Below are 144,179 nucleotides of genomic sequence, written 5' to 3' on the forward strand. Positions count from 1 at the left end.
TCATTTTGAGGTCAACGTTTCTGATTGAATCTTTGTGGTTCCCGAGCTTTCTGTTTTTTGTATCAGCTCTCCGAACCAGCTGTAACATACCTGTAAAAACAGATACAGATGAGAATACTACAGTACTTCTCAGAGAGCATGACAGGGCAGGGACTTTCAGCATTTTTTTTTCAGCTTTCTCTCTGGAAATGAGTAAGTGACATAGTTAAACATTGTGTGTGTGTGTGTGAAGTGTTGTTTATTTGTGTAGGTGGATCGACATTGTGTCTCTTGGTTTCTGTTGTGGGAGTAGTGCTGTCTCGAAAAGGGTTTCCTATTCTATTTTGAATACACTGGACATGGTGAAGATAGCCATTACAGACTTAGATGTAATTTGTGTGCTTGATTTTTAAATTAATATTTTTTATTTCATCCAACCATGCAGACAGCTCTGAGGCAGAGTGAGAGAGGCAGAGAGGAAGATCAGAAAGGAGAGGTAGTGTAATGATTGCAGAGACAAGAAGGTAAGACTGGTCACAGTAATCTGATGTCACCAGGGTGAAAAGAGGAAGTAGTGCCATTTACTGATGATAAGTGTTTAAAAGAGACCTGCTGAACTGATAATATGCTATTTCTATCACCATGCTCGTGGCCCTGTGGGTTTTTAATGCTCAGACCGAAAAAAAGAATCACCACATCACCTGCTAAATGTAGATATTTTTGTGCTGTGTGTAAACCACCAGTGGGGCAAAAAATGTCACAGTTGGCCTGAGGTGGCGCCAGAGAAAAATGAGACAGGTTTGTCCTTTTTACAGTGTCCATTTTAGGACATCTCAGAGTCAGCTTGTCAGGCTTAGCTTTACACTGTCAGACTTTGTCATTTCAACTAAACTTAATTATAATGTGAACACGCCAAGCATACTTAGAGCAGTGAGCCTTAAGTACAGGTGAGCGACTCTACCAGTGCTGTGTATGTTTCAGCATAGTAACACTGATGTTGTTGACCTATGAGAGGAGCTAACAAAACCTGCATGCATTAGCTAGTGCCATGCTGATGCATGTAACACGTATGAATATCTGTACGTAATTTAATACAGAACTCCCCACTCATAGCATTTTATTCTACAGTCTTCTTTTATTTTACATGTCATCTCTGTGAACAGATTTTGCGAATGTATGCAGAACAGACAAGATTTTGGTATCAGAAGCATTCTGGTCAATTTGTAGTCCAAGTAGTGTTGACCGAACCCTGTTTAAATGCGAGGTCAACAGTCCAGGTGGAGAGGTGGAACACATTGGCCAAAATTCATCTCAGAGCCCATCTGTGAGGACGAGGTAGCATTTTATTAGCTTATTTTTTAATCATCTACATTTATACACAATTATGTGTTTATAGAGATTAGCCAAAATGACAGGTGCATGGAAGATGAAGTCTTGGCCCAAATACCTGCTTACTACACCAGAACCCCCAAAATATTGGCCCTTGTCCCAAGAGGCTTTACTGTCGCCAGAATGATAGCTGATGGTGTCCAAGGTTCTTCACAGGTTCTTCTTTCTTGTCAAAAACTGATGCCTACATTAGCCACAATGCAACTTGGAGATTCAAGTGTGTTATGTCAGTAGCAGCTTATGTAGCCTCGAGCTGCTAGCCTATCAGCAGAGTTCGTGCAGCTGCCTGTTGAGCCACAAAATGCTTTACCACCGTTTTCACACATGCAGTTGTACTCACGACCTGTAAACAGACTTTGATTTGTAAAACTGGTCGAGTTCCCCCTTGATGGTAGTCCATCCAATCAGAAGATCAGTGGTTCAACCCACAGCTCCTACAGTTTACATGTCATAGTATCTGTGGGTAAGATGCTGAAGTGTGTAAGTGTGTATGAATGCTTACTGAGTAACAGGTTGCACCATGTACTGTAGCCTTGGCAAGCATCGTGTGGCTATGTGTGTAAATAGGTGGATGTAACATGAAATTTAAAAGGTTTTTGAGTGGTCAAAAGAAAAGAAAAGCATCTATCAAGTGCAATCCATTTACCGTAAAAAAAATAAATAAATAAAACTCTAAATAATTATATCTGGACCAAAGTTTTGAACTAACAGACTGATTATCCTCAGAGCTACAAATGAAATTAGTCACTGCACTGGTAAATGCACTTTGATTTTAATTTTATTGTATTTTGATGTTTGGAGGAATCAGTCTTCTCTTACACAAGCTATATTCGGATTGGATGCTGCTTTGGATATAGTTTTTCATGGACTTAAGCACTGAAATGCATATCATGTGGCATCCTTTTTATTGTCTATGTTGTCTTGTCAAATTGTCTGTATGTGTTGTTGTGCTACTCTATGTGCCTTTTAATTGCCCCTCGGGGACAAATAAAGTGTTTTGAATTTAATTGAATTGAATAGCCAGAAAAAAAATGTGTCAGGCATTATTTACCAAATGGGGGTTCAGGTACAACTAGGGGTAATTTGGAGTACTGCAGGGGTACATGAGACTTTTAAAAAATATCATTCATGCATAATTCCTAAAATTATTATACTATAATGAGCTCAATTAAAAAATTTTCCTATTTTCAATGTAATCGTTAACTGATGAAAACTGTCAACTGCTGCAACGAACGCAAAATGTTACCGTTTGTACGCTATGTGATTATACCAAAAATGTTTTGTGCTGGTCAGGGGTTACTTGGCTTAAAAAAATATTTCAGACTTATAGAAAAAAGTTTGACAACCACTGACTTAGGGAGTGTACTGTACGACCAACAGGATCCATTATGTAGATCCATACCAGATAATATGCCCCATATCCCATTATAAAGTAAATGTGTCTCAGCTCATGTCTGTCTTTAGTAGCGACATACTGTATGTGGCAAAGTTTATGAAACTGTCATAATTATGATAATTTCTTTATTATTTGTCAGTCCACATAATCCACAAGGTAATTAGCAGTTGAATTGTACCTTTTGTGTATCCCTACTATACACACAGCACACACATGCAATTAAGGGGTACGGACTGAGCTATTGCCTCCCACACACATTTCATATTGAGTAACACTCCTCAGAATCTCAGCTTCAGTGATTTATTGTGATTTACATTCAAGCAAAAAGGATGCATGCTGTTCGCTCAGGTTGCTGATAATTCCAAATAACACACCGCCGCAGTGTGTTTTCTTAATATGCAATTTTCTGCCATCTTGCCGATACGAGGTCCCACGATAGATCCTCATGTAAAAGAAAGCTGGGCTGAAAAAGCCCATTTTTCCTCATCCGGGAGATTCTGAATATTGCCATGCATTGTCAAGTGTATGAATTTAATTTATCAGGGTCTAAATGATCAATAGCGTTTCACATATTGATGAGGTGTATAAACTTCTCTGAGGTTCGATACCACATCCCTTTGTAATCCATTAACCTCTCCCTGGAGTTCAGGCCAACCTTAGATTTATAGGGACCTACTGTAATAAATCCACTTGTACATCATTTAGTGTCTTAGGGGATTTGCAGCGCATTCCTGTCCAGAAAGCGCCATCTATCCTACCCTCATATTCTCATCTACATTTTAAGAGTCTTAACAACATCCACCACAGTCTGCATACCCCTTCAGAAACCTTGTGCCTGCATAAATACACTTCCTATGCGGAGCTGGTGTGTTAGCCAGTAACCAGCGCCTCTCAGTGTGGTGGTGCAGTGAGGGATTGTTTGTCCAAAGCAACACCTTGGTTTTGACACCATTTGGCTCCCCGGTTGGGAGCCTTAACCTCATCAATCTTGCTGCTAAACGGAGAGCACTCAATAGGGTAGTGTATCGACGCGCTCTGAACTCCATTGTTCACTGGAACTGAGCACTCAGCAGGTTAGAGGGCTGAGTGTCTCCTTGGATCAATGCAAGGGTTGTTAGCCCATAGCAGCCAGTCAGAGGTCTACCGCGACTCTGTCTGCTCCACGCACACATCATCTCTACTCGTTTAGAACTCCTTCTTGAGTCCTTGAGCGTTGATCCCGGTCCAGCTTTTGTTTTCTCACCACACTGATTCGGGACAGGTAACATCCTAGCAGCTTAGGTCTAGTTCTTGAAGCTTCAGGCTCCACCCAAAATGGCTTCCACACGTCTCTCTCCGAGGGGAAGTGTCCTGTAAAGATTTGCATAGGAAAGGTCACGGATGATGCAGGAAGAGGAGGCCTGAGGATGAACTGCATCTTCCTCTTCCCTATGAGATAAGATGCACGTGGCATGCAGCTCGGAGCAATCTGATGTAATACTTGATTTGTGACAAGGCTTGTGGAACTCCACCGGTTGCTTTACCCCTGTGGAAATATCCTTTTACTCCTCGGGAATCCTCATTTGGACTGATGTTATCAACAGCTGTAGTGAAAATCTGTTAACATGCTTTCAAGATGTTCTCATCTACATTTAGTTTCTCAGGTATATTCTATATTTTTGGGGTCTGTGCAGTTTTTAGCCACACTAGTGGCGTTGGTGTGGGAACGGCAATGTCGGCTGTCTTGGTCCAGACCGAAGACTGCATAAAAAGTCATGAACATAGCCAGCGTGACATCATCCAGTGGTTTGTGGACTCCCAATCTGAAGCCTTGAATTTAGCATTTTGGCCCTTGCCATCTTGTTGTTTTGGAGCCATATGTGGACGAAAGGTTGGAGCTATGGATAAGCAGGGGGTACTCTGACTCATAGACAGTAGCGGCACCTAGCAGACAGCCTGTCACTCAAAGCAGCCACGCCTTTAATTATGCATAACTGTAAGCCTTAATATAATGTAAACAGGTGAGTTATATAAAAGTCATCCCCTCTACAGTTGTTATGAATGTTGAAATTAGCTCTAGAGACCATAAATGTTTTTAGTACCAGGCTGTAAACATGTATATTGCTGCTGTAAAGTTGGGCACTTTATCATGGGTATCTGTGGGGACTGACTCACTCTTGGAGCCAGCCCCAAGTGGCCATTTGAGGAACTGCAGTTTTTGGCACTTAATGTTGGCTTCATTTTTCAGACTCCGGAGGTTCCCTGTTTGTCCAGATTTCTATATTTCGACAACCACTGGATGAATTGAGTTGACCTTTTGAATAGACATTCATGATGCCCAGAGGATGAACCTGAAAGACTTTGGTGATGCCACCATCAAGTCAAAGCTTTTATCAGTGAAATATCTCAACATGGGGGTGGATTGGTACAAAATGTTGTAGGACATTGGTGATCCTGACTTTTCCTCATGCTTCACCGTAAGATTGATGTTTATATTTTTTTAGTTAAACATCTTGGTGGCACGTAATGTTAAGTGTTAACGCTAAGATCTGGTGCCTTCCAAATTGCATACTTTTTCTTTTTACTTGAAATTTCGTGCTTCGGAAATATGATGGATAAATTAGCAAGAGGATCAAGGCTAAGGTGCAGTGTTATGGTGAAGTAGTACATCCCAGTTTTATGCACACTGCATGCAACAATATGTACTTTGTAAGGGCAGCTGCAGTATGTACTCAAAGTAAAAAGAAAAATAATGCAATTCAGAACGCAGCCTTGGCAGTGGTGAAAATATTCATGGTTTTATATTCTACAGAGACTAATAATTCAGTGGGTTAGCAGGACCAAACTTCTCTCTGACTGATACTTTTCCTCAATAGTGTTTTCAGTAGTGAAAGTAAGGAAGCATGGGTCACCTCCAAAAGCTCTCGGCGGCTGTCTCTCTAAAAGCAGCTTACCAGCTCTGAGCAGCCGCTGAACACTGGCTCCTTCCTAGTGAAAATGAGAACATTTGACAAGCCAAGGTCACCAGGGGGCTTTGCCTGTATAAGGCTTCAATCGCAGGGCCCAGCGAACGCTGCAAAGTCATAAAGCACTTTGTCATCACTCGCTATATAAACTCTCAACAATCAAGTGGGATCACATTCCCTCCCTCCCACTCTGTGTGGCCTGTGTCACTTGATTTTCTCCTGGCGCTGTTTCAAATCCAAATGGAGTATGTGGATACTAGAAGGCTGTCATGTGGAAGGCTGTTGGGCCTCTTTTGAACCTGAAGGAAAGCTTTACTCACCTTATTGGCAGGTAGAGGAAGGCGCTGGCAAAGAGCAGTGAGGGAAAACAGCGGTGGGCTGTAAAAAGCGGGGAGGTGGGTACTGGCTGGCAGTATTTATGAATGGTCCAATAATGAGCCATCAGGAGCGTGGTGGCCATGAGAACATGAAGGGAGACAAGAGGTAGAAAAAATGAATGCCCTTGTCCTGCGATGGTGGAGAGCAGTGGCGCCGTTGTGAGGAGATTGGATTATCCAAGGGAAGGCCTGTCAGCCTGGTGAGGGACCGCGGCTGCAGGCGGCGCAGGGGCAACAGGTGCGGCGCTCGCCAGCGTTTGTGCAAATTAGACTAATCACAGGGCCTGACTGTGGAACACCTGAAGCATGCTGACGGCCAGGCGGGTGGAGGAGGGGGGGATGGGGAAGGGGGAAGAAAATAAAGGGGGATAGAGAGTTCAAGCACTGTCTTCTTCGTGGCTTTTTGCATTTACAATGGTACTCATGCTCTGTTAGCACAGATATTCAACTCTTAGAAACAGAACGTAAACAAATGGTCTACAGTACACCCGTGCTAGTGACTCTGCAAAGCTGTACGCACACACAGTGATGCTTGAGTTAAAGGGTAACCTGGTATTTTTCGACCTGGACCCTTTTTTCCCATGTTTTTGTGTCTAAGTGACTGATGAAGGCAACAGTTTTTGAAATTGGTTCAGTAGGGAGCGAGAGGGCTGCAGCTGGGAGAAGTGAAACAGGCTGCACTGGAACCACTTCGGGCATGTGTGCGCCATTAGTTTACATCCGCTGAAAGATCATGTTTTCACCACCGGCTCAGAATATTCTTAAGTGTCTGACAGCATTATGGAAAGGATCCCTACAGATAGTCTTCTTTGTTAAAGTGTAAGATCTTTTTTGTTTAACCAGAAACAGCCCCAAAGTCGATATTAGCAAACTGACCAGACTCCATTTAAATAAAGAGATACATTTTAGCGTGTAGAGAGCCAGCATATTTTCACGTCAAAGTGGGTGAAATAAAGGTCCAGTGTGTAGGGTTTAGGGGGATATATCAGCAGAAATAGAATATGATATAATAAGTATATTTTCTTCAATGTATAATCATCTGAAAATAAGAATGGTATTGTTTTCATCACCAGAGAAATAGAGGTTTATATCTACACGGAGTGGGTCCTTTAGGTGTTGCTTTGGACAAACAATCCCTCACTGCACCACCACACTGAGAGGCGCTGGTTACTGGCTAACACACCTGCTCCACATAGGAAGTGTATTTAAGGTAACATTGCAGCCTGGTTTGCTGCTTTCAGCTGCAGTCTTCTCTCTCAGTACTGGACCAGTTTTAAAAAATAATTGGTCCCATTAGCCACTTAGACACAAAACATGGGAAAATAAGGTCCAGGTTGAAAAATACAGAATTTACCCTTTAAATGTTGATATCAGCTAACATGCTCACATTGATGATGCTAACATGGTAATGTTTAGCAGGTATAATGTTCACACTAAGTATGTAAAATAAATGCAGTTGAGGTTGGTTGGAATGTCATTAGTTTTTTAGGGGTTCGGTCAGAAATAGCTAATAAAAAACTTTAACCTGATGATGGCGCTAGATGAAAGGTCAGAGAATCACCAAAGTTATTACAACCCATCCTCAGGGAGACATTATTGCTTTTACCAGACCTAAAAATGTACTTTTTCTCTGACTGTACACAGAATAAGTGCATTTTTAATGTATCCTTTTATGTCTATGGTGGCTGTTGTCAGTGTTCTAAACTCTGAACCTTTATATAATGAACTGGAAGGGCACTCGGAGAGCGCATACCTCTGTCAAGGCCAAATGCCTTATCTCGCAATGTTAACTAAAGTTAAAAATAATTTGTGTATCTGCACTGTGATTCGGATCCTCTCCAGTATGCCATGGGTTCTTCTCTGGCCCACGCTACACCCTTTTTCAGTTTCATGAAAATTGAGACAGTAGTTTTCCATAATCCTGCCAACAAACAAACAAACAAACCAAAGTGAAAACATAACCTCCTTGGCGAAGGTGAGGCAAGTTTATATAGCTCCGTTTAGACACAAGGTAATTCAAATGTAAGAAAATATTAAAATTGCAATTAAAAGACAATAAAAACAAAAAGTGAGAATGAGCAAATAAATAGTTCAGAGTTAGAGAAAAGAAAATAATGCATTAAAAAACAATAATGAGCCAGAGCAGCCCTATAGCTATCTAATTGTAGTCGTTTAATCACCGGCCGCAGTGAGGCCCAAACTTTCACCCGTGTTAAGCCTCGTGTGAGAATTGATGGGTACAGTAAGTAGGGTGGTCTGTGAAAAAGGGGGAAGGCTGCACATTCACCAACCTTGTCCTCCAAATTTGGCATGGATTGTCACTGCGAAATACAATCCACATTTTCATGCCCTCAGTGAGGAGGAGAGCCAGTGAAAAAAAATAATCCCAAAATCCCTCAGTGGACACCCAATGTCTTGTTTTGGAGGGTCTGCGGTACTCACAGAATTCTTCTGGTAACAGAAACCCACAGTGAATGATGGACGTTTTCTATTATTAGCATCAGCAGAATCTTCCCAACCTTTGCTTCTTCCATGCTACAAATATCACATTGCTGATGTATTCCATATTAAATTACTGAGTTTTAACTGAGCAGGGCTGTGCAGTGTCTGTTATCAACAACCATAATGTGGAAGATTAGCACACACATGATGCCCACCTGTTGCCCAGCTCTGTTTTATGAAGGTCACAGCTGTGATACTGAAACCGGTCTTTTTAAAGGCTCTCGTGATGTTCACGGGGGGGGGGCTGGTGATATTCAAGAGTCATTCAACAGAAATAAAGCTGATTGTAATGCTTTAATTTTAAATGTATCGCAACAGTTGGGAGCGACCAGAGACAATACAGAACTCCCACACTTTAACCTGCTGCAACCTGCTGAGTTATTTTCCTAAATCTCCACCACATGCTGCCTCTCAAATGCCACAGTTGTCACATTTCCGTATAACCCCCCATGCTATTTCAGGTTAACCCTCATTCCCACCCAGACAATGTCAGCCACGTGGGTGCAGTGACATTAAAGCTTTTTTTAACCATATTTTTATAGCAAAATACCGAGTAAACCCCCAAAGGAGGTCACGTAAAACATTTTTTCACTCATGTGATCTTTTGCAATATCATTATGAGGTGAGGAAATCAGTTTGAAGTAAACAAAGCCCAGCCTGTGTTGGTGTATTAATCAACCACAGCTAACTATTCTTTTGGCAATCATTCACCACCTGCATATTTATGCTGTTACTTAGTTGCCAAAGCTAAATCTTCTGTGTAAAACAAAAGTGACTGAGAAGTTCACTAGTGATTACTTTAAGGAAAAGTCTGAGATTCATCACATTTTTTTATCTAAAGTTAAAGAATGATATAATTGAAAAAATACATAAAAAAGGTTATATTATATAATTAGTCCATCCATTTATTTAATTATTCACTTATTTTATAATTACTTTAGATGATATCAGTTAGGAAGCGAGTGTGAATTAATATTGCTGAACATTTAGACCAGAAGATTCATCATAAATTATTAATTTGTTATTTGTGAAAAAAATATAATTTGTACTTTGCAATTTCTTTTCAAATCAAATTCTTTATTTATTTCAGTAACCGTTCTGCTCATCAAATACTGACGCTTGCTCAGTTTCCCTACATGTCAAAGTACGACACTCTAGAGACCCTCCACAACAGTATGGATGTCCAGGGCTGGCGTGTCAATTTCCTCTCCTTATATGCATTGTGACTTTTCAAAATAAACTTCCGTGTTCACAGGAAATGTACAGTTTCCACTCACTAACAGCATACATCTCTTTTCAAAATAAACTTAGAATGTAGTTTAAGAAATTGTTTTTACTTTCCTTTTGTTAAGGAAGTGTGTGTTTAGGTTAAGAAAAAAATATCATGGTACGATTTAAAAATAAGTATGTCTTTTACTAATGTAATGTAACATCACATGACATATGTCAGTAGCCTTATATGCGTCACAAACTGGATCACTACTTTGTTATTAAAACAACTCGATTGAATTTTGCTTTTATTCGGGACACAAACAGCGGTCTCCTGGGTGAAAGTCTAGAGTGTGTTTGACCCACCCTCCTACCATTACAGCAGTTTCTTGGAGCGTCAAAAAAATGCTGCTCCCTAATGGGTTTCATAACGGCGCTAAAAGGTTCCTTGGTGTGGGGCGCCTGGTGGCTCAGTGGGTAGAGCAGGCGCCCCATGTACAAAGGCTGCGTTCATGCTACAGTGGTCACGGGCTCGATTCAGGCCTGTGGCCCCTTGCTGCAGGTCATCCTGTCTCTACCCTCTCACGTGCAATACTCTGTCCTTTCCATTAAAGGAAAAAAAGTCACACAAAAAAATAAAAGAAATCTTTTAAAAAAAAAAAAAAAAAAAGGTTCCTTGGTGCGTTGGTATCTGGCTGAGGTCCGCCGACCAAGTGTCAGTATTTGATGAGGTGGGAGTAAGACCGGTTTGGCTCTCTGAAGACCTGATCCCATGTATTAAACTAGAAGGGCACTCAAAGAGCACTGACCTCCAACAAGGTTAAGTGTCCTGTTTCACAATGGAAACAACTGTAGAATAAAATTTGTGAATCCACCCCATGATTGAGATCCACTCCAAAATTTAATGGGTTCTTCCGTAGCCTATGTTGCATCCTTTCACAAAGTTTCAGGAAAATTGGGCCTGTAGTTTTTTCATAATACTGCTGACGAAAACACCAAAAACCAAATTTAAATCATAACCTCAAAAAAAGCTATTTTCAGTTTTGCTTTCACGTCTCTGACTAAAACTTAATCTTTTTCAAAGATGTGACCTGCATATGGTGACCATGAATTTTGTTTCGTTATGTAAATGAGACTCAGCATGCATGGTGGTCTAGAGTATGAGGAATTTATTCAGGCAGATTTTTAACAGGTGTGTGTGTGTGTGTGTGTGTGTGTGTGTGTGTGTGTGTGTGTGCGTGTGTGTGTGTGTGAGAGTTAATTTTCCTTACGTTCAGTAATTACCAACTTCTCTGTACATACAAACAGACAAACCACTTTAACCCGCTTCAGGAGAAAATCATCATTTCCCTCCACAGAAATTACAGTTGAAAGGCTTTCACAGTATTAACATAAGAATGAGTCACACAGTGGCGGTGCCAGAGTCAAACGGTTTTACAGCTCTGTCAAACGCTGTCCGTTGTGTGTTCCAGCCATCATCGCAGAGCAGAAACACCATGTTGGACCGTTCCAGCTTATTGTCAGCCAATATGCCAGGCTTTTTCCCTGAAAGAAAACGATCCCATTCCCCTCGGACTCACGTCAAATTAAGCAAATTTACAGCTTAGCACTTAAGAATTCTCCGTTTGCCAAGAAAGCAGCAGCAGCGGGCCTCACTTGCCAGTTAGCGGTGCAGCGCTGTGGCAATTGAAGTGGAATGAGAATTACTCTGGCCTCTTAGAGAGCGCCAGGCCATCAGATTTCCTTTTCTTTTTTTTTTTTTTTTTTTTGCTCCAAGCTCTCCCCTTTTGGATAAGACTTATAAAGTGATGAAACACTCCCACTCGACTCTGGAGACCTCTGGTCCAATTCTGAAGCAAACTACTTAAAGGGTAATGGCCGCGTGGCGACAAGCCAGCCCGGATCAACCGTTTTATGCACTTGTTTCTGGTTGCTGTCTGCTACTAGTTGTTTGTTCTGCTGGCATAGTCGTGTTTAACTCTGGGGATGACTAATCTGTGGCAATGGGCAAACTTGAGGCAAAGTAAAACAAATAGAACACAATGTTTGGTATTTCTTGGTAAACATTTATGTAACAGGCCTGACAGGAGGCTCATTTTTCACAAGCTGTTTAAAGGGCCTCAACGCTAATCTTTCCACTGGATTCTGTTTGTGTTTGTAAGATGACAACTGCGTGTTTACCAAATAACATCTCCCGTGTAACGTTACACCCCCGCCTCACCCCCACCCGCCCTCTTTTTTAAAATGTGTTCACTTTAAACACAGCTCAGAGAAATACAGACACTGTGTTTGTTCCCAGGTCAGCACTGGTTTCATTTTGAACATGACGGCCACATTTTTACTTGTGGTCGAAGACATGAAACTTTTTTTTCCATTTAGAATTAAACATTCATCAGTATTGAAAAAGCAGCAGGTGTTAAAGGAGCAATAAGCAAAATTCAGCATTTCTAGATTGAAGGAATTAAAAAATTGCTATGTGAAGAACTAGAGGTGTAATTTCATCTGGAGTATAGCATGACCTCACACAACCTCTCTCTGTGTTGATCTCCAGCCCCTTGTTTACAAGCCGGTCTGGCTGCGCGTTCATGTACGTTTATGTGAATTCCCCCCCCTGTTTAGCTATTTCCCTGCCTACTTCAATGATGATGGTACCTGTAATAAATGTAATATATTTTTGCTGAGATGGAGGCGAGGCTCAGTGACTAGAAAAGCTGGTAGAAGCGCTCTATAGTTGCAAGTTACTCCAGTAGCTGTAGTAACTCCAGGAGCTAATGCTAATGTCCCTACTCTTCTCTGTGAGCCTGGTGGGCTCGCGGGCTCACGGAGAAGAGTAGGGACGTTAGCGTGGCAGCCGACTAGTGCTAACGCTAACAGGAAAGCAGGGAAATAGCTAAAAACAGCAGAGACTGAGAGTGAGTGAAAGACATCGCTAACTGGTAAACTAAGCCAAACTAAGTTGGCTGTTTAGATTTTATTTCCTCGCCCCTGTGGCGAGTGAATCTACCTGTAGTGAAACTGGGGCTAACCGGTGCTTCCTCCTCAGGCTCCACTTCACTCAGCTGCCAGCACAGCCAGTTAGCCTCCGCTAGCTTCCCAGCTAACGTTAGCCCCGGCTCTCCGTTTGGATCCAACCGGAGCACCGAGCCGTGGTTTGTTATTCAGGTTAATGTGGGAAGAAGCAGCGGGTTTATCAGCCAGCTGAGTGAAGTGGAGCCTGCAGAAGAAACACCGGGACCGTCTGGATGTGATAATCTGTGGAGATGTTGCGGTGCTCGGCTGCACAGACAAGGCGAGTGGGGCGGGGGGTGGAGAGCAGAGGCAGAGGGAGGAGTGGCTCATGACACACTTTGTTTTGGTCTACAGGCAGTGCACAACAGCAAACCTAGCGGTGAAACGATTTCGCTTTTTGCCCCTTTAAGTACCTGATTGTCTCATGTGGAGGACTTCTAGTCATAGTCAAACTCATAATCTTAAGTGCTAAAATGTCCCCCAAGAAAGGTTGTAGCCTCGACCAACCTACAACACCTTCATATCTATGATAAAGCCATGTTTTCATTGCCTTCTTATGACCTATGCTCTTGGTCTTGAGCATAGGCGTAGATTTTGGGGTGAGAATCAGGGGACACCTCTCACCTGTGCATTTGTCCCCTCGAATAAAAGCAGTGGAGGTGTATCATTTTTACAAATTAAATTCATCTACAGCATAAATTGGTGCAGAAAAGGCACCAATTTATGCATAAAAATTAACCAAAATGCAGGAAATGAAGTGTTTGATGCTCAGAGTTTTCTGGCAGAGGACCCTTAAACCCCTCAATGTTGCAACCGCACCTACACCCTCGCTCTTGAGCAAGAATTCCTGCCTCCTGACAAACCGTGACCTCTCCGCAGAGATGAAAACAAAAAAGAATGACGTTTTATCAAAGACAAAAAAAAAAAGACAATGTGGGTCATTACCATGACGATCTGATCAGCAGTTTCCGGACGCTTTGCCCGACTCATTTTCTGTGTAAACTGGCCAGACTTGAATCCAGTTTTTCTGGTTTTTGAAGTTAATAACCACACGGCCGGTGTTTGTTTTTACTAACTGAATGTTCCAGCAAAACTGTGAGAAGAATGCTTTTGTTATCTTTATGTCCCAACTGAAGAAAAATGTGTTGAAAGACAAAGATTTCGAGATACACCACTCTCTAAAGAATGTGAGTTGTGTTTATGGAAAAAGGATAATAAAAAAAAATGTTACCCAGCCAGAAACAAAACACACAGGTGTTACACAAGAGAAAAATATCTGATTCAAAACCTGCTGAGCACATACAGACGTAGACGTGTGCCTTCATGGGATCTTTAAAGGATAATTATATATTTGTATATTTGGAGGAGGATGAAGTCAATACTCGTCTGACCAGCGGTTGCTATGTTGCTTAACAACAACCTAGTTCTCTTGGTGTGGTTTGATTTTAAATGTGGAAAATATAAAACGGATGGAAATCTCTCGTTTTTGCAGATCTTTGTAGACCAGCTTTGGTGTTTGATGTTTGAAACTATCTCATGTTACAGCTCAGACTTTCCTACGGATGGTTTTTACATCGATTCTTCCGTAGGCATGGAAATACTTGTTATTTTGGTCACCGTTATGCATGTGTCTTTTTCCGCTCTGTTTTACTCTTAAATGGCAACATTTTCTGTGTTGTTGCTGAACATAAATCCTTATTCTGAGAATTGCTTTGTTTTTATATTTATACACACCCACACACACACACACACACATATATATATCTAGTAACCGTATGTGACAATACATGACACGCTGCCTGATGCTAACAGACCTGACATCAATGTGTACACTATGCTTTGATCCCCAAACAAAGATGCCAAAAGTATCTCAGAGCCCAGTCACACATGTTAAACAGCAGCACATCCAAACAGAGCCACATAAGGCAAAGCCGCATGTTCCTATGGCCCTGCATCCAATAAGGTCTTGTTAATGGTAAATTGGATGAGTGTGTGTCCAATTCTCCATTTCCTCAGAGGTGTCTCAGCAGCAACAGCTGCTACCAATGGCAAAGCAGCTTTTTTCACACAGCCCCCTTTTCTGCCGTGTGACTGAGGTCTTTCCAAAATAAGCCCATACACATGCAAAAATAGATAAATGAACATCTATTGCAAAGGGCAGCGGATTTAAAGAGAGGTCTAACTGGGGCAGAGCGCTGAAAGAGACAAGGGGAACCATCTCATCCCAAAACGTGAACTATAAATGGGCCAATGAAGCCGTAAAATGAGCGGCGCGGCCATGTCGTATACACATGATACGTGATATAGTGTGTACCTGCGCGGCCTATCAACAACAAGCTGGACTGTGTCTGATGACAAAGATACAAGAGACGGCAGGTCGTTCATTTCATGCAAAAGGCTTCTCTGCCTGTGTTTGTGTTGAGCTGAGCTGAACAGTTTTGTTTTATCCCTTTAATTTGTTTTTTAAAGATTCACAGTACGTACTGAGTGGGAATTTGGCACAAACGTCCACTTGAACTTAACGATGAAGCAGTTCGATTTTGGTGGTCAAAGGTCAAATTTGTTTTTTAAAGATTCATATTGTGTACTGAGCGGGACATTTACAGTTAAAAAATGTTCATGTTCATGTTCCTCAACTCATCGTCTGTACTGCAGTTTATGTTATCTCTCCGTGTCAACACCAGACGTGGCCAGAGGCATTATGTTTCAGGTTGTCCGTCCGTACCTATGTACGTCGAACTATCTGTCTGCTCTGTTCTCTTGAACGCAGTATTTGGAGAATGCCCTGAGGGAATTTCTTGAAATTTGGCACAAACGTCCACTTGGACTCAACAATGAACCCATTGGATTTTGTTAGTTAAAGGTCAAAGGTCATTGAGACCTTACATCTGTCTAATTCCAATGAACGTGACATCTCAAGAACACTTTGAGGGAATTTCCTCTAATTTGGCACAAACGTCCACTTGGACTCAACACTGAACCCATTAGATTTTGTTAGGAAGAGGTCAAAGGTCACTGTGACCTTGCATTCGTCTCATTCTCATGAATGTGATATCTCATGGACACCTTGAGGGAAATTCCTCAAATTTGGCACAAACCTCCATTTGGATTGCCAGGATTATAATTTGATGGTCCAAGGTCAATTTCACTTTGACCTCAAAAAACATGTTTTTTTTTAATTTCGGAATTCAAAAATTCATATGCTAATTATGACAACATTTCACACAAATAGAATAAAATGATGAAGTGATGACATCTTATTTCCAAAAGGTTAATGTCATATCTCAAGAACAGAGGGGGAGATATTTGGTCAGGTACTGAACTGGTGACACTGATCTTGGGTGTCCATCTTGAAGCTGTGCTGATTGTTGACACCTTCTTTGCTGTCAGGTTGAAGATGTGTTGAAATATGAGGCGTCTTTTCAACAACATTTGAACCATTGTCTTCTTTCATGGCTACAAATGGCTTTCGATATTTGTAGATTTTTAGATATTTGTCTGGATTTTAAAAGTCAAACACTGGTGATTACAGTTACTCTGACTTGACATTAGCCTCTCACAGGTCTGTAACTGCTTGAGTCTTCTCACAGAGGTTTTCACACAATTACTTTATGTAAAGAAGGATGACCCATCCCACCAAGCCCATAGAAACGGTGCTCAGCCTCTCTTCCAATTTCTCCCAGTGGCCACATGCGGTATTGCAGCAAAAAACTTCCCCTGCGGCCCAGACATACCAAACCGTGATCAACCACCTAGCGGCGATGGAAGCTAACTGTTGCTTGCCTCACACTGCCTGTGTCCCGGCGAATTGTTTCTGCTAAGGAGCTCCGTGGCTGAAAAAAATAATTGTATCTAATATAACAAATTTGTTTCGATTACACACCCTCTTGAGTTTAGCCGTTTTTTGCTTTCCTCACTTCTGTTTCTCTTCTCGTGCACTAAGCTGAACTCCCAGTCACAGTGATTTCTCTCACCTACCTTTCCCATCTCCGATTTGACATACTGAATTGGATGAAAAATAGCAGACAAGGGCCGACGAGGGCTGGCGAGGGCCAACAGTGCGGAACACACCATAGGGCGACAGATGATCAATGGTGGACCGTTGACTTGGTGTATCAGGGCCTGTAGACCACTGTTATTAAGACAGGCATGAAGTCACAGGCGGGGCCAACAGTAGAAACTCTACTGTGCACATTCAGCTGCTGCGTACCGTAGAGTTAAACTATGAAACTAGAAACTGTTTTGGGGATAAGCGCCAGGTGAGCAGTTCTCATTGTACTGAATAGGCACCATCTGGGTGTCCAGTATCCAAATCTAATAATACATCCATGGTCCTACTGTACAAAAGTGAAGCAAAAACATCACAGATGCAGGCACTGCCATCTTGCACTGGTGACATCATATGGAGCCAGAGCCTGCGAAGTAGGGATCGGGAAGTGGAGCCAAGGTATTAAATGTCCTCCCCTACACTGTTCCCACCTCACTGCCAATCAATCATGTCGATCAGTTTTTACAGCATCAAATAACTGATTAAAACAAAACTTATCAGAAAAATTAAACCTTGAACATTAAAACAAAACAAAAACAAATGACAGAAAACCATCTTTGGGAAAAATTTCACATGCACTTTATGTGTGATTTTTTTTAAGTTTGGCCCAAGTCCCTTCTGCTAATATGGAGGGGGCGGGCTTTAATGACCTGTACTGCAGCCAACCACCAGGGGACAATCAAGATGTTTAAGCTTCATTTGTGGGGAGCTGTCATCAAGGAGGTTAAAAAGAGGAGAAGTAACAGCATCATATCATCGGGGTACAACACGAGCAGTAAAATCTGGTCTACACTTTCTGAAAGGTTCAATAGCTGGCGCGCTAACATAGAACATGAGGATGATTGATTTGTTTCACTGACACGTCCACAGTCCGAAATATATTAAGAAAGATATGGGTGAGATTAACACTTATGTGATTACTGAAACGATGCTTAATAAAAGACCAAAAACAAATGCTTTCAATATAAAAACGTACTGTATATCTGCCGCCATCTAAAAACGTACCTAAAAAATTCTGTCAGGCTTAACGCACTCAAGGAAGCTAAAAGAGCACCGGCAAAGAGCACGTGAGCAGACACTGTCCTTTTATGTCTAGCACCATCTGCTGTAGCCCTCTAGTATTGTAGCCCGTAGCATCCATGGGGTCAAAGAGCGTGCCCCAGCCTCCTTTCAGTAGCCATGCTGTCTTGTCATCCATCTTTATTATACAGTCATTGGTTTCATCCAGAGCCCAGAAGGTGCGGTGGGTTTTGAAGATAATTTTTTGTAGTGGCCAGACAGTGGAATTACACCTTCACTTCACCGTCAAAAAGACTTTTTCCCTTTGTCTTACATAGTGAAACAGACAGCTGTTTACTGGTGGTCACTATCAGAATTTGATCTCTTTGGTCTGGTAACATTTGAAAAGTCTAAAACACGGACAATTAAATCAATTTATCTCCATTCAAGATAGCAGAGAGCTAAACTGTAAGAAACCAGGTCAGTCAGCAGAAGTCTCAAATGCGCCTGTTCTTGGGCAACACAAAGGAGAAGCAGCGACGGTCACCTGGGTAATTTCATACATTTTTGGCTTCATGCGCTACCAAGTAACTTTAATAGGAATGAACAGAGTCCCACCTCCAGCGCTGTAGCCAGTTCTCTTTATACATCCATGATGAAAACATCTCAACCCGATCTTAAATCTGCATGAAACTATTTTTTGGCCACTTGGGGGCAGTGAAAGAATGTATCAACAGAACACTGACATATTATCACTTGTTTAAGCTGAAGTGGTGAGCTTGTCAGTTGTGTTTTTTAAGAGGCCGTACACATGCCGCATCTGCCTAGAAAATGCGAGATTGGGCCCTGGGTGCTACTCTTGACGGCAGGTTGGATCTAAGGTTGTCGGCTGTGATTGGTTGGTCTTCATCACATGACGCTGCTGTGTTCCAAAAGGTAAACTCCCCCTGAAAAACAGGCGCTCAAGAACACGTGCGAGCTGCAACAGCTTTGCTCTGGCATTCAAGCGCGCCTGCCACACATCTACGTTGAAAACAATGAATTTGAGGGTGCAAAAATGCGGCATGTGTACAGCCCATTACACATCCTGTGGACACAGAGCAACATTAGCATTGATTTTCAGTTTTATTTCTGTCGACCTGATGACTGTAAAGTTTAATATTCACTCTCTTTTTTGCTCTGTTTTGATCTCCACCAACTCCTGTAGGAAATATCTGGTTCTTTAGCTGCTAATGCTCCAGTATGTTCACCAGCCAGTCACTGACTTTGTCTGTGTGCTATTTGGTGCAGAGCAGGTACGTGCAGTCGGTTTATCAGAATTATTTTACTGAAAACAACTACTGTTATCAAAACATCATGAAAGTGGTTTCTAAATTCTTAAATTCACATTTAATAGTCAGGTCTGACTCCGCCCAGTTATTAGTAAAATCATTTCTGCTTCAGGAACAATTTACCCTCTGAAGGAAAAAAGAAAAGCTAAAATCACGCGAGTCTGACAGCATCAACCCATCTGAAGGGCGGACGGGCAGATTAACAACCTGTGAACAATCTGTTTGAATGCTGTGCGCCTGCAGGCTGCTTTTGTGGAGCGTGTGGACTGAACTGAACTGTATTGTAGACACCACGTCTCTCTGAGGTATCTCTGTCTCAGGCCTTAACACATACAGTGCTGCAGGTGCTCTGCCGTGTTGGCAGCCACACTGTAAGGTACATACAGTTCGAACGGGCTCAGCCAATCGGAGCAGGTGTGCTTCCACTATAATGATCTGGAGCTGTTTTGTTAATTTTTCTGCAGATGTGACACCTGTACGCTTGTATATGTTCATGATATAGTGATAATGACGTGATTACACACATTAGCGCCTTTTCCTGTTGGCGTCATGTAGCACCTACAGCTCTGAAGAAATGATATGCAATATATATATATATATATATATATATAGACACACACACACAGGCACATTTTATTTAGACAATGTATGTCTTTATTTCTTAACAGCTGGTCTAAACCCAGTATTGTGTATATACATTTTTTTGCTGTTATTTTACAGTTTACATCAAACATCAGATATTTCTCTTATTTGTTATTATTATGTAGATATTTTAGAAATGTGTACTTACTTTTCAATTCATGTTATATTATATATTATATATATTATTTTTAAATGTAATCTGTTTTTATATTTCCATCTAAACCTAAAATGTTGCAGTGTTTCATCCTTGGTTGTGTGTAAATAATATTTACTCTGTCTTTATTTCTTTGCGTCCTTTTACTTTTTGTTGCAGCAGTGACGGAGCGTCCTCGCAGGTATTATTATAGTTTCATCTCATCTTATATGATCTCACTCTCTGGCTTCTTGGCTGGCACATTTTTCTCTCTGAGCTTTTCCAGCTCTCCCTCTCTGGCTACATTACCGCAGGACTCGGGGAACAGGCAGGCGGTGAGTCCAGGACGGGCAAATCTTCATAAATCCTTCCACAGTGGCTACCCCTCTTCAGACTCCACTGTACAATATCTGTCTTCATCTAAGAGTGCACAGGCCCAGCCACCTGCTTTTCCTCTGTTCACCCCCTCCCTCCACGCTTTGTGAACTTAATAAAAGCTGCCATTAAGCAGCGCTTCATCTGTTTGGGCCCTAATCTGCCTTATAGGCGTCATGTGACCACATATGCAGTGCACACCTGTCGTGTGTGTGTTCCCAGCCCCGACTGTCGCCTCTCCACGCTGCTCACTCTCTCACTCAACCTGTTCCTGGCACATCAACCCACTGCATGTCAGAGATGGCCGCCACGCACACACTGTTGGCTCTTCTAATATAAACGACCTGGTGTTGTGTTTTGTAAAAAGGTAGAAAGCATGTTGAAGGATGTGTCGTGCTCTTCGTTGACATTCAAAAAGACATCGACACTGAGAACAGGCCTAAAGTCGTTCAATATGTTTTTTATTTCACTGAGTGAAAAGCTCAATCTTTGCATAAGACATGCAGAAACAGAAGAAAACATAAATATAGCACAATGAAGATGAACAGCACTGTATCCAAGTGGAAATAAGCAGTACGACAAGAATGAATAGTAGCGCTGAGGGAAACAAATTCAAGTAGTGACTTTTTTTAAAAAATTGCTTCATTGTCTACTTTTCATATAAAATGTCTCATGAGTCTCGCCAAATTGAACGCAAACGGGAGATGGCTTTTAGTCCAAAAGTGCAATATATTTTACAAAGTCTAAAATGTTGCTGTGTTGATCCACTGCGCTGCAGTAAGCACGAGGCTTTCGTATTACATTTCTCCCAGCAGTGGAAATACATCTCAGTTTATTTCCCCCCCACTTTTTTTATACCATCCTTTTTACTCTGTTAATTAAAACAGTAAAATGATCTGTCGTTTCGGCAGCAGCCTATGCAGGATTTGGAGGTCGTTTCCGTCTGGTTTTTGTGTAATATAATTTTCATGTTTATTCTTTTTTTTTTTCTGGTAGATTATATACAGGATGCCAGCTGGCTGACAGATGGTGATGCCTTTACCCGAATTTTTTTTCTCCTTTTTTTTTTCCTTAAAAAAAAAACAACAAAAAAAAAAACATCACAAGGAAGAGAAGGAGGAAGGACAGGAACAGCTGTAGACGAAGGGACAGAGAGAACCAGCACACTGGCCACTGGGTGACATGAGGGAGTGGGAGGAGAACCCAGCACATGGCTCAAGGCAAAAAAAAAAAAAAAAAACCTAAAAAAATAAATGTGCCCTGTTAACACTGAACAAGACACAGAGAGCCATCTTGTTAGCAGTAGCAGGCCTCTAAATCTCCCTAATGGTCCTCAGCTCTGATCTCTGTTCTCGCACCAGAATGTCAAGCATGAACAACAGGCGACCCCAACAACAAATATTGTTGATTTCTCTACCTGCATGAATGCAGATGTTTTTTTTTGTTTGTTTGTGTCTTTTCTTCAAATTCTGCGGCAGAAAAGTGTCCCAGTCGGATTAAAAGCAGAACAAAAGCAGGGAAAAGGCGCACAAGGTCATGAAATATGAATCGAAGCTCTGAGCAGCTGGGACGGAGCCACAGGTCTGTGTTCTTACAGCCCTGGACTATCTGTCTCTCACAGGGGGAGACACACACACACGCGCACACACACACTTCAGTAGTGTCACTGACAGATAGAAAAAAGAGACAGACAGATCGCCGCTGTGACCTTTTGCCCCGCTGTCGTCCAGCAGCACCTTTCCCCTCCACACGTGGCCCAAAATGTCCTCAGGCTGAAACACTATCAATCACTACATGTGTGTCGTTATAATAATTATAGTTTCTTTATTTTCAACTTTTTACAAATCCTGCTATATTACATCCTCACACACACACACACACACACACACACGCACATAAACTGAATTCAAGTGCACAATGTCTCCCAGCCCCTACAGTTATCTGATGAGAAAACAAAACAAACGCTGTGACGCCTCCCGAGTCCCAGGAGACGTTTCAGTCTGTGAACGAGGCATGCCCACAGCAAAGTAAATATAAACCAAGAATTTCAATTAATGAGGGAAAAAACAAACAAAAAAAAACAAAAGCACACACATGGAAAATGACAGTGAATAAAACGAGTCGTTAAATAAAACAGAAACATTGATGAATGAATTCAAATCAGTGTATTTTAGTTTGAGCTTCTGACATAGTTTGGAAAAAGAAAAAAATATATATACTGCAAACATCATAACGGAATCTGCCAATGCTACAGTATCAACAACTTTTTCCAAAAAAAAAAAAAAAAAAAATCTGGGGTAATTAAAAAATGCACACAAGCAAACTATGATGAGGCTATTTGAATTTTTAACTTTTTATTATTCATTTCTCCTCTTAACGGTTTTCTTTTTAAAGGAAGCTGTTCATCAAAGAGCATTTTGTTCATATATAGTTATTTTTTACAGCGGAAAATACTGTACAACCTTTTTTTTTCTTCTCAAAACAATATCTGGAGGAATATCATCTACACACATTATTATTCCCTATATTATGATCGTTTATTTCCAATGCCAAGCTCAGGAGATAATTCATGATCAGTGTGTCCACGTCTCGGTCGTACATATTCGCTCGATATAAACCAGAGGGTGGCTTTGACAGATTTATAATTTAGCACTACAGTAAGTGAGCATTGCCATGAACTTATTAAGAATTCATTTAAAATCACAGTCCGTATTAGTGTTTCTCATCAGGGCGCCGTTTCTTTTTTTTTCTTCTGGCGCACCCGTTTCCTTTTTTTTTTTCTCAAACTGTCGAATCACAGAAGCAAAAATAAAAACCAGTCTTTAAATAAATCACAGAACAACAGTTCTTTGTCACACTAACATCTATTTGTGCATTAAAGCAAAAGTGAACTAAAACAACATCTTTAAAGCAAAATTCCCTGTTAAAAGATATATATCAGATTTTTTTTTTCAGACGGTAAAAATGAACCTAAAAAGTGCAATAACACCCTAGAAATTTTCTCATTGGAAGGTCACATAAATATTAAATAAAAACCGTTAAACAACAGGAGCTCAACCACAGCCATAGTGAATGGAAACAAAATGCCGTTGAGACATTTTCGGTCTGTAAATTTTCAACATAAAACACACTCCCTGACGCTTCCTCTCTGTCTGTCGTCCCCCCCTCTCCTCGCTCTCTGCATCTGAGTGACTCATCGTTTCCTCTGGTCAGTCTGACACCCCCCCATCTCCAACCCCATCCCCCTCCCACCCCCCCGCCACATCCTGACTCTCCGGCCGTTAATCACGACCTCGCCTGCTTACAGATCGATATGCTTCTGACTAACAACACAACAAAACGACATTGTAATGCAAAGATGCAAATGGTAACAAAAATATTTTTAAATATGCTTATGAGTTATCTATCGTAATCATCATGGTCAGCTAATATAAAAGTGCACTATCCACACACAAACTTGATTCCTCCGCAGGGGTGGGGGTGGGGTAAAATTACAAGGGCTGAGCTTGGTTTTGGTGCTAGTCGAACATTTCTAGCAGAATGTCAGAGAACTGTCGGGAGCGGCGGCCTGCTGGACGCCCCCACTGACCAAGTATTTACTGGTCAACTCCACATGTCATTGAGAACAAAGAAAAACATCTGAGAGAGATGGGAACAAGCAAAATGTGACTCCATGTTCTCTCAGTGTCTCATATTAATAATAATAATAATAATAATAATAATATTAATACAGAAAAAAAGATCAAATGTTTGAACGCATCCTGTTTCCCCTTAGTGATTCACGTCCCTTTTACTATGTATCCACGGCCCTGCAGTTCATGTCGCCTGTGCCAGCAATTTCCTTTTGTATATCATCGTTCACACACACACACTTACATATATAGTTATATAGAGAGATTTGTTTTTGTTTTTCTGACGTTTTTTTTTTCTTTTTTCCATTTTTTTATCCACACACAAAAAAGTGAAAAAAATGAAAATAAATTAAAGTCAAACATGCACGCACACACAAAAAGACTGATGTGTAGTAAAATGCTTTACATTGCTGCCCCGTGTGTAAACCAGGGCCTAATTCTGTGTGTCTCCGTTCATATTTTTTTAATGCATAATTGAATTAATAATGTTGGTCATCTTGTAAACATCATAATAAATCATTTCGGGCCGTCATTTTTCTCCACGCTGTTGTTGTTGTTTTGTTGTTGTCGTCTGAAGTCTCTAAACATGATAAATGAGGCCACTTTCATTTTTGTTTGTTCATAGTACACAGAGTATTTCTTCAGTTCCTACAGTCACTGGGAGTTTTTTTTTATTTTATGGGTCAACGTCTTGATTTTCCAGTCGGGAAGTATCAGTGTGGTTAACGGAAGCATCAAAGCTCTCGCCATTGTCCTTCTCGCCGTCAGGCTCCGCCATCGAATCATCATTTGAGTCAGTGTTGAGCTCCTCCTCTGCCTCCTCCTCTTCCTCCTCCTCTTCTTCTTCCTCCTCCTCCTCTGCGTGCGCCTCCTCCTCTGGTGACAGGTCATCTTCAGCCTCTCCGGATGTTCCCGTGGTGTCGTCCTGGGCTGCCGACAGACCCAGCGGGGGCGTGGGGTTGTGGGCGGGTCCCGCCGCCTCGTGGTGCATTTTCTTGCTGAGGTCCAGTGAGTCGCTGAGGCCCAGACCGGCTGCGTTCTTCAGGAAGAACAGGGAGCTGCTGGTGTCGGTGCCCAGGTTGAGGGAGCCATCCAGGCTGATGGAGGACGGCGGGTACAGGTGGTTGTACTCGGACCCGATGCCGCCTGTTGGGTAGACCATGGAGGGCGCGCTGCTGTTAATGCTGCGTGACAAACCGTGGAGGCCGCTAGGTGAAGAAGTAGAATGACCCATGGAGGCTGGAGGGACCGCAGACACACTTCCTCCAAGGTGGTGCACCTGTTCCTGTTTGGGCGACACAGACGGCAGCTCGCCCCGCTCCTGCTTCTCGTGCTTTCTCTTGTGGGAGTCCATCTGGGACATGCCCACCACCGTGTGCTTACACTCTGGGAAGGTGCAGTGGAAGTGCGAGCACTTGAGCTTATATTTGCAGTCGTGAACCTCACAATCGACACTGGAGCTGAACTGGCAGAAGCCAGCGGCGCTGATCACATCTTGCTTGCCGTGGTGCTTGCGGTGGGCCGTCACCTTGGTGCTGTCGGTGCAGCGGAAGCCGCAGCGTAGACAGTGGAAGTGGGTGCTGTTGCCTGAAAACTGGCAGTCGGTGAAGTTGCAGCTGAGTGAGGATTTGAAGCGCTTGAAGTCGTCCAGGACCAGGTTGTCCACGCGGTCGTGGTGCTGCGCGTGCTTGTACATGTGGGTGCGGCCGCAGAACTTGTAGCCGCAGTTCTCACGTGTGCAGTGGTAGTGGGTCACTTTGAGAGAAAACTGGCAGCCTGAGTCCTTGCAGTTCTCGTAGAGGTCATAGCGCCGGAAGCCCTCCAGCATCATCCCCTCATCTAGCATCTTGCGCGATGATGCGGTCTTGCGGCGCTTGCCGTATGGCGACATGTCCTCGATGATCCAGAAGCGCTTCTTTGCACCAGTGGCTGTGGGAATGGAGATGGTGTTGCCTGCAAGAAGGAAGGAAGCCCATTAAACAATAATCACTTGGTTCACAAAGTAAAAGCCACAAACTACAAGCAAATTACATTGCGAGGGCGTCCTGGTTGAAACTCTAATGTGCGACCTTACTCAGCCAGAAGTGGTTCACAGCTGAGTAAGCACAGAGAGCCACAAATTTTTTTATTCCTAATTCCCAGAATGATTAAAGGAGGGGGAAAATGATAGATTGACTTTGGAACATGACACTTTTACAGGGTGTCTCCAGCCTCCAAACAGAGGCGGAGCTGCGGGTCTTAACCGACCCTCTTATCTCCTTGTTGTTTTATGAGGGGCACCCACCTTTTGCTACACCCTGGGGTCACTGCTAATGATGTGATCCCTGTTCTGCAAGACAGGAAGCAGTGGGCCTCGATAAAACTTGAGGCGTGATTAAAATAAGAGGCTGCTGATGTAGCCTTGTTAATGGAAACTAAACAAGGCCCAGGTTTCACTACAGGTGCCAAATTTACTGCTCTAACTCTAAATCTCGGTAAGACTAAAAGTGAAAAGGCGCAAAGGTGTAGGTGAGGTGTTATAAACATTTGCTCAGTTGCTGTACCCACTCAGTAAGCATGCACATTTCTATATGTTTTCTTTGTTGCATGCTGAAAAGCCCCTTTTACTTCCCCGTCTTTCACAACAATACTGCAGACAAATGCTGGATCACACAGTTAAATACTGCACAGGACTCAATTGAGAGTGACAGCTGCAGTGTTGGTTTGCGCCGGGGATAAGTACCTGCAGCATCCTGCACTATAGGGACGTCATTTTTAACCGGAGACGGAGTGGCAATGATGGGGCTGAAAGCTGGTGTGTTGGTTGGCATGACAACACTCCGAGTGGCTCCCAGAGAGGCGCTGAGCAGAGAGTATGACAGACAGGATGGAGAGAGGAGGTATGGGAGTGAGGAGAGAGGAGGTCGGAGGAGAGCGGGAGACAGGGATGGGGCCTGGGACTGGAAGCCAGGCTGAGGAGCAGAGAGAGGAGGAGGTGGTGGTGGCGGTGGAGGAGGAGGGGAAGAAGGAGGTGCGTTTTGGGTAGCGCTAGTGTCAGCAGGGGTGGTAGGAGCAGAAGTGGTGGCGGGGCAGCCTTGTCCTGGAGAGACAGGTTGACCGGAGAAGGTGAAGGACAGACAAGAGGGGAAGAAACACACAGAGGGGGCACACAAAAACAAGGGCCAAAGCACACACACACACGCACGCGCACACACACACACACACACACACACACACACACACACACACACAGAGGGATGGGAGGTAAAAAGGGAAAGATAAAAGATAAGAGAATGATACAAAATGAGGCCCATTCAAGACAAGTAACCCAAACACCAGCCAAAACAACAATGATGAGAGTAGTGGATAATATTGGCAACACATGGAGAAATGTGAAAATCAGGCAGGCTCAGATTTAGAAAAAAAAGCAGAGGAGAATCCATTTATTCAGTAAGTTTGAGGGAAAGGAGGCAGTTTCTCCTTTCCTCTCCTTTCTCCCACAATTCAACCTACTAAAAGTGCTAAAGTAGACATAAAGCCACAGGGATGATCTCTGGCCAAAGGAAAATGTAATAAGCTACATACAGTGCAATAACTCAAACCACTGATGTACAAAATGGATGTTTTATGAGGATGACCAGGCAAACTGCAAAAGACCTTGTCCACGACTCAGAGCATAAGAATACAGCATTGTCATCAACCTCATACATTATGACTGATGTGTCATTATGTTATTGATTGTAAGTCAAACTACTAAATCATGAAACACATGATTGAAGAATGAAATGACAAGTAGCTGGTTTTCTGGGTAAGGTGGATGAACTGAGTGGAGCATGATGTATGATGCTGAATGTCAGAGTATTCACCTTTTAGTCTAAGCTACATCAAAGCTCTACATGCTGACACGTTAGACACCCGTCAGGTATTCTTTACATATTCTCACCTGCTGGGGAGCCATCGTGGCCTACAGGCGTGCTGGTGCAGCTCCGGTCCTGGTTGGAGGACTCGGAGGAGAGGCCCAAGGGGCTGCCCCCTCCTCCCATGTAGTCCATGTAATCATCGGTCTCATCCATGAGGCCGGTGGAGAAGCCGGAGTTAACACCATGATGGGTCCCTACAGGCCCGGGCATCATGCCGGATCCATCTGCCCTCTGACCGAGCGGCATCACCTGGAAAACAAGTAACCTTAGTTGGGTATGTTTACATGCACACTAATGATCCACCATTATTCCGAATATGAAAATATCCCAAATTTGATAGGTGTCATGGAAACAGCTTATTCCATTTGGATATTCCAAATTAGGCTTTATTTCGATTGTAGCATTTTCCGATTATTATTCAAGTTTTATTAGCATTCTTTGTAGCGATGTGCAAAAATTAACAAACACATTTTTCGGAATGACTCTTCTTAGTGTCTGGTATGTACCAGCCCAGCCTGTCCAACGTCCAAGTGCTCATAGATACCCAGCTTTTCCAGAGTCGAGACATCTGCCAGCCAAAGCCAATGGTTCGTTCACATGCTCCTTAGATGGTTATTTTTCCGACTTTGGTGTGTTCATGAGCTTTAAGTTGGAATGTGGAAACAACGTAGATGCTACAAAGAGGATTTGTTGTATTTTATTGTGCAGAGCAGAAATCGGAAACTCATTTTTTGATATTGTTCTGACACCACATAAATGCAGTGCAATGCTGTGGATGTAACTGAGATGTCTGCTACATCCCCTCAAAGAGCAACAGATCGTTGGACAGTGAAAATATTGTATCATCACGTTGAGTTTACATAGCCTACTCACGTACATGTGGGATGCCGAATCAATGCAATAAAATAAAAATTTTATCTTTATTAATGTAAACTTATACATGAGGACTGGTGATGCATTGAAGAGAAGTTTTGTGGGGTGGTCGGCTGTAGCTGTCCAACGTGTGTACTATAAGGGAGTTCCATGCAGAAGCTGACACCATATCTCGCAAAAAAAAATTCAAAACTTGAAGAGTCTGAAATATTTACATGTATGAATTTGAAGGAGCCGATGCTGTGACAAGAATCCGTCTGCCTTCAGTACATTCAGAATATGTGTCTTAGTTAGGGTTTTTACTACAGTTTGTGACACACGGCCTCTTGCCTGTTTACGGTTAGCTCTACGTTGTCATTATGAAAGGCTTGGGTATCAGCAGGTTTTTGGAGGTGCAAATATCGAAACGCCAACGATATCACAAAGGTGGTTAAAGGTATGAAACAACAAGGCTGTGTTCACACTGTTGAACAAGTCGGCCACCAGTTGAAACTTAAAAAAAAACAAAAAAAACCCTGGCACTCCAGTTTTGCATATTTTGACCGTAAATGACATGTCAGGACACATTAGTTGGAGTTTGCAAATATTACTGGAATATTCATTTTCATTTACCATGTAAACAGGAACAGGAACATTGTCTTTTTCAGGGGGCAAAAACTGGAATATTCTGTGCTTGTAAACGTTAGTGTAAAGGGACATCTAAAAACAAACATAGGTAATGTGTCATTAATGCAGGTGTTGGCTCCTGGCATCAGACCAAGTATTTCTGAAGACGTCAAAAGTCTGAAAGAATGAACGTCGTACTTCTGTCATTATATGAAGGCTTCAAAGTGAAAAAAACAAACTGAACTAGAAGATTGACATGTTTAAATCTATTTACGGGACGGGACAAACCGCAGAGGTTACAGTAGGTCGGGAAATCAAGTACGCTCCACAGTGAAAAAATTCATCAAAAGAATGTCATGAGTGATTTGTCACTGACTGGTATGACAGGATGTGAGCGATACTCTCCTTTTTACAACCAATGAACTAGTTTCTCTTTTTCCAGAATGTGACTCATAGATCAGGAGGCACAATAAACAAAAACGACAAAACCAACCAAACGAGGTACATATGTCACGTAGACTTTGGACACCAGCAAACATGTAGAAATCTGAGAGATTATCTGTTAGACGTTTTGCAGTGAAGCACTCCAGTTAAGAAGCTCATTGTCTTTTTCTTTTCACTTTCTATCAACACATTTACAGAGCAGTGCTTGTTGGAAGACAACCCCCTTTTTTTTCTTTTTTTAAATTTTTATCATCTTCGTGCAGCAGAAACCACCACAGCCGTATGTGTTTGTGAGAACAACAACTTCCTTTGAAGACAAAAAAACTATGAAAAACACTAGATCTTATCTTACAATGGGTTCATCATTTAACATCTCAGTAAAAGGGTGTGTGAGGTACTTAATGTTGTTGGAATTCATTTCAATAAACTACTCAACACCTGCTTTATTTCACGAAGGTGTTCAGCCCATATTCCCAGATAATTACCCTTTTCATTATGGCATGTGTCATATGTCACAGTTTGTGTGTTTGTACCTGGGATGGGACTCTATCAAAGTTCTTCCCCAGCATCCGCCTCATGTGTTTGCGTGCGTGTGAGGTCATCTGGTGTTTGAGCAGGAAAGAGAACTGGCAACCCTCGCGGATGCAGTGGAAGTGGCTGTTGACTTGGTTATATTTACAACCTGTAAGAGAGAAACCAGTTTTCAAAGTCTGCATTTGCAGATCAGTTCATCTTCGGCTCATTGTGAGACGTCTGAGATCAGCTACTGCGCTAAATGCAATATCATCAGTGTGACGGTGTTGTGATTAGATCAAACACAAAGTGAAATATTTTTAGGTTTTTTTAATTTCATGATATGGCTCCGACAAAAGAGGGATCGGTTTCAAAGTGTTTGGGAGTGTACATGTAGGAGGAATATTAGATCACTCCGGTGTCACACTGAGCAAGTCAAGGCTTCTGTGCACTAAACCTGTGGAGCTCTTTTATTACACTGACATGCTTTATTCAATTAGGAATTTACATAAATAAATTCTCATTTTCTGTGGGCCAATAATGCACACACCCCTGCAAACCAAAGTAAATATACAATTATTACCATATTAAATTCATTTTTCAAAGTATCTCCATTGTCATTTTTCCTTTTGTTCTCCATTGTGCTGCTGTCTGCTTCATATTCTTCTGTTCTTTTCTAGTGTTTTAACCGGTCTAGCTCTAATTGCTTTATGATTTCAAATTAAATGAATGTTCCGTTTTGTGCCTGTTAATCAAATACCATTATATAAAAGCAGGCAGAAATAATTGAAAGAGTAACATGCTGGGCAGGTGCTAGCATGCCAGTAACCATGGCACCCGGTTTAAGAGCACAACACGTCTGTGTCATCAAATAGCTTTTGCATACACAATGTTTGAAACACGCAAAGTTGAGCAAATAACAGTAACCCCCGTGACATGGAGGGCCTTTTGTGAGACACAAACCAGGTAACATCATCAGCGGTGTTCAGTTTAATGTTGCTGCCATGGATACTGGCAACCCATCAATTCTTTATGACTGGAGTGCTAGCGATGGTAATCCTTTCTGTTTTTTCCCCCAGCCCAAACAATACAGTTGGCAGATCAGGCTGGGGACAAAAAACAGCTGTTTAGGGCCTGTTTTTGTTTGCTTTGTCTCTGCGTTCTGAAAAGCTTGTGTAACCGCCTGAAAAAAACAGATCACTTTTAATTCATTTCTGTGTGATGGCAGCGGTGGCTGTGAGGCGCAGCTTCAGAACACAAACAGGCTAAACCAGACAAGCCGGATAATTAACAAACACAAACCTAATTGCTCATTTCTGACAGGGGCAAAAGGAAGAAGAAAACAACCTGGATGTGATTGCCCCCTTTGACGTTATTGCTCATATAGTACAGGCAAGACTACCTTTGGGACTTGAGGTGCCATTGTGAATATGCAAAACACAGCAACAAAACCTTTGAGGCAGACTTGTTTCATGCCTCTTAAACAACTCACACAGCACGACACTGTGTTTGCCAACACTGGTCTCTCTCCCTCTGTAAACACAGAGAATATCCTCTTGCAACAGCCACCAAAAATCAATCTACATCTTTCTCAATATAACACCTTTAATCCACATAATCGCTCCTGGTAGAATATTATTAAAGGCTGGAGGCTGACATGGCAGACAAAAAGAGAGAGCAGCCCAAAACGTATTCTATACTGGCATTATATCAAAAGTAGTTTTTCTTACCCAGCCTCCCACACTCCTCCCTCTTGGTGAAATATTTGAAGCCATTGGCCGCGCGGCGTTCCGCCTTCTCGTGCTTCTTGACGTGCCACGGCAGCTTAGTGGTGATGTTAGTGACAAAGAAGCAGCCAGGCCGCAGACAGTGATAGTGGCCCCTCATTCTGAACTCGCAGTGCTGCAGAACAAACACATCATTTAACAATTTCACGAGTCATACAAGGTGAGTGTTTAAAAGCCAAAGGAGTTGATTAATATTTTTTGATCTCTCTTTGCGTGCCAGGTTAAAGTGAACACTATACACATTTTCTCCTAAAAACAATCACATCCCACATTTCTAAGCACGATGACTTTTTTTCCAGGCTTCCCACAAACACCCCTCCTTTCTAACATGTCTGTACACCACCATCTGTTTGTGAGGCCCAGATCCCAAAGGACTGGGCCAAATAAGATCTGCTCCGTTCAGGAGATGGAGACTAAGGGGAGGAGGAGGAGGGGAGGAGGAGGGAGGAGGGAGGAGGGAGTGGGGGGACTTTTTGTGAGAGGGGTGATTTTCGACACATTAATGAATTCATTTAAACGGTTTTCCAAATACGGGCTCATGAGAGCAGGCAGGGGCTGCCATTTAGGTTTCATTTGCGAAGCATTCCCCTGATTTTTGCCCTATTCCAGACAGCCTTGTTTACTGTGCAAGTGACAATGATTTATTGGGTAATATCAGCTAAATTGGCCTTTTCTGAGAGGAGAATGCGGCAGTCAAAATGACATCATTGACATATAAACAGGCATTACTGGGGTGAGTCGACTGTCTTTTTCAGCAGAGATGGAAGACAGGGAGCGGCGGTTGTGAAAGCCTTGAGTCAAATAACCTCAAATACTGGTCTAATAGATAGCATACTTCATGCTTAGAAAACTCGGGGAGATGACAGTAGGTGATTCAGCTCCTGGCTGAGTTATCAAACCGCACTCACCTGGTTGGGACAGAGACACTGGAGAGAGTAGTAGGAGAACTGGTCACGGACGTTGACCAGGTTGTTGTTGGGGTTGATGTGGTCCAAACAGTGGGACTCGGCCTTGCCAGACGTCTTACACACGTACTTGCAGTTCCCAAACAAGCAGTGGAAGTGGAACTTGTTTGCGTACTTACAGTCAGTAGCCAAACAGGGATCACTGGATGAATGAAAATTCAGTTAAATAAACACATGGTCAAAAAAACATACTGAACTGTATTTTAATAAGAGGCAAGTAGATGTTTCTCCTACTTTTCCTGGAACTGCAGGAAACCAGGTTTGACTTGTGGTTTAGCATTCTCCAGAGAGGTTGTGGCCAGAGGGGAATTGGCTGGCAAGTTCGAGGGCATCGAGGCGGGCATCTGGGGGATGCTGCCGGTCAGCTGCTTCCAGGCCAGCAGGGAGGGAGGAGGAGAGCTGTAGCCACCAGAGGAGGTGAGTTGTGCTACATCAACAGAGGGGTTGTTGGCCATGGAGACGGGGGCAGCAGGCTGCAGTGAGGCCCCCTCAGCTGAGTCCTTGCCCTCACCGAACTGAGGCTCCGACTTCACTTTCAAGGTGGCTCGGAGGTGGAAGCTGAAAACAAGATGGACGCTTATTTTTATGTTGATCAATAAAGCCAAAGGCTAAAATGAGGAAAGGGTATATTTTCTGATTATGAACCGGTGGGACACTCACTTAGCATGTTTTATGGCCCCATCCACCGTGCTGAAGAGAGCGCCACAGTCCTCTACCAGGCAGTGAAAGTGCACTTTCTGAAGGAAGTCACACTGAGCCTCACAGAAGTCATCTGTGTCAAACCTTAAAATAGACAGATCACGAAGGGTGTAAATTTACCGCTTTTTCAACAGGACAACTGTTTCAACTTGTCATCTGACAGTAAATGGTTTAAGTCCATCACACCGGGAGTCATTTAAAATTCCCGCAAGATCAGGCTCTCTATGTTTCAGGGGGTTTCCAGTGATGCATGAGTTGTATTTACAGAAAAAGGCCTTCCATGTACAGTACTTATAAACACTCTGACTGTTTTCTCGCTATCAAAATGAATGCGTCTAACTACGTCAATAAATCCGCAGTGATGTATTGTACTTCCTCCATGTTTTATACCTGCGGAGGTATGTCCTCCAGATCTCAGTGGGTTTTTCTGGCAGAGGCCTCTTCAGCACTCTGTTCAGATACTGTGCTGCCTCCGAGGTGTTGCCGCCCTGGCCTGCCTCCAGCTCCGTTTTCAGGTTCATGGCGTTGAACAGGGCAGGGTTCACCTGTGACATCTACGAAACACAAAGCACATAAACAACCAGCTGCTGGGTTAGCCGAGCATACGTAAGCTGGGCACTTACATATGTTGGTGAGAGAGTGAGAGTTAGAACACACACACACACACGCACACACTTTTTGGCGAAGCAAAAAAGCGCAGCCAGATTTACAAACATCTAGGCTTTTGCTTGAGTGCAGGCCAAGCGTGTTTGCCAAGCGTCCTCTGGGAGCAACTGTTAACCCTTTTATGTGATGTGGTGGCTTGAATCAAACCCCCAAAAGCTGACATGACACGAAGAGCTGTTGGACAACAGGTCGTCAAGCTCCTCCACTGTCTGGGTTTAATGACTGCTTTGAGGAGAGCACCTCTGAAGTTAAGCTCTCTTGGGGAGAGGTTAAAAAAGAAGACGTGTGTGGAGGGGAAGCGAGGAGGGAGGAGGTCTTGACCAGTTGGCAAGGGTAAAAAAACAAAAAGGAGGCTGGTCTGTCATTACATCATCAATGTGATGGAAACCACCTGGCACATTTGTATCAGACAAGATGTATGATTAAGACGATGTGCATTTTAATCTTCAACACCCCCCCCCCCCCCCCCAAAAAAAAATACACATCTGAATTTCCATACGCTAACATTTAGACCTGGTAAAAAATGAGGGCAGCGCCTTCCTGTTTTTTTTCTCCCTCCTCTGACTTTTTAATCAAATAATTTACAAACTCTATAAATAAATGTAGAGCGAGGCGGGGGAAGAAAAAGTATAAAGGAGGAGGAAAAAATGGACGGCGAGTTCAAAACAGCTCATCAAAAAACAAACATCTCTATATATCTGGCATGGCACCCAGCTACTGCTTCATTATATTAATTTGTGAGAGGTGCAGTGAAAATTACACCGTATGAAAAATGGCTGGAAAATTTAAATGATACAAACTCATCTTATTAGCGGTGAAACATTAAAAAACAAACAGGCCCCTCCGTGTCCCGCTAATTTGTCTTGGGATGAAAGGCGTTTGATGGATGGATCTTACCTTATTCATAAGCGAGGATAAAAGAGATGTATTCCCTGGTACAGGGTGTCCGTTTGATTCATTACTGGAACAAGGAAAATGAACAATGTTTAGTCAAGATTTGCATGAGAACAGTAAATATTACTATTTATCACACAAGGTGTGCCTGTATAATGAAGAAGAAAAATGCTGTCTTCTTAAGAAATAAGATCTACTGTGAGTTGGAGGGAAGATTGGAGTTGACGGTTTATACAAACATCCTTCTCACGCAAAAATGGAGAAAGATGTTGAGGGTTTTATAATTGTATGCACATGTATATAAATGAGATATTTTTGATAAATAATTGCAAATATAACCCTGGCTGCCAAGACTGTAGAAATCATCCATCAATCACAGAAGCCTTATTTCCTTGTTGATTTATTTTCGGAATATATTAGGTGAATTTACAACAAGAATCAACATTTTCCACATAGTATTAATCCTTTATGCACCATGCAGCTCTGTACCTGTGGTCTTTCTTGCTCAGGTCCAGGCTGTGCTCCTGCGTGGAGTCCTGGGAGGCCCCAGAGTTGGCGTCTATTGGCTCCTGCTTCACTTGAACCAGATTGAACTGGCTGGCTGGAGCCGGCTGCCCATTCCCTGAGGATCAAGCCAGAGACGCAGATGAGAGAAGTGACAACAAAGTTATTGTTGGTCAGCATTATTATCCTATGACGAGATCTAATCTGACTTCTGTCCTGGCCCGAAAAGAATACTCCGAGTGATAATTATTGCGAAATTATGTCAGGCCGTCAAGCCTTTTAAATGGTGATTGAGAGGCGGGAGATATGAGGGAAAAAGACTCCTTTTTCTGCAGCACTTGTCACAACTCATTTGCCAGGCTGCCTCTTAACTGGTCATTAAGTGAGATGCTAATGCTGAGGGAAAGTGGCAGTCTCAGATTGGCCACCCCCCTCCCTTCCCACCTTCCCAGGCTCCTCGTTGGCCTGACAACGGACGGCAGCCAATGCCACTGAGCGTACCCACAAGGAACAGGGGTGCTATGTCGGTCAGATTGGAGCTGACAGCCAATCAGATTGGTTCAAATAGCATGACCTCTTGATCACATTCTCCTCCAAATAGGTATTCAGTGGATGCTGAGAGCGGGGACAGGAGCGCTGAAATGAAATAAATAAAGACCAGGGGACGACGTGGGGTAAAAATGCTGACAGGAAGGTGAATTCTGCCCCACCTCCCGATCCCCAAGGGATTGAAATATTAATTTGTCCTGGGGCTACACAGAGAAAGCTGGGCTCCTTGGTTGACAATAAGTGGTGTTTTAGTTTTAAAAAATATGTGAATGGGAGGGGTGACCCTGGCATTGCCTCTTAGACACTGAAAAACTGAGGAGCACCAGCGGCTCTGATTGGTTTGGTGAGGAATCTGTTGTTTAGGAATCAGGGCTGGTGCTGAGGGATAGTGACAGGCAAGGTCATGGGCAACCAAGTGTGTGCCCTTGGCCCTCAGCCTGGTGAGCCTCCTCTCCTTTTTCTTGCTCGGGAGAAAACAAGACCAGCCTACGTAAGGGGGAAACCGACCAGAGTTCCCCCCTGCTACAAGATGACCCAGAGACATATCAGGCCGAATAGGAGTGGAAAAGCCAGTCTTGGGCCTTGTCAGCTGAAAGCTCGGAGACGGGGAAGTGTCAGTGTCAGTTCAGTTTGACAATGGCTGAGGTCGGAGGGGCTGGAGGTGGAGTCTGGGCGGGGCTAAAGGAAAACAGCAGTCAAACAATTTTGCGTCTGGTTTGAGGTCACTGAACGCTTACCAAGTCTCTGTCCAGCACTCCTTCCCTCCCCCCAACTTGATGAGAGTACGCCCAAAATTAACTAGCCAGACAGATCCTGCCTTGTCATTGACAATTAAATCAACTCTCAGACCAAATGAGAGCACATTATATCAAGAGCAGCCGCCCACTACATGATCCACACATGATCAGCAGGCAGATTAAAGCATTCCTTCACTATATAAGAGGATAAACTGACTTTTTAGGTGGATTACAACACAAAAGTCTCCTCTTCTGTTGTGCATCATGAAGTTATTTTCAAACCACTTCCCAAAGAGGGAGAACAAATGAGTTTGACTCAAAGCAGCTTCTTTCTGGAAATTATCCAGGAATAATGTATCACCATGTAATTACTCCGGATAAGATACAGAGCTTGTGAAAGATCATTTGTACTGTGTGTCTAATTAGTAAACCCTTCAGATGCTTGAATCTCTGCGAAAAACACTTAGGGGTAAATTAGAGCGGAACATTAATAAAAAAAAAAAAAAAAAAAAAAAAAATACTGAGAAAATACTGAAAGCAGAAACAGGAAAAATGCAGTATTCACCGCAGTAGAGGCGAAGTTTCACAACCCTATGAAAAAATAAACACTGTGAAAAATAGCCACAAACACTGTGACTTTTCTCACACCTTTTTGACAGAGAAGCACAAACCACTTCCTCCTCATTTTAGCCCCAAATGTCCTGTTCACACATTTTATGAAGCAAATATGAGAAACAAAACCCACGCTACTCCTCCATCTCATATCTGCACTAAACTTTTACCATAAAGAGTCTGATATAGGGGAGATTATTTCAAACCAGCTTCGTTATCAAGCACAGAGATCTGACATGCAGCCTCTCAGTGAGACAACGTGAGGGGTGGTGAAGGCACCATCTGTGGAGGCCCCACCCTCAGTGGGGGCCTTCGCAGTGTTCAGACTACCTGCTGGAAGCCCAGAGGTGGAGCTCAGCCTGACAGCCTGGGCTCAGCTCGGCTCCCCGGAGCAGCTGCCCCATCTCTCTCCCAGGGCCTGTCCTGCTCCAGGAACACCACCAGGAATTGTAATCCTTCCCAGTCCCAACATCCGGAGATGCTCCCCCTTACAGCCCCATTTACAATCCTCACCCCACCTGCTCAGGCTCAGCACAGGAGGCCCCACTGCTACTGAATGCAAGATTGTGCTCTGCAGTGCATTATCAATTTAATGCTTTAACTTCATTTTCATTTTCAGAAGCTTTGTTCAGAGCAATATGATAAACATAGACAAGGCAATTACCTCCAAAATTTATGTGAATTGTGTTTATGCTAAATAGATATTGACATGTTTTTGTGGGAACAGAAGGTTTCTAGAAATTCAAAAAGTGTGTCTTTGCTGATGCATGCAAGTGTGTCTGAGTTCTTGTGTCAGTGAAAAAAAAAGAAGCCTCTTTCTCAGCTCTGGTGCATTGAGTCATTTCTGCCTGAGCGATTTCTGTTTTTTTCTTTTATCAGTTTGCATAGAGGGTACGAAAAAAAAAAAAGAAAAAACCCAACATTTTTTTGTTCTTGCAATTTCTGAACTTAATTTCATTCCACCTCCATTTGCTTGGAACGGGCGCAGACATAGATAAGAGACCAATGATGAGGAAACATGTTCGACACAAGCCCCAGGAGCCCCCACTCTGAACATCATAAGAGACTTTTACAGGCTCTACTCTCCCCTGTCAGCGCATTTATCTCCAAATGGATTGTGGGTATCTAACAAACGATCAACACAATAACAAGCCCAGAGCAGAGGACTATGCCTCCGGTATGTCCCTTTAAGCCTGAAAGCGGCAGTTTTTCTGCCTTTCTCTCCACTGTGGGATAGTGATAGAAATGACCTCTGAGTGCACTCGCTGCACTCTGGCTGTAGTGGAGAGAAGTCCACTGACAGAAAAAAAGGATGTGGCTTTTAGTATACACGCAGTACATTCGGTTTGGACACTGACATAGCTCAAAAAGTTATTGTTTGTCATATATTTCAATACCCTTGTCTATAATTACAGTAACAAGCACAACTAACCTTTACAATTGACTACCAATTTATTCATGGGTTTACAATTTGCTGGTGTGTTGTAGTGGTTTAGTTATCTGATTACTGATGTCTTTAAAATTACTTGTTTTGTCTGATCAGCAGTCCAAAACAAAGATGTTAAATTTACAATCATGAAGCAAGAGAAGCAGTGAATCTGCACATTTGAGAAGCTGAATGCAGCAAATATTTCTGCTTAATAAATGATCAAAACAACTTTTTGATACTCAAAATTGTTGGATATTTTTGTTTCAGTATAAACAACTACTTTCCATTTTCTAGTATCCACATAAATTATGCACAATGATGACTATCAGTGAAGTGACTGACCTGCGTCTGGGTTGTTGGAAGGCTTCAGGGCAGCAGCTGCCAGTCTGGCCATCATGGGCGATATCAGACCTTTGCTTGCTGAGATCTTCTCCATAATGGAGGAGGTGGCGAAGGATGTTGGGGTAGAGGCCATGGCTCCATCTGCACCCACTGTGGAGCAACCTTGGGTCAGTGAGTCGGTGGGCATAGAGTGGGCCCCAGAGGATGCGGCTGATATCAAGCTAGCGGCTGGCGGAGGGGGTTGGAGAGGCAGCCTGGGTATGAGGGGGAAGAATGGGTTGGAGGTGGCCAGGGCACTGTTGGAAAGAGCGAGGGCCACGGGCATGTTGCTAGGCAGGGCCTGAGACAGCAGGCTGGACATACGCTGGCCCGTGTTGGGCAGCGAGGATGTAGGTTTGAGGGTGTGGCCTGATGTAGAGGAGGAGGAGACAGCAGTGGTCGGCGTGGCCAACAGGTGCGATACAGTGGTGGACTGCTGGGTCGTAGGCGAGGCACTCAGGCTGGAGTTCTTGCTGCTGATGGCTGAGAAATCCATCAGGTCATCATTGCTCGATTCCTCTGGCTCATCCTTTGGTGCCAGGTAGGTGGTAGAGAGGCCCATGACGCCAGAGGAGCGGATGTGCCGGCGCTCGTGTTTGCGCTTGTGGGAGGTCATCTGGCTGGTGGAGGTAAAGGTGAAGCCACAGCCTGAGCGAATGCAGTGGAAGTGGTTGGTGGCTTTGCTGTACACACAGCCCTCGTACTTGCACTCCTCATACTTATAAAACTTCTTGAAGCCATCTTTGGCATAGGCATCATCCTTGATGTGGTAGCTCTTGTGCTTCTCAATGTCACACTTGTTCTTGAAGGTGAATGTGCATCCGGGGCGCCTACAGAAAAAAAGAACGGAAAACAAAAGGGAAAGCATGATTCACTATGATGCCCTGCTACAAAGCCTCCTCAGTACCTCAAGGGAGTGAGTGTTAGGGGGTCCACATGATTCAAATACTTTATAATGGAGGAATGATAACTGAGGCGGTTCAGTAACACAGCGGCAGCCCATTGACACGTTGCCACCTGCAACCTTTGCCAGAGGGATACATTCCAGGGAGGGAGTTTGATGAATCAACCAAGTGATTCTCTACGTCCATTGATAATAGTTGTGTGGTGCATTCTCTTCAAAACAACAGTTTGATGCTAATATATAAGTAGGTCACAATACAATTTGATAATAAAATGTATTTAATTATTAATAAATAAATGAAATTAAATTTAAAATGATCAAAAGAATAAGTATTTTTAATTCATTGATACTTAATGTAGGTTTGATAACTGTAAAAAAAAAAAAAAAAAAGAATCATCTACCACATTTGGCCAACAAAAGTCACCTGCAGTGGAAGTGTGTCGTCTTCTGCCCGTAGAATTGACACCCAACTGTGCCACAGTCCTCGGTGGCACGAAATCTCTGGAAGCCGTCGTTGATCAGCTGGGCATTCTTTTTATGGAAGTTTTCATGGGTCATAACGTCTGAGGTGCTGGTGTACACCTTGCTGCAGCCCACCTGCAAAGCAAAGACAAAGCATGGTGATCGAGAGCAAGATCTGGGCCCACAGCAGACATGAAAGTTTCAGTCTGCAAGAATGGTTCATAACAAAAAAAAAAAAAAAGCCAACTACTAAAAGGCAGGGCTTTCAAAAGATCTGATATACTCTACAAGCTACAGAGAAAAGAGCTCAGTGTGGTTGAGAAAATGCTAGTGGCCCAGAAATGGGTGGAAGAAGGTTGTTTTCTCACGTTTACAATTTTATTTGTGGTGATGCGCATCACAGCAGCACTAGTTTCAAGTCAAACCCGTGAATAGGAAACAATCTTGTAAGTGTGACAATTGGAAAAAAAAAAAAAAAAAAGTTACTGAAAGAGGCAGTGGCCACAGCAGGTAGCTGAAACTACAGTACCTTCCTGGCAAAGCTGCCTTTTAGAAAATGAAATTCATATTTTGAGTGTGACGATGCACAAACTTACTGTAACTCTGAGAACAAATTTGAGAGTTGGAGGGGGCAGAGGAAAGCAGATGAGAGCAAGATGACTGTCTTGGTCTTTAGTTTAAAATGTTCTGGTACTCAGGAGCCCTCAGAGCCAACAGAGGGGGAAAAAACAGGTAATGTTTGAATTAAAAGCAGCAATTGTATATCATCCCTGGCACTTTTCACCCGCACAAACCGGGCAACTTTTCCATATTGAGTCAAACAATGAAAAAAATGCCACTCTGTTTTTTTCCCCCCTAAATCGCGAGAGCCGATGCCAACATCTGCAGGTTCTCAGGGACTGTTAAAACAAGGGCTGAAATGTCCTAATAACAATTACGCCGTTAGAGGGGTTTAAAAAAGAATATATCTCAAGCCATCCTCGGCTGCGCTGCTGCCCTGTCGGTGAGAAAGCTCTCGGCACAATGACACTTTGAAAATAAGCAGATGTAAAAAATTAAACAAATCCAGAAGGGGGAATAATCTTCAACTGGCTGCTTGGTACTAAAAGATGAAAAATGTGTAGTTTATATAAACACCTTACTGAATTTTATCCATGCCAATTAAGGAGCGAGAGAGCGAAGAGGTGGGGAGAGCACAAGCAGCCTCACGTGTATTCACCCTTTTTCAATTTTCTTTTATTTACTTTAGGACACGTTTTGCCAAACTGCTCTTTAAAAACACTTTGGTGTAAATGGAAATACTGTGGAACTGTAAATCCATTTCACAGATGTAGGTGAACTGTAATTCTGAAACATCCTGTAGTCATATATGTCTTATGAGTGGCCTTACTTCCTAGATTTGGGCATCGTCTAGCTATATATATATATAAATATTTCTTTTCCTGCATTACACAGTTTCAAACTGTCCCGAAATGATGTCACTGCTGTAAAAAAGTTATTTTAAGTCTCTTACTGGATGCTAAATCAGGCTTTACACTCTGTATCGAATATGTGAGATCTGGTTTACTGACAACAATGTTTGTTTTGTGGCCCTGGAGTGTAAATTGAATGATGAATTATGCAACATTATATTTCACATTTTTAACAGCATAAGTGAGTTGTTGGTTATTTGTAGTGTATGTAATGCTTAAGCACACGTGGCCGTATTTGTAGATACATTTTCCGTGTTTGTGTGCATGCATGTGTACTGTACGCATTTGTGGGTTCTCTGTGGGTACGTGTGTAGGTGGAGGAGGAGGTGTGAGTCTGTGTAGTGTACCTGCATGCAGTGGTAATGGGTGCTTTTTCCATTGAGGTGGCAGCCATGGTAGTAGACACTGCAGTCGTCCAGAGGGCTGAAGCGCATGAAGCCATGCTGCAGAGAGTTGTCCCTCTTCTTGTGCATGTTGTAGTGCCTGATTACATCCTGCTTACTGGTAAACCTCTGCAAAAGGGGAGGGGAAAAAATGTACCGCAACAGGTTGGTGTTTATTTAAACCAGTCACAGAATCAGCAACAAGTCACTTTATCTCTGTGGAAGCAGCAGCTGCAACATGCAGGAGCCAACTGGCAGATGGGGAGGGCTGTGCACATTGCAATGGAGAGGGCCAGGACGTCTTTAAAGGTGATGCGTTCTGTGGTTATTGATTTACTTTGCATATCTCGAAGTTGTGCCCTATCCAAATGCAGCACCAAAGGCTCGGGGACTTTCTGAGTGCAGGAGAAGCTTCCACATGGAACATGAAGTATGTTCCCCATACACCCACTGACTCTACAGTATTTCTTCCCTTCTACCAAAATGTATTTTTTTAATTAAGATGAATCAATTGACATGCAAGATCACAGTTGTGATGTTTCTGTCTCTGGAAAAATTATGTTCCATGCAGATGGTTTCTCAGACATGCACAGGGGAAAACAGAAGACAACAGAAACAAACAAACAAACAAGTGAACCAAAAAACGTTTTCCCTTTCAATTCGCTGAGATATGATTCCATTTTTAATTAAAGCACTAACACTCGCTTTTGGTGCAGGCTTCGTCTGTAATGATGAGTGAATATGCTAAGAGACCCGCCTTCTAAAATTACAAAATAAATAATTTAAAAAAAAAAAAAAATCCCTCCCACACCCAGGAGTCAGGAAGGGAAACAGAAAAGTCACTCCACAGAGACCTGCAGCAACCAAATCTGCTGTAATTGGGCTTAAGCTGATGTTACAGAAGCGGTAACGGGAGAAGCGCAAATCAATGAGACAGTTCTGTCTTCAATCCATATTTATCTCCAGTTGAGGGAAAAACATCAGAAAGAACTATTCTAAAAAGCAACTAATTGCTGTACAAAGTAGGGTAATTGCTTTGTGTCATGTGTTCCACTCGCGCACAAGTAAAAAGCTAAGATCTCACACAGCTGTTCATTCCCTCGCTCTTGGCCTGTTTCCCACTGAATATTTCTGAGATGTTTAACTCCTGTAGGAGCGAAGACTTCATTAGGATTTTTAATCTAATTGATGAATGCTTTGGATTCATCGCTTTTTCAGCAATTTACCTGAAAAAATCCTGAGCTCAGTTCTGGGCTTTGGGCTTTCTGGTATCTAACGGTTAATGATGACCGGAAGATAAGTTGAACTGCGGTCAGGGTACATTCGATCCATCAAGCCGTCCAAAATAGGCCATGGAGAGAGCTGACTGGGAAAAAGATCTCATTTTCAGTTGAGTGGTGATGAAGGTTGGGAGCCACTTGCTACATTTATTTTAGGATTCCCACTAGTGTGGCAAGATGCACACTCTCCCTCATGTACAAGCCCATGAAAGGAGAATGTTAAGACTCAGCCAATAGCCCGCAGGCTGGCAGTGGGATAATATTCCAGGAGTGTGTGTCATGTAACATTTCATGAGTTATCGCTTCGAAAGGGGCTGCTCATCACTGCCTGCTTCTTTTTTTTTCAGGGTATTGACATCTCAGAGAGCTGGCTTCCAAAGCATATCTGTGTTTCCACGCAACGCAAAAGCAACAGAGAAATGTGGACCTGACCGTGGAAATTGCCATGATAACCTGAACTAACAGTCTAAATAATGACATGAAATGATTTTCCTTTGTATTCCTCCAAGAATGTGTCCCATCAGACTGTGAAGTGGGATTCATGCAGAAAATGAAAGCTTAGATCTGTAATGCTTTTCACCACATAAACAATATTTATCGAGCGGTAATCTCTCTTGATCAGGAGCAGACAAAGGAGATTACAGCCGAAGATGGCTTAATTCAGAAAATTGTTAGGAAAGGAAGGAAAACACACACAACGCTCGCTGTGCATGGATTTTTGACATCTTTGACAAATCTTCCTGTGTTTGTCTAACTCTCTCAGGCCATATGCTACAGCAAACACAGGGCCTGTATTATGATCTGCTTTGTGTTTTTTCTCCTTCCTGTGCCATACATGACAACTCTTGGGACCAGGACGAGATTAATAACGTGAAAGGGGATTAAAGGCAGGCCCCCAGTCAATGGCAGATGTCTTTAGAAAAAAGAAAAAAAAAAAAAAAAAAAGAACACATAGATGAAAAAAGAAACATATTTCAAGCATATTTACAATTAACCCTTGTGATAAAAGGCCAACTGTCAAAGACCAACTGTGCCTGGAAGACGCCTGCGAACTGAACAGATGTAAACACTCATAGCCTGTTTGGCAGACCAAAGGCCAACAAACTTTTCATCTGCGTAGACTTTGGCTGGGTGTGACCACTAATGAAAAGATGACACATTATCCTGTTTGTCTATCCTAGGATGGCCACATCCCCTTTGTCATGTCATTTAGAAAAAGAGAATGCTTAGCTTTGTCACCTAACTTGGCCTCGTAGAAACAACGCAGCCTAAAGGGTAACTGCATTTTTTAAACCTCAACCCTCAACATTTTGACATGTCTAAATAATTTATGGGAACAAGAATTTTTGAACTGGATCGCTACAGATAGACCTTTTTGTTAAAGAGTAATACCCTTCTTGTTCAGCCAGAAACAACCTCAAAATCGATATTACCAAACCCACCAGACTCCATTTAAATCAATGGTAATTTGAGTGTGTATACAGTCAGTATACATTCAAATCTAACTGGGTAAATTAAGAGTTTATAATACCAAACTAGAGTTGGTGATCACTGGAACAGTGCGGAAGATTAACCAAGATGGTTTTATGAGTTTTATTTTGTTTCTATTGACTTTGAATGAAGTGTGTTTTACGATGATAAAATTACTGTTTATACAAAGGAGTGTGGTGGGTTTGACAATAGCGATTTCTGGGCTGTTTCTTGTTAAACAAAAAGGACCTTACTCTTTCAGAAAAAGGTCTGTCTCTGTGGGGATCCTTTCCATAATGTTGTCAGACACTTAGAATAATAATCTGAGCAATCTCAATCAATACTGGACCAATTTTAAACATTATTTTTCCCTTTACTCATTCAGACAAAGGACAAAAGTCATAGTCTTAGTTGAAAAACACCAAAGTCACCCTCTAAGCGCTCACTTGTTTTAACCAGTGAGAGTAGCAAACAAAATTACCTTTGCCTAATTTCTCTCATTGTTTAGGTATCTGAACTTTGAGTCACCGAGGTTATTGTAAAGGGTACAGCTTTGTGGAGGCAATGTGTGTATGAGTGATGCTCAAAAAAGTTGTAAAGTACTCACGCTCACCTGGTAGTTACACTCAGGGTCCATGCAGTGGTAATGCTCTCTGTACTGGTAGGCACAGTGCACATGTCCACAGTGTTGACTTCCAGAGAACCTGAAAACCAAGTTGCAGGACACTTTTCAACAGCTGAACATTTTAAGAGTCTCACAGATCCATGAATAAAACCACATCAAGACTGGTTCAAAACCCAGGAGCCCATCAGAGCTTATCGCACAGAGAACAGTCGCAGGGATGAAAAAAGGCTGAATGAAAAAGCAGCTCAGAAATATGTCAGTGTGACTCAAAAATAATCAAAAGCAAATCAAGACTGATTAGTGAAGAAATTATTTGAAATACCAGGAAGAGCACAAAAGAAAATCAGGTGAAGGAGTTTTCAAAGGCATTATGCTCGTCTCACCTTCAAAGTAACAGGCTTGCACCTTCAAACTGACTTCTGCTTTCCACACTGCTGCAACAATTTACCCGTCTGTCACACCAATTTCAGCCAAATTAGCTCCATTTATTTCCAAAGCAGCCGTAAGAGACACTTATTACACTGAAACCCTCTCCCTCGACACGCATACACACTCCCACACAAGGATCGGGAACCCCATGACTACTTTATTTCTCAACGCTGTGAAAACCCCTGTCAAATCAATGCACAGTTCTTTCAGGTTAACCACAGTTTTACTCTGTGAGGAAAAGGGTCAGGTATCCTTAGATGTGGGAACAGCTCTGTCTACTTTTCACTCTCTAGTCTGGAGTCCAAAAAAACTGATTTTAGTCTGGCACTGGTTAAAAAAAAAAAAAAAGGCTGCTGCTTGCTACAGTACAGCCACTTTTACGGTGGTGATTATAAGCCTGACGATGATGACTGTTAAAATCCTCCAATTACCAGTGAAAACACACAAATAAACATTTGCACTGCTGCTGCCAAGAGCTCCATCTGCTAGTGCAGAGGAGAGGGGGAAAAGGGGGCTAAGTAATATTTTTTCCATCTCTCTTTCTGTTTTTTCCTTGTTAGGATTATCCCAGAGCTGCATTTACAGATCACTTTGCTGAGTTCATTAAGCTAATTGAACGGCATATCCACTACTCTTTTTAAGTTGGCTGTGAGAGTGTGTGTGCTCTCGTGTGTGTGTCTGGAAAATGGTGATGGAGGTAGAGGGGGCTTTGGGAGGGTTTGATGGCTCTTTTAGAAAAGACAAAACCAGAAGTGGAACTACGTGTGTGCACACATTAAAGCCAGCATATGTGCCAACCATTAGTGTTTTCTATACTCTTCTTTCACATACATACACACACGCACACACACATTTACTCTTATGAACACACAAAGCCCCCCCACCCCCCTGAGACTATGGCCCACCCTTCTGCTCATTGCCCAGCTGTATCACTTTGCCTCTGGACAATTCCCACTTGCCGCGTCAGGGGGCCTAATGGGCCGCTGCTATTCAGCAGCAGATTAAATATTAATATCGCCACGATACAGAGATTGCAGCGCATCTCCAGTTACAATAGAGATACACAGATCAAAGTGCCGAGGCAATAGTGGGTGCATGAAAGCATTTAAAGAGTGAAAACTGCAACTAAACACTACCAGGGAAGCTCTTTAAAACATCAAACTGTAGTGTGCTGAGGAGATGAAGAACTTTTTTTTTTCTTCTTTTCACAAGGATTGGGTATGAACACATTTACAAAACTGGTTTTTACTATTAGTGTGCACTCATTAGCCCGAGCTCCAAAGAGGACCCTCCCCCGCTTCTACCTCCCCTCTCGGTGCTACATTTGCCCTTTTTATGAGCCCTCCTTTTCCATTTTTTTCCTCCCTCCTCTCCTTTCCTTTCTCTTTTTTTCCCAACCCCAACACGGAAATTGAAACTGTATCTGGGCTTATCTGCAGCCTCCCCGTGCATCAACTGCCGAGATGTTTAGACAAATTTTATGCATTATGCAGCGCAAATATCAAAACAGTTCTTGGCAGTGCCAGCAGAAGCCTCATTAAAAATTCCTTAATTAAATCTTCTTGCAAAATGTAATCAGTCCAAGGAAGGGGTTTTGTGTGTGTGTGTATGTGTTTGCAGAAGAGGACGTGTGTGTATGTGTGTGTGTCTGTCAGTGCCAAGGCTTTGATTTGTGCCCTTCATGTTATGGCTTGGAGAAGTAATCATTAACGCCAAAGCCACTTTGGCTTTTCAAATGCTGTTTTTCTTTCTTTTTAAACGGAATAAACAAACAAATGATAATCACCTTTCTACTGTCGGCTCAAAATGAATCCAGAATAGGGGGACATTGTTCTGTGTCCATTGAAACGCATGATACCTCCCCTCCCCTGATGTTTTTGTCTTCGTCGGTGTGAACGACTGACTTTTTAGATCAGTCACTTCCTCGTGTCTTCAAAGACAAACGGCAGAAGTCAAGAAAAACCCGGCCTAAGCTTGTATCCTCTCTTAGTCAGTCACAGCTAACAGAGTTGCTCAGAATTATGTTCTCTGCAATGTTTTAGTGCTATACACACCGTGAGCATTTACTCAACCAGTTACAGTAAGCTACCATCAAACCATTTCACTTTCATTACCCCTCATCCTTCTACTTCCTCTCAGCACATAAATTGGAGTCTTTTCTTAATCAATTTACTGCGCACAGAACATTCTCATACCAGTCTAGGATCGAGTTACATCACTGAATAAAACACCATCAGTGGATAAAAAAAAGGTTCATCTCTGTTTTGGGTATATTTTTTCATTGGTGTGGCACATTGAGGGATTTGCATACCTGGCAATATATTTCTGGTAGAGGTTGATGTCGTCGCTGGCGGGTTTATCTGGTGGCAGGCCATTCCTAATGCAACAGCAAACACAAAAGAGACAGGATTAATGGTGAGGTTGGGCTGCCTGTTGTTAATAAAAACAAACTGACACAATATTTACTTACAAGCCGCTCCCAAACTTTGGACTATCAATATACATTTTCTTATGGCATAACAGCGTTTTCATGTGCCGAATGAATCAGGGATGGAAGGCGCACACTTTGATGCATGGTCTCCCAACCAATGAAAGGCAAAATGCAGGAGCAAAGGGACATTAATCTTTTATGGGGGTATTTTGGTGAGTGCTCATATGCAAAACTGGATAATGGGGATGTGGAAGAAAAGCTCTGAAAAGGTCTTTTCTGATAATCTCTAAGGGCCTTAGCTCTAATGCTGATGTCAAGTGGTCTCCAATCAGTCTGGACTCGGTTCAAATAAAGACGTAAGACAACACTGCAGCTTCAAATGCAAGTGGATCAAGCCGATCGACCGACTTGATCAGTTTCAGCTCAATCAGATTCAATTCAAAACAGGAATTAAACACATTTCAGAGACGTGCTGAGGAATGCTGTGTGCTTTTTGTCACCTGTGATCCCCTTCATAAAGCTGGTAACAGTGACAGTCATAATACAGTATTGGTTCTGCTTGCTCCCCTCAGAAATGGCATTTAGCTCCATGTGAGCAGCTCCACACGGGGGATGACCTGAGGTTAATCTGGCCCAGAGGGGAGGATGCGCTGCCAGACATTCTCACCAGCACCCCCTCTCCTCCTGTATACAAGCACCAGACTGGGTCAGTTAGCCAAGCTTGCAGCTCCACTGAGCCCCAACCTGACAAAGGCCAAAGCCTGAGGGAGAGGTGCCTGAGGGCTCTTGAACAGTGTCTTTGATAGGTCTTGACTAACTAGAGACAAGGTCAAAACCAATCAAACAGACTCTGAGAGCTGTTTCCTACTGGTAGTGCACACGACTGTAGGCTAGCTCCCCAAACCCCTCGTTTGCTTCCTTTAAAGTGCACTCGTCAGGCAGTGTAGAGTCGGCCCCTGTGACTCGCCGGGAGGTTAGTCATGGCTCCAAAGTAATTAAAGGGAGAGTTGTTACACCCTAGCCAAACGAAAGAAGTCAGTCACTTTGCGATGACTGTGCTAAATCAGTCTCCACGGAGTGCTACAGCGAGTAAACACTTCATGTGCCTTCGCAACTCATCATGTCGTGGATCTATTGGGCGCTATGCGCTATTTCACACTGCATTCCTGTTGGCTGCTGTGGAGGTAGCAATTACCTTTGCGTTAGGCTAACTGACTCACAGTAGCAGTTAAGTGTATGTGAGCTTCACATTAGCTCTGAGGTGTTCCACTGGAACTTGGGATCTTTTCAATCCACCAATAAACTTTAAATTGGAATTTTAATGGACAGGTTATGTGATTTATTAGCTGATTTTAAGATGTATGCATTATTTTAGGTGTAGATAAGTCATGCAGTATGTCACATAATATTTTTTGTCAATAAACACACATTTCACAATTACCAGTAAGAGAGAGAATGAGAGGCAATAACATACATGCTGTCATCTCTTGTCCCCTAAGTTCTGTATATTTGTATTTTAACTCTGCCAAGTTTTTGCACCATTTGTCTGTCTATCTGTTTGTCATTGTTAGCTAAATATCTAAAAATCTACTGATCTACTACATTTCACTACAGTCAATAGTTTGTGGTGCAAATAGCGCCACCATGTCGCAATTTGTAGTGCTATACTTTTTTTACTCAGTCCTGCTCTGGTAAAATGTATAAAATCTTTTTTATAGGCCACACTCATTTTCAGTTACACAGATTTTCCACCATTTTGAAATCTTTTGCACAACACTTATTTGACCACATCACCTACAAATAAAATGCAATCTGAACCAAACGGATGGACACTGAACTGCCAAAATACAGCCACATGATAAATCAAGTTCTCTTTTGGACAAAACTCTAATATTCCTAATAATAGGATTAAAGTTTTCTGAAAAAAATTTGCATTATCTTTTTGTTTTGCTTTTTCATGCATTTTTAATAACTAGTCGAAAGCATTGTGTCGCGCTGGTAGCAGTATCTGCTCTCTGAGTGCTTTCTAGTTTCACACGATAACGTTTGAGTTGACTTACTTAACGGAGGACACGGTTCCTGTGGTGATGGAGTCAGTCTTGGAAAAGCTGGACTTCAGGTAGTCAGAAGCGTTGAAGCTTATGTGTCCTGTCTGGTCCATTGTGAGCCCTGGAGCAATGCTGGCCCCAGCTGCACCCACGGTGGGGACACCAGGAGCTCCCGGGTTCCCTGGTGCTGTTGCAAGGACATTGGGCATCAGCGAGGCCTCAGGATTTCCTGGCATTAGCTTCTGAATTGCTCTGATGTCATACTTTGATGGGCGGCCCACTTTGCAAGTCTTAAAGGCAATGGCGCCGCCCATGTCGGGGTTGCCCTCACCAGGCTTGAAGAGGTGTAGAAACTTGACGTTCTCCAGGTCGTACTTGGAGGGTCGCTTGTAAGCGTTACCGTTCTGCTGCTGTAGACTCTCACCCATCTTCAACTTCTGAATAAAGAAGTCATACTTGGAGGCTCGGGACGCCATGTTCTGGATGTGAGAGGGATTTGGTGGCTGAGAAGTGCCCAGCTGAGGTCCTCCTGGCTGTTTGTGGTCCAGGCTTGGGGGGTAGATTTGTGCCTCGGCCCCTGGGAGGCACCCAGAGGTCTGGAGCATGGTAGCGCTCTTGTCTTGGGCCAGTTTTGGGTTGAGGTCGTCTGGTTTGGGTGGGGAAGCATGCATGGGCCAAGGGAGGGTCTCACCGGCTTTTAGCTTACGAATGTACTCTTCGTACTTGGAGAAGCGGGCGCGCCGTGAGGCCTCCTCACTGCTGAGGGATGAGGGGTCTGAGGTAGCGGCTTTGAGCTTCTCAAAGCTGATCTTCTTGGTCAGCTCATCCCTTACCTGCTGGTCATCATAACCGAACATTCCCAAAAATTCATTCATGGTGTTGGCTGCATAGTCTCGCAGGGCAGATGCTTCTCCTGCAAAGAGAAAAAGTAGAGTAGTGAGCCTCTACGTATGAGGTATAATTCTCCCAACTGCTTTCAGATTTTTTTCTTTTAAAGCTGCAACCAGCATCATTGAAAAAGTATTGAGTTTAAAACCTCAGCCGGTGCTGTCTGATGCTGTCTGGCAAACCCAAATCAAGCCATTGCTCAACATGGGCTAATAAGTGACCAAATTCATGCCAGTCAATCAGTCCACCAAATGGTTCTGTCTCGCTTCATATTGACTGACGCTTGCTCAACAAGTGATAAACTGTTGCTGTACTCTAAGGAGGATAGTTTGTATTTGACAATTTATTTTTTTGTTTGGCACCAAGTATGTAATTTACAAATGATTCTGGGACTAGCTTTGTGTGACATGTGAAAAATACATTTTATCAGCCCGATCATTTAAACAACCCTCTCTCATGTTTTGTCCAAGTTGTGATGATGAAAGGCTGCTAACCTGAGTAGAACAACATCTACTACATTGTACTGTTTTTTTCTCATCAATAAATGTTTAGAATTGATGTGAAATTTGACAACAGGAAAAGTGATTCTGCACTGCACGCTACAGCAGCACCTGTACATCTGTGTGTTTATGTGTCTACAGACAAGCAGTCTGAGGCAATGCTCTTCCTGTTTTGGTTGCACTATAAGTCAGTCCTGCAGAATTTGCGGGTGACTGTACCAAAGGACACACTGAATAAACAAAACTCTTCTGGTTTTCTATGCTCATTTTGTAACACTATCGAAATTTGTTAGAGAATTACTTTTGAGGCTGATATTTAGAATAAATATTCTACATGTAAGAGCAAGAAATCTTAGTAACCACATTAAAAGATCAAATTTGAGGCCAAAGAATTTAAGGGAAGCTTTGTAAAAAATATAATCCATTTTTACAGCTTTTTAGAAATGAAGTAAGACTATCAGAGCACTTCCCCACTGATTTTTTACATGATACTGATGCTGAACTGTTTGAAAATGACATAATTATAACTACTATCTGCCAAGAAATTCTGGCATGTTAAGTGCAATTCATGATTCATAATCCCCCATGAAGCTTGATGTAAGCTATTTGAAAATAACATGACTATTGTGTCACCTTCCAGAGTGAAAAGAATGAATCCTTTCCCCCTTTTTACACATTTGTGAACTGAAACATCACTTTCATTTTAAGAGTCCATTAAATTGGACAACTTCCCCAAGGACATAAGCGAAATATAGTCAATGTATAGTTTAATTGCATTATATGGAGATTAATTCTGGCCCATTAACTTTCATCCAGGTTAGTGCAAGGGGTCAGAGTGGGGAAAAAGGGAAAAAATGATTTTGCTTGAAAGCAGTGTGGGGACAAAGTTCTGCATAGAAAAGGAAGAGCACAGGGAGGACTCTGAGGCAGTTGTGTTTGCTGATCCAACTAAATTCCATAAATCTCCTATATGCCAGTTTGCATGTCACGCAGGATACCAGAACGCATACATGCTACTAGTGTACAAGATGATAATTTCACCCGGGTCATGTAAAAGCTTTGGCCTTCTTAACACATTCATGTCTCAGTCACATGTACTGGGGGGTCAAAAGCCTTTTTTTAAAAAATGTTTTATTGCTGTTTATCATCACTATCAACACATGAGCTGGTGAGACGTAACACCACCTACCACCCAGGGTAATTAATACACAAATATTTCTGCTCTTGTCTCGGATTTCTCAGTTATTGCTAAATCAGTCTCTGTGCCCTGCTTTTCACATCTCCTGCGCAGCATGTAAAATAATCCCCAAATTTCCATTCACTGCGTTGGGGTTGCTCCACTGCTCGGTGGTTCAGTATGAAAGAGTATCTGGTGGATCGAAAGGGCATGAAAAATTTAACAGAAATGGATCGGGTATTTGAGAGGAAATACCTTCATGTTCGCCACAGATCTTTCTAACATATCCACCTTGTTTTCACATGTACTGAAACCACAGAGCTAAACACTGTATATACAAGTCCCTACTGCAGGATACAGTGCAACTTACCTCATCATATACTCAAGTTTTTCTTGAGCTGTTCAACTGTGGCCTGACTGAATCATACACGGCATAAAAACTGGAAAGACATTTGAACATGTCTATTTAAAATGTCATTTGGCCGAACATTCTTCTCATTTGATTTAGGTGCTGATGGCCTCGGTGATTGGTTGGATTTTACTGCTACTGTATTTGTAAGTGCACCTCAGGTCACAGTATATCATATAGCTCTAAAGTTAGGGCTGACCCACCCATGCTCATATGAGTCAGAAAATGGAAGTACACTTTACTGACTGAGGGATGGGTTCAAAAACATATTTAAATAAAAATAAATCTAAATCATTTTGATCACTAATATAAAAAAATCAGGTTAATTTTGTCTTGACTGGGAATAGATTCATGCCCGCTGACTTTTGCTTTGTAGAAAGTATCAAATTAAATAAAACATCAATCATTTTTGTGGCAGAGTAAATCACTAATTTTCGCAGAGAGACTAGTGGTTTCTGTCATGGGAGCACTGACATCTCTTTTTTTCATATTATATTTGCTTATGGTATTATCATCTCTCCTTCTCCCTAAAAAATTAGTCGAGTCTCTTTATTCATCAGCGGAGCCGTGTGGCGTGCTATCAATGAAAGGCAAATGATTGGACTTGAAAGGATTATGGCTGGGACTGACAGGAGATAACCTTTCTAAAACACCATGTAAATGAGTTTTCTACTCGAGCCCTATCTGCCTGCCTCTTAATGATGTCATGTGACACCAGGTGGGAAACTATGTAGGGGTTAAGGTGAGATTGTCCCCGCCACTAATGCTACCACCCACCCCCGTCCAAAAAAAAGAAACACATAAATAAACCTCACATCTGACATTTCCCCCTGCACTCTCTCTGGTGTCACTGGAAAATCTACAAAGAAGTGTTTCCTAATCTTGACACTTCAGGCAAGCAAAACCCAACACAGCACACAGACCTGCCTTGTCTATATTTGAGGCAATTAGGCCACATTTTCCCTCCCAGATATGATAACAGATGGGCATTATATCTCCTTTTGGCTGACCAAACATGGCCATCAGTGTGGCATAGCCTCTCCGCTCACAGGACTGAGAGGCAGAGGTGTCGCTGATGATAAAGGTGCATGCTAGTGGCTATATATGGACTAATCTAGAGTTTGAATACCCTCTAAAGGGTGCTGGTTTTGAATCACACATGGCCAATGTAAACCATTTTGTTAAGAAATAAACAAGTTTTAAAAAGGTGGTATTTTCATATTAGTTCAGTCAGAAAAAGTTTTGAATAGTGGGATTCTTTTATATGGCACAATAATTTAAATAGAGTTTTAAAAGCAATTTGTGTTCATGTCAGTGAATTAGTTTAAGTGTGTTTTGTTTAAATGGACAGTGGTAGCCTAATAAAGAGTTGCTTTGAATAAATGACATTATGTGCATTTGTTTGGACTAATTTGAAAACTGTACGGAGCTTCAAACTTCCTCGCTGTTTGGTTAGTTAATTAACGGGCGGTAAATAGAGAGGGCTTTGAAACAGCTTGAAATGAACAATAACCTTTTACAGTGAACCCAGAATTGCAAATGGAAGTCATGGTCAAGCCTGTTTGATCCATCGCTATGAGCATCTCTGTCATTGCTTTCATAGTTTTTATTCATTGGTTTTTCCATTGACTGGCTTATGAGGGCTCTAATGCGACATCTAAATTATCTAGGAAAAGTATTCTGGGGTTTTGCACTGATAGGAAATCCGCACGATGCCTCAATGTGAGGAGTTAAATGTTTTGAAGGTCGCAGTTTCTCTCATTGATCTTGCAATGTTTGTTAATTACATTGTCACTGATGTTGTGAGAGATAATTAAGCCACTATGTTTATATGCATAATTATGTGCACTCCGCATCAGCCTTTGAAAGACAGCGGCGAGAGAGAGAGAGAGAGAGGGGAAAAAAATGTTTTAATTGTGAGCTGAGCAGAAACATGGCAATATAGATGCCCTAGTTACAATCAACAAAGAGCAACTCTGAAAGAAAAAAAAAACACTCTAAAGACAAGATTTGCAACTGATGCAGTATGCTCTCCCTGCAGTCTTCAAACACTCTGGCTTTGTTGTGAGATGTAAAGTAGTAAGGGGAGCCAGTGGAGGGAAAGGTGTAGGCCTGCTACACAACAGTAATACATATTTACAGACAGGCGCTTTTTTTATGGCCATGAAATAAACACAAAATGACTAATTAAAACCACAAAGCTTTTTTCATTTGCCTCTGAAATGAAACCTGCTTCTTTTTCTGAGAAGCCCCTGCCCCCAATTCTGTGTGTGGCCAGAGTAACTGCTGTAAAACAAAAAGAAATGCAGACAAAAGGAGCATGTGTATATGACTCTGAGGTGGATACCTAAACCTAGATGAAAGACCAAAAAACTGTTAAACCGAGGTGAGCAAGCACAAAACAAAACTTGTTTTTGTACCGCAACAACCGGTCTCACCTGCAAATTGCTTTTTTTTTTTCTCTGGGTGTCTGTGAAACACGCTTTATCTATTCATATAAGCGAGCCATGTTTTTTCTCCCCTTTTACAGCTCTGTGTTTTAAGTCTTGATATACAAAGGCTAGTCTCCAACAGTGTGTATGCATCAAGCTTAAAGGGTCACAGAGTGTATAAGTGTAAAAGGTACTTTCTTAAAAGATTGTTTGTGCTGTTAACACACACTCTTGCCACTTCAGAATGACTATCTTTGCCTGCTTTATCTATTTGATAATCAGTGAATTATACCGTGGGAACATCATGTCACAATTAAACAGGGGTTGTTATGATTTACAGGAGCACTTTGTATTAAGGAATTTATCAAAATATGTCTATGTCTGCTAACAATAAATATATGGAGCCACTGTTTGTGAGAGGATAATAACATACTTAAGTGTGATATGTCACTGCAAAATAACTTCCCTATTTCTGACTTTATTTGACAAGTGATCTCTTGGATTTGGCAACTGTGAAAAAAAAAAACCCTGAGCTCCTCCACGGCAGAGTACGACTCCATGTAATAGAGGAGTTTGAAGCAGTGGCTAAGTTTAGTGAGCTTAGGGAAAATCAAAGACTCAATATGTAATCCTGGGTGTAATATGAAGCTTAGCCTGGTCCTGCCATGCGCTCTTGGCCCACAGCTGCTGGGAGAGTGCATAAACGGCCTTACGTTGTAAGCCTACTCCGTTTATGAATTTCTTCGTGCAGTTAACCACACACTGACAAGTTCCTGTTTTTCCCCCCTGGCCTGCCAGTTGAATCGCTCTTTGGGGTAATAATGTCACTGGCTATTCATAATGTAACTCTAGAGTGTCTCTTTCCAATAATGGGCACACTTAAGCTTATGTGGATGTAGCAATGTCACCCACCCTCTATCTAAGCATTTGCCCCTTACTACTATGGAGTGGAATGTTTTGAAGGGTAAAGGTCGTGTTGAATTAAGATGTATAAAAAAAGGGGTCAAGTATAAATCAGAGTATGGAAAAGACATCAGAAAGAAAAGCGATTGGACGGCAGACAGTGAAAATGTACCTGTAGCGGAGAAAGGTGCTTGGCGACTCTGGGCCTCGCTTGGTGGCATGTAGGTGTCATCTTTTGGAGGCCTGTCTTCAGCTTCTTTGTCATCATGGTAACTGTCATCCTGAGAGCCTGCCGCGGGCTCGGCCTCCTCTGCGTTGTCTTCGTCGTCGCTGCAGCCCGTGGGCTGCACCATGTACACGCCCTCAGGAGGGCCATCTTCGTCATTGCTGACTTTCAGTTCGTGCTCCTGCTCGTCGTCAGGAGCCGGTGGCTCATCACCGTACTCGCCGTTGACCCACTTCTCGATGGCCTCGCGTCTCTTCTGGTCCTCCTCTAGGCTCTGATTTAGGTTCAGGCTCTCAGGGAAGTTGGTCTCGCTGTCATCGTAGTGGGAACTGCCACGCTCGCTGTTTTCTGCTACGCTCTGGTCTCCCTCCGCATTCTGGGAGCTGCTGTCGAACACCACCTGGCGGCTCAGCTTGGCACAGATAGCATTAAGTTTTAGGCCACCTTTCCTTTTGGCGGCCATCTTGGGTTTTCCTGAGGTCGTTTCAGTGCATAAACTCCTTTCAGCTAATGGAAACAAGAAAAGAAAAAAAAAAAGACGAGTTTAAGTTATTCAGAATCACAATTATCTGTGTTACAGTTGAATAAATGTAACACCACATTACACACAGTACACAGTTTTAAAAAAAAAAAATGCTTTCAGTATCTCTAAAAGAAAAGTTTGAACCAGCTTGTCCACGTCAGTAACTTGTACTGATTTTGAACATCACAATGGAAAAACAACACTGAACAACAGTGACTGCTGCTATTATTAACATCCAAAAGCACTTAACAATAACAGCGCAAGACTGGAAGGACACACAGAGATACTGTACATATCTTTCTAAGTCACACCTCTTCGGTCAGCTCGGAGTTTAAAGCAGTGGTGGAAAAAAAAAGGAGGAAAAAAAAAAAACACAGGCAGCTGAAACCACAGGCAGATAGGTATCAGACCCCCTACGGTACTACAAGCAGCATATACACGGCTACATAATCCTTCACATGACAGCGCTATAGAGACACTGTGAAATGTTATCTTCACTCTCACCTCAAGAGGCTGTGGTCCTGCCACTGAGTGGGGGGCTGCACAGCATTAAAGCTGTCAGGATGTGGACTGAAAATGCTGAGCGCTTTTGAGTCTTTTTGGAGCTGCGTCCTCATGTTGGCTATTTAGTAGGATTAGGCCCAGTAATTGTCTTGGTAAAGACTGCTGGTTTCACTTTATTAAAAGAAAATTAACATACTATGTATTTAAGCTCTTTCTACCCTCTGCTGCCTTTTACTGTTGATCTAGCCATGACATGAACATGGGTACATCAAACAAAACAAAAAAAATTAAAGTGAACATGTTTAACATATCTTTACTTAACAAGACATACTGCAGAGTCTCAACATCTTTTTCCCCAGTGCGGCCTCTCTGAACAATAGAGCATGATAGAGTGTGCTTTGGGGCAGGAATGGGTGGCATTATTTCAACCCAAGTGGGGCTATCTTTATAACATGTCCTCTGATGAGGCAGGAACAGCTGCCTGTGGCATTCCATATCCAGAGCTGCCTTTTTAGGGCAGAAACTGCACTCTAGTACCTTTCACTTTATTTCCAGAGCCACCAAAGTTCACCTTCCAACAGCGTTTTTCCAGACTCAAAATCAAGGCCAGATCTTTATCGAGTAGTAAATAACTTTTAAAAAGCAAGGAGGAGATGACCGTGAGTAACACAGTATTTATGGTATCAAAAAAAAAAAAAATAAAGCAGTATAACTATCAGAGATCAGAGAAGCCTTTTAGCTTGGATTCTGTTTTTATTTGGTAATACGTAAAGCTTTGTCAGTTGAAGCTTTGTGAAAACGGTTAAAACAGCACGCCACAGCAGAGATATTTCTCCTCGTGTGAAGTTGTATTATATTTTAACTCAGCCACACTGTGGTTAAGATAATACACTATACTGAGCTACAGACACACCATTTCGGCAGACAAAAAAATGTGCAATATGAGAGGTAACAAAGTTCTATCTTAAAGACTCAATTCACTTTCTATAACAATGAGTACGAGCCTCTTCATTTTCCTTCAGCCATAAAGCCAAGCACAATCATGTGTGAGCCATTGCCAGCATTATGTAAATCACATCGGTGCAACATAAAATCCTGTTTTCATTTTCTTTTGCAAAGCTGTGGAATCATTAGAGGATATACAATTTGAAGGAGTTTACAGATCACCCCGTCGCCAGACAATGCACCCCGTGCTCCCCACACATGCTTTCTCAGTTACTGTATTTACATTGCGGGCTTCCTCTCTGAAACAATGACTGCAGGAATTATGTAGTTTTGAGGAGGTCGTATATCAGCGGCACATTACTGTACAATTTAGTGTTAGACAATTGCAGGCGGGGGTGAAAGGGTCACCTTTTAGAAGACAGCAATTGTGAAAAAAAAGAAATCAGCTGGAAAAACTATTAGGAAGTGGAAGACATAAATTTTCAAGTTTTTTTTTTTTTTTTTTAGAAATAGTCTCCAAAGGAAGATTGAGGTCATTTGGGTGTTGCAGTGGAGGTCATTTTTTTCTGTTTACTGTGTTCAGTATTTCATGCTTTAACTACCGATTTCCTTTGCATTGCCATCTGAAGCTTCTTGTAGGAAATGACCCTGGCACAGTTGTTTCTTTCCATTAATGACTATTTATGTATGATTTTCTGTTAACAATAAGGAGTGTGCGTAGAGGACTAAGTGCTACTGGATGAGTATCTAAGCAGGCCTCTAACTGAATTATCAGACAGCTTAAGCACATAGTCAGTGTTTTCTTTTTAAAGGTAGGCCTGGCTTTAAAACAAATTTAATATTGTGAGCTTTCCGTGAGCAGATACATGCTATGGTTCGATGGTTTATGGAAGCTGTCTAAACTATTATTTATGCTGAGGGTTTCTGTCCACAGCAGCTTTTTGCCATTGCTTACAATAGGGATTGCTATGGTAACACCAAGCTGTTTACCTCAAGTCGTTTGTGTGCATGATAGCGTACAATGAGATAAAATCTGTGGGGACCTACATGAAAGAACAACTTTTCCCTCTGGGACCAACTCCCCCACCTCCCTGAGAGTCCAGTAAGCATTCTGCCTTATTAATGAATATCAGACAGAAAAACAACACTGTCACATGCACTGGACATTATTTACAGTCTGTTTTAGCCTGGTGTGCTAATTGTCAAGGAGGAGACACCTCAGTAAGCACTGGGGGCTGGAAAAAAACAGGCAGGTTTGAATTTGAACACAACAGCTGAAACTAATTTTTCCAACTGCTTATGTTAACTGTGACACTATTTTTACTGGAAACAGTGCAGGGCCACAAAGGAGCGCCATATACTGTCTGTATAAGGCCAAAACCTGAGGAAAAAGTCAAGAAACTATTTTGAATCCATTTAGGACTAGGTCAGGTTCTTTTTCATCTTCACTCAAAAATAAGTGCATCAAAGTTCTTTGGAGCCCTGTTTCTTCTCAGCGCTGGATGAACACAGCTTGTGCTCTGAGTCTAGCCCTCCGCACTGACAAACTTACTCTTCCACAGCTCTGAGCCCCACAGGTCTTGTTGGTTTTTGATGCAGAGTCTCTGTTTGTGTGCCAGAATGATATCATGCCCAATCAAGTGGTGTTTCAAATCCTAATAACGCTGTTGGAAGTGCATTATTTGTGTGAACGTGCACAGACTGTAATCAAGGCAGCAGCAACGGGTAAAGGATGTGGGAGTTGGGAATGGTTGTGACTGGCAGGGTCATGGCTTTACCTCTTTTTGTCATACAAGACGAGGCAGCTTATGTCCAAAACGCTTGTTTAATCATCTTATGGAAGATGTAAAGTCACATAAACAACATATAGAAAATTGAATAGCTTGACTTTATTGTTCATTCGAAGTGCAGTGCTGCACCATAAACACACCGACTCCCTGCAGTGTTGTCAGTTTGTATGGAGCGAGCACACAGGAGGGTCTGTATATAAGAGAGGTAGATATTACCTGTTTAAACCGAAGCTTATCTCTTCACCTAATCAAACACAGGTACAGGGCTTGTTGTAGATTCCTGCTGAGCTCCAACATGACTGACACAGGGACAAACCCCCCGCAATATCAGGAGTTAATTAATACAAACAGGGTCTGGGAGATGTCTGTTCAGCTCAGGATTATTTTACAATATGCAACCAAGAGTTGCTGTAGCTCTTTAAAAAAGCCCAGTTATAACTTTATGAACCTTTGGCAGATTAATCGACAAGGCTGCGGCTCCCTGTGTGTAGCTCAGTGAACCTTTTGTGTCTCTGGCTCTCAGGGGAGATGTATGTGTGAGAGACTGTGTGTGCACGAGTGTTTCTGGGAAATCACTGAGCCACACAGGCAAACATACACAGACACACTCGAAAATTACCATGTTTTTATTTTTTGTAAATTTACAGCTTGCAGGAAGAGAATGTTTTCCTCTCCTCTCTCTCCCCCTGCATGGAAGAGAGACTGCGGCAGCCGCAAGGAAGTCAAGCGGAAAGCCACTGATGGACAACTACGCCACGACACCCAGACCCCAGCATCTGGCCCCTCTCTCATTTTTATTACACAAGAATAACAATAAGCAGGTCGTCGACCCCGCCGTGAGATTTTGCCACAGTTTTCCAACAGTCGGTGCAGCCGATGCTGAGAAATTTCCATTTTTCCGCATGCATATTTAATTGAGTTTTGTCCCAGTGGTGCGGAAATGATTTGTTTTTTGCTCTCTGTTCACTTGACTCCTCTTCGGAGTCGCTAACCCTGATTAAGACGTTCCCGTTAATTTCCCAGCGCACACCTTTTTTTTGTGCATTAATGGTTCTGATCGTCTAATTAAAACTTCTCAGCTCGGCTGCTGATCACCGCTCGTTGTGCCTCTGACCTGAAGTTTTAATTGCCGCATCAGAAGCGATAATAATAATTTTGAGGTTCTGATGATTAAAAACAATGCCATTGCCAACTAGTTGATAGATGGGGGTTTAGGGGTGGGCACATCTGAGGAGAAGTTTTGTAGAGAAGGGATTTCAAAAGGGGGGTGTAAAGGCGGGTATACACTACCAAGGAGCAAGACGGGGGGGGGGGGGGGGGGACAACTGTAGGTGATCACTGAGGGGAATGGGGTGGCAGAGCATATGGAAAACTCCAAGCCCTCCTGTCTCTTAGAGCCTTCTTAAAGAAACAGGTTTGGCTGGGACTGGGACTTAGTTGTCCCCACCTCAAATCTAAATCTGCCACTGACTGATCCACTTCAGAGCTCTACTCACTTGGCAGGTTTGCCAGGTTGGGGAAGAGAGAAAAAGAGAGCATGCGAGAAACAGCGATAAAGGCACATAAAAGATGACGACAGTCCAATACCCTGTGCTTATTTTCATAAAAAGATAATAGCACAGTAGGCGCAGCACAAAAGCCACATTGTTCATAAAGTGACTGAATGGAAAAAAGGAACATACGGTGGCTCTTATCTCTGTCATATAACATGATACTGATGAGATGTAAAGATACGTAGATTACTGTCAAAGCAGAGGTGAGTTGCATGAGATCTTCTTATAAACAAAGTATCACACTGTACTTTACAGACCACACAAACTGTGGAAATGATTCAGGCATGAAGAGAGAGAATGTGTGCACCCGGGAAACTACATCACCACCAATCTGTCACATTTTGTTCTTTTTTTAACTACTGGATTTTTAATGGATTTTTTAGGTCCCACAACAGGATCAATGTTTTTCTCTGCGAATCATTATGTACATGCATGCAGGCACATACAGTACAGTACACAGACACATGGACATACAGTCAGGAGGTAGCTGTCTTCTCTCCCCTGCCCCCTACCCTCCCTCTGTTCCTCTCTCTCACAAATGTATTTTATTATTAATCAGTTGGTTGCACATCTGCCTGCTTGTTGTTTTTTTTTTCTATCAATAAAGCACTTATTGCTTTTAGTCTAGAATGTGACCTTGCACATTGTGTGCTGTCTTTCTCGGGGTGCCGACCTTGAAGGACCCGTTTGGACTATTTCACTTCAGCTCAGTCCACGGGCTGTTATCAAACACGAGCCCTCAGCCAAATGCCAAGCTCCCGTCACACCGCCGCAAAAACACAAAGAAGACGCTGCAGGACAAAGGCAGACACCAAACGGCCTCAGTAAAACACACACACGCACTGACTGCACAGGACAATGGCTGAAAAACACAATGTATATTTCAACTGCAGACGGAAGAGGAAAGACGTTGAACTTGAGGGCAATCAAACAGGAAAGTTGAAATCTGAGGACAAATACGCCCTCCAGCTTCATCACAAACAGGGTAATTATGGTGTTTTCCAGAACAGAGGACAAGCAGCCTAAAATGGTCTAAGGGAGAAAAAAAACAATCTGACATGAGTGACAAGAACCATTCTGACAGCCACGTACTAAAACAGCCAACTTTTATTGAGTTTGCTGCTTAGGGTAATTCATGGGACACATGAGTAACTTGTTAAAATTGTACGTCAAATCTGGACTCACAGCTGGCACCAGATGACAACTTAATTTCTAAGTGTGTGCGTGTGTGTTGCGGGAGGCAAAAACTTTGCTTTAAAAAATACACAGTCGCACACAGTCCCATGCTTCCCCAGATTGAAACAAGGGAAATTTATTCCTGCAGCTTTGTTTTGAAGCTCCGCTCCCATGTTCAGTTTCAAGACACCGCAAGTGCAATTTGATAAGCCAACCGCCATGGTAAATGAGCAGACGACCCCTGTGTCCCTCCCTCATGGTTGCTGCACTTGGTGCGCCAGCAAGGCAGTGTGGGTAGTACAGTGGAGAAGGGGCTCAGCGGTGCACCTCTCAAGGGCCCTTGAGCTAATATCTGTACAGATTAACTGCTTCAGTTGTATTTTGGTCACGGGGATCTCTCTTTGCCTTTGTGGCTTGTTGGGAGGGAGAAGGGGCGATGTGTGTGAGTGTGTGTACTGTGCTCATATGAGTGTTACTTACACACTTTCCTCTGTAGCCAAGTGAGCGACCTGCTCGCCTAAGAGGTCAGGAGCCGCCAGACTGGTGTATGTCACTCCATGTCATTATCTTTGGGGCCATATTTAATTTACCAGAATCCGGAGCTACACTGCTGAGTAAGTCATCCCCATCCTCTTACCATCACCTACCCCCTCTATCTCTCCACAGGACACACACACACACACAAACACACACAGTGTCAATCCTCCAGGGTAAACTCAGCACACGCCGCTCCATTAGTTATCAATTAAGTCTGGAAATCTCCACCTGGCTTACACACACAGATGAAGCCGGCACACATACGTAGCAACCCCTCTCAACAGGAAGTTGAGGAGAGCGTGCCTTATTTGACTACGAGTGTGGGTGAGACAGAGTATGTTTGTGTGTCCGTGCGGGTGGCACTTTTGTCCATGAGGTTAACCTTGATATGAGGCCCTGTCAGGCCAGATAATGTCAATCAATGACAAGCCCTCACAGATAACCCCTAATGTGAAGCCTAAAAAGCAAAGCTGTTTAGATCTTTAGACATGCCCCCTTTCACCAGCATATGAATTGCATTACAAGGAAATGAGCTGTGGCATTTCTTTAATAAGACTCTTAAGACATTTTGACAGCATATAAGGCACTCTGCCGTTAAAAAAAAAAAAATTAAATAAAGGCCCACGCTGACAAAGCCTCCTCACACAAGGCACTGTTCTGATGGGCAGATCCAAGTCCCTGTTAAGTGGAGGAGAGGAAAAGACGAATGGGGAGGGGGGAAAGAGGAAAAAGAAGGGTGGACCTTTCTCTTCTTTTTTCCTCAGGCTCCCGGGGACTTCTTAATTGATTTCCAAGGTTATGTTTCAAATTTGTTTTTCAGATACGGGGGCCTTGTGAATGAGAGTGCGAGTCAATGTTTTTCAAGCAATTTCCCTAAATTCGGGCTGGTTTGGAACGTTTGCATCGGATCTCGTTCACCTCCTTCTCTCTCTCTCTCTCTCTCTCTCTCTCCCTCCTCCCTTTTTGCTCTTTTTCTCTTCTCTCTCTCCTTGAAAAGAAAGAAGGAGGTGACATTAACCCCCAAAAAAGCACGTTATTTCCAGACAGGATGCCTGCGTTGACAACATCGATCCCTGGCTCCCATTAAAACATTTGCTCCGCCTGACAGACTTTTCCTCTTTTGGACTTTATATGCGCTAGAATGAATCACAGGTGCCCGTTAAAATGTCATCCTGAGCAGGTTCTCTACCTGTCCGAAAATGACCCATGGCTCACTCAAAATCTGACGCTCACTTTTTTTTTTTTTTTTTAAAAATCTCATTCTACACTTTTAGTGTTCAGTGTGTTCTTGTGCTGAAGCATAATTAAAGTTTGATCAAAATACTTTCTTTGTAGGGCTAAGAGAGGAAGTGATGAGAATGAGTCTTCCTGCTTCGTGGGATTTGCATTTTTTAGACCCTGTGGCTGTGACTCTGCTGCCAGAACTTAGTTTATCTTTTACTTTTCTGATAAGCAGGATGGAAGTGACAATAGCGCTGACATGATATATATGACATTTTAAAGCGTGTGTGTGTGTCCACGTGCGGTTGAGGAAGTGTGAGTATGTGCACAATACACTGTAAACACATATGTTAAGTGGCTGTGACCAACACTAAGAGTATGTGTTGTTGTTGTGTGTGTGCCTGCTTGCAGGGTTGTAGACAGCAGGGCATTGTGCTCTGTGCTCTCCTTCTGCTCCTCTCTGCCTAGTGGCTGTAGGTCACGTCATTTGCTCTGGGACACACACTGTCAAATACGCACACTGACATTTCTACACACTCAGGAAAAACTGATCCACAGTGAGGATAAACACACCACTGCGTCAGTGACAGCACTAAAAACAATGTGCTTTACCGAAAAGTTCAATGTGAACTGGGAGGCGGAACTAAACGTGGCAGTTTTCACCTAAAACAGGAACATTCTTGTTTCTGGGAGTTCAGTAGACGGAGGAATGTGCTGTGACTGAATTTGAAGGTGTGATAAAACAACACTCACAATAAGGGAGAAAAAAAAGAGTAAAATGACTGTGAAAAGATGAAACAAGCAAAGCTGCTTTACAGGAAAAAAGAGTGCTGTCTATTTTGGGTGTCAGTATACAAAAGGAAGTGCTGCTAAGTTGACTCAAACAAATAAATTTGCTTTTGATAAAACCACAGCAACTACTTTTGCATTCTACGCCAAACCCACTTTGTTTCCTGCATCTTTATCTTCATGACTTGCCACATTTGTGAGGAGCTGCTCACTAAATTGTCAAGCACAAACAACTGAAGGTTTTCAAAGGGTGCAGTGTTGACAGCTTAAAATGTAATTTTATTTGAAAAGTGACAGGTTAAAGGAAAGCTTCAGAAGTGAACATGGAGCGCTCGCCTATTTGCACTGTATCCAGCTGCCCGTTTTACATTTCTCCAACATTAATATTCCTCTTATTATTATTTTAAAGTGAAAACGGATACTCTGTTGAAGTGCAAATCTGATGAATTACGGGAGCAGATTGCTGCTATTAATTATTAAAACCTATTTTATAAATATTCAGGTCTGTCATGCATCTAATAATGAACGCTTTAGAGGAGGTTACTTCCCGTGCGCATCCTAATGTGTCAGAAATATCACTTTTAATCACGCTCGTGTCAGCGAGTGCTGGGTTTGAACCTGCCGAAAAAATCTACCAAATCAAGGAAACTCAGCTGGCCTACTACTGTGCTCATCACAGCTCTTCCGTTCCTGCTGTTTCGCATGATCTAAGTTCTTCTCCTGCCCCGTCTAAAGAGGTGGTGAACACCTCTCAGCTCCCCGCTGCATTCTTACTGTGGTAATTTGAATGGAGAATAATGCATCGGCAGCACTCTACCCTTCTGGACACACCTAGTCCCAGCGCTACTGCTGCCATATGCTGTGTTGATACATATTCATAACACTTTCTCGTGTGTTGAGTGTTGGTGTGCAATGAGGCTTAAATGAGTGTCTCACAACTTCAAATGGGAAGAGGAAAAAAGAAAAGAAAAAGCCATGCACAAAGAAAGTTGGACTGCTCTTCCCCTTTTTTACACTCTCCTCTTCTCTTCCTCCCTCCTCTGCAAAGAAGACAAGTTCGGGGACTGGTAGGTGATGCCAGTGCTTCTGTGAGGATGAGCTGCGGAGTTTAAAGATATTCTTCAAGAAGCTGTGAGAGGTGACAACTGTCAACGTGGTCAGATAAACCATGCTGTCAGATGGACCGGTGTTACTGGTAGGGCCAGAGTCAGTGGTACTGCACCACGACCTCCATACACCCCAGCAGCATACATATGCTGCACAGAGCATACACACAACCAGATAGGGATATGGATACACACACACACACACACACACACACACACACACACACACTGTGGAGCACTCTAAGATTAACGCTGTCAGAGCTACAATGATACCCCTTCATTATCTGCACACGGGGCCTCCTTCGTGCGCTCGCTTGCCTCACTGTCCTCTCCGCTGCTTCTCTATGGAGGTAGTAATTACTAAAGCTAACATTTCTTGCTCTCTGTGCCTCCAACTACCCTCCACTTCCCCATTATTTCGTTCTCTTTTTGCAGTGCTTTCAAGTAACTTGCCAGCCTTTTGCCAACTGGTGACACAGCTGAAGGTATGCCAGAGTTGATGGCAGCACCAGCGTGACTCGCTGTGTATGTGTGAGCGCTGTATTATGAGATTACTTGGTGCCCAGCTGATGAGTAATAAAGGCGCAGTGTGGTACCCCAGATTCAGATCAGTCCTCTGGGTCAAACACTCATTGTGGTACAACAACAGAGAGACGCTTGATGTACAACTGCAGTATCTGTTGTACTATACATTGTTGGTTTAACAGGCTGGGATCAGAGGGATGCTCCCCCTTGCATGGCATTTTTCATTACCAACAATGCTCTTACTCTTTGGCTTTCTTCTTCCTCTCCCACTGGAACTATGGCTTCATCAAAGGTGATAGCTTGCTCAGGCGCATTTTCTCAAACGTCTTCTTCAGCCAACCATTTCCCAAGCCGCTCTTGGGTAAACGTCACTCATAAAAACTGGGGAAGATTTGATGGTGAGATCAAAAAGAAAGGAAGGACAGCAAGGAGAGCGGGGAGATGGGGGTAAAAAAAAAAAGAGGAATGATACCCTCCTCCTCCTTCCGACACCAACGAGTGCTGAGGGTAATTCCTCCAAGCAGGGCCTCTGTTTTCAGACGCAAATACAACAAAACGTCGGGTGCTGCCATGAGACATCAAAATGGGCGATTTTGACTTCAGAGGGTCTTCAGATGCTTGAGGAGCTGAGAGAACAGAAGGTACCAGCAGGCTGTTAACAACCAATGCGGGAACCAAGCCAGAAATACTGTCTCCTCCCAAAATGCCAATCGGCACCAGATCAGTAAAGGCTTCCACCATACTGTAAAGTCCCACCTGAGCACTTTCATCTGCTGAAGTGAAGTGGCTTGAAAGTTTATCAGCTGTTATTTATTGTACCATTGAGATGCTAAAAAGTAAAGAAATTCCACAGGTAGGTGCCATAAAGGCAGAAATACAAAAAGGAGCCACACACAAAGGCTTTTCTAAGGAGACTTCAACAGGTGCCTTGAAAGCAGGAATTTTATGTCCTTTGCCTTACAGAAAGATTTTCATCAGCAAATCAAAGACTCACTTCGTTCTTCGGAGACCTGAGTTGTGTTGTGACACGCTGAGAGGGACGTCCGCATTTTCTCCGGTGTTGTTCTCGCTCATTCTTGGAGCATTAGGCTCACTCTAAATAGCCTCAAGGAGATTAGGCTGGCTCATATTCAAATGCACATTTCTTCTAAAACCCACTCCACGAGTGGGCCAAGGAGATCAGCACAGGAGCCTGGTGAGACGGTAGTCAGAGGAGATTCTGTCAAGTATAAATCAGCTGAGAGGAGGAAAAGAGACAGAGAGGAAGAGTGAGAGAGAAAGTCTGAGGTAAAAGACAAACAAGTGTTGGCTCTGCTATATGAGTTTAGTTAGCTAGAGAGTTAGTGCATGAGTTATGGCTAGCGAAGGGCTGAGGGACGCTGTATTTATGAGGGGACTGAGTGAGTGTTAAATCCCTGGTAAGAAATAAAGTCGTCCCTGAGCGAACAGGGGAAACATTTCACTCAGTCTAAGAGGTGCCTTGAAAAAAAATGAAAGCCATCCCTCTTCCAGGGGAAGCACTATTCCGTATTCCCTAAAATTGCTTTATTCCTTAAAAATGCTATAGATCACATCCAAGTGGATTGAATCTCATATTTGAATAGAGAGGAGGATTCTCCGTGTGCATAATATCAAGGGAGTTCACGAGCCAAAGGGAAAGGGAAAGAATCTGATTCTTCTAAAATTGCATGCGGATTTTCTGAGGGATCTTTGGCTAAGGGGGGCTGCCAAAACACACAGTGCACTTGTTGCAGTGCAAGGGTTCATCCAAGAAAAGTTTTCCACTGTGGTTTACCCAGGAAAAAGTTGCTTTCAATTCAAATATTTGAATTTAACTACATAAATTAATCTAAATATCTATCTATTTATGTAGATATATTTTCTTAAAATTCTTTTTTCATTACAGAAAACTTGCAATGTTGAATGAAGTCGAACTTAAAAGGGCAGAAACAAAGTAAGGCACATGGCCAATGGAAAAGAAAAAGCTTCACATTGCACTTTGTGCACATCCAACTCTAACTCAGACCTCTCTCCAAACCCAGCAGTGGTAATAACAATTATTACTTAAAAAGGCTATATTTTTGCATTAACTTAAAAGGCTATATCTTTTTCTTCCCTCCAGCCTGTGCGGCCTCACTTACCCTAAGTATCTTCATAAATCACCAGTTACTGTTAACATGTACTCCACAATTCAGTCATCAATCTCCTACCAGGTCAGAGTGAAAACAGAGGGGGAAATGTCTGCTTAGTAAAATGTCTCTCTTGTGAATGCTGCTACCACCACCCACTACTCAAACTCACACACACTCACACAATACAGTATGCACGTAGAGCAGTAGCATACACACACACACACACACACACACACACACACACACACACAACAGTTAAATAACAAACACACGTGCCCGGCACACAGCAACCAGAGCAGTCCTATGGGACACGGGAGCGGTTGCCAGATCGCCACGGTAACGCAAGCCAAATTCAATTCTGACTTCACCTTTCACTCGGGAAGCTGGTTCCATTTGTTATAAAAACAAATAAACAGCAAGCGTGAAGTTAGAGCCAGCCAACTTCTGCCTCGTCTTTCTTTTCTTTTCCTTTTTTTTTCTAATGCTGTGGGCCTCGACAAGAAATATCAGGCCCAGGCTGTGGCAGGAGGCTGTTTGAGAGACAGACACCCACAGGGCCGCATGTAAATCTGTGTTTATGTTCACAGACACAGTATTTATTTAACCAAAAGGAGAAAATCTAATTGTACACGAGGAGGATTATTCCTCTCAGAACCGTGTCTCCACGAGAGAGAAAAGGACTCTTTAGCCTTTCTTCAACAGACACTGTTTACATCAGCAGAGTGGAAAATCCCTCCGATGACAAACCTCTCCATCACAACATCTGTATCGAAACAGCCGAATCAATCTCGACCAACGCCGCAAATTACCTCATATCAGAGCCGAAAACATCTGCACTTGACATCGCAGGCGGTGGGACTTTAGGTGCTTTTTAATAATCTCTATTTTTAGCCTGCAGAACTGCGCATTTAGATCATAATTTGTTCCGGTTAAAGTCAAATTAAGTGTATTTGTGTAGCCTTTGACCGCTTTAGCCGCCTCAAGTATTTGAAATAAAGTAAAGTAATGTGCAATTAATGGTGGACAAAGTATTTATTTCCCTTACCTAAGCAAAAGAAGGAGCACCAAAATGTATAAACAGTCAATTACAAGTGAAAGTCTTGCATTCAGAAGAAAAAATCAGTACTTCAAAGTATTTAAGTACAAAAAAGTAATTAAAAGTAAAAATACTTACTACATATGGGCGAGTTCAGATAGATAGATAGATAGATAGATAGATAGATAGATAGATAATTTCTTATTAACATGCAAGCAACATTTAAGTGTTTAGTTGCTGCTTGAGGTGAAGCTAATTTAAAACTACTGTATATACTGTTGTGTAGCTTAATCTATAACAATACATCGATTTTATAAGATGATCATATTTATTTGTAATATATTAATCTAAGTAAGTAGGTAAGGTTAGTTACATAAACGTCAGATAAATATCGTGGAACAAAAACTAAATATTTCCCTCTGAGATGTACGTAGTTAAGTGACAATATAAAGTAGAATAATATAGACAGTAAAAGCACCTCAAAACTGTACATTGTTTGAATAAAAGTACTTTCCAGCACTGAACATCATAAATGTAACTGTAAAACATAGAAAAGTGGAAGTGTGGAGTGCTGTAAGATATGGTACAAAAAGTCAACAACAAAACTTTTGAGGAACACACCATTAAAAGTACTTGAACACATCACTGACATCCAGTGCACTATAGGCGCACATGTGCATATGTAGTTTTGCAAAATAAAAAAAGGGCAAACACTACACCTGCTCCATTTCCTCACTTATACTCAGGCTCCCTCTCTTTCTCACACACACACACTTTGACACCACCCACCACATCACTACACATGCGTGCCTGACTCATGCCAACTGCAACTAGTAGCAGACCCGTTCACCTCGAGGTAGCACTCAACTCCTGTGTGTGTGTGTGTGTGTGTGTGTGTGTGTGTGGGTGGGTGTGTGAGGGGGGAGAGAGAGAGAGAGAAGGAAAGAGAGAGAGAGGGGGAGAGGAAGGTGTGTGTGAGTCTTACCTGGCAGCAGACCGCCCTCTGCGCTCTGTCTCACCTCTCCCTCCTGCCCTGGAAGAATTCTCTCCACAAAGCAAGGCATTTTCTCCTCAACTGCTCTCTGCCAAGGCTCTGCTCTCTCTCTCTCTCTCTCTCTCTTTCTCTCCCCCTCTCCTTCTGTCTCTCTCTCCCTCCCTCTCTCCTTCTCACTCCTTTCCTCTTTCCCACTCTGTCCTCCTCTCTCACTGTCTATCTCTCCTCCCTCCTTACCCTCCCCCTCTCTTCTTCTCTCTCCACTCCCTCCCCCCCTCCCTCCTTCTACGAGCACAGATGTCGAGGCTGTGCGAGTTTACCCACTTTACCAGTAGGGGTCCTTCATCGCCCTTCTCCACCCCACAGCCACATGGGGGAACAAAACACACACACACACACACACACACATACAGGCCCCAGGAAGAGAGAGCCACTTAACGGGCGCCCTCCTGTCACTGCTACAATGAGAGCCCTGTGCCGAGCAGCACGGCTGTATGCGTGTGCTTTTGTGTGCGTGCGTGTGTGTAAGAGAGAGAGACAGAGAGCAATAGAGAGAGAGAGAGCGACAGGTGTGAAGTGGGTGGTGTGCACAGGGAGCTGGCCCTCGGCCCTTTCCAGCCCTGTTCAGCACTGTTCGGCTAGGCTCGGTCCTGGCTCCTGGCCCCTGAAGTGTAGTACAGTAGTGGCTCACACACACACACACACTCACGGGCATATGAACACACAGATTGACTTACACTGGGTGTCTCAGAGCCAGCAGCCAAAGCGGGAGACAGCAAGAGAGAAAGATTGTGGGCATGCACAAGCATACACACTTTCACTTATACACAGCACAGACACCCACACACACACTGAACAACTGCCGCTGTTTGCTACTGCTGCTGTTGACAGTGATAACATGTGCTTTGTGCCCTATGTGAGTGTCAGTGTGCATGTGCATGCACACACACACAAACACACATTCATACACAAACACACAGCGGATGCCGATCGGCTCTCGTATTTCAAGTCTCTATTCTATCCGGGTTTTTTTTTTTTTTTTTTCCATTTAAAAAAAGAAAACAGTCTTCATTGACACTGGCATGTTAGATTTGAAGGCTCTTAGCTAGTGTACAGTGGGGAATTTCTAGTTTCTCTCCTACTTGTGGGGCACTTTTCACATTGCAATATCAATACTGGAGAATATTAGCTGTCCTGCTGAAGAATGTCAGATCTCTGTTTGCCTTTGAATAAGGGCAGACTCCCCTGGGTAAAAGAAAGAAGATCTATCAGAGGCTCTATAAGCCTGTAATTATTTTCTGTGTGATGCAGCGTGTTAACAACTGAACTGAGGGAGGAAAATGCTTTAAAAAATCATTGTTTAAAACCTAAAGAGAGTAGATAAAAGAATACACTTTGTACACCTCAATTGTGTAATGAGCAACAAACTTATTCCAGCCAAGAAAGAGGAGTAAGATGGAACTTGATCCCACATTTTTATCAAGTATTGCTCAACCTTTATGACAGTTTATATTGCAGGAAAGCAGTGATCCTGATCAGGATCCTGTGCTATTAAAATATCAGCAATTATCACACCGGGCTTTGCGTGAGGACTTGTTTTTCCATTTATTGCTGCTGGAACAGGATAAGGGTATCTACACTCAAGACGTGATATCCCGGACCTGCTGTTTGTATCATTTGAACAGAGGGTGGATCACCTTTATTTGAGTCAAACAAAGCCTTCTAATGACACAAAAATGGTAGTCACTACTTGACAGACAAGGCTACAACGCCCAACCAGACTGCCTTCAAAACGTTGACAAAGAGTAATAAAGAAAATAGGATGTTAAAAGAACAGGACACGGATGTTGAATAAAGCCACCAGAAAGTGTACATACTTAAAGTCGTGATAAGCTAATGAGGGAAACAGAGCTGTGCTTTTGGTTGACTCTTATCACTGTTTGCATCAGTAGCAAATCTCCCTTGACAGCAAGACTGAAATCAAATACAGGTTTTTAGGCAGATGAAGGAAAGTCATTTGTATTTACAGGAAATAAGAACGATGCACTCAATCATTATTCCCTTGCTGTGCTAACTAGAACGCAGCCCCTGTATTAGATGTTGGAGGAGCAGCACAAGGACAAGTAAAACATACCTTAAATAGACTACAAATGAAGTCACTTAACACCCACTCGCTTCCCTCGCCACCCCCTGCTCTGTCTGTCTTCAACAGAAAAAGCCTGTGTTTGACTATCTCCCTCTCAGGTTCATAGTTGTCTTTTGCTTTTTAAACAGGCACCTCGCCTGTCACTGCGCAGGAACGGGCGCATTCCCCTTAAATGGCTCCTTTTGACAACTGATCTGTAAATACAGCCGGATCTGCAACTTCCCCCTTTCTCTCACTGCCTCACTTTCTCCCTTCTCGTCTTTGCTCTCCCTCCCTCTTCCTAAACTCCTGCCAGACCCGCACACACACACACACACACACACACACACACAACGCGAAGGTCTCCCTATGACCCACCCACCCCCAAACTCATGCACGCATGCACGCACACAGAAACACAAGCATACACACACACATTTACCCCCACATCCCCCTCCCAACTTCCCCAACTCCATTCCCCCTGCCTCTATAAAAACACAAATATGCCATAACTCAGGCAGTGCTGCCACATAGCCTCCATCTTGCCCTGTACCGGGGAGGGGGAGGCCTCTCAGGAAGGTCACCAACAAATGGTTTTCCGATTCACTGCCCCTGAAATAATTTTGTGTATTAAAACCTGAATCTGCACTTTCTGGCCTGAAAGCTTTTCTAATTATTCCGGTGTCCTTGGGACAGACACAGATCCTTCACACGCCGGGGGAAACAAGCTATAGAGCAACCACTACAGCCACAAACACCCCTCCACCACCCTCCCTCCCTCCCTCCCTCTCTCTATCCCTCCATCTCCCCACCTCCTCTCTCCTCTGCTCTGCTCTCCTCTCCTCTCCCCGCTTTACAGCCACCCCCCTCCCCAATCTGTTTTCAAAGCGTGTCTGTCCTTTATTAAATTGTTTTCTTTTCCACATTATCAGTTGCCATGGAGACCTCATCTCTCGGATTATTTGAATTTCATTATATCTATTGATTTGGGAGCATTTCATCTTTTTTATTGTTTTTCTGTCAATTTTCGAAACGAATAACCATCTAATTTGCGTCAGCGCTGATTACGTTCGTCCCTCAATAGAGGTCGGCAGCTGCGCCGGGGAAACAAATCAATGGAAAAACATCATAAAACTCGAAAGTACAATCAACCAGGATATGGGTGACATTCCGTGGTTGCTGAAACGAAGTCATCAAAAAATATATACTTTTTTTTCCAGCGCCTCTGCATGTATGGGGGTGCAGTGAGGAGGACACATATGTGTCTGGGCAGATATATTACTATATTTCAGCAGATAATATACTATGGTAAATTTCCATACTGATAACAGCCCCTCCCTGCCTGACCAAAACAAAAAAATGCTTACTGTATCTAAATAATTTATGCAATTTTAGCATTTATATATAAATTTTTTAATAAGCTGCTTGGAGCAAAGTGGCCATTAACAAAACACACAGCTGTCCAATGGGCTAAGCCCAGCAGATCAATTGCGCTTTTTTATGACATGATAAAATGCTTTTAAAGCAATTTACACAAATATGGAAAAAATGACTTCATGGGCTTCATTTATTCATAAGGACGTGTATTAGGGAAAAAAAAGTCTTACAAAAGCCAGACAGGAGAGATCGTCCCGGTCCTAACTGGAACGGACTTGCTGCCCTCTCCACAAGGACATAAAGTTTCATTACTGATGCACGCAGTCAAAGGCAATTTAGCAAACACAGTGTGCAAAAGAAAACATCAGCATATTGCAAGTGTTCCTGTATTAGGCGGACCTTGCATGTTGTTTTCCAATTTTGATTCATTTTTGTGGGGGCAGGGTGTGGGGAGATGGATTTTTTTTTTCCTCCCCCTGCCCAGTGTCACCCTGACCCAAAGCCAAGGGGAGGCAGCCTTAGTGACAGGGACGTGTGCTTTCTGGCCCACGAAACCAAGCCAAACCATGTGCCAGACAATGGGGCCTTGCAGCAGGACAAATGTGTACACACACCTTCAGCTGTACAGTGATATACAGCACATGACACCCAGACTCATTCTGTGAGAAAACAGGCCCACAAATATTTCAGTGGATCTGATCATTTAGCATCTTAGTGCAGGCACACACACGCATTATGCATAGGGGTATGGATGGGGGGGGGGCAGGCAGGGCCATTTGGAGGCTAATCTTGTTTCAAAGCATCCTCTCTTCATGTGCCGACAATGTGCCTCAGCCGCTCTACGAAACGCTGCTGCTGTTGCTACTGCTGAAGGCCCCATGTTTGCAACACATGTCAACATTTGACAAAGCATTACTTTTCCCCCCAACAATATTCTCCTGCTCAGGCCTCTGAAATGAGGGCGCTAACAAATTAGCTTTTTATGTTTATTTGTGTGTGGGTGTGTCAAAGGGGGGAGAAAGGGAGATCTCATTTTCTAAGGCACCAGTTCTCAACCCGAGTGAGAGAGGGAGAGAAAGAGAGAGACAAAGAGAGGAAGAGAGGGAAAAGAAAGAAAGGCTGAATGTTTTGGAGTCACGATTCTTCTCCTGATTGCCCTAGCTGTCTCAGTTGTGCAAAACATGACCCACCCCTCCCTCAGCCACGACAGAAACACGGGCGACTGGATAAACACTATTTTATGCAGTGACTAGATGAATCGTCAGACAGTAATTACAGTCTTCCTCTCGCCTCAACAAAACTCTACTGTACAGGCTCTTTCTTTGACACCAAACTGCAGTAGCACGTACTACAAAACTGCAGGTGTGTGACATGTTTGTCAATGCCTCTCCCAACTAGATAAATATAAATATTAGACCCTGTGACAACAGTGAATTGCTCTCTGCCGCTTTCAGCGATGTGTTAATAATCTGTGGCTGAAAGAGGACTTGTTGTGTGGACGGACGATGTTATCATGTGCAGTCAAACGTTGCCGGGGCTGGCTTTGTAGAGAAAGTTTGGTGATTTTTTCTGCTAACCCTAGCAGTTTGCGCTTTCCTCTCCTCGATGTAACAAAAATAACACGGTTGTGTCCCAAACTAAACATTCCCACACGGTGGCTGGTAGTCTCTGACACCAACATGCCCAGCACACACAACTCAGTGCTGACGCTTGTTTAACAGAGATCCAAACTTGATGTGCTGACAACTTTGCTCAGCAAGGAAGTTAATGTGTTCATTTGATGTTGACGCGTATTGAGATTTCAGAAATGAGGATCACTCCGACATCAGTTAGAAGTTGGTGATGAGAGCAGTGAAACACACTCACATGCTCTTTCTCTTACTGATTCATCCGGTCAGGCCATGCCCCAAACGTGGTGCAGTAAACCATGCTGTCAATGTCCGAGCTCTAAAAAGCACAATTACAGAGGACCTCGACTGAATAATTTAAAGAGCATAATTATTGACCTCTATCCAAATTCCTCTGAAAGGTACATTAAGATATAGAAAAGCTCTGGAGGTGGAAGTGGAACTGAGGAGAAGAGAGGGAGTGTGTCTCCCCAGGCCTCCCTAATGCACTCTCCTGCTGTACTCTAACTTCCTGTGGACCCCTAATGTGCCCACTGCTCGCCGGCCTGATGAAGACTACGGTTAATGAGGCCCCTGTTTCTGAAATGAACTATCTCTGAAACCATCAACATGCATTACTATCAAGCCGCCACCCCTCGCCAAACCACACGTATATACACAAACACAAACCCCCACATACTGTCCCAAACCAGCACACATACATAGACCACCAGTCCTTCAACCCCCCCCCCCCCCCCCAACCTTTTAGTGCCACCACAGGTTCTGGTAGGCTGGACCAGTCTGGGGGAGGGGTGTAAGTGGGGAACGGGACTGCACGAGAGGGTGTGTGGATTTTTTTTTTTTTTTTTTTGGAGGTGTTTGTATGTGGGAGGGGGGTGGGATGGGGGTGTTTGAGGGTTAACTGTCCCTCAGGGGGCTATCAGTGAACTGGGCAGCCGTCACTGCTGGTGTCCCTGGTTCTCAATTGACAACCAGGCTCTGACAGATTAGCAGCTAGTCAAGAGGAATCCACGGCCCGGGACACAATTAAAGTAATCACTTTTCTCAAATTTGGCTGAATGTATGAGACTGTGAGAGCGAATGGATTTGAATAAAGGCATCACAAGAGTGTGTATGTGTGGATCTGTGAGTGTGTGTGTGTGTGTGTGTGTGTGCACACTGGGGTCGTTGAGTCCTGGCAGCAGGCTTGGGGGAGGATACAGCGAGATGAGGCCTTTTTAATTAAAAGAAAATATTTGTGTTTGCCTATGATCGTGGCTGGAACCTGGGACAATTCCGAGAATTCTGGTTATTTAATGGCTCGTTCTTTAAAGTGATTTGGGGTATTTCAGATCCTCTTTGCATACATGCATTTTTAAAATTTCAATTAGGCTATACATTTTTTGAGTAAGAGTCAAAAGTTGTATGTTTCCATACTTTGTAGACATTTTGATTTATTTCCATTAAAATCAATTCAAAGGAGAAATACCTTTGGGATGGACTGTGTGTACAACAGAAGGGTGCTGCTGTCTCTGCTGTGTTTCAACCAGGAAGGATAGAGGGCACTGAAATAATTAGGCGACTTCTGCAACATCCTGAATGCCAAGGACAGGTGGATTAAAGTATTAAAACAATCGCATTTCAGTCTTGAAATAGTCTTGTGCACGACTCAGCACCATGCGCATCCGTTCAAGTTCAGCTGCCAGCTCCATAACACCACAGGAGAGGGATAGAAAAAAAAGCCCAATCCCATTAGCTACGTACATGCATCTCAGCAGACCTGCTGGAAACGTGAGCAAATCTCAGTGATGATTATCCCCCAAAGCTCTCAGATGATAATACATAATCGAACAGTACATAAGGCTTCTCTGAAATCACAAAGCCAGCTAGCGCTAATTTGGGTTTTCCCCCATTTGTGTTCAAATCTGGTGCTTTCCAAATGAAACAGAAGAAACTGCTGCAATCAGTTGCCTCTGCACCCGAGGAGACATTTAACTGCTGTCCTCCAATTAGAGGCCTGAGAACGGAGCTCCCTGCATTAGGAGAAGGAAATGATTTAAGACAAAGGTTAAGACACCAGTTCACATTTGATTCTATTTACAGTGCAAAATTAATAAGAAAGCAAAGTGCTCCGTAGTGCTGGTTGACTCAAACATTGGGGTGAGTGATCTTCAATTTAATCAGGAGTGTTTAACAAAACTCCATGCCTTCACAATCAGAGACTATAGGAATAAAAGAGGATCTCCCGACTTCAAAAAACGCTTGTTCTTCTGCAAAATGTGTAAAATGCCAGAATTAATATCAGTGTTGAGAATTAAACCACAGTCACTTTTTACTAATGTGAAAGAGGGGTTAAGGGTACTTGTTAAATTCTTTTTAAAACTCCATTAGTGAGCTCATTACTATCATGGGGATTTTATCTTATCACAGACTGAACCACTTTCTTTAAAGATAGCAGATTTATTTCATCAGCATCAACGGGCCAGCTCTTAACTGAAGAGAGCTTACGTAGAAGCCTCAGAGGACAACCAAAAAAAGATAAAATATCTACTGTAAATCACTCAAAAAAGTTCTATTTCTGGAAATGAAGTAATGCGGCGCGGTGCTTTCAATTTAATTGTGTATGTATATATTGTATATAGGTTACACAAGCAGTGAGAAGACCCTATTTTCTTACAATTGACAATAATTAAGGTGAGCGCTTCAATGAAATCTAAGCCTCTTAGCCCACCTCCTGCCATCTGTGGCTCCAATATTAGAGCTCGGGGAGGTTCACTCTTTCGCCTTCTGGAAGGAACAGGGAGGAATAAGTGCCGTCGATACTACGAGTCAGAGTACCACGGTCAACCTGCTTTCACAGCCGTAGAGGTGGAATGAACCGTCTGTGACAGAAAACAAACAAGAAGCTGAAAGAGGAGGGAGAGAGAGAGAGAGAGACAGAGAGAGAGAGAAACCTGTGCCCTTCAGTCTCCCCCAGTAAAGACGCTCTTAACCAGGTCTGACAGCTGACAGCTCCTTGGCAATTGGGGTCAGTTAAAGGAAAAGTAGCTCAAGTTTTGTTGGGGCTTTGGCTTCAGAGATGTTCAGGAGCCACTGCCCACCGCAGCATCAAAGGGGATTATAGGGACAGGGCCATCTGTTGCCAGAATAAGCGTGAGCCCTTTTATGTCTCTGCCTGTATGTTTGTGTGTGTATGTGTGTGAGTGTGTATGTGTTTGTTAGAGAAAGACAGCAAGAGAGAAAGACCCTCATGTCTCTGTACTTTTAACTTAAAGGGCAGCAGAGGAGAGGGGTGCAGCCTACACGAGGGCAGACAACTGGTTTTAATCTGGGCTGGGGGCACTAAAGGTTAAACTCGGGGCAAGCAGGGCATCACTATCACTGTCAAAGTCCATTTATTTAAGTCCCTTAAAGGTAAAATATGTCAGTCAAGTATGACGCTAAGGCACTTCGAGTCCGTACAGTCATTGCCACTGTTAGGATTCAGGGATTTGTATTTATGTCCAACACCGGCTTAGTGAAAACAGAATCCTTCTCTAATCATGAATTGTCTGTCTTTTGTCATCCAGGCAAAACACAGAACTTGTTTTTGTTGTGGGTTTATTGGAACACAGTGCCAACCTTGTCCCCCCTTCACCTCTCTAATTTGTTTTGGGTCCTGTTCCTGGCCTCTGCCTGGGAATGTTTTCTCCTCAATAGTCTGCTACCTTTTAGCTGAGCCGCCCAGTGCTTGACCTACTGCCGACACTTATTTTCAGCACTCTAATTGTCGTTTAATCACATATCAACCTGTCACTTAAAGACCCCCTTTTTTTTCAAGGGGGAACATTTGCATATGTTGTAAAACTAATTCCTATCGAAAGCTCCAGTGGCTGTGAAAGCGGGCGCTCTGTCTCTCTCTTTTACTTTCACACCCGTGTAGACACAGTTAAGCACAAGAGAGATGGCGTAACACACACACATGCGCGCGTGTACACACGCACACACGTACACACACACACAGACACACACACCCACACACAGAGTAAAGTCTACTGTATCTCACCTTAACAGACAAAAACACACATAGGCAGACGCCATACCTGATATTCTCGATTCAGGTGGTTTTATCACATTTGTTAACAGTGTGTGGTGACACGTAACGTGTTAGAATAGGGACAGCGACAAGACTAATTCAGAGCGCATGTACTCGTGCGAGCCAAAGCGAAGGTGACAGTGAATGTATAGTGTTATAAAGGAATCAATTAGAGTTAATAATGTATCACTCTTCCAAATGTTACATTCATTTGTTCACACTTAGATAAAGCTACTGCAAAATAGGTTGCGCCGGGTTTGCCTGGCAAACTACACTACATTTACATTATCACCCTTATACATCGAGGCGCCATGTTCCGCCTGAGTGGCGGCGGCAGAGTAAAGGGGGGGGGTGAGAATCATGTTTTCGGGCCCAAGGAAGGCCAGTCCTCAGGAGATCTCCCCCTCTAATTACAGAGCGGGGGAAAAGAAAGCTCTTTGTTCCACCTTTTATTACATTAATTGATAAAACGGAGCTCGGGTGGAGCCGTCTTATAGAGGGGGGGAGTAGGAGGGGACAGGACTGGGGGTGAATTGAGGGGGATCCTTTGGGCAGATGAAGGTGGGTGAGAGGCTTTTGGAGCTGAGGTCCTATTTTCAGAGGACTCCTAATCCCGTTAGGGGCCCCAATGGTGGTGCAGCCCTGGCGCTCTGCTTTCCCACAGGCCCCAGTGGCTGCAGAGTTGAGGAGGGGAGTGGTGGCGACAGGGGCAGACGATGGTGTGGTGGGTGAGTCCCGGCAGCGTTGTCTGGGACCAGGCCTTAATTAACTGTCTCTTCAGGGGGTACTGAGGGCCACACTGAGACCCTATGTCCCAAACACCAAAAAGCACTGGAGAAGCTTTAAGAGGAAGTGGCATCTCACCCACTGTGGCATCATGGGAAACCCCGTCGCCCTTTAATATAGACCCCATACAGCTAAAAGCCATATAGATGTCGCAGGACATTAGCAGGGCTATTTTATGACTGGTTATTATCTGAGCACAAATTGCACAGGTGGTTGATATTTTTAACAATATCACAGTCGTCCAATTATGACCATAAAATAAGAGGTTGGAACACCAACGAAAAAATATTCTGAAATCGCCCTTTACTTTAAATATGATTAAGATGTTATTATTTTTCAAAACTAAAAGGGACAATAAGTTCCATTTCTATTTGTGCAGGATTGGCCGATCTTATTTGTCAGTGGTTAAGTAGCTGTAACAGGCTTTGTCATGGCTGTAATCTGCTTCTGCTCGTTTAGGCTACCTGCAGACAACAGAGGCTGAGAAGTGCTGGTACAGTGGCCAAACGGAGTCTGAATATGTTACAGAGGCAATTAAGCATGTTGGTGTGTGTGCACGCACACAACAGTGTCAGAGGTGCTAAGCCGGGCCAAACACGCCTCATTGAAATGTCCGTCTTAAAGCCACCCAAGTTCCTCATCTCCCCCGCCCTTCGACAACCAAGATGCTTCAAGACTGTCAAAAGCATTTTCCACAAAGCTGAGGAGAGGGCAAGGGGAAAAAAAGGACCTGCCACTGTCACATGCATACGTGCGCGTGCACACACACTTGCGAGGCTGTCAGGTAAATTAGATCTGAAAGCTGACAATTTCTGACCATATTTCCTTGATTATTTCGAACAAATGCACACCAGCCGCTCTAAGGAGATTAAAGTGACATAAAAGTCCCGAGTGGGAGGAGGGAGGGCAGAGAATCCAGGTCACCCCCATTTGTCCCCCTGCCTGACAGCAGCTATATCGCTATCCAATCCAATAAAAGTCCCCCCCTCCTTTTGCTTTAATTAATTTTACAGCTAGCTTGCTTAATTACTTTCAATCAAAATCCTCTTGCCATCACAAAATTAGAAATGGTTCAACTCCATTAGTCTAAATTCTTCATTTACATACACAAAGACTGTCAGCTCTTGCTAAGCAAACGGCCTCCTGCTTGATGAGATTGTTTTTTTTCACACACTCTATCACTCTCTCGCTCACACACACACACACACACACACACACACACACACACGCGCGCGCGCGTGCAACTGTGGTGTTAATTTTTTTGAAAGGAGAAAAGTAGCATAAAATTATTTGATCCCTTTACTTAAGACATTCTCTGCCTAATCAGGGTTCAGGTAAGCTGTGGTGCGCATCATCCAAGGTAATGGAGAGTTGAGTGTGCGTCTACAACTGTCGAAATTTATTACATCCACAACTCTGCGTCAAAAGAAAACTGCTCGACCTTAAACAATGCAGCGCATAATATACGCTGCATATAGGGGATAAACAGAATTAGTAAGGTGGTGGCCAAGATCATGCAAATAAAGCTAACTAGTTCTTCCCCTGGATTAGCTATTATTTCTGAAGCAATAGACGAGCTGCAGATTACCCACTGACACATTGCGCCCTATAAATCTGGCTCCTTTGTGGCAGGGTGTCACTAGTCCTGACTCGACTGTGGAAACTAGCGACGCACTACCGCTGGTCGGCTGCTGTAAGCAAAGCAACGGGATTGTTTCAGAGGGGTGAGGGCCCATGCCCTGCCGTCTGATCACTTCAACTTGGCACACAGGCATCCTCTCCATCACACACAATGCCTAAGGCCTACACATCATCAAGAATTAAGGACATGCAGATAGGGTTTGTGCACTGACCAAAGTGAAAACCCAGGCACACAAGCACACCACCACATGTGCATGCACATACACTTCACACACACTACTAGTGTCATAATTAGGTCCCGAGATGAGGGCATTAAACTGGTATAATGCACTCACTGGTGCAGCAGCACACTACCACAAAATATATCGACGATGAACCTACATACTCATCAGTGACACCCCCCTATTGCTTTTATTTCCCGATTTCACGTGCGTGCTACTCGGCAAGGCCCAGTGCAGAACCACACAACACAACAGCCTTTGATCTGCCGTGTTCAGATCATCTTACAGCCGCTGCTCTTTTTTTATAAATGTGAGGTTGTGGGGGGAAAAGAAGAGAACACCTTGAAAAGGGAAGAGGTAAGGGGGATTTTTAGCCTTTCCAAACGGTGTGTCACAGTCTGGTTACGCTTATAAAATAAACCCAAGATAGTGACCATTGGTTGGTGCAAGGCAAAAAAAAAAAAAAAAAGAGAAAAAAAAGGCCATCCCTTATGGGCCGCTGGGCCAAATACAATGCAGGTCTGACCTGGCCCCTTTACTCTGTGTCTGCAATCACCGGTTTCCCTTGCCCTCTTTAACCAGTCCCCATTAACACTGTTAATTATCCAAATCCATCATTCTTGGGGTAAATGAAGACTGCCTCTTTAATTCAATTTAATAGGATCATTTTCCAACTCACGTTCACTTTAGCCCCAGCTGCCCGCCCACTAGTCCCCCGCTGTGTCTCCCCCCACTGTATCTTGACTCCCTTGGCTGTATCTTCTATGGTCTGGCTCTCTCCCATTGGAGGAAGGGGAGGGTGATGATGAGGGCTTGATGGCAGCGATGGGCTGACACACTGTTGATCTCCCATGTCTTGTCTTGGCTCGGCTGGTGGCGAGCAGCAGTTCTGGGTTCCCAGTCTGCTGTGCACACTGCCTGCCGCACACACACATCCACACACACACACACACACACACACACACTCACAGGGGCTCACAGTACCAGCCATGCTCACCGGGGCTTAGCTAATCCTGTCACATCAGGCCACGTTGGCTGAGTTGAGGCCTTTAGCAGCACCCCCCCCCCAACTACCACCTCCATGCACCTCCACACTTTGCCACCTCCTTCACTGACTCCTCTCATTCACTCACTCACTCATATTTTCCCTCTCTCTTACTCCTTTGTTCATTTCACAAGGTCATGGGTGGCCGACTACAGCACGCGAGTGGTGAGACGGGACAGCTGACGAATCCTGGTGTGTTCCAGCCGTGCTGGCAGACCTTATCTTATGGCTAACATGCAACAAGCACTAACAAAAATACATAAAAGCATATCATTGCACATTCACTGCAACTTGGTTACTTGCTTTCTAAAGTTGAATTCAAGTCTGCACAACAAATATAATTCTTATATCTATTTTCAAGCATGTAAGAGGCCATTTTCATGATTACTGTTACAGTAGGGGACTGGCATGTCACGTCACCAAAATGTGTTTATGAAACATGCAGGTGTCATTTTGTCTTTTCCTGCCTGTAGTGTGTCATAGTGGTATCAGTATCAAAACACATTTTCCATGCAACATTGCCTGGCTGTGGAAACTGGACACTCATGCCCTTTAATCTGACTTTCTATCTATAAAAGTAGAGCTATATCAAGACTGACTTCGGTTGTGTTTTATATGCCTTCTAAGAGTTTCCTTGCAGAGAACATTCTGTGCTGAGGTCCGTGAGATTTTTCCATAAGTTCAGATACAATTACAAATCACAGAAAAATTACGGTAAATATAGAAAATAAAAACTGATTTCTAAATGATTATGTATTTTAAATAAAAAACAAAAACTGTGAGTGCAAAGTACTGTGTCACAATGCTGCCTTTTAAATTCTCTTAAGAATGTGTTAAATACTGGCTTCCCTTATCCCATTATGCAGTGTGAGGGTAAATATGCCCCCATTTCCACAGTGCACCCCCTCCCATCCCCCATGACTAAACACACTCAAACCCACACATACACATGCACACCCAAACGCACACAACGTTCCCTTTAAATTTTTCCCAGACTTTCATTGTTTAGTCATTTGAGACAGACTCTGGGAGAGTTTCAAATGATTTTAGCCATGATTTAATTTGGTTTGTTAAAGGGTGATGTCAGCACAATGGGAGACGAGCCTCTAAATCCACTACATTCACCCAAAATGCCCAGATGAGATAATCATTGGTGACGTCTGCGAAAACACTTATTATATTTGCCCATCGCCTGGCTGAAGCTGTTAAAACTCATCAGCGTTATTCCCATTTTTTTTCTCTGGGAAAGAGGAAAAAAAAATTAGCTCAACTTATAGTCAAAACTGACACCCCTTTTAAAGAGACAGTGCAACATTGTTGTGGCTGTGGACAGAGTTTATAAATGGAAAAAGACAGGGCAGAGGGCTATCGGGTGTCTATTCAATACTCATTTTGTTTGCACCCAATACTAATTAAATAAAACACGCACAACTTTTTAATTGGTTTTGCAGAGATCAACAGTTTCAAGGAAGTTGAGCAAGTATAGTATCTGCTGCAGTTATACATACACATTCTTCGTTAGTAGGTACTAATAACAGGATATTCTTACATGTAATAAACTGTGAATGAGTACTGGCTTTCCTTTAACTTGTCCACACTGTTTGAAAGGGCTTGGGGCTGACAAGGCAGCACAGGAGATAAGAAATGGATCAACGTGAGCCTTTCTCATAGCTTAATTTATTTTAAATCCAAGCCCTATTTACACACTGCACACCGGCAGGCCTTGTCAGCTCCAACTAGCATTGAGATATTTAAAACCATTAATGCTGTACAGCGGCAGCCTGAGCGTGTATGACACAAGCTGTCGCTGTGTGAAACAAAGCCAGATCTCTAACTGCCACAGCTTCCACTTTTGAACACGGCACAGCCACAAAAACGGTAGCCATGCAGGTTTGCAAATGACAACTGACAGACCTATCAAAATTTGATATAAAAGGGAAAAACTACAATAAGTCATTGAAGAAAAAGATTATTATGTTCTTCAACTAGTGCATGCATAGACCAGATTCAGTGCATCTGTAGTGCAGGGGCGAGTCCAATAGAGGCAGGGGTCAGAATATGAAACACACGGGCTATGTGCCTCCCGACAGGATATCCTCATGGATCAGCAGCGGTAGCCATGTTGACCCGCCCCGTTATTAAAGAGGCTAATCTGTTCAACATGTCAATGTTAGCACTTTTAGCTGAGATTAATAAAAGAAGACCCCAAGAGTGCTGTGTGTGCTTTTTCAGTGCCCCAGGTTGTTTTCATTTGGTTTGTATTTTTAGTGGTTTTCGCTGTTTGGTAATTCAACAGTCCTCTTTTCTCCTATTAGCATAAACAGTGTAAATTATTAACTTTGTTAAAAGAATTATAATCGGCCCTGAATCCTAGGCTCTGTAGTGGCTTTGTGTGTTTTTTCCCTTTCTGCCACTGGCAAAGAGGCACTATGGCATTGCAGATATCATTAAAGCAAATGTAACTTTATATTTTATAGATACGGCACAATGTGCACGTGATGCCTGACTTTGTGGCCATTTATGTGATGCTTAAAATGTATGGCCCAGTGGCTTTCACAGGCTGGTAGTAATAGAACTGCTCTCTAACAGACTTGCTTTCTAAGTGCCTGGTGCTGTGTCTTAATTTGTAATCTAGTCAAACCAATTGTCCGCTAGCTAAAAAGGTCACCGAGACAATAGACTACACAGCCTCCCGCAATGTAGAGAAAGCCCAGGGTGTCTTTTGTAGCTTTTTAACCAAAGATGTAATTAAGACACCTTCATCTTCAGGGGTGAGAAGGGCACCAACAAGAGTCGGCTGGAAACACAAGAGGAACTTCACATTACTAGAGGCAGAAGTGAGACGCACACTAAGACAGGGCATTTGGTTAGAGGTGAAAAGCATCTGTCTCTGCAGCAAAATGTCACCACTGAGGACATTTGTCTAAGTTTACCTGCTCGTGCACTCAGCGTGTGATTTCATACATTGTGACCAACGACTGTGGCGAAGAAAGCTTGTTGGGAAAAACTGAGTGATGCAAAGCAACACAGGAGAGGCAGAGGGGGGGACTTAAAGGACGTGATTTATCTGGGCTTGATTGCGTGTTAATCGAGGTTACGTGTATTAAGTGGAATCTAATTGGAACAGACACTGGCAGTCTGACAGATCGACATGATGCAGATGGATTGAGGGGGGGAGAAAGGGGGAGTGAGGGAGACAGGGAAAGGAAAAGAGAATGAGAGAGAGAAGGGTAGTGCAGTCGTGGAGAGGCAGAACAGAGGCAAATGAAACACACCATTTTGCTACTATACATGGCAGCGACGGAGAGAGTTTTGCGACACCAGACATTAGAAGAAAACCACCAGAGCCTCTTAAGCAGCTGAATCACAAGAAAGAAGACTCCGCCGTTAGGCTCGTCTCACGTGCGTCTCATGATTGGCGGCTGATGAGACATGTAACCATTCTAGAGGAGGACACACACGGGCGAGATTGTGAGTGACAGGGCACAGCACTGGAGTGTGCCCTCCCCCTCCAGTTGCCACAAACATTCATTTCTGCTTTATTGGAAAGGAAGAAAAAAAAAAAAAAGCACTCGTCCAAAAAAAAACACGAGTTAAAGAGGCCAAGTGACAGCTGCTGGAAAAATTCTCACCTCGACGTGGGGACGAGCAAGTGTTTCACCGGTCCTCCTGACTCTCTGCTCCTCCTGACAAGCAACAACTGTTTCGAAGGCCCTCTCCTCTCCCCAAATCTGAGCTATTTAGCTAGTGGGCTGAATGACCCTTTCAAATGTTACCAGAGTAATAGACCATAAAAGATGACCACCTGTTAAGGCCAAGCAACTGCTGCTAACTCATAACTGATATACCACAGGCTGTGTGGACAAAGAAGGAGAACACAGTTCATGGAAAAGCCTCATAGAGCAGGAATTAGGATTCAAAGTTACAGATATGGTGTTGCGTAGACATAATTTCTGTTGTAGCGTTGCTCTGAATTGGACAGTGTGGCTATAATTGGTAACGGGGGGATACAAAGTGTGAGTGACATGAACGGCCTCAAAGCAGCGAGTAGCCCAGGAGCAAAAAATGACTGTCACAGTGCCATTATCTAAATCTGGGTTAAAAATACAGTAGTTCCCAGTGAAAGGGTCACTTCTACTGATGGCTGGCCCAAATGAAGGGTGGGAACAGCAAATTAATGTTCAACGGTTTTAAAAACTGACTAAAAAATATGTACAAAGAGCAGCAGAAAGGGAAAGGGAGCAAAAAGAGAAAGAGATAAAGGAACTGTGGGCATAATTTAGGGGCAGTTTGCAGGATACTACGGCACTCGAAACTTCACTCATCAACACAAAATACCCAAATTGTTCCCGACATGATCCCGTCATAGCGCAGAGACAGAGGAGTTGCTTCGGTCATCCGTTGATTTGATCCATTATGACTGTTACACTAATGGCATTAATAAGGGCAAAATTGCTATTTTGAAACACAGAATTTTCATCCTCTTCATTTGGCTAACCTTATCGCCTTTCTCCTTTCGTGTGTGTGTGTGTGTGTGTGTGGGTGGGTGTGTTCGGCTGCGTCTGTGCCCCCACCATGTCATGGCTATAAGGTCATCTCTATTTTCCAGGCTTAGTGTACAATGTCGTGAATTGCAACATTTTGCACGGTTTAAAAACAACATGAGCTTTGAAATTTGACTCCCTGCTATTTTCAATAGGTTGACTCCAATGTTGTGTTCACCAGCTGGCCCTGATAAAATACCCTAAGCACATATAATACTGTCTCAACAACTGTTAATTAAAACCTTGTATGTCCATACAGTAAAAAAAAAACAAACTGTAAAATACAGTAAATGAACAGCACTGTGTGAAACTGAACACATTTGATAAAGACATGATAGACAAGCCGAAAATCAAAGTGTGTTAAAGTGTGTGCCCTTGTCCTACATGTTTAATGTACTCTAAACGTCTTGTATCAGCACAGTGAACGTGTCTGCAAGTTTCCTGTATATTTGTGCTGAATGTGAGTATGTGTGTGTGTGTGTGTGTGTGTGTGTGTGTGTGTGTGTGTGTGTGTGTGTGTGTATGCTCAGCCCTCATCAGCCTCTAACATTGAGAGGAATGACACTCTGTGATCAAGGACATGAATTGCTCATTGATTTTTAGGGGCCAGCTTAACTATCCATTCCAATTGATTTTTAGCTTTGCTGGGTGTGCGAGTTATGGCAGTTTTAATGTATCATCTGTATGTGTACTCATCACCTACTGCAAGAGGATTTACAATAGTCTGTGGAAAATGCATATACAACACCATGTGCAAATGTGAGACAGGGACTCTTTCTGTTATATATTCCAAGAAGTGTCCCCATAAAACCTCTTATGTCTTATAATAGGTGGAAAAAAATCACCTTTGACATGTATTTTTTATACCTTTGCCATTATCTGCCTCTGAAGTTGGTAAATGATCTATTGGGAATCACCTGCATTGTTTTTTATCTTGGTACATTCATGGGAAATAAAACCAAAGCGCGTGAATGGACTGTAATCCCCTTTAATGCTAACCAGTGTAGTTTAGAGCATGCATTTCAGCTTGCAGTATCACGTAGCCATGCTAACCAGAAAAGAGTAGAAATTTCAACAGAGCTCAGGCGCCCATGCAGCACAAACAGACATACCACGGCTTTGCCACAAACCATCACCACGGAAAAAAAGCGACTCGTTCAAGACTTTTTTTTTTTGTTTTATAAAACAGACTGAACAGTAATCTTTTAGCAGGATATTGCTATCATAACTCATATTACCCATCAATTAACAATTCATATAAACTATTAATAATCAATGGTTTGATGATGTAAGAGACAAAGTCAGAGCAATGTGATCCAAAAGGCGGTCTAAAGTCATCTGTCAGGTAGAAAGTCATTAAAATAGGGGCTCGTTTTCCTGCGCCAAGCTTAGGTTTCACTGAGGCAGGGATACATTTCTATTCTTCAGCAAAAGGCTCTGCTCTCATATGATATCATCTCCTTTAGAACATTACTCTCAATGGCTTGTGTCTTTTTTGTCTTTTGTGTTTTCCTTCAATTTAAATTGCCCTTTTTTTCCAAATGGTTTGGGTGAAGCGGTCCTCTATGTGAGGTAACCGCCTTTTGTTCAGTGAAAATGACTGCATAAAGCACACTTTACTCCATCCTTTAAAAAAACAAGTCTGCTTAATTAATGTTTTACAAGTGCTGCTGTATTCTTAGTCAAAAAAAAAAGCCTCTATCAAAGCCGGCAGGTTCAGATTACGTACGCTAATTGAAATTCTGAATTTCTAAGCCAACTTCTTTTTTCTCTGCTCTCGCTCTTTCTCCCTGCGCACACAATAAAGCCTAGTGTTTTGTAGTCCACAAATGACATCAAATCATCTAAGTAATATGGGCTTTTCTTTTTTTTTCCTGTATTCTCATGTTCTGCTAGTGGGTTCATGAGACAGCTTAATAAAGCAGTAAATGCTTGGGGAAGCCTGAGAGCCTACTGTGTGTGTGCGTGTGTGTGTGTGTGTGTGTGTGCGCGCGCGCGTATGTGCACACGCATGCTCTCGTGTTTTACCTCCACCAGGGACCTCAAAGCAGAAGGCAGAGCCTGGTTCCACACTCAAGCAGATTTTCCCAAAGAATAAAGCAAGAATAAAGCCAATGAACAAAAGAGAATGACTAACACTGAAACCAAAGCCAAAACTAAGACACTTATCTCATGGGTTGACATTGATAGAGCCCATATTAATGCAGCCTGAGCTAAATGAATACAGCATAATTTACAGGTTATACATGCATTAGGTGCTGGAGGGAGGCAGGCTGTGTGAACAGCTGCAGGTGTGGGAGCAGCGGGGATGAGGCCGAGCTTGGACAACCACCACCGACACCAAACGACACAATAGAAGGAACACAGGTTTCTACACACTGGTGACGATGATCTGAGAGGTAGATGGAGAATGGATCAGCTAGGATATGGAACAAAATCTTTTTAGCCCAGCTCATATTCTGCATATATACCCGCATGTTTGTCTTCTACGGGAAAGTTTCAACCTTTCCCTCCGTCGTTGTTTATCAGGCAAGGTAGCTGTGGCGGGCAATTACATAAATTACAGAGTTTAAAAAAATGTCATCCTTGATAACCTTTGTTCTGAGTTAATCATTGCAGGAAAGAAAACTGCTTCTCTTCTCTTCTCTTTTATATTTACCCAAACTCCCTCCTTTCAACGGTGTATTATTTTATTGGCTTGTTTTGCAAGCATAATAACTTTGCATTCTTCTCCCAAGGTCAGTTTCTAGTGTGCCACGAGGAGTATTTACACATAGGGCTTTTCAGGTCAGTTCCATTGTATTTACATCAAATAATTTTTGATAAGGGATGTAAAAGACCTATAAACCCAACATCATAAACGGGAGAGGTGTAGCTGAAATAAGGACAAAAGATCAACGGCTGAATTTTTTCTTATCTAAGACACGTTGATATTTTTGAGTCAACTCTCTTCATCCCTCCACCCCCAACCCCCGCCTCTTTCCCTCGCTCTCTCTCTCTCTCGCACGGAGCTGAGTAGGAGCGTGGACTTGTTAGATTTAGTCCAATGGCTTCCCAGTGCGGCCAGCAAGCAAGCTCTTGTTTCATAGAGAAGTACCTCCTCTGTTATCTCCCCAGCACTATAATCACTTAACAAAGACTTGGGCATTTGCACAAATTAAAACATCAATAATGCATAAGTGCTTTTCAGTTTTGAGCTGTAGTGTCCCTGTATTGGGATGATATACCCCCTCTACCAGTGGAAAAACTCTGGCTCGCCATCTTCTGTCCCACAAACGACTTATAGAAGCCAAGGCCCTGCTTTAAGCAACAACCCCCCCTTCCTTCTTTTAAAGTTGAGGCTAAAGTTGTGGTGAGCATTTGGGATCTGCTTTGGTAACGGGACAAAATGGCTGGGCTGAGTGGGATGCGGAAGTTGTTTTAAAGCAAGAGGCGGTAAGTGGTGGTGGTGCATCAATGCAAACAGGCAACACCCTTGAGTGGCGCAGCGTGGCATCCTTCCATAAACAACACCACCGCCGTGTCCCCGACATTTATGATTTGTGGTCAGAATGGCAACACAGGCCTGATTTTAATCCAAGTCTGCGTGTTTGCCCTATCGTTACATGGCTATATCTGCCCGAACGTAGTCTCTTATTTTCCCAGATGAAAACACCAGACGCTTCATATGGTTGTCAGAGAGCTTTGCTTAAAACAAGTCATACTGTATGAGAACATTACACTTAAACAAGGAAGGGAAGGGCGGGGGCATCATGGGAAAGCAGCTTAGTGTCACTTTGAAACCAGGATGCTGTTCAGGCTACTGTTTAATTTGAGGAAGAAGGGAAAAAAAACCTTCACATTTATTACTGCAGTTGTGAATATGAACTGTTTTGCGCTGACTATGGAGGTTGGAGGAGTTAAGTATTATTATTGGACTTGTAAATCCATGACCAGCACCGTTCCAACACCAATAGAGGACGAGCCATCCTACAGTATACAGATGGCCTCAAGGACAATTAGCAGTAATGATTGGTTGCCACATAAATGAGGAAAATTCTATTTGCTACTGCACTTGCTGATGATCACAGACCAAATGCCTCTGACAATAATATGGATGGCTGCTTTAAACTTGAGCGTTACTTGTAAATGCTGGTCAAATGTACAGGGCGCTGGAAAAGAACATTTCTACAGCCTCTGCCCATTATTTTAAAGGACACAAAATAAAGAAAGGTAGAACTTTCAATCTTGTACAAACACCACATTATCATGAAGAATAAAGAGATGAGACAAATAGCATGGTGATGTAAAATATTATCTCTTCAATCATATCCTTTTCCCCAGATATCTTCATTTTCCCCCTCCCTTCTCTGTCAGTTAGTCTGGCAAACAATCCCCTTGTTAGCAAACTGTTAAGACAGCCGCTTGGTACACAAATTGCGCTCGACCAAGCGAATTTGTTTTGCAAGGGTGACCTGTTTAATCATCTCATTTTCTTTGGCGGACATTTATTCATCTGGTTTCCACGGTTACAGAGAACATTAAGGGGCTACAGTAATAAGGCTGGAGAGTCAAACAGGTAATAAAAAAATTAACGCCATTTTCCAGCAGCCGAGGACAGTGGGTGAAATGAATCAAGGGAGAGGGGAGAGAAGCAGCGGGGGGAGCAGGGGGGTGTGGGGGGTGCGGGGTGTGGGGGGGGCTTCAATATTGTCCAAACAATAAGCCTTAGCGGTTATTTTACTCTGTAGATCAGGTGGTGCTGTTATGGACATGACACTTTGGGCACAGAGCAAGAGAGATAAAGCTTTTAAAGTGGCCCTGCTCCTTTTTTATTGTCATTTAGCGATTACATATCAGAACAATTAAAAGTTAGCCTGAGATATCTATTAACTTTGCTCCTTTTTTTTTTTTTTTTTTTTTTATTTCTCCTGTGCTTCAGAAGGAAGATAATTTGCACTCCTGGCAACGCAACGTGTCAATAACATGCGAGGGACAACATGACATTTAGATGCCCTGGTGAGAAATGTTTCGTAGTCCTCCCAAGTTGAATCATGTTTTCTAATATTGTCTTTTGAACAACTGAGCAACAGCTGAAGACAGAGAAAAATAACAGTGGAGAATACAGAGTTCATTTCTATCTATTAGAAACATTGACCTACACACCATTTGAGAGAGACCAACTTCTTGCCAAATATAGAAAATTCCGGCACAATAGGGGGAACAGGTGCTGAGGGCCCATAGAAAGTGACGAAGCCGAAGAGCTGGGTTGCTGCTGAATGCCAAATAAGGCAGTGAGACACGTTGCACCAAGGCACAAAACAACCTCCTGTAAAGCAATTTTCTGAGTCTTATGACTGTCACCGATTCCCCCACAAACTGTCTGCTATACGATATTTCCCTGAGTTCAGACTATATTCAAGGCTGTTTCCCACTTTAATAATACCCGAACAAGAGAAAACAAGCAACAAATTTTATGCATTACTCATTTCTCCACTCCTTCCAAAAGTATTTCTAATTGACAGCAGGGCTTTGGCACTCCTAAAATATGCACAAACGTTCTCAACCTAACCCTTAATCATTTAAATCGTCTGGTTTAACCTGTATTTGGGCATTTTACGACTCTGCCAACACCTGTCCCCCACCCTTGCGGAAAACAAACCAAATTGAATTCTTTCTTTGTTTGCTGTCGTGTTACTTAGTATATACGTTGTTCCGGGGTGGCTCCGGTGTGACTGAGGTCGGAGAGGGAAGCACAACTGATGGCAGACGTGTCTCAGGAGAGGGAGGGAAAAAGAGATGTCAGCCGACCCAGCCTCACACACACACACACGCAGAAGAGTAGGGTACACTCTCTAACATCAAACACACACCGCTCACGTGTCACAAGAAGCGCTCTCCCCTCCTCACCCCTGACTGGGGCAGGAGCCCCGGAGAAACAAACTCGTCATACATGCAGGGTGAAATCCCCAAAAGGGGATACAGAATGGACAGCAGCGAGAGAAGAAAAAGGCTAAGCTGTGGTTATGGGACTGCCAACTGTTCTGCTAACAGCCTCTTAACAGGTGTGGGCTCTAGAACCATGTAATCCTATCAAGTTACCAAGTTGAAAAAAAAAGGAAAAAAAAAGGAGGAAAAAAAAGAGGAAAGAAATCCGGCAAACTCCTGGGCTCTTCCCCTCTCTCCCTCCCCCTTCTCCCTTCTCTTCGCTATCTTTCTGTCTCTGTTGGCAGTGACAGAAACGAACAGCTGGGCTTCAGATTTATCATGTACAGACAGTAATTATTGCTGGTGCTGCCTGCTACTGACCCAAGTGAATAGAATGTCACATGAAAAAACACACGGCAGAAGGGGGACCTGAAGCTGAGGGGTGCCGGGTTGGGGACTGTGTAGAGAGATGTGTGTGTGACACAGAAGAGAGAGGAGGGCAGTGTTTAAACGTCACTACGTTCCTGTTTGCAGTCAATTACGGACGAGGACAGGGGTATTGGCTCTGTAACTCGGCAGAGCAAACATTTTCTCACTCACAGTGAAGGTGACAGAAAAAAAGAGGTCCCATGTTTGTTTGTGCAGATTTTTTTTTTCTCTTACTCCTATCAAAAAATAAAGCCAAAGGCAGCTCAGCAGGCACCGAATTCTTGTCAAAGAAAAGGTGACAGAGAACTGAAACTAAAAGATGTGCTCAACGCTAAAAAAGAGCGATAAAATGAGTGGACAGATTTGTTTCAGCACCTACTCTTGTCATCTTTTAAGCTTTTATCTTACATGTATGATTAACTACACTCAAACAATTATTGATTAATACAAAAAAGGAAAAGCCAGTGCACTGATGTTGGACCACACAAAGTGTTTTCCGTCATTCTCAACCCAGGGTGACCCCACCTGCTGTATTTGTTCCAGAGATAAGAGGGTCAGGAGATAAACTATCAATTTATTACCTGTGTCAATCACTGTCTTTGTCATTAAATAGTTAACCCCACATCTGCTGCTTCCTGTTACACACATTCAGTTGTATGAAAGTTGTGGTCTGTCACATTCCATACCCACTAACCTATGTAGGGACTAGTTCACACCTTAAAGACCCCCTGCCACATTTAAAAGGATTAGTCACCACATTTTGTGCCGGCTTAATCTCTCTTTCAGCTGGCCTAATAACTGTGCTTCGATAAGCGAAGCATGCAAATTCATTCATGGCCAGTGGAGACCACGCTTTCAGACAAACGCGCCAAAGTCTTCCACTCTGCTAATTACCTCTTCATTTTCCCCTTTTCCCCTCTTATATAGCATATCAACGACCAGAGATTATTCTTCTCCCTTACTTTGCATGAAATTATAATTTCATATGAAAGATTAGGAAATCGAGTCGAGGAGGAAAAAAAAAGTTACCGGAAGCTTCTCTCTTGACTCTGCGCACAGGAATACATGACACGGCATATTCAGCTGTGAGATTAAAAGCAGGATTTCTTTTCGCCTGGTTACGCCGAGACAAATGAGACAAAAATATGGAGAAAAAAGGGCAATTTTTTCCCACAAAAAAAAAGAATGTCTGATAAAACTTTTTTTCTAATTAATGACATAATATATAATTCATTGCCGTCGTTTTTAAGATAGTATAATTAAAAAGGATACTTCACTGTTTCAATTTCCCTTATTTTTATTATGCAGTTCAACAAACATGCATTATCTGTGATAATAAAAACTTGGCCCGTTACATTTTAGATAATAAAGGCAATGAAGACCCAAGGTGCAACCTGTTTATCATTCTGGAATATTTCTTCACCGAGTATTAATTAGGCCATTACTCCAGATTGGTGACGGGAAGCTTTGAGGTTTTAATTAGGTGCTGGCCACTGCATGAGTGCACAGGATTGAAGAAAGGGGGTGGTGATGCCACTTGCCTTGCTCCTGGCCCATATCAAGTAGCCCTGAACACTTTGGCTACTGCGGCAAAATGCATGGCAGCCCACGTGCATCTGGAGTTTATTTGATCGTTTGATCTCTAATGTTTCCTCTTTCTGCCGGTAAAAAAAAAAGGCCAGTTGGTGTGATTTGGGTATTAAAAGACGGGGGTTAAGGTAATTATGGTGTTGGGTGGCTTGTGTCTGATGACTGGGCACATGCTCAATCAGGACTCAGCTGTCCCTCTCTTTCTGTCTACCCCCCCAGCACATACACACATAAACACACACACACACACACACCTCCCTCCCCTTGTCTGCTGTCTATGTTCCCCCTTCTCTCCCCCTGCCACTCTGCTAAAACCAGGCATAACACACACAGCCTCGCGTAACATCAATCAAATACTGAGAGCGGACCATAAAACTACACAAACATATACGCTGCCATTAACTACTGTATTTGACACTTATTTAATAGTTCTCGCCAGATGTAGGTGTAAAATCAGAAAACTAAATTTAGAGATAGAAATTATTTTAGACAGGAAAATTAAAAGAAAGAAGCCACTGCTGTTTTTAAATATAAATTCAAATGTTGCAGTAAAATGTTTCTGCTTTTGAAATTTAAAACACAGCAAAATAACATACAGGCATTTTTCTTAATTTACAAACAACAACTAACCAATTCAAAGAGAGTCGTGTAAATTGTGTCAGTATATTCAATTGCATATGTAAGTGATAACAAAAATCCTATATTTTGGTATCATTTGAACACGGCATTTGAAAAATAAATCTTGAGAATGTGAGTGTTTTTCCTCGGTTGACAAGGCGATACTAATCACCTCGTTGCTGAGGAGCACTCTTCCCTGACAAGGCTCCTTAGAATACAAGAATCCCCCAGGAGAAATCGGCATGAAAGAGGTTAAAGACAATGACTCGCATTTTTTTCCTCCAAATGTCTCCCTGTTAAATTTATTTCAAAACTCTGTTAATCTGCTGTACACAACATTCCCATTAGCATAGCCCAGCCCCCTAATAAAAATTCCGGCTAGTTTAATTAAAAAATGTAAATTTACTGTCATCCAAGGAGCAGCAGAAATAGGAGTGCAACAGCATATTTTATTGCTTAAGACATCAAATTGATTCAGGTTATTGCTAAATTGTGATAAAAGGTTATTGAGGGCCTTCAGAACTGGGCTTGTTTTTCTCCCTCATTTCATCCTGGTTTTTGTGGAAGGCCGTAAAAGATGGAGAGGGCCACAAAGGGTTAATGAGACAACTCAGTGAAGGAGAAGGCAATCAACATTATGACTCATAAGAGGGTAGAAAAACATTTTCCAAGCTGACGAAAAGTTTGAAATTAGGGTGTGTCACGATAACAGTTGTACGTGTTTGTTGTTATTTTAAACCATAATACAGGACACCTTAAATAACCTGACATAATACCCGAGCCTTCACGTCTGTCTCTTGAATGTGTTTGTGAAAGCCTGTGGTCACAGCGGTCTACTGTATAGTGTCTCAGAGTTTTACTTAATAAGAAACATTATCTTTAGATTGTGTTTTATTTTTCAATAATACTGCCACATAAAAGTTAAAGAGCAGGAAAGCCTATGTGGTGTAACGAGTGCTGAACGGCAAGATTAGACAGCAAGAAAAAGAAATACTTGTTAAGGTGATTCCAATAAGGTACAGAGAGAGTACATAACTGGCAAATAAACGTATTAAAAATAACAGCCTGGAGCAAAACCTGCTTGAATGAAGTTTGAATTACAGATTTTTTCTTGCCTCTAAAAATATGAAAAAAATAAAAATGAAATTATTCTGTATATAAATATTTTTAGGAGCATTCTTTCTGTAATTTAAAACACTGATATCATGTTGAAAGTAGCAGCCTACTTAAAAATATCCCCACAACCTTTACTAAATATTCATATACTGTAGGAGTTTAAAATAAAGCGTTTCAAAGAAGGGTAGATAAGATTTATAAAAGTCAAAGGGAAACTATAATGTCTCTACGAAGTTAGAGTTTCGTTATTGAGTAGTTCTATATATGTGTTGTGCAAATAATGAATTACTGAGGGGCTATTAATACACACACACACACACACACACACACACACACACACACACACACATGTATAAAGGGAAGCCACCACTCAGTACATGCAAACAGAGAACACACGCGTACATAGTGTACACGCAACACAGACAGAACTAAATGGGAACGATAAAATATTACTTATTTTAAAACACACACACTTTCTTAGAAGTAAGGTGGCGAGCAGAGTGACGCCTGTGTGTATAAGGTGTAATCCAGTTACACACAGGACAAGTTTATCCTCCCAAAAGTACGCGCAGAATGACTGCTGTTAACCTGACAGTAACAGGTCAGATGAAATTTTTAATTATCTGCCCTACAGGTGCTTTAGTACAAAAATACTAATCAATGAGAACAACTGTGTAAAATATTTTAAATAAATATGGCTTTTGTTATAATTTTACCTAACATGTAATTCATTTGATTTATCAGACTGTTTACATTTAAAAGTAACACACACCAGCGTCCTGTATATGCACTAATTAGAAGTACCTGGAAAGGTGTTAGCCCTGCTCCTGTTCCCTTTACATGTGTGACAACATGAGCAACACAACAGTTTGTTTGCTTTGTCCCCTTGGCAACAAACCCTTAGGCCATTCAATGTGCCCTAATGGCATTGCCACTGCCTCTGTGGGTAAAACCCAATACCTGTATTTCTACAGTACCAATACTGGCTCGTTCAAAAACATGTAATTAACTGAAGCGACTAAACAAGCAGGAGAACACACGAACGAAGAAAAAGATAAAGCCTGACAGGGAGTTGAGCTGGTCTCATGTCCTAGAAGAGAAATATACTCTGACAAGAGAAAATGAAACTGGCTTTGTGAACTTTCTTCACATGTGTAACTGCATGTAGCACGGCGTCCTGAGACTTGTGCTGGGGAAATGGGCAATCATATTTGATATTGCAGTCACCTTTGGGCACTGTCAAAGAGCTATAAATAAGGGTGTCGCAACACTTGGGTATACGTACGCGCTGGCACATAGTTTAATCATGAACAACTTCCCCTCTCTGTGTATTTAGTCAGAGATAAAGGCACACCTTAAACTGTCAGCTAATAAAACATTTCTGGCAAAGGTAGAAAAGAAGAAGAGTACTCACCATATTCAGGGAAGTCGAAGTTAAATCCTCTCAGACATGTAACTTTCATAATATTACTCAACTCTGTTAGAAAGTCATTCGAATGTTGGTTCGTTGAGGGGGAAATAAAGCGGAAAGGTAACTAGATAAAAAAAGGCTTCCTTCAATCATGCACTAAACTCCTTGACATGTAATCTGTCAATAGTTTGTTGCTGAGATAATGCCGGCTGCCACGAGCGGATTTGATTGGCAGCTTAGGGTCTGGCCCCTCCTTCCTGTGGTTTGACGGGGGGTAGGTGAAAGAATATGGAGCCTCCCCCTTCCCTGCTCTCTCTCTCTCTGCCGCTCTCTGTGTTGCTCTCTCTCTGCCTCTCGCACGCTGCCTCTCTCGCTTGCTCTCCGCTTTGCCCCCATACACACACACACGCACAGACCAAGCTGTTGGTGATGTTGTCTGAATAGGCTGATAGGAAATTATGGCAGAGGAACCGGAGCAGTTTTTTTCTCCCTCCCTCAGTGGGCTGGCCTTTTCCATCTTTGTGGTCTTCTAGCCTTTCAACTCTCTTGGGGTGGAGCCTCCACTGCCTCTATTCAAATGAAGGGAGCACCACACTTAAAAAAAAGGTTTTGGGGAGAAAGAGATTATACGTTTATAAAAATATATTACACTTTTACTGCGCACGAGTATTTGAGGCTTTTAGACTAATTATTTAAACTTAGAACTGCTTTTTAAATGCCATTATCTCATTATTGTTTTATATGAAGTACAACCACAGTGTGTGAAAGGATATTTTGACAATTCTGTAAGCAAGTCATCTAACTATTCAATCATTGAATGTAAAAGAAAAAGGACAAAACTGCATGTGATGAACATGCTTGTACTTTTATGCCTCTTGCCAGCAGCCATCAAGAGTTTTTAAAATATTTGGCAGAGATAATACTTTGACACTTTAGCTCGAAGCAAATAACTCTTTCACGTCTCTCACAAAACAGAGATCCTCTCTATTTCAGTGTCGTGTCGTACACTTTCTTTGCCTCTCTCCCTCAGAGCACGCTCTTTCTCCTTCCCTCCCTCTGATAAGCTATCAGTTTTCATTGTAATTTCAGGTGAAATGATAAACGACAGCCGTTACCAGGTGACAATGAATACTTTATAAGACAAACCCCTTATTTGCCTGGCAGTTTCTTCCGCAGTGGCATGCAAAGTGCCTCTGGACCATTTGTACATAATGCCCATATACTGTAAACATGGCTCCGTGTCAAGAATGTGGAATTTACAAAGTGACACCAAATAACAAAAACTTCAAAAGGTCACTGGGTATTCCTGTTTACCACAGCAGTTTTATTTTGAAAAAAGGTGGTGGTGTATAACTAGCATTTACTGGTTTATAGAAAAGAGGAAATGAACAACTTTATGGCTGTGAACCGTAATGCAATGATACATAGTCCTGGCTTCAGTTCCTGAGAGCTGTCAGCAAAGTTCAAAGTATGTACATAAAACAGGTTTTGGTTGATTTTGAGATTACGATGACTCATCCCAGTTAATAATGGAAATAAAAAAAAGGCTTTGTCTCCTCCTTACACCCATAAAGGGAAATGTCCTTAAAAGAGTTTCTATCAAAGGGTTCCACCCTTGATCTAACACTGTACTGTAAATACTACTTTGGTTTTTGTGTTAGCCATGATAAAAAATCTAATTGTTTCAAATGACCTGACTTGGCAGCCGAACCTTTTCTGTTGGAGTTGGACATGTGTCAAATGTCAGTCCTGTTCTTCATCAATCACATATTATACAAACAAACATATTTTGCTTGGTAGATTAGTGAGACCTAGTAAAGTCAGACACCCATGTGGATCATACTGTGCAAACTTAGGGCTAAATACTGTCTGACCACAGTGGTAACATGCTTATATATCTCTGTTATTTACTGTAGTATTGCGCAAAAGGCATAAAATGTTGTATATAAGGCCCCAATATTATAATGACTAAAATGTACTCAAATCGGTGATGCTGTTGTTCTTACAAAGTTTGGAAGAGGTGAGCTCTTTTTGAGCAACTTTAAACCAACTGCACCATGATAAGCGACAGTATATGTAGATTATTTGAATTTTACATTCTTCTAAACTCTAGAATTGACATTTCTAGCAGTTTTAAATGATTGTGGTTAAAAATAAGACATGTAACCATCTGTCTGGCTGCAACCTGTGACACTTTGTTCCACATGGGTGCCATAAATCAATAAAAAGGAAAACAAAAACTACTACAGTATCTCTAAACTTGATATTGGGGGAGGTTTTGGTTTGCAGGGTGAATTCTATTCATGTCCACAGGAGGGAGGGTTTGTCGTCCATGCATTACAGCCCTCTGGCCCTTGAGCTGCCATCTTTGGGGCCGAAACCATTACTTTTCAAAAGGAGCGGTGGGGATTTTCGTTTGATGTGGTCTGGGGGCATTGTATGTTGCATGCGGGAGAATGTTGAGGGCAAGGTGGAGTGTGTATGCGTGTGAGTGTGTGTGTGCGCGCCACCGTGCGTGTGACATGGCAGGGGTACATCAGTCAAAGGGCCGCCGGGCCAGACGTTTGGCTGCCCCTGACAGTGCACTCCAGGAGGGGCTGGTCTGGTGAAGGGCCCACTCCGCGTCCTCCATTCCCCAGGACAAAAGCCAGGGCCCGGTTGATAGATGTGAATTCAGTGGCTTTTGTGCCCAAAGCCCAGAGACATGCCGAGTGAGAAATCTGACCTTTGCCGAGAGTCAGATTGTGTTTTTGAACCCCTCTTGCTGTCTCTGGCAGTTCAGGGCAAAGAGTGAGTGAGCGAATGGGAGGAGATGGAGTGGGTGCAACTTGGCATGGGGTGGTGGAGGTCTGTCCTAACTGGTGGAGCGTACAGGTGGAGGGACTACACAGGAGGAGTGGCATGAGGCGCTTCTGCTGCATCCAACTTTAAACACAACAAATTAAAAGAGTTTGTGTTTTTCAGCAGACAATGGATCAAGTTTATTCTTGATATTCACTGTCATGTTGTTGTCAAATTGGCAGGAAATTGAACGTGTAAAAGCTTAATTCTGAAGCAGGGGCTTTTAAAGTGGGATTCAACAAGAGTTCACCCTAGTGTTATTCGAGGTTGTCTGTGATGTGGGATATTATTCCCTCTCACGTCTGTTTATATTGCATTATATATTTATTTTTAAGCAGAGAAGGAGCTGAATATTAAACTTACACACAAATACAGCCAGAACAATGATGATGGCAATACACCACTTCTTGATGATCATCATTTGCATTACTCATGACAATGATTCTTCAGAATCTCATTTGATTTTCATAATTGCTGTATAGCTGTATATAGCGCTACATACATACACTATGAAAATCACATGGTAAAATCTCATTATAGGTGCACACTTGGAAGCAATTAACATGGAGTTTGTATGAGGTATAAGGCATATCTGTATGTCAACGTACTGCAAAGTCTTTCTTATATTCATGGACTGTTTATGATATTACATGAATTATGATATAGCATGTTGCTTGGCGGCAGTGTGCTGAGAGCAGAGATTTTGCAGATAGAATAGGCCTATGTTTTTGAGTCATACATTTTTCTTGACACTGCTTTCATCCCCCGGCCGTAATCATCATATCTCCCCCATTGCTCTCCCGGATGCAGACATCCATAATGCAATCTTCCTAATTTTGATCCCTCGCAATCTGGTTTTTAAAAGGGAGGGGAAAAAAGGGACATATTTCTGAAGGCTTGCTCCGTAATCATTTTAGACAGATAGCCTTTCCCATCGCAGATGAGCAAATATTTGTAAACCAGCTATCTAATGGAAAATTAGAGTGAAATTAGAGTGAAATTCATGACAGTGAAATCCGATTATCTGTAATTCTATTATGCCATCTTAGCCCACACAGCATATTTTTGTAGAGTTTTTTCCATAAATACCTATGCCAGGGGTCCTGCTAATCAAATAAAATTGAAATTCATCTTCCCATTAAATTCAATTAGCTGCAATTTCTAAAGCCTAACAAAGATTTTAATTACTAAATTATAAAATTCTCCCTAGCCAAATTGGGGAGAGAAAAAGTGCATACCCTGCATCTGAAAAACAAACCCATGAAAGGAAATTGTTGATCAAAAAAGATATCCAGGGGAAAATAACATTAGGGAGAGCACTGGGGCCTTCATTCAGAGAGTCTGGGTGGGGAGTGACGTGTGCCAAGCGCTAGGCTCCTGGGCCGGAGGAAATGAACTTAGCTGAGGTTCTCTCTGTCTCTAAATGTCTGCCCTCAGAGTTATTATGCTGTAATTGACTAATTGACACCTTAATTTCATTTATGGGGCTCCTGTGTTCATAAAGCAACCTCTGGGTGGGGCAGTGGTCTTGAGCGGAAGCAAGGAAGTCAACATCCAGGACATCAGGTAGAGCCTTCAGGCCCTCAGTTCTGTGCTGGGCAGATGACGATTATGCATTTGATAATGAAATGGTCAGGAAGAACATACTGACTTAGCAGAGGCTTAAGGAGCATCTTACTCATATGTTTAAATCCCTCTGATGCATGCTGATGGGTAATAATCATGCAAGTCCAGTCTTACAATCTGTCACTGCAGGCACGAATGACCTCCTTCAGGGTCAAAGGAGTTTATGATTGGGAGGTGAGGTTCTTAAACTATCAAATAGGGATTCAAGACATGTTTTTCACTTTTTTAAAGGGTAACTTTGTTTTTTTTTCAACCTGGACTCTACTTTCCCATGTTTTTGTCTAGGTTATGATGGGGGCCACATATTTTTAAACTGGTCCAGTACTGAGCAAGACTGTTGCAACTGGCAGCTGTGAAACAGGCTGCAATGTAACCACCGGGGCATTTGGCACCATCAATTTACATCCATAAAGTGTCCTTTTTTTTAAAGAGAACATCATGTTTGTTTAACTAGAAAAGCCTTGAAATTGCTATAACCAAACCCATCAGAGTCTATTTAAAAAAAACAGTAATTTTATCATAGTAAGATCATTCAGAGTCGAGTGACACAAAAATAAAACTCACAAAAACCATCTTGGTTTGTCTCTCCACTGTTCAAACAATTGCCTACTCTGGTTTGGTTGACATAAACCCTTAATTTACCCACTTAGATATAAAAATATGCTAGCTGTATACATGCTAAAATTACTGTTTATTCATATGGAATCTGTTCTGTTTAGTAATAGTAATAGCTATTTTGTTTTTTTTTCCTGGTCCAACAAAAATGATCCTATCTAGTAAAGGTCTATCTTTGCGGAGATCCTTCATTAATAATAATCTGAGCCTGTCAGCAGCAAAAACAAGCACCTATTCCACTACTACGTGGACGTAAAATGACGGTGCCAAATGCCCCTAGTGGTTTCATTGCAGCTTGTTTTGTCGCTGCCGGCTGCAGCCCGGTCACTCTATACTGAAGAATTTCAAAAATGTATGTTCCCATTAGTTACCCAGAGACAAAAACATGGAGAGTCACCCTTTAACTTCACAGGTGACCGTGGGTGAATAACGTATTGTTGTATCCCAGGATGTGAGTGCAGCTGAAACCATGGATTATTGCTGGTAACGTTTAGTTGCGAGCACACTGCTAACAGGACAGCTCTGGGGTCTCAGGTCAGCCACCAGGTCCATTTCCCAGCCACCCCCTGCTCCTCACCAGTGGGCCACTAAAATAACAGCTCAGCACCCTCTGCAGACTACAAAGCTCCATCTGAAAAGGCACCTGCTGCTGTTATTCACTTTAGCCCCTTTGGCAGCTCACTCTGTCTGTTTAAAGGACACGTAGAAGAGAAAGACTGACTGGGAAATGATGAATTATTTAAGTATGATGTCTAATTGTTTCAAGGCAGACATCTTGTTTCTGGAAGGTAAAGGCTTGGGGCTGGGGGGTGGAGTGCATGTGGGGGGAGGAATCTTTGTGAAGAGGTCTGTCTACTGTGTAATGCAGGCAGTCTCGTACTTGAAGTGGCTGGGTAAATATGACCAAACTGAAACTTTAATCTGCTTTTTCCACACCCAAGCTGGCTGGGTATTAAAGATAATCTTTTTTGTGTGTCATATGGCGGGAGATATAGATGGAGCTAATTTTTTAGAGACAAATCTGATATTTGTCAACTGGTTGAAAAAAACCAGGGGATTTTCTCCTAATCCTCCCTTGGATGTGAAGGCGCGTTAACAGCAAAATGCAGATGGTGTTCTGTGCACGGAGAGTACCCAGCACTCAGCGCAGTGCATACGGAAAGGCGCAGCTAGCCTCGCTAGGGCTCAACACAACCTGCAGATAGCGAACTCCCCCCCACATTCAATTAACAAGTCACTTATGAAAGCAGAGGCATATTAGTTTATTCCAAAGCGCAAACTTTGCAAAATACATTTCTTGGTTGTTTCTCTTTACTTTTTGTTTCCTTGCTGACATAACATCCTTACTTCTAGGCTGTGTTCATCAAATATTCAGTTGCAACTCAATTCCAATAAGGAAAAGAAAACAAATTATAAATAAAATGGAGGCATAAATCTTTCAGGATCCTAATTCTAACTTTCCCTTGGAGTGTTTCTGTCTTTATTTTGTCACATTAAGCAGTTTTGCTTTCCGTTCCCACTGCTAGGCGTGGCTGATTTTACACTGGTGGAAAGAGCCCTTTATTCTTCTGCTCTCTTGTTTTGGAACACTGTGCATTTTGTGGTGTCACTTCTTTTATGCACAATTATCACTTGTGTAACTTCTGGTTTTGTTTTTATGAGAGACAGAACAATAAAACCTATGTGATGTTCTTTTTTTGGTTGCAGTGGGACTGTTGTATAAGCCTGCACTTCACTTCATCAAGTACAGCTGCAGTGTGACTACAGCCGACTGCCACAGTCCTGACTGCTTTATCTTATCCTGTAGTTTCTCTGGTCATTTTAGCACCAGAATGCAACATGGCACAGCACTTTGGTTGCATTCCTAAACTGCTTTGTGGCTCTGCATTACATTTGACATTGTACTGATGGTCATTGTGTGGCCTTTCACAGACGTCAGGTCAAATATATTTAGTATCATGTCTCAGCTTCACAAAGAATAAACAACTCAGAAAATCTACTTGAGAGGAACATATGGTACATTGAAATACAACAGACCTTATTATTGTGTGGATGGACTTAAGGGTGTGTACTTCTAAACCAATTATTGGATATATAGCTACTAAGTTTGACAGCATGGGACAGGGCAGATTTATTTGAAGAGGTGAGGGAAGACGCTGACAGCATAAAATCCACAATAGGTGCGGAGGGACAAACCATAAGACCTGCAAACTCCAGACAAACTGAGCTTATTTACCTTCACTTACACTCTCATAGTGTCTCATATAATCACTTAAAATTAAGAATAATAGCATTTTTTTTGTCCTTGCTATAGATTCCTCAACAAGGGACTACTAAGAAATGAAAGCAGATGAAATCAAACCAGAATTATATGTATTTACTAGATCTCATTTGTTTATTGTGTGCATAACAGAATTTATGAAAGCAAAATATAATACAAAATGTTTTTTGACTCACTGTTCTCTATTCAAAACTACTAGGTTGCAGGGACTTTATCAAGCTGCATTGTCCTTTCCTACATTTAAGGTAATAGCTATAAGGAAGAATCCAAATTGAAACGCAACAGGCGAGAAAGCTATATTAGTCTGCAGTGTGTGTGTATTAACAAATATACACACCGCACAAGCTGACTTCTATTGATCAGTCCTACTACAGAAAAAAAGTTGACATTATATGCACTATGAAATTCAGCATTTTTTTAACCTTCAGCAATGCTTGTCATTCGCTTGTAAAATAAATATATAAATATACACCAGGAGGAAGAGAAGAGAAAAAAAAATCACTAAAGCTCTTTTGCTGTAATTGGCTGAATAGCAAGGGCAGCAGAAAATTTACAGGCAGACAACAGTGTGAAGGGGACTCGGTCACAGTGCAAAACTAAGCCCTCAGCACCAGCAAGGGAGTAAGCAAGCCAGAGCAGCAAGCAAGCGTCTAGGTGCCTGTCTGGCATATCTTAACTAGCATGAGGCACTTGTGTCTCCCTAGCTTTGGCGGTAAGCTGCAGATCACAGTCCATTTTCTGGACAAGTTAAGTAAATAACCCAAGCAAGCATGCATAAGACAGTGACAGGGAAAGAGAAATCCCCCAAAGTCACAGTGGTGACACTCTACTAAATCCAATCAAACTGAGGAGGGAGCGGGAGAGAGACAGACAGAGAGAGAGAGAGAGAGAGAGGGGGAAGGAGGGAGGAAGATATCCTCTTTGCTGCCGGTGTGTGTCCAACAGCATTGATGCAATAACACCTCATTCAGTGTTTAGCCCTTCTCAAAGGACAGGCAGGGATAACACTTTAAACCCTGTGGCTTTATCTCCTGCAGATTTTCCATAAAATGCCAAGCCAGGGAGCCAGGGCCATGTGACTACCATGTAGGTCAGGGCAGATGGGGGGTAGAAAGTGTGGGAGGTGAAGGGAGAGAGACAGAGTGGGGGAGGATGGGAGTTTTATAATGGAACTGTTGAAAATAGCAAGCGGTAACCAGATTAGATCAATTAAGATTCGGTCTGTATCTGTTGCTGAATAGAGCAAGACTGAGAATTCAAAGGTAAAGACAGCTACAGAAATACAAAACAGAAGACATAAAGTGCTGTGTCCACAACTTTTACTTAATTTAACATTTTTGTGACTAAGAAAAGTTAAAGGTATGTTGATGTCCAGTCAACTCTATTTGCAATGCAGTATCTGGAAACTCTATATTTCTTTTTCCTCATTTTCCTCCAATCCTTGCATCATGTTAGTGATCATTTGAGAAGTGTAACAGGATTCTACCATGGTGAACGCATTTATGTGTTGGCTTGATCAGCTAATGTCAAGACATGCGATATCCAAGCGTCAGTTAAGTAAATAAAACCTCCAAAAACTAGGCGGCACGCTCTCTGCATCAAAGACGTAACTGAGACCCTCAGTAAGAAATCTCTACCATCACTTCTGGTATGGCTACATGCCTTTTGGATCTCCCAACTACACAGCTAACACCATGTTTGACAACATAGTAGCTCAGATGTAAGCCGAACTGTTAAATTCTTCCAGCAGGCACACATTATCTGTCGGAGCAGCTGAGCAGTTTGAAGCTGTTTTATGGTCAGCCATGTCTCAGAGTTTGAAAAGTCTTAGCGTATATAATAAAGAGCAACTTTATCCTCCTTATGATAGTCAATAATTAGACAGGTTTGTGTGAGCAATGACCTGAGATACATATCTAAAGTCTTACAATTTATTATATCAATGGGTAAAGTCTATCTGTGCAACCAGCCAGTGATAATGGACATTAACAGTGATCAGTAAACATAACCAGATCGGTTATGTAACCTCAACGAACCGCTCAACCCACCTTTCACGACCTTTGTAAAACACCTGATTTACAATATGACATGCATTATTTTTGTGAACGCTGTGTGTAGCTGTGGACGTTTGATAACCATTGCCACGGGGAAAACAACAAAAGCTCTCGTGCATATCAAACCTACCTCCAAGCAGGTAAATCCTGACCTTATAGCTACACTCCACAAATTCAGCGTACTCCACATCTAGCCCCCAGATCTTGGTTTCTATGAAAGCATTTTCTGGTGAACTGGTTGATCATTATCCATGACATTTTCAGAGTACAGAGATATGTCAATATTCTGAAGCTCAATGGGCTTGTATAATTGAACTAAGGGCCCTTAGTTTCCATATGCTGAGGGCACAGGTTCCCAGTGGAATACCAGTGACGCTTGATGGAATACAAAAGATGGACAGGATTAGGCTTTGTGCTGTTGACTGACCTTGACCTATTTGCTGACCCACATCCTCACTCAATCACACGATTCTATTTTGATCAATAAAACTCAGGTGAATGTGCCAAATAATTTACCCAAATAGTGACTGTTCCCTCTCTGAATATCTACATTCTTTTTTAGCGTTAGTCCTGACCACCACTGGTTAGCTTTGTTTAACCTGGCCTCAATCAAACTCAAAGGCACCATCCCTGTGAAAACAGTATTGATCAAAACTAGCATCTATCCATGCATAAGAGCTTGTTTCAATTGATTTTTCCTCTTTGAGCTGAAAAATATAATAGAGTTGATATGAATTACAGGGTGTTTTGCTTCAATTCATCAACACAACCCAGATAATGCTCGCCGTTGCCAGGGAAACATGATAACAGTTTTTGTCTGTTTTCCAACAATCAATTACTTTAATGCATTTATGCTACTGTTTACAGAGAAACACATGACCGTCAGTAGAAGTCAACAAATACCGTAATTAGATGGTTTATGGCAGAAACACACAGAACATACTGGCGGGCTCTAAGTGGGCGTAGATGATCAAAAACATTTCATTCCATTGGAAATAAACCATATCTTAGTTTGCCACTGCAGAACAAACAAAGCTAGCACATTATGCTACCTACTGCATCATATTTATTTGTGTCCAAATGCAGGTCATCCCCATAATTTTACATTTTGCTCAGTGACATAGTATTAAATGTGTTGGTCTGTTCTGTTATAATAGGATGAGTAAATATAATACTATAATGAGCTGTATAAAATTTATATATAAATTGTTCAGCGAAAGTTGCAGCCCACTCATATCCTTCCACACTATCCCAGTTGTCACGTTATGCTCAAAGATTTGCAGTCTCTAATTCCCAAGCTCAAGGCTGATCAGTGTTATTCTAGTGACACTTCCCCTAAAGCCTCCTGACATTAAGCCTTTATAAGACAGTTATGGGTATTACATTGGTCTTGCAACATAAACTACTTTTTATGCCTTTACCATCATGTTTAAATAAAACAGCTACAGCAACAGATTAAACTCAATAGGCCAACAGGCTACCTCCTGCCTTGTTAACAAGCTATTATTGTACTGTTATCCTTGGAGTGTCTTCTGTAGGTTTTAGGCTTGGGGCCTTAATATTATTGATGTAGCTGAGGTGCAGTGTTATATAATACATACGAGTAATGCCTGTTTAAATTTATTTCACTGCCCCTGCCCAATTCTCCATTCATATCATTCTGGGCCAGCGAGGCACGTAATAATAAACCAATGAGAGTGGACTTCCGCTAAATAATTCTCAGGCAAAGACTCTTAAGAAAACAGGGAAACTCAACTTACACTTCCCCCCACACCAAAACAGGCAATTGTAAAGCGGGTAAAGAGATTAAAGTACGTGGCATGGTAATCGAGGGCTTACCTTGCCACTAAAGCTCGTCTATCCTCACCCCTCAACTTAAAACTATCTACAGTTCAGAAATGACATTAGCTTTAAGTTTGATTCCAATTTAAGGAAATAATCTCCTTTTACTGCACTGCCACTTCATCCTCACAAACCTACTGAGTAATTTACCATAGTGAGCTGCAACTTGAATGTGCATTCACTGATGTTCAAGCTGTTACTACTTTGGTCACAGTTTGACTGACACAGTGCAGAGGAACAGGGTGTGGTGACTCCGGTTTTGATATTATGCGGTGACAAATTACACCATATGCAGTACTGTTAGGTCAGGAACAGGTCAAAGTTTTCAGTTATCCAGTCAAATATCTCAACATCGTCTAGATGGATTTTCATAGAACTGGTACACACACAAGGCTCCAGGCTAACTTTTCAACTGGTAGCACTGGAGCTACCAACTTTCTCAGTTGGTCGCACCAGCACTTGATTTGGTCACGCCCATTCTTTTTGTTGCAGATAAAATAAATTAATGATAATAAATGTGCTGCTTTGGTTCTGATGCCACAGCCTGTCTCTGTCTGCACTGCATACTGATGAACTTAGCCTTCAAGGAATTCTGCCAGGAGGGCCTTTCTGGCAGAAATCCTCTCATTTTAACCCAAACCACGATCATTTTCCTAAACCAAACCAAGAAACTGAAGGCAAATTTCTCCAAACATGTCTCCACTGCAGTCACCACTCTGTAGTCTCGTTCAATGTCCGGCTCACAGCACTATCTGATTGGTTACACATCTCAAGTAATAGCCTATATCAAGACTGAAAGCTGCTGTACCACAGACAGCAAAGACAAACACAGACCGAAGCTGCTCTAGTGAGCGAGCGGAGCAGTGTGTCGAACATGCAGCAGATATTATTCAAGTTGTAACAAAAATTATAATCCTCGACACTGACGTTGCAAAATCACCCAATGATTCACCTGGTAATGTTCTTTTGTAAGTAATGGTAGTACTGGATGTAATGTAACTTAAGTTGTATGAGTAGAAGAACTGCAAGGAGGAAAAGGGAGTGAGACAGTGCCTGAATGCAGCAAGAGATGTGACCAGATTATCATAACATGCAGCACAGTGATGCTACAGACATTTCATAGACAATTGTGCATTCAACCCGGGTACTTCAGTAACCCTTGGACCTTCTCTTTGGTGCCATCATCAAGTCAAAATTTAAATTTGTCCAACATTTTAGCCCATGACCAAAACTATTAACAGCACCAATCACCTTCAGTTGTACTTTGTATTCAATACTAACTAAAAGTAAGCATTCTACACAATAAACTAGATGTTTCCCATTTTTAGGAATAAGGTAGGAGTAAAGTAACATTTATCCCAATGTTGGCAGTAGTTGAAGAGCTTATTACTGTCGAAATAGAAACTGCCTGGCAGTGGTGCTTGCAGGCTGGCTAGACACCTCAGTGAATACAATTGTCAGTCTTCACAGGTGAGAGCATGGTGAGGGATCACGTTATTGTCACTACACTAATGACTTCTAGTGGTTGGTTGAGGCAACTGGGATGTTGAAGGTGCAACCTTCATGTGCATTGCATCCTCCATGTAAAGCTCTTTGCTGTCTGGTGCGAACAAGCAATGGAGGAACATCATCGGCAAAAAGCAGAAATGTAATCTTGTCATCTCCAAACACAACACTCCACTAATCTTCACTAAGAAAATAGTGCTGATATGTGAAGAAAAAGAATACAGACACTGATCTTACGTAGGTTGTACAATGGTCAGATGGCATGTAGGATGACATGGCCCCATATTTCCACAGTTGCCCCCACATGCCACCCTGAGGGGTGCATTCATAGACCTGAGAGCTGGTCTACTTTTCTGTGATAAAGAATCTGCAATGCTCCTCTTGAATCTGGGTTTGACTCTCAGCTGGAGCCTCCATTCCAGCACAATCATATTTGTTTTCTCAGAAGGGCTAAATTGTGTGATGCTTAATTATTAAAACACACCCTTCAGTTCCATTGTTTTAAAAAGGGAACAACCACAATATCTCAAAGAAAATCTTGTCAACCTCCGTTTGCTTTGTCAATGCTGAGAACTCTGCCTTCCTTAGTGACCACTGCCAAACAAATAGGCAAGGCGTCCCCCAAGGTTTTCGGCTCTGCATCCTCCACAGAAATAATTTTCAAAATCAGGTCCCTTGAAGTCATTTTTCCAAGACCCACCCAGACTTCTTCAATGTCCCTGGCTTTTGCTTCCACAGCCACAGATGCTACTGTCCTCACACAAGAATCACAGGGATCTCACACAGTCACATAGATGTCACTCTCTCGATCTTAAAGGAGAACACTAGCGCTCGGCCAGGAACTCGTGACCCTCCCAGTACAGCCTGGCACCGCTCACTCCCCTCTCACTTCTTAGAGATACTGGACCAGTATCCAGGAATTTGGCTTCAGAGCTTGTGCTGTGCATAAAGGTGAGCCTAGCTATAAGTAGGTAGTTCTGCTAGCTTTGGCTACCTGGCAATAACCCAAGGCTGTAGGCAAGCACAGGTGATTATGCACAGTGGATGCCTATAGCATACCACCATCTGACCAAAATGTGTAAATCATCCGATATCCATATCCCTTTATTATGATGAATTCTAATGTGTTTATTTTGATGTATTATACCATTTTTTACGTTATATTGTGATGCAATTTGTGGCATTTTTTAATGAACTATCATAATGTTTAAAAAGGCCATGAGAAATAAAAAAAACTCATTGAGTAATTACGCAATTAGTTTAAGTGAAGCTGAGGGTTTTTGAAAGATTGTAATAATATGCAAGAATGGCTCAGATAAACAGAAATGTTTTCTCCAAGAATTTAAGCTGGTAGATATTCAGTTGCTCATTACTGGTCCATTATCATGGAATAATTTGTCATATCAAAATATCAAGAAAAACATGATAATGTATGTGCTTGAGTAACAGTGTTTTACAGGTCTATCATTTCCTTGCAGACAAGACAATCCCAGAAACTGTTTCCCAACACAGCCCACATTAAAAGCAGCTCCTCTGACTTCTTTAGTGGATTAGAAAAAAAAGAAACATACTTTACTTATTGACAAAGTTTCTTAATGCTCAACAGTCTCACCCTATCCAGGTCTTTGGACTGAAAATAATATGATGCTCCATCTTTCAAAGATGTACTTTTCCTAAAGCATTGTTGATTGCCCTGTGTCCATTACTTGGAAGGATTATGATAATATTCCACATTGTGCTCGGCGTGATGCACAGGAAATTCAATACTCAAAAGGTTAATGCAATCAATTAGGATGACAAAGGAGTAAAGTAAAACCCTCCTGCTCGTGGAAAAAAGAGACAGGAGAAGAGAGGGGGAGAAAAGGTATTGAAAGCTTGAATGGATCCGCAGAGAGAAAAGAGGCACTTGAAACGACAGAAAAATGGCATTTATTCAACGTGTCTCGTCCAAGGCCAACTAAATGAAACACACACAAAGCATATACACAAAGAAAGAAAAAAATAGCTCTTAGATGGTGAATTGCATGACTCAGCACTCAACCAGTTGTAATTGAACAATAAAGGAGCAATATTTTTGTTTGAAGGTAATCAGATACCTAAGCAAAGGAAAAAGTGTCCAGTACTAGAGGCTCGAACATCGATTCATAATGCTCATAATGTTCTATGGACTTTTCCGCCGTTCTGAGTCAAGTTTTGTCTCAGCACTCCATTCCCATGTGCATTGTTGCATGGGCTGAATATTAACAGCACGACAATTGTGTATGGGAGAGATATCTTTTGTTATTTAGATAGATGTTACAATGCTATACAACACAAAGGAGTCTCATCATTGCAGATAAATGGATAAACTTGGATGGCGGTATTGAGCTCTACAACCATTGTAATAATCCATATTACCTTTTCAGGCTCAGTCTGTCAAAATGGTGATGTATTAATCACATTTCAGCAATCCTCCGTGGCTAATGATAATGTTATGAGAGTCTGGGTGGCAATATTTCGCTAACGTCTGCAACGCCTATTTTCTGCCGATAAGTTGTGCAAGGAGAAAAGCCTAAAACCTTGTAATCCACTTAGGTAAGGCAGTAGACTTACCTACTTCTGCAAACACACAACCTCATAAATCTACTGCACCTTAACATTCTTAAAGACTGCCGAGCTTGAAAAAATACAGCAGATCCTTCAACCCACTTTGTTTGTACCAAATGAAGACATGTCTCACAAGCCATTGCACAAGTCAAAGAACCGTGCATGCACAGGCCCTAACAGATGCTCTATATGTATTCATATGTCTCAGTCACACTTGCATGAGCAAATAACCTCAAAATATATAACTTTAAAAGAGTCTCCAACTTAATATAATTAATAACACATCTTCAGCAAATAGGATATTTGACATTGTTTTCTTAAGTTGAGTGATAGAAACTATGAAAAAAAGCAGTACATTGAGGATTAGACTTTGATTTTCTGCCAAACACTTTGAACTGCAGCCTTTTTAATTCTACAATTCCCAACTTCCATTCATTTCTTCAATGAACAAATAAAGAGGTATGAGGACAGCATACACAAAAGACAGGGTTAGGCGGTAACCAGGGCTTTATGTTTTGACCATAAGAATTCCACTTTTTTCAGGGGCGCAACTGCTGTAATTTGACCTACATCACATTTTTCTGTTTGGGCATTTTTCGGGTCCAGCAGCCACGTCACAGAAACAATGGACTAAAATGGGCTTTGAAGTCAGCCCTGAATGAGAACGGCGGGGCTGACACATGAAATGCCCTCACAGCTGGGCTGCCCCCAGTCAAAAGAAAAACAAATACTTTGAATGAGAGGGGGACACGCCGCTCCTGTCTGAGCTTCCTAAGGCCCTGAGCCACCACCGGGAGGTGGGCTTTCACGATATGCCCGTAATGATGGATGGATTGGGAGGAAAGTCTATTCACATGGAGATGTTACATCATAAATATTTACACAGGGCTGCCGTTTCCATGTAGCCTTTGCTTGTTTTGACACACTGGAAAAATTTAAAGGACAAAAAGTGTAGGAGAGAAAAAGTGTGGAAAATGAGAAGGTGGCTCTCTCATTTTTGTTATTATACTATACAGAGTGATATAATAACACTAAATTGAGTTTCATGAGTTGTTGCTCTTTTTTCTCAGTGAGACAAATTATCTTTCCTACGGCAAACTGTGGGCTTTATTTACCTTTATCCATGACTGAATGAACTCCTGTTTATTGGAGAATATCTGCCCTCCTACACACAAACCCCAAAAAGCAAGCAAAACACTAAACAAAGTGAGTCTGAATTTCAATTATAAATTATCATCAAACCCATGTCCTTGTTTTCCATGAAGAACTACATGCAGAAAAAAAACCTTAACAGAGCCCTAAAAGGGCGTACAGAGAGAGAGGTAAAAGGGAGACACCATTGTTGTTGGTAAGCAGCCCTACAAATTTCTGCTCAGTGAGCTCAATTAAAAGCCTTGAAGTCCCCTGAGATTGTCCCTGGAACCAATGAAAACAAATTTGGCAGTTTAATTTTCTTCCCACTGTCTAAGAGAGGGACTCCGCTCTGGGAGTGCTCTCTAGCCTAAGTCTGTGGGAGCAGAGGGGGGATGTCATGCCAGCCCAGTGTTCGAGCCAGTTGGCCTTTATGATTAGTTGCATTAACATATATCAAAAGCCAATTAAACTAACTGTACTGAGTTATGTTGTTGTTATGTGGTTAAACAAGAGGAAAGTTAAGTTAGTGAATGTAGTCTGCGCTTCAGTTGAATGACACTTAACTTTGCTTCCAAAGCAACCTGTTAAAAGATGTCTTGGTGTGTGTGTGTCCACCCATGCATGCGGCTGTGGAGGAAACTTATAAAGGGAAATGTGGCTGCGCTGAATCTGCTCTCATCTTCCTGTTGCTGTTAGTCATTGTATCAATGTGGAAATCAGTGGATAGTGTCATCAACGTGTTGTAGGGAGGTACACTGGGCATGTATCTGGAGCTCTGATTGATGCAAGGAGTGTGTCTGTGTCTGGTGTGTGAGTGACACCACCAGAAACAAAGGAGTGTGGTGTAGCCCTCCGCCTCAATTCACGGCCATGCCACCCCCCGGTGATAGTGAGGGTCTCTGGCTTGACATGAGACAGCCCACGGTGTCACTTCTGAATGTTTAGATCCCTCTTGACTAGGAGGCCAGGGGCAAGGGCTGTTGTATGCATCCTCATGACAGACTCCCACATCAGCATTGTGCTCATACCAGCTAACATCATTAGCACAGAAGGTTTCATCTCAGGGAGAGAAAAAAAAGCAACCCAGTTTCTTCAAGTCACAAGTCATTAGCGTCCTCTCGAGAGTCAAATTGTACAGAGGCAGATTTTTTATCAGCAACAAAAGGTTTTATACTCTTGTTAATTTGGTGGATGTCATCTGTACTTAGATGTCTGTGTCTAATGTCTGTTACAGTAATAAATGCCATATAGTGGAAAAATTATATTATTTTGTCAAGATGACAATGTGGGACGCTGCCGCAACAACATCTAGACATAAAGCAGGCATAAAAGAATATCAAGTTATAATTAACGGAGCTGCGTAACAAGATAGATAACAGAATACGGCGTACATAGTGGCACATTTATGGTGTTAAATACATGTTTTATTACTGCCAGTGAAAAGCTTATATTATTTTAGATTCTAGTGCATTATTTTCCAATTCTGTGTTCATTAATGTATTTTTGTATTTTAAGTACTGCTCAACAACTGTTTATGTCAGGAAACTGATACGATGGCAGCTCGTATATGTCAAAAGCACCTTATTGCTCTTGTAGTTTTGAGTCGTCTCACTCTGGCAGGGTTTCTAATACACAGTGTTAGGGGTGCATTTTACACTGTATAGATCCCTCTTAGCAAGAGAAAGAGACAGAGGGAGAGACGGAGAGAGAGAGAGAGAGAGAGAGAGAAGCCCTCTTTGGAAAACAGATACATCAGTGTGCCTGTATAGTGTACGACATTGCTGTGAGTTAATCAGTTGGAAAATAAAACGGTGGGATTCTAATAAGTCATTTGTCAATTTTTACAACCCCCAGACACATTGATCCATGGGGATTAATGAAGATGCCTGATATTGTTGTAGATATGAACAGGGGAGATGGTGGGGACAGTAATCAGTCATGTTGGGGATTTGTCCTACCTCGTTTTCTCTTCCTGGGGAGTCACTCCGTACGGGGGCTCACTTCATCTGAGAGGGAGAGCAAAGGAGGAACATTAAAAACCCAGACGCTGATTATTCCGGTGTATATGCATGCACACACGTGTTCTTGAGAAATCCATACATTTACCCAACTCATCTAATCTACAGTGGTTGACATAATGTAGCCAGCCTCGAGATGATGCAAAAGGAAAATGTGTACTTTTGTTCGCTCCTGTCCTTTTGATATACAGTATAAAGGTCCACAGATACCCAGGCCCCACATCACAGCTGGGGGAAAGGGGTTAGCGACCAAGGGAGGGGGGCAACAGGGAAGCTTTAGTTTGTAAAGCCCATTGAAGCATGGGGAGCTGTCGCAGAGTACAGTTGACTCTGTCTGTGCATATTTCAGCAGTTTGCCAGTAATAATTTACTAACAGGGAGTAATCCTAAGATCAGACTTAGGTGAAAATATCTGTTTCCTACTCCTTAGCTAAGAGTGACTCCGCACAGTCTTGCAGATTAAAAAATAAATAAATCACTTCCCCATGAAACCTCAGTGGCAAAAATGACTTAATAAAGATAAAAAGATTCCTGGATCAAACCCTGCTTTGGTAACTGAAGGGTGAAAGTAGGTAATGGGAGAAAATACACTGTGCTGGCTCCTTATTCATACTGTGCTATATTCATCTACAAGGCTGAAATATAAAGTTGACGATTACAACTATACATCTTTCTCTTCTATGCTTCTATGCAGAAAAGCACAGTGTCTTATATGACATCCATTAACCCAGGCACAGTGTTACATCAGGACAGAAACTGACTTTGGCAGAACCAGTTGAGTCACTCTTAAATCCTCTCAAAAGTTTCCTAACCTTGAGAGCCCATGCATCCCCGAAAAAGTAATAATAATTCTAACCTGATCTTCCTACTTATTTTATATCTCCCCTCAGCAACCTAACTTCTTCTCGGCAACAGTGCAGTTATTAATTCATGAGGCACTAATTAGTTCTTTGTTTAATTTTGTGTTAAACAGACTGACCGGAATGATAACGACTCGCGCTGTAGCGCTTCGGTCCCATGCCACTCCTGTTTGCTACAACAAGGGAGCATCGTGCGACTAGCATGATGAACCCAATTCCCTTCTAAGTTGCACTTCATTAAGTCAAAATGTGACAAGGAGCTTAGAGGAAGAACTGGCAGATCTGATCATACATAACAATGCAGGCCCAGTAAGTTTGAGGGGGGGTGGGGAGGTGGAGGGGGGTTGCTGGTGCGGGAGGTGGTGTGTGGGGGGGTTGGGGGGGGGGGAGTGGATTCCAGCATGCATGTTGATAATTTTCTATTTTTAACCCTTGGGGGCCGTCTTTCATTTTCCTTTAATTGTTTTTGTTCAGAGCTGCAGTGTCCTCTTTTTAAATTGCAGCTCCTATCAACTCCCCTGATCAACCCCCTGTGCAACATTGCAGGCAGACAAGTAAACAACAGGGTTGCCCTTTTCCATGATGTAGTGCAGATGCTCCAGTAAAATCGGTGACACTTTTAGCACTGCACATACACATACAGTATATGTATGCACCCGCTCAAAAGGAATAGTTGCATGGCGTGTCAGAGGTGCAGCAGTGACGCTCAAAATGAACTCGAAAAGTACCGTTTTTGGCCTTGCAAGTAGAAAAACCTGCTGAGTGAAAGCAAAGGTAACAGGCAAATGCTCATTCATAATGTAAGAATGCGTCAAGGTGGTTCCATCTGCCCATATCTTACATACCTTCTTCAAGATGTTTGTGTTGGATATGTGTTTGAAAAATGTACTCGCAAGACTCACAAAGATTTTTTTGTTATCTGCGGAGCTGATGCCAAGTTTACTGTCTGGAGGCTTCTAATTATAATTGTCCCCAAAAAGTTCAGTGCTGTCTAGATAACCCCTTCCTTACATACTCAGGTATGACACGACAGCATATACTTTAACTTGACACAATGCCTGAACCTCAAGAGAAGCTGTGCACATAGGTAAACACCTCAATAAAATACAATCATTGACTTTGTACATGTGGCAGAAAGCACTTTCATTTGCAAACTGGGGGGATTTTTTTTTTTCACTGCAAATCATCAGCTGACAAGCTCCGCTAAGATGTTTAGCCTCTCCAAGTATCTTCCCACTGGCTGAAGATATGATAAAATCAAAAAGCAGACAAGTAATTACACTGTATAATAGGCAAGATTGGCATTTTCAAAATCATTTTCATGTGGATGGAAATGACATTGCATAGACTATTCTGTATTCACTGGTGCAGATAAATAAACAAGGCATGGAGAAGAAGGGGGGCATACAGAACGCACAGTACAATGGCAAGCAGGTCAGTAATTAGAAACTCTGTTTGCACAGTAATAATTTTAATATATTCATCAGGAAACAGAGCATGCCTAGCATGATAAAATCCCATCAAGGAACATATCCCGACTGCCTTAACCTTTTAAACAGGCTGGCAGCACATTGTTGAGAACCTGAAAGAACTAAATAAATAAATACATACACAGAAGTTATAATAAGATGCAGCTACACCCATCACTATATTTTGAAATTTCAACATTATCAGCTATCATTATGGCATGACTTTCCTTATGCTTAAATTCTTAAATATGAACCTGCAGCTAAATGTGCTTCTGTAGCTTTTGACCTCCTTTATCCAAATGTGACCAGGCTAAAGCCCTCTAACACTGAAACACGTTCAGCTCTGATTGCATGAGTGTAAAGAGCAACACATGTGTATAACCTTGTTTGTTATTGAAGGTGGCAGTGATGATGCTATGGAAATTATTGCAAATTGCTTAAAGGACTCCTGACATGCAAAAACCTTGACCTCACGATGCTACCTCCCAAAGACGGAGGAATGCGTAATTGTTGGAGAAATTCAAGGTGGAGCACGAAGGTAATCACCATGAACAACATTTTTACAGAAGTGAAAATAGCTTAAAGCCATTCATGTGTGAAATATACGGCTGCATGCATGCATGCATATTTTAATGTGATAAACACGCTTAATGCAGACCAAACCCGCATCCAGTAAAGTTCTCTTAAACTTAAAGTTGGTAAACAAGTTAAGCTGGTACATCACACCATAGTGTCTCACTTATTACAAATTTAAATAACAGGAACACACAAATAGGCACTCAGCTGAACAGAACAGTTTAAAATAATAATCCTCTTTGCTGTAATCACTGCCAATCTATTGTCTAAGTTTCCTGGTTTCATTTCCCACACATAAACTCAGAAACTTACAAGTTTACGTGACCTCATTCTTCATGAAACAACCTCTAATTACATGAAGTGGAAGCCGCAACAAGAATACACTTCTCACTGAATAGGTCTGTACTTGGTGTTTCCTGGTCCGTGTTTCGTTCTGAGTTTTTCCAACGCGCTGCAGAGTGAGAAACTGACCATTTACTCATGCATATTTGACAGCACCTAGTAGGCCCCTTTTTGTGCTGTCACTTCTGGCTCCTATTCTCCCTTTCCCCTAGGAGAGGACAGAGTCGGGGGCTTGAGGGCAGCTACCTCCACAGTCCCGCTGTCCCCTCCTCGCCTAATTTTTGTTGTCCAGCCCTTTGAAACCTCAATCTCATGCAGAACCAAAGAATGGTGATCCATGTGCAACAAGTGCCGGTGCCATGGAAACCCCCGTTTTCCCCCCAAAATATTCCTTTTTATCCCTTTTGAAGACCTGTCACCGGGCAGAGCAGGCATCACACGACCCCAGGCCAAGCCATGACAAAGCCTATTTTCTGCCTGCTTCTTGATTGATTAAAAAAGACTTTTTAGTAAAACCATGTTAAAGGACACAAAAAGTGACACGCAGAAGAAAGGGCCCTCGGGGATGGCCCAATCAGACGGGTTCCCCGGTAATATCGCACAGAAAAAAAGGAACAATATCATAATCGCCACAAAGAAAGGGTCAGGATAAGCATGAAACTTGACAACAATGGTGATTACGATAATGATAGTAAAAGTTTGGGATTTGGTTATCAGACAACTGGACACTAGATATTTTATTAGCCATTTAAAATCATGTGAACTTAAACATACCGACTTCCTGTTTGGTCAACAATGCTCTGCCCAGCCGATTCAAATGACAGCATATTATCTCGGCATATTCACAGTATAGTATATGTCTGTATTATAATAAATGCCTTTTGCATTAGGTTCCTGCCACACTTGAGAGAAAAATTATACATGTAGTGTTGTTGTAGTGTTGTTGTGTGTGGCTCGTGTGTGATATGGGATCAATATTCTATGCATCGGACATTTTACTCCTCCAGTTGACCTAAGTGACAGACCATTTAAAACAGAGAGAGACTGGCTCAGCTACTCTGCACAACACCAAAGGGAGACCACATTATTAATTTATCTCAAAAGCACAGGTCGATATGAGAAGCCTATTGCTTACATGTTTTCTTTTTGTTGGCAGTTTTTGTGTCATATACCGTGGCTTTAAATATCTGCCTTCTTTATGTGATTTGATAGTCGGACCGGGGATGTCAAACAGGATAGAAATGAGTTGTGTTGTGTGAAAACTGTTGTTTTATCGTGTCATAAAAACAGGGATACTTTCAGCAGCCTTAAAGAAAGAAAGCTGCTCCTGTCTCTTTGTTTCTGTGTAGAGATGTGGAGGAGATATTTACCAAGACGATAGGGAGGGGTGGGGGGATGTAGAGAGGAGGAGAGGCATTAGAAGCGTCCACACATAAGCAATTAGTATTCCAGATCCTGATGGTTCGAAACACAAAAAGGCCTCACCAAATCCCCACGGCGGAGGTGTCAGACGGAAAATGACGAAAATCTGCTCCTTGACAGGGAGTCATTTATATTTTAGCTTCGTTCCATTATCTTAACGAATCCATCATCAGCCAATGCAATATTAACAGCAGAAAATCAACTCATTAGATCCAGGGGGATTTAATCAAGATTGCAATCATGTATGCGGTTCCTGGAGAGTTGGCTTCTTCTTTTTTTTTTCTTTTTGGTCCTTTCCACGTAATTGCCGCATCTCAGATCTTAATAAATTATTCTCGATCTGAGATTGATGCCTTTTTTTCCTTGCCTCTCACGCCATGCACTCACTGTCTCCAACTATAATATTTACCATAAACATTATTATGTCATGGGCACACAGTTTAAAATGGCCTTTAGCTAACTCGCAGAAGTAATTGGCTTCTCCATTTCTCTCTCGTTTCCTTGCTAATTGCCCAGTGATATTGCTAACAGTTCCCCCAGAAAGAAAGAAAAGGCCTCTTTTGCAAAAGCTGGGATATGTTGCTAGGATTTTTCAACCTTTATATGGGGATGTAGAAAGAATTTCCTGTGTTTGATACTGCTTAACAAGACATGCAAGCAGATGAAAGAACATTCCACTTTTGATATGTAAAACTTTATGTGAAACCCCAGCATCAGAGAGAAAATAGAAAGAGCTCAAATTTCAGGTGGAGATATTTTAGTCTCGTTTCTCAGAAAAACGCTTAGCAGAAAAGGAGCTGCACCAGATAGATAACTGCCAGAAATACACAATTTTCCAAATCTAAGTATGTCTGGTTGTTTTATCAGGCGAGAGAACAAAGGCTGTGCTCTACCCTGTAACCATCTACATTTACTTGTGTCTGCATTACCCCGCAGACTGAATATTTATTATGAACACTTCATTTGCTTTTACTAAATATCACTTAAATGTATCTGTAATACGAAAAAGACTTTGGACATCATAACCACTTGTTGTTTCAAAGAGAAACATGCTATATTGCATTAAATAACTTAAAGGTGACATAATATACCTTCACATAATGTCGCTACTGATATAGTATCTTAGTATTACTGACACTGAAAGTGCACATAACATTTGTAAACAAACTCAAATGTGAAGAAGGACACCAAAAATCTGACATCTATATCACATGACAGGTCTGAGGGGAAAAACAGGTCATTATCTTAAACACAGCTGCTCAGCATGCCTATCCAAATCACACATTTTATATATAAGACGGCAAAACCCAATGTATATTATATATTTTTATAGTCTTTTGGGATATGACTTCATAGCCCCTTTTCCACTGGACAAAAAACCCACTAACATCTGGCATTTGTATTTAACGGGAAAGGTTACAATTGGTACTCACCCCACGGACAAATGACTCTGCAGTAGTTACGGGTGTTTATCAGTTCCAGAACCAATCGGCTCTGATCAGCAGTGATGGAAATGCGATACCCAGGTGGACATGCTAATTTTAGCCCCTTTGCAGGTGTGATGCAATGACGGGCCGCAACAACATACTGTGTCTCCAACCAAGCAGCACATGAACATTGTTTAAATTAAGTCAGCACTGAGTTTGAGAGAGACTGAATAAGTAAGAGACATCAGAAAGAAGTAACGGCCGCAACACTTTCACTGGCCTCCATGCTGCTTGTTACTGCTCACTAACCTGTTTTCTGCTACGTTCATGACGCCGAACATGCCACACCAGGAAAAAAAATAACAACAGAAAGGCATACTCGTCTACTGGCAATGGGAAGGCAGTCTATCCCCTATTCTAAACAGATTTTCCAACGTTTAAAAAACCTACACGCATGTGCTAACTTTGGTGGAAAATGTGTATATGGCTCTACAACTGTACAAACAAATGCGAAAAATGATACTGTTGAAATATATTAGGGATAAACAAGCACTGGCTGCCTGCCATTTGCTGTATCTCTCATAGACTGCAATAGGTTGTGAGCAGCAAACTGTTCTCACATCAGGTAAAAACTTAAATTGATACAGAACGACCAAATAATTCATTCTTCCAGACAACCACCCAGCTAACTTAAAATGCTTAAGAAATCAATGTTTGCGAACATGAACAACATGTCTTCAAAGCAGAAAACCAACACTCTTATCATATCATCTCAGCAAACAGCTCGGAGCCTTTTTTTTATCAGTGAAAAAGAGACTTTGTGCAAACCAAGTGTCCTTAAATTATCAGTTTCATTTCTTGTTTGGAGATTCGGCATGGGAAAATGCACCCTTAACTGTGAAAAAGCCAGCGGGACTGTCTTCACATTACACAGTGGTGTAATCATGTGTTGTATCTGGCTGTGGGAGACAATGGTGGCTGTTTTTTTAAATACAGGCCAAACGTAGTAGAGGATAGATAATAAACATACTTCATAGCTGATCTTTTTAAGCATTAACACGCACTAGCACTCACTGTGCTTAATCTTAAACAATGTGATACAATGTGCTGCTGCCTTTATCGATGAGGCAGAGGAAGTATGGGGAAACTAAAGAAGCAATCAGCAACTATGTTGTCTGTAACATAAACACAAAAAGGAATTTATTCATTGTCAAAATATTAAAAGTGTCAAGTTATTTTGTGAGCAGCTCTTTTAATTGAACATAGTACGCTCACCATTCTCCGCACCTATCTCTCATTTGTGTGGCAACAGGGCTTCTTCCCCTCGCAGACAGGATTAACTCCTAACATGTTCAACATGATCCAAAAGTGTAAAAACTGTCAAAGAGACCTTTAATCTGCCTATGGAACAAAGCCTTTTGTACAAGGACTAACCTGACCTTGTCACTGTGAGTTTAACTTGCTGTCTGTTAGGCAATATAAAGCCCTAGCCAGCCCTTCTCCTCCACTCCCTCCCTCTAAGTCTTCTTCCCTCCCTCACCGCCGCAGTCTCCCTCTTTCTCCCTATGCACAGAATTGGGAGTGTGTAGCTACAGCACCAAATGCTGTGTTAATCCCTGTTTCTCTGAGATGGCCAATAGTAAATCCGAGCCCTCTGTAAACCAATCTCAGAGTTTTTTATCTTGATTTATTAGATTACGAGTCCCGGGTCCCTGAGCCCATGCTACACATACTAATCCTAATCGGAATAGACAAGTATTAGCCCAGTTCAAGGGGAGCTAAACAGCAGTGGTGGCCAACTTTCAGTAAGAGGGAAACTACAAGCTTATAGGCTTGATGGGGCTTTTTTTTATCCTTTTTCCTTTTTTCTCCACTTACATTAGTAGAATGAGTGTGTAATTAAATACATAAATCCTGACACACAAACCCTCAAAAGGCCTAAAACCACTGAACCCCGTCCAGTTTGGCTTTCTGTTCCCTGCACAATGAAGTTACTGAGCCAAGCCCAATCATTTGTATTTTTCTCAGATTTTAACAGTGAGCAAGGCAAACACGAAAGTCCCATTGAAAACAACTGCAAGAATTAATTTTACATCTCAGTGAATTCAAGGCAGTGTTGTCAAATTATAAGCAACAGGGCTACGTAACTAATTTCCCTTGGTCCGGAGACTGTTAAAAAAAAAAAGTAATAAATCACTTTTCATCTGTGATAATAAATCGCATATAATTAGAAAGGTGTCTCCACTCTGTTTGCCTTCTGCGGGCAAACAGAGGCCACCAAATCGTCAGAACTGGTCACATTATTGTTAGTAACCTTAAACCAAAATGAAAGGATAGCCTCCAGCATATTGTAAATTGCTGGTCTCACACCGCTTTCAACCAATCCAGCCATTGCGGATGGCAACTGGGTTAGGCTGGATGGAGTCCATGTGACACATGAGGCCAGGGCTGGGGAACATTAAGAAGTGTCTGCTTGTACACTAATGCTGGTGGCAGCTGTTAGTCTGCCAAAAACTGCAGCAGCAGCAGCAAGGATATCCTGAAATACTATTGAAAACCGCTAAACCTCCTTCTCGCTGATGTAAAGCTATACAGCTGCTCGGCGCCAGCACAATCACTGATCAATCTGGGAAAGTTAAAAATGGAGCCAGGTTTATGGACTAAATCTGCTGTTTTTCAGCTTGGAAGGTCAAACTGGTGATCTCAAGAGGGATGTTAAGGTCTAACAACACAGAGTTGCTGTATTTGAGAAAGTTTGTACAGCAGCGTGTGCTTGTGTATTTGTGTCTGTGTACTGTAAATGTCTGGTCATGTATTTCTGCTCCTGCATGAGAACATGTAGGTTTTCGTGGCATCACCAGAGCGCAGAGGTTGCCCCTGCCCACTGCCCTCGGGGGTGACAGGGGGAGCTAAGGGAGATGTGACAGCCATGTCTGCTCCCTGTATGTGTTTGTTTGCCCCTGAAAATGAGACACCGGTTTCACTCCAGCCCCCTGGGCATGTTTAGCTCTGCCTTCACCGCACCGCCTTCATCTGATACAAAGTGGAAGTCCACACGATAATAATATGTATCTCCGCTGGTGGGGTGAAAGTGGATACATCTACACTTCAGAACATGGAAAAAAAAAACGTCAATTGATTAATCCCTCAGTTTCAAACATACGCTGAAGATTGAAGAATGATTTTCCTGCATTTGTTACTTGGTACTACAAAACATAAAACAATAAATGGTGTCAGAACAACGGCATATTTTATAGTAATGTCACTATAAACGCCTAATACAGCGTGTAAGATATTATGTGGTGGAAAAAAAAACTGTGATCCAGTGCTTTTGTATGCCAAATAAAAGTGAGGAATGGATTTCCTTTGCTCTTGTGTTTTGTCCTTAGACCTAAGTGTCACCAAGTGTACTTTGCAAGGAATATTCATTTCCTTAGGAAGGCCTCGTCAGCCTTGTGACCCAATCCATATCCATTCTGTCCTGTCTGCCCTCCCTGGTCCCTGCCTCTTTTCTGTAAGTGGCAGATATTTCACCTGCCTATCAGTTTCCCTTTAAACGTGCTGGTATATGCAGGAAAGGCGCCCATATAGGGTCACTGACTGTCCTCTGCGAGGCCCTCTTTGAAGCTACTATCTTGCTGGCTCTACCCCCCCCTTCTTCTATCACTCAAATTACAGTGTGTAGAGGTCGCTGGTAGAAATGGGTTCAACAGAGCTGATTAACTTTGATCTAGTTTTACATATTATTGGGATGGAAAAAGCACAAGTCTTGGGTGGCTCATGACTTAAAAAGCGAACCATAAATTTAGGCCTCCCTAATTTATATTTACAACAGGGAAATAGTAGCCTTCTTTAATTTTTCTTCAGTGCCTGGAACAGAGCCTGGAGGATGTTCGGCAACATAGCTCGGCTAAAGAGCAAACTGTATTTGCAGGAGTACGTTTGTGCATGCAGCCCACAGCCAAATGCAGTTTACTACCAAATAATGGGAATCAGATCATTTCCATGCAGAAATGTGCAGCGGGAAGGAAAGCAGCTGCTTCGATGTGAGGAAGGTAGGAGGAGGTTAAAAGGAGTCAATGGAGGCTAAAGAGACAGCAGGTCTACTGATGACAGAAAGAGTGGCCAGGGACTGCAGTTCAGGACTTCTGGAAACCACATCAAACAGACTATGGAGCGCTGCCAAGACGAACACACAACAACTGTTGCAAAAAAAAAAAAAAAAAAAAAAAAGGAGGGGGTAGAGAGGAAGGGGGGGGGGGGCAAGGGCAAATGGGAAAAAAGGGAAGGTTTTGTAACAAAATAGAAATGTGTGTTACAGGATCAGAGGAAAATTAAAATTCTAAAACATTTTGGCTTACTGGCAGAGAATAAGAGAAAAGACAAGAGAAATGGGGGAAATGGCATTGCTGTGCATCAACAGAAAAAACTCCATTAATCAAATAACATTGTTATACACAGTGCCATTAATATTTGCTGTAAACTTTGAGTAAGTTCCTTGGTGAGTGTAGTTTCTCTCAGTTATGCTCACCTACGTCATTTTCCACTGTTTTCCTAGAGTGCTTTTTAACAACCCCGGGAACAGGTGTGAACATGCCGCTTTAAGTCAAAAGCGGGGGAAGGAGCATATAAACACAGACAGCTTACATGAATGTGAATATGAATGGAGACAACATGGACACAGAAGAATGTATTAGCTGTATACAAGTGTGGCAGCTGGGCCTACCAACAGTTTTGGTGTTTTCAATCAAGTTTCTGGTTATCTAAAAGACCAACCATAACAGATTGATCATTGATGAAAATATTCATTAGTTACATCCATTTTTGAATGCTGTAAAAAAAGATAAAATCTCAAATTAAACATTAAAGGAGCAGACTGGGTCAATTTACCAGGCTGTGATTCCAGTACTTTAATTCTTGTAATGTCCCAGTCATTCATGGGGCGCAAACCACGCAGCAGAGGTCGAGTAGGCCCTCAGGTGGCACAGAAGTAAAGAAGCACCCCATCATGAATGCAGAGACCCAGGACCAATGTGCAGTGTTTTTGAGTGGGAAGCCTGCAGGGGATCAAGTCCATGTCACAACGCTACTGACTCCTGCTGGTTGGTTGGCCTGCACAGATGAGAGCATCTTGTCTAATGCTAATGAAAGAGCGGTTTCTCATTTCGCCTACTGTTTTTGACCCAACCTAAGATTGTAACTGTGGTGGCTTACAATGTCAAATGTTCATACATCACGTGACTACAGTTTCACATAATGAGGTAAAAGTAATCCCTGTGAGCAAAACCAGATCATTTTGAATATTGTTTCCAAGATTTTTCTCTACCTCCAGGTAAAGCTAACATCAACTGATGACGGATTTCTCTATATGGTCATCTGCTCCAGGCACGCTACTTTAAGTGTTTACGTTAAATACACTGCTACATGTAGCTACATGCTAACATTAGAGAAAAGTGTCATCTTGGTTGTCATTATTATCAAAATCACCAAGATTTTAGATCATATTCCTGCTGAGACATGTCTGGTTGTAAACATTTTGTTTTTTGTTGTTGTTTTTTTTGACCTTAGAAAGTGCAACAATACTTTGTTACAGTCATTTTTGTAGGTGCAATGATGGTGCAGAGATGCTGAGAGTGCAAATGTGGTGGTGCACCTGGAAATGCTGACCAATCAGAGCAGACTTGGGTTTACAGGGAGGAGGGCTTAAAGAGACAGGCACTACAACAGAGCGTTTCAGAAAGAGGGTAAACAAAGATATATTCAGGCAGACAGTATGAGGAAAATAAACTTTTTTTTTGTTTTGTTTTTTTACATAAAGTCTGTAAACATCTTCTAGTAGACACCCAAAATACAAGCATGAACCAGAAAATGAGCATAATAGGTCCCTTTTATTGAAAATACTTTTGCTGCAGAGTGTATTAGTTAGAGCTACACCGAGCTAGCCAAGCAGCTGTGTAGAAATAGGAATGTGGAATATGTTAATTCTGGGCAACTGTATTAACGGTTTCTCTAAAAGGCTAATGTAAAAGTTGAATTCAGTTGTCTTACATGAAGACAGAGAATCAGTTTTTGAAATTACATTTACAGCTGAAATGATAAACTGATTATTCAATTGGCAGAAACAGACTATTCTGAATCAGTAGTTAAAGCTTCTAAAATGTAAGCACTTGCAGCTTTTTTGTAGGGTTGGTACATGCATAAAAGTTGGATAAAACAAGCATTTTGAGCATACACTGGGAAACTGAAAATCAGCATTTTTCCAGTTTTCTGAAATGTTTTGACCAAGCGATTAATTGAGAAAATAATTAATCCTAAATATAAATAATTGTCAGTTGCAGCCCTAATGGTTAATCATGTGATTATTCCAGGACTGTGGTAACGTCAGCCTCTGCATTGTTGTCTGTTTGTTTCTGTAAGCACAACAATAGAGCAATTCAATATGAGTTTTGGCTGACGCTCCTACATATTTCTGCCAACTTATACCCAGGAACAAATAGAATAATGACAGAAAGCAAAACAAAGAATTAACCAATTTACAATGCAATGGCCTCATTTTTTGACACACTGCTATGAAAGCTAATATTAATATTGATTTCCTGACGCATTACAAATATTCTACAGGAATGAGCCTCAGGGTGTTTCTTTAAAAAGAGATCTAACTTACTACTACTATCAGTCTTTCCACAGTAAGTCCAGAAACCTGGCCCCACAGCCTGCAGTCAGGCCCCATTCTCAGGCCTATCAGGAACCAGCCACTTGTTCAGAGGAGCACCTGACTAATACCCACTATAATGTCACTTCTATATTTGTATCCTGCTAATCTGCTCTCAGGCTCCAATCTTTTCCACTTTCTTGCAAATTTATCACTAGACTGAAAGACCGGTGCCAGATCCTAAGTGCCTCACCCTTTTAAATTAAATAGTGGCATTTGTGATAAAGCCACCAAATTCCTTATCTAACTGGCCCGAAGAGTCTTTCAAGGCAAAGTGTCACTTTTCCGAAACCGAAGCACTTGTGACGCCAAACTACCCCCCCCTCCACCCTGTCCGACAGCCACACAAACACACACACATGCACACACCCACAGACTGTCAGTTTTCTCGTCCTTTTCAAGGACAGAATCAGGTCAAAAATAGAACTAAACACAAGTGAGGCATGTTGTGGAACAGACAGATATGTTTTTACCAAGTGGACCCATAAATAGACTGTGAGGTTTCCATTCACAATTTAAATGCAGTTAACGTGCTTAACTACTTTGTCTTGTTCTCAACTAATACTTTACAAACCTCAATAGGGTGCTGCAGGGACGATGTTTTTAATGGAGGCCAACACGGAAGTTAACATCACACCGGTTTCTTTGACAAAAGCCAAAGATTTTTCCATTGGATTTTGAATTATTGCAGAAAATAAACTCTGTGACGAACTTAAGTTCATGATACTTACATTTTTTATTCAGCAACATAATTTTCACAGATGAATACCACTTTTAGTTTTTGAAGCCTAAATGCAATCGGCAGAAGCAAAAAGCTAATGTTAGGCGCTAAACAAACTACACCACGGTCGCATGACTTAAACTTCTTCAGCCCAGTGAGGCTGTAAAGCTGTGTTTGGTATGATGATGTTTTCAAGTCTTTTTAGCCACTTGTTAGCAACCAACTTTTTTAAGATATGTAGAGGCTTCAAAAATCACAAGTTGGGTACTGACATATTTTATGTTGTAGCGCAAAACGTGAAAGTCTCTTAAATTCTCACTGGGAAATAATTAGCGCTGGTTTTTAATATTATTGTTGCACATTTATCATGAACACAGTCCATCTGATGCTCGTTTTATGTTTTTTGCTGTTTCATCAGTACTACAAATTCAACTGCAGCCAGTATCACACAATCGCTATCGTCATTCATATTTTAAGGAGCTACAATTTATATTCAGACAAAAAAATAAGCCTGAAAAGCTGAAAATAGGGCGGCGGTACAAAGAGCTGTTGCATAGAGATGATAGACCATCTCATCTACTTGCATTAGTATGAACCAGCAGGTTTTTAGAACGTTGCATAACGGTGCAAGTAGTTGCATGTTTAAACTCATCTCATCACAAATCTTTGGTCTGAACTGGGCTTGAAAAGAAATGGGTTGATTTTCGGGCAGGTCAGTGTCCTGTCTGATTCTGGCTCTAGTGGCTCAAACATGCACGGCTGTGCAAGTATAGTAAAGCTGCTAGATGTAGCATCCATTGTAGAGCTACTATAAAAGAGGCTGCAGCTTTCCCATGAGCGGGCCTGGCTTCAGCACATAGCAGAGCAGAAAATACTGCTTTAATACTTTTTCATGATTTTGAAATGTTTATATACCTGACGATGTTTTTAATCATTCGTATTTGGCTGGGTGATTACTAACACATTTTTCTGTGGCGTGACAAATTCATTACATATTAACATTTTTTTATTTTTGGTTTTGTATTGACTACAGACCTTATTTCAGGCATCTAACCAAAAATCCATTCAAAAAACCCACTGGCTTCAAGACGAGGGATCTGGGAGTGCTGAAACGCTATCTCATTTATTTGGGTTTTATGACTCATTCCTGCAATACTCTATGTCCTGATACAAGAAAACCTCAATATTATGCTTCAATAGCAATTAGGTGGGAAGTTATTCAGTTACTTAGACAGGTGATGTGCTTCTATAAGCCTGAGGCAATGACACAGATGTCTGTGCATACCTTGTACATTGTCTCACATAAGTGCACCTAAATACAACTAAACCTGGCTTAAAGTATGCAAAACCTTCTTTAATTGCTGTCCAAGTAAAATCCACGGGCAAAAACTCTATCTTAGGTTATGCTGTCCTGTGCCTGGACTCAAAGTAACACTGGCCTGTCAATATACTTTTTTTGTTCACTTCCTTCCCATTGTGGATCCATGACCTAATAAGGCACTGTCTGGGGTTATTTTGAGTTTGTGTGATAATGCTCACTCTAACTTTGTCCCTCTTTAGAGATTCTAACAGGAGGCAGGCCAGGAACTTTCAGAGAATGGATGTTTGATCAGATAAAAGGGAGAGCTCAAGGACTGTGAAACACCACTACTACTACCACTAAGAAAATAATAATGTTCATTGTGTGAGGTGTGCTTATGTACCAATAAAGGGCAAAAAATGACAATGTGGTTTGTTTAAGACATATTCAACAAAAATAAAATCAGTAAATGTGTTTTGACCTTTATTAGCACATCCATACATGCCCAGATTAAGTACACCAGTGCATCGTAAGGAGACGACCAGTACTAAAACAAATTCTGTCAAGCACATACTGGGAAAAAAAATAATCATGCGCGCTTTAATGTTTTTCATTGCCGTTGCTTTTGTTTTCACGCATTCATGTATTTTGGCCTTTTCTTCAGTTTCTAATCTGTTTTTGATACGGTGAGATGTGACTTCCTAGCCCAGCCTGCTCCATTGTTTCCCTGCATTTTTAGAGGAATGAGGTTAAAACAAACTGTTCCTATGTAGAAGGTCAAACAACATTGTTATGAAACTACGAAAATGAGACTAAAGGTGACAGACCAACAGGGTATTCCTGTTCATGAGCAAGGCCCTGTAAACACCACTCTGTTGATCTATAATTAAGAGGGAAAAATCTTCACTTTGGCACTGTGGGCTCCTTGCAGTGATACTTCCTCTTAATCTCGGTCTCTTGTGTTTATTTATCAGTTTTCACATTTGTACGCTGAAGGACTCCTTGATTATTTAGACAAGACACGGGAGTATTTCCCGGGCCAACAGAGTGAAATCTCTGATGCAGGGATCCAAGCAGGCAGCTTGCTTAATGCTTGACCCTTGACCTCTCCTGGGTAATAATGCCTCCATATCTATCCTCACACACGTAGCAGCACAGAACAATCACATATTCAGATGCCTAGAGAGGTTTCACAAAGCCGTGAGAAACACTGTCGAATAACCAAGCCGTGTTAGAAATAAAGTTTCTATTTCTAGTGACTCTTGTGTCATGAACTCTGAAAAGTGATCCAACATGTTGAACACTTTATCATAATATTTCTTTTAAAGCATGAAAATATGAATATGCTGAATCTAACCTGCGTAGGGTTAGAAAACACTTATACTTTTCCCATGTCCCAGCCCCTGACCTTTGTAAAATGTTTTGCCCTCCCTTCCCTTCAGCCAGAGCCAAAGGAAATCAGCATTTAGCACTTTAAGCAACACTTCCAGAGATCCAGATTGCCCTCTGTTTAACATCTCCGGCATTTTCCATTTTCTTCACTTTTTTCCACACATTAACTCTCTCAGCTGTTCCCCCCCTTTAGTCATAGTCATTTCACACAATTCACACAATCTGCCACAAAGTCATGAAAGCGGCAACTGCAAGCTGAGAACTGCTTGCAAAAATAAAGGGCTCTCAGAATAGATAAATAAAATCTCTGTTATCCAGCTGCCCTCCCTAAATCACTCCCAACCCCTTCAACAAGTGGTCACAAGCCGGGGCAAAGCAGACTCTTTCAATAGCACATGACAACCACAAAAGAGGATTCTTTTAGATTCCAAAACTGATTGCTCAAGTTTTACAAGTAAAAACTGGGCTGAATCTGTATCTTTGAACATAATTACAGTATGTCCTTGTATCATCCTTCCTGTTGGTGAAGTAACCGCTTACTGCCCTGCATACATTCCTGGGAATTAAAAAAAAACATTCTCAAAGAGGGGAAGTGGGAGGTTTTGTCAAGCTTATTTTCAGTCAATATTTCAGGACTTCAGCTTTTTCTGAGAGAGGAAACTGACTGAGAGCACACATAAGCACCAAGTCAGACATTCCCCATATTTCACATATCCATCACAGTATGGGGGTTCACATGTGGAAGGAACTTTCAATAAACTAGGAGGTTAAGCACTGTAAAAATCTGCTTGTTTTCTTTTTCATGTTTTGTTGAGTGAGACTGAATCCCACAACTACACGGCCTGCCAAAGTGATTAAGTTTTTACTGCGTTGGCACTACCGCCTCAGTTTCTGCAGAGCAGTCCCAAACACTTCATCTCTGAAGGCCCGAACATACACTTGCAGCCACAGTGCACGAGCGAGCATAAGTTGCCAGAGTTACTTAACATGTGCTGCTATGAGCCTGCCAGATTTTCAACCAGCTGCTAATATTAGAGCATTTTAGCTTTTTTGGAGATTGATCAAATACGCTCAGAACAAACCCAGCACAGTGTGGTGGAGTTACTGTGAGTGGAATTTAAAGATATGAATTATGATATAACTGACGTGATAACATTGTTACACTCTATCGGTCTTTCAACAAAACAAATATGGATAACATTTTCTTGAGGAAATTTCAACAAGGCTTCTCATATGCTACTAATATAGTTTTAAAAGGGGGAAAAACAAGACTTCACAGAAACATTTTCTATTCATGGAACATTAAAACTTTTTGCTTAACCATAACAACTGCTGCCCACATAAAGCCAAAAAATCCACTTTTGTTTAAGTGTCTGTGACCAGGCACACAGTATATACAGAAGCCACTGCACAAGCAGCTTTGCTTTCATACAGCTAAGAGCGCAGTGGTCAGACTCACCGAGACAATAAATCCACAGCAAGCCCAGGGATGGTCTCTGAAATCCCTACAATCAGGCTGCAGATAAATGGTATTTTGTGCTGACTGCATTGTCTCCTGCCTCTATTCTGGTAATCTAATGTGTGCAACATGCTCTTGGTCACCTTGACTTTGGTTGCCATAGTGCTCTACACAAACATATCCCCACCCAGAAATACACCAAATAAGGCTTGGGGGAAAAATCTCATAATCAGACGGCGCAGAGGGAGAGGCAGATATAACCTTAAATATATTGTAAACAGGTCAAAGCTATTCCAGTGTGTACATACACAGTGCTTGCGAGAGGTTACTGGTGACACACACGCACACAGTCTGGCTAATTAGTATACAACAATAATTGTCCTAAGCTCAGCTATTGTTGACTCAAAGAAAATGATAATTGCATGGGCATCAACAAAAAATAAATTGAAGTTCTTTAGAATAGAGAGGTCTTTCAGGACAAGGCTGTTTGTACTGAAAATGACCTTTAAACACCTTCCTCCAACACAGAGGAATCAGGCTACAAGAAGCCAGCCGTCCTGTCTAGCTGTCGACCCCGGCAGATGTGAGTTCTGAAGAGTTCAAAAGAATTCTGCATGGGGGCACCGCCATTTACATAATCCTCCAGATATATTCCCCTGCAACCTAATCAAATTATTCACAAGTCTAGCCCCTAACTATGTAGACCCCGCGATACACAGCCTTTCCATTACCAGCCTGCGAGCCTTAATCGTATCGAACCAACCAATGTCACTTTTCCCTTTAGAATGGCCAACAGACGCGGCAAACAAAGCATGGTTGTGTCTGACACACAAAGATTTCAGACAAACAACATCTTTCCCCCCCCTTGTCCACTTTGTTTGGCATTTCTTATTGTCCTGGGATTTTATTTACTTTTGAAGAACAGAGCACACTAAGAGAAAGAGAATTTTATCACTGGAAGTACACAATCTTAAGACAATAGGACATTATGTTCAAATGATGCTTTCAGGGGAAGTTGGCTGTTGTAGTAATTAGCAGAGCAGAGTTGGAGCTATTGAGAATAACTTTGAAAGACAACTGCAGATGACACAAGGGATTTCGATAATCATGGGGTTGGGTTCCCTCAGGGCCTAATCCGAAAAGAAGATAAACAAAACTGCTGATTCAAATACATGTATGATTTATGCAATAACAGAATTTCTAAGCTTGAAAACATGGCATGATTTTTTACTTGGAGAAATTGCTGATCAGTAATATGTTTAATTTGTGGCACATCTATACAGCTTACATGTTGCTGCATGCACAGGTTGTCAGTTTAAATGAAGCTTATTTCAGTTAGAGAATGCAAAACAGCAAATCTTCTATTTTTATATTTCCTAAGAAAAACAAAATTTCATTGTCACCACATTACACATACTATACATAAAACACAAATAATAACCTTATAATAAACATGTGATCTCACTGCTGCTTTATTTCCTGCATCTGACTGCAGCATTGTCTGAGTCTGAGAAACATCATCCCATTGTTAATCAGCCTGTTGTTGCTTTGTGTTCAATCTGCAGCCAGGGGGTAAAGGGTTAATGGATCAGCCAAAGTTTACATCCCATATGCGGTCAATTTTCAATGACTTCTTTTCCCACATTGAAATAAACTATTTTATGTCTCCAAATATGCAGATCATTTTGCTTAATGAAAGATGCTTGACGTCTCAGATCCAATTAATATGCAAATGCAAGTGAGGATTTATTTGTGACATTCTGTATGGGTGAGAGAAAACAAAAAGGCTTCTTAACAGTAACACTAATTGCTGTGACTGATTGTCACATATCATCATTCACTCAGAATCTTCTAAATACCAAAATTCAGATAAAAATTTCTCACATGCACATGGTAAGATGTATTTATTTTTTGTTTGTTTGTTGCAGTGCAGTGCATCATGTCTTGTTTTGGCATGATTAGAGCAGTGCCACCCACTACAGTTTGTCTGAAAAGATGATTTAATTTAACATAAAGTAAATCAAATAATCACATGTATAAGAGTGCTTAACATGTCAACACTGGTTACAGTACGTTCAAGTGGTCCATCAGATATTTTGGTGCACTCTACTTTATACCGTTCATTAGATAAGTAATTAAAACGTGTAAAGACTCAGGCTACATATAGTTCCTTCATCTGATTACCTATTACCGCTTTTTAAAACAATACTGTGAAAAGGCTGCACTAGCACAGTTGTAATGCCCACATTAAGTGTCACATATACACATTTTATGGCTTTCACGCGTCCTATCTTTATTTCGACTCCTCAAAATGGCAGACTAATGCAATTCATCTTTGACGTGAAAAACCTTCAATCAGTGATGTATTTATCACTGTAAAATAAAATCAATAATGTAACTCAACTATTAAAATCCTTTAATGGATGAAGCAATATACTTAGCTGTTTGCATCATCCCCGAGCTTTAATGCCTGAGGCACTATACAGAATAGGGCTTACATTTCAAGAACCGTAAAGCGTGACTGACACCTATTGTGACATATTGCTTCAACGTACAATATGTTAAACTGACTTATTTGTCTTGGGCAGGATTTACAAACAGTGATCACTGATCCAGCACTTCATTGCACGTAAAATGAGAGAACAAGATTTTTTTCAAAAATGCTGATGTGCCAAAAATCTGACTGAACACTGAAATTCTGTGCTATAGTTAAGGTTGGTTTGTCTTTAACCATCAATGAACAGATCAGTCAGTAATACGCTTGCCTGGCTGCTTTGTCTCCACAGCACATGTACTACATGTCCCCCATTGGACAACCTTTAGCCATTTTATATTGCACTGAGCGCAGTGATGATTTAGTGTAGCCCAATCGAGAAACACTTCCTGGGCTGTAAAAACAACAATCAGCCTCTTTGGATTAAAAGGCCATATGTCCTTTAACAACAACCAAAAAAAAAAAGATGCTGACTAGCAGTAGGGTGGGCAAAATAAAATGATCTACTGACAACGTCTCTAATGCTTTTAATCTTCTTGTGATATCTTTATAGCTTTTAACCTTGCTTTGTGAGGCAGACAATGCTTGGCTCAATGTTAGTTCAAAGAACAGCATTTGGATCCAGATTTGGATCTGCAAAGTTGTTTCGCCATGGATATGAAACTGTCAAGGTTCTGATAATACAAAGAGCAGCTGTAATATTTTAACATTACATGTGATCAGTGCCAGTCTTAGACCTGATGAAAAGCTGCAAGCACATGCAGCTTAGTTTTTCTGTGGATTTACAGTTCTTCAGAGAAATATACTCACTCTGTGGAGAGGCATGCTTAAAGCTCCCCTCCTGACACGTTTTATATACTTTACTATGATTAATGATTTGTTTAACATGGTTTTATCACATAAAAAAACACAGATGGACTGGAAGCTCATCTACTCTTGCTCCCTCATTGAGAAATTCTGGATCTGGCCTCCTGCCCCGCCTACCCCTGCTGCTTATGCTAGGTTGACCGTGGATAAGCAGCACACATTAAGATGGCTAGCGTTAAGAGAATAGAGATTCTCCCATACATGATTGATCCTCAGTCAGACCCAGACTAAGATGAGGAGTCTGTTGTGCATCAAAATTGGCGATTAGCAGATGTATCACAATGGTAAGTGTAGTTAGCATCTTTTGTTTGTTAACATGATCCCTGCCATTGACGAGATTTTCCATCATTTATGACAAAAAGCTTCCCTGCCATTGATGAGACATTCCACCAATCCGTATTTTCACTGTTATAAGACAGGGAGCACTGTTACACATCTTGTAAAGCAGCACAGACAGCACTGCCATGTCCAAAAACAAACGAAGAAGATCCACTGTAAATCGGAAAAAGATGTAGCAGCTTGTAAACCGCACAGAAATGCAGACACCGATGGAAAAGTTTACGTTGCACGAGCTGTGGAGATGTTGATGGACTCAGACTCTGACAATTCCTGTTTTGATCAACATTCTGAATCCAATTTGGATGAAGAAACAAACGAAGTTTGGTGGGACGAAAGGGGATCTCCATGACGATGACAGTGGCACATAGACAAGACGACCACAGAGGAGCGGAACACATCACAACACTGAACGATTACTGAATGTGGCAACGTGTTCCGCTATACCTCAAAGAAAATATTATTTTCATTATTGTTATATTCATTTATACAATTTAAACTGATGTAAGGAAATGAGGAAAAAAAAATGTAAACGTGAAATTGATTTTGTACTTGAAAATGACATTGTTTGGCAAAAATGCATTTTTCTCAGTGTTTTGTCCGAAATGTTATTTTTTCTATGAACATGCACAAATTCAAGTGATAGTCAAAAGGAAGAAGATGGAAAAAATGTTTTTTCGTGTTTAAATACAGAAATTTTCTTCTTTAGTTTCATGTACATACTTTTTACATATTCACAGAAATTATTCTGAGGGTCTTGAAAGATTAGTGAATATGATCCAAAATGCTCACAATGGCTGGCAATTTAGAAATAATACTCTGGTGGGAAAAGTGTTCATGTTGTTTGTTAGCTTGTTAAGTTGTAACTGGCAGTGGCTGACACAGTGTTAGTGGTTGTGAATCAAACAGTAATATCTGCTACAATGTCACACTGTTATTACGTAATTATATATTAAAGGTCTAACCAAAGTTTGTAGACAGATACATTTGGTCTGGCTGAGATTTTAATATTACGTGTAGTAACTCCGCTCTGCATTGGAGGTTTCAGGTTATTTGCATATTAGACAGCGATTGGCTATCAAAGTTGTGGCATAAGCTAGCTTGCCTGGGGTACGTTTGAAAAAATCAGATTTTAGTAAAGTGGACACCTCCAGTGGAGAAATGTGAAAACACCTCTCTAGTGACAAACTTTGCACTGATACAAGTCAGTATAGCCCAGGTCAGAAATTTTAGGGGATTTAAACTCCAGAAAAACACATTTTTGATTGGAGGGGATTATCCCTTCTTGCTCAAAATTACAAAACATGCAGTCGGGTTAGTATATAATGTTTTTGCTCAGATGGCTCACAACAGTAATTTATTCAAGAATTCTTGAGTACCTTTGTATTCACATTATCATCTGCAAACATTTGTACATACTGAGAAAATTTTAACCAAAATTCAACAGAAATTGTCTTAGAACAAAGGTCTGAACAACAATTAATAAGTCATTCCAATAGGAATATGATAAAACACACTGTTATACACATGGGACAAAACATATTAAGAGAGAACAATGGACAAACAGTATGTTTTGTTTTTACGTTGATAACCACTATGGTTTAAAAATCACCTAACTAAATGTGGATAATATTATGTCATTGTGAATAATTCTCAGGAAGTAATTTTGCATGTTTGGGATTCACAATATTGCCAGTCAAGTCAGCAAGTGTGAAAACACATCTGTTCAAATGAAGAAGGAAGCCTGTCATGTTGCCAGTGCTAAGTATCAAATGACAAAGCTTATTCAAAGAGTTTTTTTTTTAATCAAAATGTTTTTTTGATCCACAATGATCCCAAACATCTGAGCGCTTAACATGAAAAAATATTTGTTGGCAGATTTTGTTGCAATTCAGCTATAAAGTTACGTCATATCAGGATTCTGGTTTCTTATGCTGCTTCTGAAATCTGGCAAAGTAAAAGGAGGTACTCAGACTTACATGTCAGCAAAATGACTGTATGGCACAGTACACGTGCAACAATAGACAGGCCAAACATATTCATACCCAAAGCTTAACAAGACTCTGCAAAGTCTTGAGCAAACGTATTGCTTGTGTCTGAATCTGTCAGTGTTTGTGTGTGTACTTGATGTCTGTTTGCATGCCGACCTAGCCTCAGATTGCTGTTTGAGGATGTAATTGCTCTGCTCCTCTCCTCCTCGGAGTGGCCCAGGATGGATCTGCGCGGGCTGTTTAGCAGTCAATGGCCGGTGCAGATTGTAAACAGATCTCCCATGAATTGCGGGTTTAGCGGTTTTGTGAGTCTCCAAACAAGGTTCTACCGATAACGCCATTCTCTCCCTGACAAAATCAGCCACTTTGCTGCAAGGGTGTGATTTGAGAGGTGCCAGTCAATGTGATTGACAGTATTAATCCCCCACAGGAGCAAATAGGAGGAGAAAACAAACCATGCCCTTATAGAAAACATGTCCCTGTTTAAATCCTACTTTGGGTAAATATTTCACCTATCTAATGGCACAGCCAAGAACACTGGAGGTTATTAAGAAATTAAGCTGCATAATTGACCAAATTAATGTTTCGAAAAAGGCAAAAAACAACAACAACAACAACAACACACAAACACTGTCTAGTTATAGTTGAAAGCTGAATCTAGGACACAATGTTGCATGTAAACAAGGTCTTATTGTACATTATATTACATGCAACCCCATGCAGAGCTGCCACAGACAAACTGATAATGAGAAGAATATCTACATATACATGTAGTTTTTACCTCATATAAAGATAAAGGCTGGCAGCAGCTAGTGTTTCCATTTGCTCTCCAAATTCATCCTTGATTTGTGTGCTGCCATCCTGATTAAGACCTGAGACAGTTGCACGGCTCTGACATACAAAGCACACTGCGACTTTGAAATTAAACATTAAGATGGCCAGTAGGAAAGCAAGTCATCAAGCATTAAGCACACATATTAATTTTCAAAGAAGTTAATGGAAACATCTTGAAGACAGTGACGCTATCTTACCCAAAGATAATAGGACACCCAAATTAACTTAATCGCGGTGAGCCAAAAATCCAGTTTCCTAGACACGTTTTAAATTCGAATACACCCTTAATACAAAAAGTACAGTATGGTTGAATGAAAACATTTGACATGACGTCACGCACCAGTCCATGTCTAAAGACAAAACCACCGGCAGAGTATTTCAATTTCATGGGGGACAGTGTGGTAGCTGTGATAAGGCTGATGACACAACCAAGACAAACACTGCAGATTTGTGGAAACTCTACGGTGCAATTCGCAAAGCTTTCGCTTTCAGTGTCAGTTCGACAAGAGAACAGTACAAAAAGAAAATTTCAAAATAGAAAATTAGAATTACACACCAAAATCTTGCCCCTTTGATACTAAACTATTT

The 144,179-nt window shown here is 42.0% G+C and overlaps 1 protein-coding gene across 2 annotated transcripts; it reads right to left on the reverse strand.

Annotated features, from left to right (window-relative positions):
• Positions 1-20,774: 20,774 nt before the first annotated feature.
• On the reverse strand, positions 20,775-101,326 carry casz1 (castor zinc finger 1). Of its 2 annotated transcripts, none has more exons than XM_049580499.1 (19): positions 100,890-101,326; positions 57,510-58,070; positions 51,041-51,941; positions 48,861-48,926; positions 46,103-46,199; positions 42,710-42,874; positions 40,853-41,025; positions 39,486-40,354; positions 35,802-35,934; positions 35,316-35,379; positions 34,143-34,306; positions 33,714-33,836; positions 33,288-33,611; positions 32,997-33,195; positions 32,032-32,203; positions 30,322-30,470; positions 27,889-28,114; positions 26,689-27,045; positions 20,775-25,919 (listed from the first exon to the last, which is right to left on the reverse strand). In XM_049580499.1, exons 1-19 carry the CDS (start codon positions 100,936-100,938, stop codon positions 24,643-24,645), a joined length of 6,069 nt encoding a protein of 2,022 aa, XP_049436456.1. In that variant the 5' UTR covers positions 100,939-101,326; the 3' UTR covers positions 20,775-24,642. The 2 variants fall into 2 exon arrangements, with proteins under 2 accessions (XP_049436456.1, XP_049436455.1); XM_049580498.1 differs by lacking the exon at positions 100,890-101,326 and adding an exon at positions 72,386-72,543.
• Positions 101,327-144,179: the final 42,853 nt, after the last annotated feature.

This window comes from Epinephelus fuscoguttatus, linkage group LG7 (genome assembly GCF_011397635.1).
Source record: "Epinephelus fuscoguttatus linkage group LG7, E.fuscoguttatus.final_Chr_v1".
NCBI lineage: Eukaryota > Metazoa > Chordata > Actinopteri > Perciformes > Serranidae > Epinephelus > Epinephelus fuscoguttatus.

Excerpts from the sequence above, each read along its gene's own strand:
- casz1 (XM_049580498.1), bottom strand. The coding sequence starts at position 72,464 with ATGCCTTGCTTTGTGGAGAGAATTCTTCCAGGGCAGGAGGGAGAGGTG. Across the intron at positions 51,942-57,509 it reads AGCACCTTTCTCCGCTACAG|GAGAAGCATCTGCCCTGCGA; the intron begins GTACATTTTCAC and ends TTCTCTTTGCAG. Across the intron at positions 25,920-26,688 it reads TATAGTGCAGGATGCTGCAG|GCAACACCATCTCCATTCCC; the intron begins GTACTTATCCCC and ends TCCTTCTTGCAG.